The 128,660-nt window shown below is 44.2% G+C and overlaps 3 protein-coding genes, 2 long non-coding RNA genes and 1 pseudogene across 11 annotated transcripts; 2 read left to right on the top strand and 4 right to left on the bottom strand.

The window, feature by feature from the left end:
* The first annotated feature begins 16,574 nt into the window (after positions 1 to 16,574).
* NAIP (NLR family apoptosis inhibitory protein) lies at positions 16,575 to 57,405 on the top strand. The gene is given in 15 exon segments (XM_055253462.2): positions 16,575 to 17,799; positions 18,773 to 18,872; positions 27,546 to 27,627; positions 29,232 to 29,283; positions 29,555 to 29,674; positions 32,522 to 32,621; positions 43,421 to 43,502; positions 44,490 to 44,547; positions 45,401 to 47,512; positions 49,752 to 49,919; positions 52,662 to 52,814; positions 53,462 to 53,548; positions 55,448 to 55,612; positions 57,036 to 57,274; positions 57,277 to 57,405. Coding segments are annotated over 15 exon segments (4,215 nt in total). The 5' UTR covers positions 16,575 to 17,231.
* On the bottom strand, positions 34,684 to 55,454 carry LOC134733523 (uncharacterized). Of its 2 annotated transcripts, none has more exons than XR_010117084.1 (2): positions 52,688 to 55,454; positions 34,684 to 35,393 (listed from the first exon to the last, which is right to left on the bottom strand). It is a non-coding gene; the product is annotated as an uncharacterized lncRNA (long non-coding RNA). The 2 variants fall into 2 exon arrangements; XR_010117083.1 differs by lacking the exon at positions 52,688 to 55,454 and adding an exon at positions 43,679 to 44,951.
* An 11,428-nt stretch (positions 57,406 to 68,833) lies between the features above and the next one.
* On the bottom strand, positions 68,834 to 104,116 carry LOC129468219 (survival motor neuron protein). Of its 4 annotated transcripts, XM_055253480.2 has the most exons (9): positions 103,874 to 104,116; positions 82,667 to 82,738; positions 80,071 to 80,190; positions 79,020 to 79,220; positions 78,711 to 78,863; positions 76,825 to 76,920; positions 75,381 to 75,491; positions 69,879 to 69,932; positions 68,834 to 69,408 (listed from the first exon to the last, which is right to left on the bottom strand). In XM_055253480.2, exons 1-8 carry the CDS (start codon positions 103,952 to 103,954, stop codon positions 69,882 to 69,884), a joined length of 885 nt encoding a protein of 294 aa, XP_055109455.1. In that variant the 5' UTR covers positions 103,955 to 104,116; the 3' UTR covers positions 68,834 to 69,408; positions 69,879 to 69,881. The 4 variants fall into 4 exon arrangements, with proteins under 4 accessions (XP_055109455.1, XP_055109457.1, XP_055109459.1 ...); XM_055253482.2 differs by lacking the exon at positions 76,825 to 76,920; XM_055253484.2 differs by lacking the exon at positions 79,020 to 79,220 and having other exon boundaries at positions 103,874 to 104,008.
* Positions 92,173 to 94,716, top strand: LOC134733519 (uncharacterized). Its single transcript, XR_010117079.1, has 2 exons — positions 92,173 to 92,461; positions 94,266 to 94,716. It is a non-coding gene; the product is annotated as an uncharacterized lncRNA (long non-coding RNA).
* A 1,742-nt stretch (positions 104,117 to 105,858) lies between the features above and the next one.
* Positions 105,859 to 105,941, bottom strand: LOC129468748 (uncharacterized; annotated as a pseudogene).
* A 4,507-nt stretch (positions 105,942 to 110,448) lies between these two features.
* Positions 110,449 to 127,655, bottom strand: LOC129468220 (small EDRK-rich factor 1). 3 transcript variants are annotated; one of them, XM_063623228.1, is made up of 4 exons: positions 127,456 to 127,649; positions 126,395 to 126,503; positions 111,815 to 111,922; positions 110,449 to 111,705 (listed from the first exon to the last, which is right to left on the bottom strand). In XM_063623228.1, exons 1-4 carry the CDS (start codon positions 127,460 to 127,462, stop codon positions 111,684 to 111,686), a joined length of 246 nt encoding a protein of 81 aa, XP_063479298.1. In that variant the 5' UTR covers positions 127,463 to 127,649; the 3' UTR covers positions 110,449 to 111,683. The 3 variants fall into 3 exon arrangements, with proteins under 3 accessions (XP_063479298.1, XP_055109460.2, XP_055109462.2); XM_055253485.2 differs by having other exon boundaries at positions 110,449 to 111,922; positions 127,456 to 127,655; XM_055253487.2 differs by lacking the exons at positions 110,449 to 111,705; positions 111,815 to 111,922 and adding an exon at positions 120,774 to 121,043 and having other exon boundaries at positions 127,456 to 127,655.
* Positions 127,656 to 128,660: the final 1,005 nt, after the last annotated feature.

Raw genomic sequence — 128,660 nt, 5'->3', positions numbered from 1 at the left:
TAATGTGTATTTGGGTATAAATACAGCAACATAATGAAAAGGTTTATTGGGGAAAAAATTACAGGGAGAAGGGTCAACGTGAAGAGGTTCCCCTGCCATCTGGACTTCTGGAAAAAGACCTGCTGGTCTAGGCACAGCTGGATGCACCATGGAAAGTGGTTCCAACAAACACTTGACACTGTAACAATTGTGGATGTTGATACAAAAAGAGGGAGCCAATGAATACCTGGTCGATTATTTAACGTTTGCTTCTCTGTTGAAGAAATGGCCTTGTTGGACTACAGCTTAGCTATGGTTCACATACTAATGCTGCTGATAACAGCTAGAAGCCCTACTAACTCAGAAATTTGCTAAACCACCAAAAAGAGGAAATGAACCTTCTAGGACATCTGGATTGCCTTTTCTTAAAAATCTAGTCTTGGCCAGATGCTGTGGTTCATGCCTGTAATCCCAGCATTTGGGGAAGCTGAAGTGGGCGGATCACGAGGTCAAGAGATCAAGACCATCCTGGTCAACAGGGTGAAACCCCGTCTCTACTGAAAATTCAAAAATTAGCTGGGCGAGGTGGCATGTGCCTGTAGTCCCAGCTGCTGGGGAGGCTGAGGCAGGAGAATCACTTGAACCCGGGAGGCGGGGGTTGCAGTGAGCTGAGATCATGCCATTGCACTCCAGCCCGGCAACAGAGAAAGACTCAGTCTAAAAAAAAAAAAAATCTAGTTTCTATGGCAGCACAACATCAGGTAAAAGTACAGACTAGCCAGATCACTGGTTAACCTTAACCCCTACGTGCTTGAGTTTCCTTATCTGTAATACGGAGATATAGCAATAGCTGATTTGGACTGTTAAAGGAATTAAGTGGACACATGTAAAGTGCTTAGAATTGTGCCTGGCAAGTAGTAGACTGCAATATTGTGATATAAAAAATATTTATATTTGATCTTCATCCAGTTCCTGGCACAGATCTCCAGAAACCCTTGTTTCTGGAGTGACAGGGGTGATAGAAACATCTTTTATTAGAACACTTGGTCTTGGTTCCTGACACAAGAGCTTCTAAGACCTTTGGAATCTCCAAGTGATAAGAGTGTATGACAATGAGCTAACTGGTGGCTGGGATCCTTTAGACAACTTCAGGATGGGGGCTATCCCCTGAAAGACTAAGGCATGATTAGAGGTCTGGGATTTGCAGCCCCACCCCTTGACCTCCAGAGAGGGTAAAAGGGCTGGAGATTGACGAATCACCAACTGCCAGTGATTTAACCAATCATGCCTAAATGATAGCACCTGCATTAAAAAATAAACCACAGGTTTGGAGAGCTTTTGGTTTGGTTAACCCCAACCACATACCAAGAAGGTGATGCACCTCAAACTGCATGAAGACGAAAGGTCCTGTGCTCACCTGGGACCCTTCTGGACCTTGCCCTGTGTACCTCTTCAACGGCCTGTTCATCTGTATCCTTTCTGATAAAGCAGTAAACATAAGTAAAATTTCTGAGTTCTGTGAGCCATTATAAGAAATGATCGAACCTGGGATTTTCCTTTCGGAAGCCCCTCTCTCTCACAAGGGAGAGAGCTGTTCTCCTTTTTCTTTTGCCTGTTAAACCTCTGCTCCTAAACCCACTCCTCCTGTGTATCCGTGTCCTTAACCTTGTTGGTGCGAGACGATGAACCCTGGGTATTGACCCCAGACAACAATGCCACTTCATACTGGGGACTTCGTCTGGGATTCCGAGGTGCATTCATTGGAAAGGTGAGTAGAGGGGCGGACCTCAACTCTGTCCCTTGATTTCGAGGCTCTTGGCCTCCATTTTAGAATCAAACCAAACCAACTACTGGGCCCCTTTCTGCTTCTGTGAATGGGAAAACTCTGCCTTCACCAATTAGCCATTTAAAAATGATGAGCGTGGCTGCCAGCCTTATAAGTCTTGGGGGACCCCCCAATACCCACGGGCTGCTGGGCATATTGGCCATGTTTGAACCAGTTTCCTTTCACGGAGGACCAAGCTGTCGTGTGGGGCTGGAAGAGGTCCTGGAGCAACTGAGGATTTCTGGCTGGGGCTACCTCCTGGTGCCATCCGAAGGCTTCTGGACTGACCCCAGCCTCCCACCACCCTAACAGGTGTCAGCAACAGGACCTCCAACTTTCCTATCATAATTCCCTCATTTCCTATCCACGACCACCATGTCTCCTATCCTCTCTCTATGCAGTACTGGGGGAGTTTTACAGTTCAGGGAAGTAATCTTGTTAGGCAAGAACAAAGAATGCTGTAGTAACCAGGGATATAGCACAGGCGCATGCTGTTGTGATTTTCTAGGAGCAGAGGGTCTCCTCCCCCACCACAGTGAGCGTCACTCTCTGCCCTTGCTCTGGAAAGCCCATGGCATGTCAAGGTCACTCTGCCCTTTGTCATAGTAAGATTAGGGTGGGGCGACCAACCTTCCCCGCGTGCTATGTAAACGTCACACCTGTTCAACCTGTGGGCTCTGCGCAAATCAGACACCGCCTCCTCAGGCCTGCCTATAAAATCTGGTGCAGTCCACCACAGGCCGGATTTTCCTTTCGGAAGCCCCTCACAAGGGAGAGATCTGTTCTCCTTTTTCTTTCTTTTGCCTGTTAAACTTCTGCTCCTAAACTCCCCCAACCCCCAAGAAAGGAATTATCGAACCTGAGGGGGTTGCAGATACCCATCATTTGTAGTGAACTCGGACAGAAGTGTGGGTACCCTGAGGTCCTAATAGTTGTGGCTGGCATCCGAAGTAGGGGGCAGTCTTGGGGGCTGAGCCCCTAACCTGTGGGGTCTGCACTAACTCTGGTTAGTTAGCATCAGAATTGAGCAAAATTGTAGGACACTCAGCTGCTGTCTGTGGAGAATTAGAGAATTGGTTGGTGGAAAACCCATATATTTGATGTCAGAATGTGAGTAGGGAAATGGTTTTTCCTTTATAAGCTCTATGTAAATTTTAGTTAATGTTTTTGGTAATAAATACACATTACTGATTCTTAAAAGTATAAACCCAGGAAAATTAAGAAAACAAGAATGTCAAGCCCCACCCCTTGATCTCCAGAGAGGGTAAAAGGGCTGGAGATTGACGAACCACCAACTGCCAGTGATTTAACCAATCATGCCTAAGTGATAGCACCTCCATTAAAAAATAAACCACAGGTTTGGAGAGCTTTTGGTTTGGTTAACCCCAACCACATACCAAGAAGGTGATGCACCTCAAACTGCATGAAGACGAAAGGGCCTGTGCTCACCTGGGACCCTTCTGGACCTTGCCCTGTGTACCTCTTCAACGGCCTGTTCATCTGTATCCTTTATGATAAAGCAGTAAACATAAGTTTCTGAGTTCTGTGAGCCATTATAAGAAATGATCGAACCTGGGATTTTCCTTTCGGAAGCCCCTCTCTCTCACAAGGGAGAGAGCTGTTCTCCTTTTTCTTTTGCCTGTTAAACCTCTGCTCCTAAACCCACTCCTCGTGTGTATCCATGTCCTTAACCTTGTTGGTGCGAGATGACGAACCTGGGTGACCCCAGACAACAATGCCACTTCATATTGGGGACTTCGTCTGGGATTCCGAGGTGCATTCATTGGAAAGGTGAGTAGAGGGGAGGACCTCAACTCTGTCCTTTGATTTTGAGGACATGGCATGTCAAGGTCACTCTGCCCTTTGTCATAGTAAGATTAGGGTGGGGCGACCAACCTTCCCCACGTGCTATGTAAACGTCACACCTGTTCAAACCAACCTGTGGGCTCTGCGCAAATCAGATGCCGCCTCCTCAGGCGGATCTTACCTTTAAGCGGATTTTACCTCAGGTGGATTTTACCTTTAAGCAATCAACAGAGCTTAAAGGTAAAAAAATAAAAATAAAACAGAAATGGGACCAGTAGCACATAGAAAATTTTAACACATTCTTGGAAAGTAGAAACTATATGGACCAGTAGTCAGGAAGGAAGCAGCCCACGGAAACCGCTTCCTGAATATGGAGTGTCCTATGAGAGACTATCTGCCCTATGGAGAAGCTTGGAGTAACTGCGGACACAGGATGCCAGATAGGAAGGAGGGCTGGAGTGACATGAAGGGCTGAAAATTGAGGGACTAATTGGAAGCCCCTGCATGGGACAGTCAGCTCTCTCTACCCCATGATCAGAATATTTGACACACAAGTGTTTACCCTGGGGCAAAAAATTACAGGAGTCTTCCCTGCTCCCCCCAAAATTGAACACATTGCTTTCTCTTAGCTGACCTAGAGAACCAGTTTGGGCACTGGCACCCCAAAACTAAGAATCCTTTTAAGAAATGGTGATTTTATGTCCAAGGAATGTTCCAAGTAAGTTTTCGGCTGCTAGCTTTGTCTTTACAAGTAACAGGCCAGGCCCAGTGGCTCATGCCTGGAACTCCAGCATTTTGGGGGACTGAGGTGGGCAAATGGCTTGAGGTCAGGAGTTCGAGACCAGCTTGGGCAACATGGCGAAACCCTGTCTCCACTAGAAATACAAAAATTAGTCAGGCGTGGTGGTGCACGCCTGTAGTCCCAGCTACTTGTGGGGCTGAGATGAGAGGATCACTTGAGCCTGGGAAGTCGAGGCTGCAGTGAACCGAGATTGTGCCACTGCACTCCAGTCTGGATGACAAAGTGAGACCCTATCTCCAAAAACAAAACAAAAAAATACCAAGTAACTTGAAATCATTTTCTGAGATCTTTCTCTGACCTTCTGACGTTAGGGTGATTCTTGTTCTCCATAGAGTGAAAGGCCCAGGTTCAAGTCCCACTCCTGTGGCTCCTGATTTTTTAACGAGTATTTTGACCAATGTATTTTTAAATGACCTAATTCTTAAACAGGAGTTGAAAACCCAGGATCACTACACATTTGAGGAAAGTTGATAATATGAGAAGTAAACACCAAGGTAAGTGGTAGAAACCTTTGAGGAAACATAATTCAGGAAACAGGAACTTAAACATTAGTATCGTACAACAGATTCAGGAAGATGGCACTGGTTAAAAAAATTGACACTATGAAAATAAGGAGCAGAGAAAAGAAAGAGCTGTGGGAAATTACAATTGCTGAAATTTTAAACCAGATTGGAGAGCTGGAATATAAAGGAGAGGACAGCTGGGTGCGGTGGCTCACACCTGTCATCCCAGCATTTTGGGAGGCTGAGGCTGGCAGATCACTTGAGCCCGGGAGTTTGAGACCAGCCTGGGCAACATGGTGAGACCCCCATCTCTACATAAAATAAAATAAAAAATTAGCTGTGCATGGTAGCACACGTCTGTAGTCCAATAACTTGGGAGGCTGAGGTGGGAAGATCACTTGAGTCCAGGAGGTGGTGGCTGCAGTGAGCTGTGATTGTGCCATTGCACTCCAGGCTGGATGACAGAGCAAGACCCTTAGAAAGTAGGAAAAGAATATATGGAAAAAAAAAAAAAAAACAAGTGATCAATTAATTTCTCACCTGAATAGTGGGAATACCAAGAGAGTAAAAAGAGAGTAACAGATAGTAGGAAGTTATCAAAGAAATAATAGAAGGTAATTTCCCAGGCTTGATGGGAGACCCAAGAGCTCAGATTGAAAAGGCCCACTGAATACCCAGCCCAATGAATGTAGAGAGATCTACACTTAGGAGAAAAGATCCTAAAAGCTATCAGAAAGATAGAAATTGTTACTATAACAGAAATAAGACACTAGCACCCTAACTATTAACCAATCTTAACAAACTAGAATAAAGGCCTGGTGTGGTCGTTCGTGACCATAATCCTAGCACTTTGGGAGGTTGAGATGGGAGGATCGCTTCAGCCTGGGAGTTTGAGGCTGCAATGAGCTAGGATCGTGCCACTGCATTCCAGCCTGGGTGACAGGGTGAGACACTGTCTCAAAAACAACAGAAACAAAAAAACTAGAATGAAATACTTCTGGTGTGAGACTTTGTAGGTTTCATTACTCCTTTTGGGTCCTGATTAAATCCTGTTGACTCAAGACCTTAGAGCATTTACTGGTAAAGTCTCTGACTGCGCAATTTGTTTTGCGTTTTAGTTCCTTAAATATTTTCTCACTGCTTCCTACTAAAGGACGGTCAGAGCATTTGTACTTCAGCCACATACATTCCTTCCACTGGCCAGCATTCTCCTCTATTAGACTAGAACTGTGGATAAACCTCAGGTAAGTAAATACTATCTCTGGCAAAGGTGCGTTTCTTCCACACCTACACCCATGGCCCCTTCTTTGTCTTGCTGTTGTTTCTCTCTTTGGAGGCAGGATGGTGTGGAGGAAAGAAGACAGACACTGGAGTCACACAGACTTGGGTTTAAATCCTAGCTCCATGGCACAGTTGCCTCAATGGCACTCTTAGCATCGTAGTCAAAGAATATTAGACCTGGAAAGGGCCTTGGAAATTACTTCTCCTCCCCCAGAAACAGCCTCCAGACTGGCATGATTGACCACCAAACTTTGTTGCGTCAGACAGGATCGATGTCTGCTGGTCTGCTGCAACTCTGTACTCATTTATCTCTGGGGAGGCCTGAAGCCTCGGTGCTGTTCCTTGGCCAAACCTAAATGAAATGTACTAGCCAGTGATTAATAGAGTCCTGTGCTGGGGTGGGAGACAGACCAGGGAGCAGCCTGTTTCTTGTTTCTTTCTTTCTTTTTGGAGATGAAATCTCACTGGCTTTGAGCTTCTGGGCTCAAGTGATCCTCTCACTTCAGCCTCCCAAGTAGCTGGGATTACAGGTGCATGCCACAGCCCCAGCTTGACTATACCAGCTTGTTTCTGGTTTTGAGCCCTGGTATGCAAGCTAATGTTGGCTACCTGATCAGAGGAGTATAAAGGAGCCTCAGATGAGGTTACAGTTCTCCTGAGACCAAGGTGTCTTGCATGTATCATCTAGCTGGTTCATTGCTTAAAGAGGAAGCACATCTTCCACATCCTCTGTGGCTGCAAAAGGACCCTAGGAACCACGCGTGGTGTTTCACTTGCCTTTTGGTTTGCTGGTTTTTTTTTTTTTTTTTTTTTTGTATCTATCCTTTACCTTTATTAAAGCCTTATGTGAGGATACTATGCGGAGTTTTCTAAGTCTTTTCAATGATCCAAACCTGTGTAATTGATGAAGAGGGTACTGTGAATAGGATCATTACTTTGTTTTTGAGACAGGGTCTCACTCTGTCACCCAAGTTGAGTGCAGTGTCTCGATCACGGCTCACTATAGCCTCAACCTCCTGGGCTCAAGAGATCCTCCCACCTCAGCCTCCCGAGTAGCTGGGTCTACAGGCGCACACCACCATGGCTGCCTAACTTTTAAAAAAATTATTTTGTAGAGCTGGAGTCTTACCATGTTGCCCAGGCCGGTCTTGAACTCCTGGGCTCAAGTGATTTGCCTGCCTCGGCCTCCCAAAGTGGTGGGATTACAGGTGTCAGCAACTGCTCCTGGCCCCAGGTTTTGTTTTGTTTTTTGTTTTTTTTTTTCCAAGACAGGGTCTCACACTATTGCCCAGGCTGTAGTGCAGTGGCACTGAAGCCTGAAACCTCTGCCTCCTGGGTTCAAACAATTCTTGTGCCTCAGCCACCCGAGTAGCTGGGATTACAGGCATGCACCACCACACCCGGCTGATTTTTTTTGTTACTTTAGTAGAGATGGGGTTTCGCCATGTTGGCCAGGCTGGTCTTGAACTCCTGAACTCAAGTGATCCACTCGTCCCAGCCTCCCAAAGTTCTCGGATTACAGGTGTGAGCCACTGCGCCTGGCCCGCCAGTTTTTTACTTTATAATTTAAATGATAGCTAAGGCTTTGTTTGGGAGAAAGATGAAAAGTGGGGAAAGATTTAGAGCCACTGGTGCCAGGCTGGTTGCTGGAGAATCCCTGTTTGAATTTGTTGAAGTGCTACAACTCTCAATGGGAAGAAAGGGATGACAATGGAACTTGAAGGTGGTTGATGCAGAGCAAGAGGAAATCGCTAAATAGATTTAAAAAGAAATCCACACACAGAGGAAGTCAACCAAGAATACAGTTCCCTGGCTGGTTAGGCTGCTTTGGCAAAAATGAAAGTAACTAAAAAAGAGGCCTGCGTTGCCAAGTGCACCAAGTTCCTTCTGTAAAGGGAAGGAACATGATGCCAAAGGGGAGTTGGGCAGATATTTCTTCTGATGGGAATGTGACCCTTATCTGGTAGATAATCACCAAAGAAACTACAGTGGGAGGGCATCAAGAGACAACTGAAACAGGGAACTACAAAAGAGTGAAGTTGCCTGTGGACTGACAGCTTCCGGCAGAACCACTGCTGGGCTTGATATACATGAATGACAAAGGAGCTCTTTTCCTTGTATTAGGTACTGTCAAATGTACCTTCAAATGAAAGGGTGTGCTTGCTCTTAATTAGCTGAATTCGTTGAAGATCGTCAATTAGCTGCAGCTTTTGCCGCAATGTGGTTAGCTGGGCAAATTCCAAATCGGTTGAGCTGCATAAATGCGGGAGTACATAAAACATATCTTGTAAAGGGGAACTGCCCAATTCCACCCATAATTGTTAGATGAAATACTCCCTAGAGGTTACTGAAATGTTGAGAATGCAAGCAAGCACGTTTGAACTGGTTCTATGATGAAACTAAGGTATCCCTTAGTTTTATGTCTTTGACTTAAGTGATGACTGATGCTGTGATAAGAGGGCCTCCACCTTCGTAGACTTTTTGTGTGACCCTACTACTGGGGGAGCAGGATGAAGTGAGAGGCTGTTGAAGACTTACTAGCTCCTTTGCTCCAAATTGTGCTGAATGATTAACATCATTTTTCAATGATTAACATCATTGAAAAGAAAGGAGGCCGGGTGTCATGGCTCACACCTGTAATCCCAGCATTTTGAGAGGCTGAGGCAAGAGGATCACTTAAGCCCAGGAATCTGAGGCTGCAGTCAACTAGAATCATGCCACTGCACTTGTACTACAGCCTTGGCAACAGAGTGAGCCCTTGTCTCTTATAAAAAAAAAAAAAAAAAAAAAAAAAAAAAAGGAAGGGCTGGGCATGGTGGCTCACGCCTGTAATCCCAGCACACTGGGAGGCCGAGGCGGGTGGATCACCTGAGGTCAGGAGTTTGAGACCAGCCTGGCCAACATGCTGCAACCCTGTCTCTACTAAAAATGAAAAAATTAGCCGGGCATGGTGGCACCTGCCTGTAATCCCAGCTACTCAAGAGGCTGAGGCAGGAGAATTGCTTGAACCTGGGAAGCAGAGGATGCAGTGAGTCAAAATTACGCTACTGCACTCCAGCCTGGGTGGCAGAGCAAGACTCCATCTCACTTTGTTGCCCAGGCTGGTTTCAAATTCCTGGGCTCAAGCAATCCTCCCACCTTAGCCTCCCAAAGTGCTGGGATTACAGGTGTGAGCCACTGCTCCCAGCCAAGATTTCTAATGTATCCTAGTCTTGATGAATTAAACAAATAAACCTTTAGGATGATGCGAAAACAGAATCTACAGTCACTTTAAAGCAGTGTGATGTAAAGAAAAGGGTGGCAGAGTCTCTTGGTGCTATGGGACCTAAGGACATTTACATTGGTGTGGGCAAAATGCCTGGAGTGGTGAAAAACTTTATTGTCATCGTTGGATCATGGTGCATAATGTATTGTTATACCTGCTAATAAAAATTAAATGGCAATTAACTTAATTAGTTTAATATGACAATGCAACTGTAAGTTTGAGTGAAAAATGGGCCAGGTGTGGTGGCTCAGGCCTGTAATCCCAGCACTTTAGGAGGCTGAGGTGGGAGGATCACTTGAGCCCAGGGGTTTGAGACCAACCTGGGCAACATAGGGAGACCCCCCCAACACCCCTGTCTCTATAAAAAATGGTGGTGTGCTCCTGTAGTACTAGCTGCTTGGGAAGCTGAGGTGGGAGGATCGCTTCAGCCCGTGAGGTTGAGGCTGCAATGGATGGTGATCAAGCCACTGCACTCCAGCCTAGGTGACAGAGCAAGACCCTGTCTTAAGGAAAAAAAGTGAAAAATGTCCATATAAAAACTTGCACACTAATGTGCACAGCGGTATTATTTATAACAGCCAAAGTGTAAACAATCCACATATCCATCAACTGGATTGAGGAAAAAAATATGGTATATATGACAATCAAATGTAGTATATCCACATAATGAAACATTATTTGACAATGAAAAGGAATATGAAGTACTAAAACAATACAACATGGATGAATTTGGCTTCCTTTTTTTGTTGTTCTTTTTATTTTATTTTTTAAGCACCTCTACCAACATGATCATTTTGCTAAGTGAAAGCAACCAGACACAAAGGACCATGTATTGTATGATTGAATTTATATGAAATGTCCCTAGTAGGCAAATCTATAAAGAAAGTAACATAGTAGTTGCCTAGGGCTTGGAGGGTAACGGGGGAAATGGAAAGCAACTGCTAATGGGCACAGCGTTTCTTTCTGGGGGGATGAAAATGTTCCAAAATTGATAGTGGTGGTGGTTGCGCGTGTTTATGAATATGCTGAAATCTATTGAACTGTACATTTTATTTACTCTTTTTAGAGACAGAGCCTCACTCTGTTGCCCAGGCTGGAGTATAGTACTGCAATCATAGCTCCCCGCAGCTTTGTACTACTGGGCTCAACAGACCCTTCCACCTCAGCCTCCCGAGTAGTTAGGACTACAGGCACATGCCACCATGCCCAGCTAAGTTTTCATTTTCTTTTAAAAAAAATTTTTTTAGAGACAGGGTCTAGCTGTGTTGCCCAGGCTGATCTCAACTCCTGGCCTCAAGCAATCGTCCCGCCTTGGCCTCCAAAGCACTGGGGTTATAGGTATGAGTCACCACACCCTGAGTTGTTCATTTTAAATGGGTGAATTTTATGATGTGTGAATTATATTTCTTTCTCTTTTTTTGAGATGGAGTTTCACTCTTGTCGCCTAGGCTGGAGTGCAGTGGTGCAACTTTGGCTCACTGCAACCTCTGCCTCCTGGGTTCAAGCAATTCTCCTGCCTCAGCCTCCCGAGTAGCTGAGATTATAGGCATGCGCCACCACGCCCAGCTATTTTTTTTTGTATTATTAGTAGAGATGGGGTTTCACCATGTTGGCCAGGCTAGTCTCTAACTCCTGGCCTCAGCCTCCCAAAGTGCTGGGATTATAGGTGTGAGCCACCATGGCCGGCCCCAAGTAGCTGGGACTACAAGCATGTGCCACCACGCCTGGCTAATTTCTTTTTTTGTATTTTTAGTAGAGACGGTTTCGCCATGTTGGCCAGGCTGGTCTCAAGCTCCTGACCTCAGGTGATCCACCCACCTTGGCCTCCCAAAGTGCTGAGATTACAGGCATGAGCCACTGCTCCTGGTGAATTATATTTCAATGTAATTGCATAATTGTTATCATCTCTCCCTGATATATTATTGGAATGGATGTGACATCTGAATGGGGATGCCTTTGAGGAAAGAGATTTCATGAAATGTACAGTGAGTGGCATAATTGTGGCTCACTGTAACCTTGAATTCTTTGGCTCAAGTGATCCTTCTGCCTCTGCTCCCCGAGTAGCTGGGACTACAGGCATGTGCCACCACATCTGGCTAATTTTTAAAATTTTTTGTAGAGACAAGGATCTCATTAAGTTGCCTAAACTGACCTCAAACTCTAAGCCACAAACAATCCTCCGACCTTGGCCTCCCAAAATGCTGGAATTACAGGTGTGAGCCTCCACACCTGGCCACTTACTTTCTTTTTGATTCCTATTTCAGAAGAAAATCATAATCAGTTTGCATTTTTGTGTGGAAAGGCCACCAATGCACATTTAAGGTGCTCCCACAGGACATTTAAATTATCTTGCTTATTGCTACAACCTAATGAGGAACAACTTAGATTTGATTGCACTGGAAAATACTATATCTTTTTTTTTGTTTATTTGAGATGGAGTCTCACTCTGTCACCCAGGCTGGAGTGCAATGGCGAGATCTTGGCTCACTGCAACCTCCGCCTCCCAGGTTCAAGTGATTATCCCGCCTCAGCCTCCCAAAGTGCTGGGATTACAGGCATGAGCCACTGTGCCCGGCTAATACTATATCTTACTATATGGATGATAATAATGTTAATCTCTCAATCCAAATATCCAGCTAAGACTGAATTGGAAGTGCTTGTTAATCATATAAAAACCAGGGAGGGGATGATTAACTGGCTAAAATGCAAGGCTTAGCATAAATGGTAAAATTCTTAGAAATTACTTGGGCTAGGCTGGGTGTGGTGGCTCACATCCGTAATCCTGGTGTGGGAGCTGAGATCGTGCCACTGCACTTCAGCCTGGGTGACAAGGACAAGACTGGGAGGCCAAGACAGGCGGATCACTTGAGGTCAGGAGTTGGAGACCAGCCTGGCCAACATGGCAAAACCCTGTCTCTACTAAAAATACAGAAATTAGCCACGATTGGCACTTGCCTGTAATCCCAGCTACTCAGGAGGCTGAGGCAGGAGAATTGCTTGAACCCAGGAGGTGGAGGTTGCAGTGAGCCGAGGCCACGCCACTGCACTCCAGCCTGAGTGGCAGAGTGAGACTGTCTTAAAAAAAAAAAAAAAAAAGAGGAATTATTTGGGCTAGAGCCACTAGAAACATTCTCAAACAACCAAAATTAAGTTGCTAGCTTTAAGACAGAGGAAAAAGGCACAAAAATTGGTTCAATTTCTTGGTTCCTGGAGAAATCACATACCATGTTTGGGAATTTTATCAACCCTTATTCTTGAAGTTAAGAGGGAATGGGGAGCTAATTTATATGGGGCTTTGAAAAATGAACAAATGGCAGGCTCTTTGGGAACTTCGAAGAGATTCCTTTGGGGCCGCAGCACCTCAGTGTTCAAATGATGTTAGCAATGTCGGCAACCAACTCACACCTATGGAGCTTCTTACCAAAGCCCGTGACTGCCCCTCAGGGATGGTCATGGGGATTTGAGACTAGAAAGTTACCTGAGGCTTCTGGCAGGTATATGTCCTTTGAAAAACAGTCATTGGCCTGTTACTGAGCTGTTTTTTTTTTTTTTTTTTGAGACAGAGTCTTGCTCTGTCATCCAGGCTGGAGTACAGTGGCACGATCTCGGCTCACTGCAAGCTCCACCTCCCGGGTTCATGCCATTCTCCTGCCTCAGCCTCCTGAAGAGCTGGGACTACAGGCGCCAGATACCAGGCCTGGCTAATTTTTTTTTTTTTTATTAATTTTTTTGCATACAAAAACAATAAACATTTTCTAAAAATACATACAAACAAAAAGATGCGTATCAAACATATTAGGAAGGTTGCACATGGGAAGTCGGGGAATAGAAATGGGGGGTGGGAGTTAAAATAAATGAGAGAGGGACTTTATATGGATCAGTGATAATAACTCAATCCTCTATTTGACAAAGAAGAGGGAGAAGGAAGAGGAAGAAAAAGAAAGTGGGATAAAGGATCAGAAAGGGAGGAAAATAGAAAAAATTAGAGTATGACTCCAGGGTAGACCTGTTTTGTTGTCACTGAGTTGGTTGGTTGGTTTGTCTGTTGTATTCTTCATGTTTCGCCAAGTTGGCCAGACTGGTCTTGAACTCCTAGCCCGAAGTGATCAACCTGCCTCGCTCCCCAGAGTGCTGGGACCACAGGCGTGAGCCACCACGTCCAGCCCCCACATTGCTTCTGGCCTCCGTGGTAGACCTCCCAGACGGAGCGGCCAGGCAGAGGAGCTCCTCACTTCTACCCAGACACGGGGCGGCCGGGCAGAGGAGCTCCTCACTTCCCAGACGGGGCGGCCAGGCAGACGCTCCTCACTTCTTCCCAGACAATAGGTGGCCGGGCAGAGGCGCTCCTCACTTCCCAGACGATGGGTGGCCGGGCAGAGGCACTCCTCACTTCCCAGATGGGGCAGCCGGGCAGAGGCGCTCCTCACTTTCCAGACGATGGGTGGCCGGGCAGAGGCGCTCCTCACTTCCCAGACGATGGGTGGCCGGGCAGAGGCGCTCCTCACCTCCCAGACGATGGGTAGCCGGGCAGAGGCGCTCCTCACTTCTTCCCGGACGGGGCGGCCGGGCAGAGTCGCTCCTCACTTCTTCCCGGACGGGGCGGCCGGGCAGAGTCGCTCCTCACTTCTTCCCGGACGGGGCGGCCGGGCAGAGGCGCTCCTCACTTCTTCCCGGACGGGGCGGCCGGGCAGAGGCGCTCCTCACTTCTTCCCGGACGGGGCGCCCGGGCAGAGGCGCTCCTCACTTCTTCCCGGACGGGGCGGCCGGGCAGAGGCGCTCCTCACTTCTTCCCGGACGGGGCGGCCGGGCAGAGGCGCTCCTCACTTCTTCCCAGACGGGGCGGCCGGGCAGAGGCGCTGCTCACTTCCCAGACGATGGGTGGCCGGGCAGAGGCACTCCTCACTTCCCAGACGGGGTGGCCGGGCAGAGGCGCTCCTCACTTCCCAGATGATGGGTGGCCGGGCAGAGGCGCTCCTCACTTCCCAGACGATGGGTGGCCGGGCAGAGGTGCTCCTCACTTCCCAGATGGGGCGGCCGGGCAGAGGCGCTCCTCACTTCCCAGACGGTGGGTGGCCGGGCAGAGGCGCTCCTCACTTCCCAGACGGTGGGTGGCCGGGCAGAGGCGCTCCTCACTTCTTCCCGGACGGGGCGGCCGGGCAGAGGCACTCCTCACCTCCCAGACGATGGGAGGCCGGGCAGAGGCGCTCCTCACTTCCCAGATGATGGGTGGCCGGGCAGAGGCGCTCCTCACTTCCCAGACGGGGCGGCCAGGCAGAGGCGCTCCTCACTTCCCAGACGGGGCGGCCGGGCAGAGGCGCTCCTCACTTCCCAGACGGTGGGTGGCCGGGCAGAGGTGCTCCTCACTTCCCAGACGGGGCGGCCGGGCAGAGGCGCTCCCCACCTCCCAGATGGGAAGGCGGCCAGGCAGGGGCTGCAATCCCAGCACCCTGGCAGGCCAAGGCAGGCGGCTGGGGGGCAGAGGCTGCCGCGAGGCCAGACCACGCCACCGCACTCCAGCCCGGGCAACACCGAGCACTGGGTGAGCGAGACTCCGTCTGTATTCCCAGTACCTCGGGAGGCTGAGGCGGGCAGAGCACTCGGCGTGAGGAGCTGGCGACCAGCGTGGCCAAGATGGCGAACGCGTGCCTGCAGCAAAAGGAGAAAAGGTAGGCAGCGGTCGCGCGCACCGGCAGTCGCAGGCAGTCCGCGGCGCGGGCAGCAGCAAGCGGAGTAGATTGTAGCCTGGGCCAGAGAGGGAAAGGAAAGAAAGAAAGAAAGAGAGAGAGAGAGAGAGAAAGAAAAGAAAGAAAGAGAAAAAGAAAGAAAGAAAAGAAAAGAAAAGAAAAGACTTTTTTGTAGTTTTAGTAGAGATGGGGTTTCACCTTGTTAGCCAGGATGGTCTCGATCTCCTGACCTTGTGATCTGCCCGCCTCGGCCTCCCAAAGTGCTGGGATTACAGGCGTGAGCCACCGCGCCTGGCCGGCCTGCTACTGAGCTTTAATTGACTGCTTCTATAATGGAAGGACATAAAATTATATTGAGATCTGGAAACCCAGGACAGAGAACATTCTGGGGGAGAACCAGAGCCCTGACAATATGAAGGACTTCATGTCACCATTCTCCAAAGCAATTTGGTGACATATATAAAAATCTTGAAAAATATACATATGATTTGACTCAAATTCTCTTGAAACTTTGTGAGGAAAAAATAATGACTGGAAAAACATTTTTTTGTTATAGGATACTCAATTATCCTATAACATTTGTTTATAAAGAGAAAAATGGCAACAGCCTGAATGTCTTACATGAGGAGATTCATGAAGCCATTAAGGAGTAACTTGCAGATATGTATTTATTAATGTGACATTTTATATATATGTCTATATATAAAGGGAGAGATTATATATGTATAGAAAGAGGTTATTTATATATATATATATATATATATATATATATATATATATATATATACACATATATATAAAGAGACACATATAGAGAGATGGGATCTTGCTATGTTGCCCAGGCTGGTCAAACTCCTGGCCTTAAGAAATCCTTCCACCTTGGCCTCCCAAAGCACTGGGATTACAGGCATGAGCCATCTCCCCTGGCGGTAATTTTTAGTTAAGAGGAAAATAGTTTATAAAATAAAACGTTTGAGGCCGGGCGCGGTGGCTCAAGCCTGTAATCCCAGCACTTTGGGAGGCCGAGGCGGGTGGATCACGAGGTCAGGAGATCGAGACCATCCTGGCTAACACGGTGAAACCCCGTCTCTACTAAAAAATACAAAAAAATTAGCCGGGCGTGCTGGCGGGCGCCTGTGGTCCCAGCTACTCGGGAGGCTGAGGCAGGAGAATGGCGTGAACCCAGGAGGTGGAGGTTGCGGTGAGCCGAGATCGCGCCACCGCACTCCAGCCTGGGGGACAGAGAAAGACTCCGTCTCAAAAAAAAAAAAAAAATAAAAAAAATAAAACGTTTGACACCCATAACCATAATTATAGTGGGGCATCTGCAGCTTTGGCACAGAGCACCGAGACTTTTTTTTTTTTTTTGATACGGAGCCTGGCTCTGTCGCCCAGGCTGGAGTGCAGTGGTGCGATCTCGGCTCACTGCAAGCTCTGCCTCCCGGATTCACGCCATTCTCCTGCCTCAGCCTCCTGAGTAGCTGGGACTACAGGCGCCCGCCACGGCGCCCGGCTAATTTTTTGTATTTTTAGTAGAGACAGAGTTTCACTGTGTTAGCCAGGATGTTCTCGATCTCCTGACCTCATGATCCACCCGCCTCGGCCTCCCAAAGTGCTGGGATTACAGGCGTGAGCCACCACGCCCGGCCAGAGCACCCAGACTTAAAACATGAACACAAAATAATGATTTTTTAAAACTGAGTGATTTGATCAAATTGTTGCTGCCAGGCTATACAATTTTGTCTACGTTTTTCTTTAATATAAATGTTAAGTATATGCTCATGTTACCACATTGTGTCCATAACTAATATCTGGAAAGTTTCGTGAATGGAGGCAGATTGGTGTCTGTCTTGTTGGTTGCTAGATCCCCAATGCCTAGCACTGTATCTGATATATAGTAGGTGCTTAGTAAATATTTGTCAATTAAGTAGATACTGATATTTCATAATTTTCCAACAATTTATCTTTTGTGTTGAAATTCCAGGCATTCCTTTAATTCCTGGTTTCTTCAGAAACAGTGGGAAATGCTCTTCTAAGAAAAATCTTACTATAAGGGATCAACCTGCTTTATTTCCCTTTTCAGAAAATGGCCACCCAGCAGAAAGCCTCTGACGAGAGAATCTCCCAGTTTGATCATGATTTGCTGCCAGAGCTCTCTGCTCTTCTGGGCCTAGATGCAGTTCAGTTCGTAAAGGAAATAGAAGAAGAGGAGCAGAAGGAGCGAGCAAAAATGCGGAAAGGCTACAACTCTCAAATGCGCAGTGAAGCAAAAAGGTTAAAGACTTTTGTGACTTACGAGCCGTACAGCTCATGGATACCGCAGGAGATGGCGGCCGCTGGGTTTTACTTCACTGGGGTAAAATCTGGGGTTCAGTGCTTCTGCTGCAGCCTAATCCTCTTTGGTGCCAGCCTCAGTAGACTCCCCATAGAAGACCACAAGAGGTTTCATCCAGATTGTGGGTTCCTTTTGAACAAGGATGTTGGTAACATTGCCAAGTACGACATCAGGGTGAAGAATCTGAAGAGCAGGCTGAGAGGAGGTAAAATGAGGTACCAAGAAGAGGAGGCTAGACTTGCATCCTTCAGGAACTGGCCATTTTATGTCCAAGGGATATCCCCTTGTGTGCTCTCAGAGGCTGGCTTTGTCTTTACAGGTACCTTGAAATTACTCTCTGAAGTGTTTCTCTGGCGTTTTAAGTTTAGGTTTCATTTTTCAATTGCTTTTGCAATATTTTGCTAAACTTTCTTCATTGGTTAAATGTGTTATATTAGGTATAAGGTCTAGTTTATTAAAATTCAACATCAGTATTTTTATTTTTGCTTCATTTTATATTTAGTACAGCCTGTGTTAATTTGCCAAATATATATAAAATAAGAAAGTTACTTCTCCTTAAACTTGGACCTTAGAAAATACTGGCTGTATTCTTAAGGCCTTGAAAAGATTAAATAACTCATGCGGTCATCCTGATCCCAGTCTCCTCACCCATCCTCCTTCTACTGCTCTTACATGGTCTTTCTTTGATTCTTCTCATTGCTGCAGTATTGGAGGGTTTTGTTTGTTTGTCCTAGCCCCGCCATAGGGGTTATGATATATAAATGAGAATTCTAACAATAACAACGATCATTTACTGAGTAGTGTACCTACTTTATGCTAGGCATAGAGTGAGTACTAATTCTTATCCAATGAATTTACCCCTTTCTCTCCCATTTCGCAGCTGAGTTCATGGAGGCTCAGAGACTTTAAGAAACATGCCAATGTTTCTACTGAAATGTCATGGCAAGGCTAAAACGTAGGTTTTCTAATTGCACATTACTCCAGCTGGTCCTGGTGTTAGTCGGCTTCCCTATCACTTTGACCCTGAGAGCTCAAAGAGCAACATACCAGCTCTGGGGGGCAGCTGGGGCAGGCTATTGAGTTACACAGCTTAGGGCTCTGTACCTGGAGCACAGCCGTGGTGGAGGGGCCCATTTTGGGTGGTGGGATTGAGGATGGAGACTCAGGCCAATGAGATCGGGAGTGCACAGGCACACTGGAGCATGTCTTGCTCCTGAACAAAACAATCAACTCTGTGTACATACCCTCTGGTGCCACTGCCAGGCAATCTAAATATTTTCCTTCATATACAGGTAAACAGGACACGGTACAGTGTTTTTCCTGTGGTGGATGTTTAGGAAATTGGGAAGAAGGAGATGATCCTTGGAAGGAACATGCCAAATGGTTCCCCAAGTAGGTAGATAATTTTTGCTTAAATTTGTCTTTCTTTTTTTTATCTTTAATATAGAATTTTTATTTTTTTATTATTTTTATTATTATACTTTAAGTTTTAGGGTACATGTGCACAATGTGCAGGTTTGTTACATATGTATACATGTGCCATGTAAGTGTGCTGCACCCATTAACTCATCATTTAGCATTAGGTATATCTCCTAATGCTATCCCTTCCCCAACCCCCCCTTTCGTTTTTATTTTGAGACAGTCTTGCTCTGCCACCCAGGCTGGAGTATAGTGGCATGACTTCAGTTTGGTGCAAATTCTGCCTCCCAGGTTCCGGTGATTCTCCTGCGTCAGCCTTCTGAGTAGCTGGGATTATAGGTGTGCACCACCAAGATGGGCTAATTTTTGTATTTTTAGTAAAGATGGGGTTTTGCCATGTTGCCCAGGCTGGTCTTGAGCTCCTGAGCTCAGGCAGTCCACCCACCTAGGCCTCTCAAAGTGCTAGGATTACAGGTGTGAGCCACTGTGCCTGGCTAAATTTTTCAGTTCTTTAAAAGACAAAATAAAAGACAAAAGAGCCACCTTTCTGGAGTAGCACCTTCAGTTTTGATGTTTCCCTACTCAAAATTGAACCACTCCAGGATTTATTCAAGCAGGAAAGGCCTAATTACATTGTGAAAAGTTTGAATTACAGAATTTTAAACAGTTTTTAAGTATTTAATTATCCCAAATACTAAGATATGTTTTGCCCAGTAGAAGTTTCATGATCTGCCTTAATTAATAAGTAAGGCTGGAAGTGGTGGCTCACACCTGTAACCCCAGCACTTTGGGAGGCCAAGGCAGGAAGATTGCTTGAAATCAGGAGTTCAAGACCAGCCTGGCATGTAGAGATGCTGTTTCTTTTTTTTTTTCTTTTTTTTTTTTTTTGAGACAGAGTCTTGCTGTGTCACCCAGGCTGGAGTGCAGTGGCGCGATCTCGGCTCACTGCAAGCTCCGCCTCCCGGGTTCAGGCCATTCTCCTGCCTCAGCCTCCCGAGGAGCTGGGACTACAGGCGCCCGCCAACACGCCCGGCTAATTTTTTGTATTTTTAGTAGAGACAGGGTTTCACCGTGTTAGCCAGGATGGTCTCGATCTCCTGACCTCGTGATCCGCCCGCCTCGGCCTCCCAAAGTGCTGGGATTACAGTAGAGATGCTGTTTCTACAAAAATAAAAAAAATTGGCCAGGCGCGGTGGCTCACACCTGTAATCCCAGCACTTTGGGAGGCTGAGGCAGGCGGATCCGAGGTCAGGAGATCGAGACCATCCTGGCTAACACGGTGAAACCCTGTCTCTACTAAAAATACAAAAAATTAGCCGGGAGTGGTGGCGGGCACCTGTAGTCCCAGCTACTCGGGAGGCTGAGGCAGGAGAATGGCGTGAACTTGGGAGGCAGAGCTTGCAGTGAGCCGAGATAGCACCACTGCACTCTGGCCTGGGCGACAGAGTGAGACTCTGTCTCAAAAAAAAAAAAAAAAATTAGCCAGGCATGGTGGTGTGTACCTGCAATCCTAGCTACTTGGGAGGCTGAGGCAGGAAGATTGCTAGAGCCCAGGTAGTCAAGTCTGCATTGATCAAGCCACTGTGCTCCAGCCTGGGTGACAGAGTGAGACTCTATCTCTAAAACTAATTAAAGAAATAAGTAATTTCTTTAATTACTTATTTAATTAAATAAGTAATTGGATAAATTGCTTATTTAAATAAGTATGGAAAAATAATTTCCATAGGGGTGGTGTAAAATGGTGTATGCTGGAAGGTAAAAAATATTTAAACATTATTACAAATGGTTTCATATACTGCTAAATATATACCAAATGAAAACATTGTATTTTTAAACCTCAGAGTTTTTATTACTGCAGTGGTCTTTAGTTCCTGGCTTAGAAAAGGAAGTACATTTTAATTATTTTTAATGCTATATTTACTAGTATTTTCTACATGACTTTCTTTGTTTCTACCAAATACAGATTCATTCCTTTAACAAGTTTTTAAACTTTCACTGTGTAAAATTTCATACAAAGATAGAATAGTGTAATAAATACTTGTCAACACATAGCCAAATCATATTTCTTTTTTTTTTTTTTTTTTTTTTTTTTTGAGACGGAGTCTCGCTCTGTCGCCCAGGCTGGAGTGCAGTGGCGCAATCTCGGCTCACTGCGAGCTCTGCCTCCCGGGTTCACGCCATTCTCCTGCCTCAGCCTCTCTGAGTAGCTGGGACTACAGGCGCCCGCCACCACGCCCAGCTAATTTTTTTTGTATTTTTCGTAGAGACGGGGTTTCACCGTAGTCTCGGTCTCCTGACCTCATGATCCGCCCGCCTCGGCCTCCCAAAGTGCTGGGATTACAAGCGTGAGCCACCGCGCCCGGCCCGCCAAATCATATTTCATCCATCTCCTAGCCACTTTTTTTCCTGGAAATAATAACAATAACTATATTTTTTATTTTATTATTTTATTTTATTTTATTTTATTTTATTTTATTTTATTTTATTTTATTTTATTTTATTTTATTTTATTTTATTTTATTTTATTTTATTTTATTTTATTTTATTTTATTTTATTTTTTGAGACGGAGTCTCACCCTGTTGCCCACTGGTGCGATCTTGTCTCACTGCAACCTCCACCTCTCAGATTCAAGTGATTCTTGTGCCTCAGCCTCCCGAGTAACTGACATTACAGGCATGCACCACCACACCTGGCTAATTTTTGTAATTTTAGTAGAGATGCGGTTTCACCATGTTGCCCAGGCTGGTCTGAAATTCCTGGCCTCAAGTGATCCACCCACCTTGGATTCCCAAAGTGCTAGGATTACAAGCATGAGCCACCTGCGTCTGACCAAGATTTGTTGTTTTTTTTTCTTTTCTTTTTTTCTTTTTTTTTTTTTTTTTTTTTTTTTGAGAGTGAGTTTTGCTCTGTTGCCCAGACTGGAGTTCAATGGTGCAATCTCAGCTCACTGCAACCTCTACCTCTCAGATTCAAGCAATCCTCCCACCTCAGCGTCCTGAGTAGCTGGGACCACAGGTGCCTACCACCATGCCCAGCTAACTTTCATATCTTTTATAGTGACAAGGTTTCACTTTATTGCCCAGGCTGGTCTGGAACTCCTGGTTCTACAAACTCCTGGGCTCAAGTGATTCTCCCATCTCAGCCTCCCAAAGTGCTGGGCTTACAGGCATGAGCCACTGTGCCCAGCCCCTTAAGATTTTTAATTTGTAGATTTCCTCTTTATCCATCTCTTTTTTCTTGTCACTTATTTGTTAAAGAAGCCATGTAATCTGTCCTGTAAAATTCCCTCTACTCTAGATTTGGCAGGATGTGTTCCTCTGGCATAGTCTAACATATTCCTCTACCTTCTGCATTTCCAGGAACCTGACACTTGGATCTAGCAGTTTGGTCAGGCTCAGATTCTATTTTCTTTCTTTTTTTTTTTTTTTTTCTGTGACAGTCTCACTCTGTTGCCCAGGCTTGAGTGCAGCGGTGCAATCTTGGCTCACTGCAACCTCTGCCTCCTGGGTTCAAAGCGATTTTCCTGCCTCATCCACCCAGGTCTGGGATTATAGGCGCACACCGCCACTCCTGGTTAGTTTTTGTATTTTTAGTAGAGACAGGGTTTCTCCATATTGGTGAGGTGGTCTCGAACTCCTGACCTCAGGCAGTCCACCTGCCTCGGCCTCCCAAAGTGCTGGGATTATAGGCATGAGCCACCGTGCCCAGCCTCAGATTCTATTTTCTTTAACAAATATTTGTCACACACCTACTACATGCAAAGTTGTTGGTTGGATGCTAAATTAACTACAAAACTGGACATAGTTATTTACATTTATAAGTCATCTTGCACATGGATAGCCATGCCCACAAAAGTGAATGGAGGCCCGGCACGGTGGCTCATGCCTGTAATCCCAGCACTTTGGGAGGCCAAGGCAGGCGGATCATTTGAGGTCAGTAGTTCAAGACCAGCCTGGCTAAGATGGTAAAACCCTGTCTCTATTAAAAATACAAAAATTGGCCAGGCATGGTGGCAGGCGCCTGTAATCCCAGCTACTTGGGAGGCTGAGGCAGGAGAATTGCTTGAGCCAGGGAGGCAGAGTTTGCAGTGAGCTGAGATCGCACCACTGCACTCCAGCCTGGTCAACAGAGCGAGACTCCATCTCAAAAAAAAAAAAAAAAAAAAAGGGCTGGGCGTGCCTGTGATCCCAGCACTTTGGGAGGCCAAGGCGGGCAAATCACTTGAGGCCAGGAGTTCATTCAAGTGATGAACTCTCCTCTCCCCTCTCCCCTCTCTCCTCTCCTGTCTCCCCTCTCCCCTGGCCAACATGGTGAAACCCCATCTCTACTAAAAATACAAAAATTAGCCGAGCGTGGTGGTGCGTGCCTGTAGTCCCAGCTACTCCGGAGGCTGAGGCAGGAAATTGCTTGAACCTGGGAGGCAGAGGTTGCAGTGAGCCAAGATCACTCCACTGCACTGCAGCCTGGGCAACAGAGTGAGACTCCATCTCAAAAGAAAAAAAAAGTGAATGGATATCTTTGATATGTTTTGATATGTTGTGTGGGAAAGCAATATGCACAATAAGTGCAGTGTGAGACTTTGAAAATGTTTAAAACCACTCAAACTATACATGGAGTTGCTTGAAAACATATAGAAAAACTTATGAAAATATGTAAACCAAACTGTAGATACTTCTGGATCTGGATTTGTCAGGGGGTGAAGTAGTGACTGATTTTCACATTTATTTTGTTCATTGCTGTCTTGTTTAAATTTTTGGAAACAAGTATATATTACTTTCATAGTTGAAAAGAAAGTGAGGAGATTGGGAGGGAGGAAGTAAACAAGGGAGGAGAGGAGAAAGGCAGGAAGAGGAGAGAGAGAAAGTTAGACAAGCAGATGAGATGGTTATGGGGACACATGAAGCTAGAATTGTGAAATCATTTGACAGTCACTCTGGCTCCCTGACGAATCATAACAGCCACCCAGGCAGTCCTTGTCCATGCTGACAGTGTACCATATATGCATATGTAACAGGGAACAGCAGCCCCAGCTGGAGCACAAGCCGCTGCTCGTGGGCACCTGTCTCAGCTCTGGCCTCAGCTCAGGCTTCACTTAGCCTCAGGGTCACTGTGTTTAGTGTCGCTGGGTTATACACTGGACAAGTACCAGTGGCACCATTCACACGTTATCACATTATCATGTAACTAGTACCTACTAGAGCCACACATCCTGTCTGGAGGGGCCTTCATATGCCTTCTCTAACATAGAATGGAGGGTAAGGTAATAAGCACAGGGAGGGGAGACAGCAGTCCAGCAACCACTCCTAGAGCAGGAAGGAGCTCAGGCCAGCAAACAAGGGCAGGGGGTAGTGCAGAGGCTTAGGAGATAGAGCCAGGCTTGAATCTGCTGCTACCTGACTACCAGACCCTAGACAAGTGACTGACCTTGTCTGAATCTCATATGTAAAATGCAGTGTCAACAACAAAAAAAATTAGAGAAAGATATCCCCAAATATGTCAAATTTATTCAGGAATAAGAAAAGAGGGTTATGATTTGGAATGCACTACGGTAAACCACAGGCACATGCAGTGAGGGAAGAGTAAAGGGAATTTTTCTTGGCAAAAGGCAGAAGTTCACATAAGCTGCTTAGAAACAGAGTTCATAGCTGGGCATGGTAGCTCATACGTGTAATCACAGCTATGTGGGAGGCTGAGGCGGGAGGGTCGTTGGAGGCCAGGAGTTTGAGACCAGCCTGGGCAATATGAAAAGGCTCCAGTTTCTTTAGAGAGGAGACAGGGGAGAGAAGAGAGAAGACAGGAGACAGGGGAGAGGGAAGAGGGGGGAGGAGAGAGGGCAGAAGAGAATTCCTTGGTTCTGAAGGCTCAAAGCCAGAGTTGTTGTGTGTTCATTGTTGGAGATGCCGTTCCTGGGCAGGTGTTCTTTTGATAGCATCTCATCTCGTCTTATCTTATCTGAATTGCTGCAGTCCAAAAGAATGTGCAGTGATAAACCTTGTCATAGAAATACATGCATACATGCAAGCAATGCAAAGCAGGAGATGCGTGACAGGCGTGAAGGGATTTCTTATGGGATTCTTAGAAAGTCTTTGGAACCGTTCCTATCTTGGACATGAAAGCCTGAACCCCACTCCTTCGTGCCTTCCCAGCCCTATTTTGTGTGCGTCTGACAAAGTGATTTCATCTTGGTATCTGCGACTTCCACAGCAGATAATAATGTACAGCTTGTCTGGTGGTTGTAAGGATGAGAAACAAAGTATGCGGATCAAATGCTTTGTAAAAATCACCATGTAAAATGTGAGGATGACAGATGACCAGCTGTTTGGCCTTTCATTTGTTTGTCATCATAAGCACATGGTCAGTCAATAAAATTTAAGAGCTGGAATTAGAGCAAGAATCCCCAAGTTTCTTGTTGGTTACTCTGTCTTTAGCTTTTTGGACTTCAGTTTGTTGCTTCTTTTTATAAACTATCAACAAAATGAGTATACCCTTACACTTTTTAAAATGTGGCACTCCATAAATGTAAGATGATTTTATGGTAATTTTTTAAGGTACTGAGTTCCTCCTCAATCCGTATAAATCATGAGGACAGGGAATCACCCCGTGCATTGTGTGCTATGTAGGTTATGTGCAGACTTAGGGCAATCCTTGGAAACATTTATACACCTGAAAACTGGGGACCCTGGCTGCCTACCACATAGAATCATGGCCCTGGGGAAATATGCAGATCATCTGATGGCATCCATGTTCTCCTGTGATTATAAGAGAACATGGCAAGGTTGGTCACATCCCCACTGGTGGAATAGTGGGTACTAATGCTTCAGCCTTTGGGTTCCCAGCCCATTCTTTGCTACAGCACCATAGAAAGAAAACTTAAATTTGAATCGGAGGGATTTTTTTTTTTTTTTTTTTTTGAGACAGAGTCTCTCTCTGTCGCCCAGGCTGGAGTGTAGTGGTACAATCATGACTCACTGCAAACTCTGCTTCCCAGGTTCAAGTGATCCTCCCGCCTCAGCCTCCCAAGTAGCTGGGATTACAGGCGCTTGCCACCATGCCTGGCTAATTTTTGTATTTTTAGTAGAGATGGGATTTCGCCACGTTGACCAGGCTGGTCTCGAACTCCCGGCCTCAAGTGATCCACCCGCCTCAGCCTCCAAAAGTGCTGGGACTACAGGCATGATCCCCCATGCCCAGCTGAATTGGAGGAATTTTTAAAAGTTAATTTTAAAACTGCTTCTCTTTTATGGGAAATGAATGTGTTTTTAAAATGGTATTCAATATTCTCTTTTTTAAAAAAATCAAAAATTATAAATTAACATCCATTACTTGTTTTGTTTTTGTTTTTGTTTTTTGAGATGGAGTCTTGCTCTGTTGCCCAGGCTGGAGTGCAGTGGCATGATTTCGGCCCACTGCAACCTCCACCTCCCAGGTTCAAGCGATTCTCCTGCCTCAGCCTCCCAAGTAGCTGGGATTACAGGTGCCCGCCACCACACCCAGCTAATTTTTGTACTTTTAGTAGAGACAGGGTTTCACCATCTTGGCCAGGCTGGTCTCGAACTCCTGACCTCGTGATCCACCTGCCTCGGCCTCCCAAAGTGCTGGGATTCCAGGCGTGAGCCATCATGCCTGGCCTAATAGCCATTACTTTTTAATGCATGGTAATTTTTTGCTCAGTAGATAAATATATTATTATTGTTATTTTAAAAAGATTTTTTGTATTTACTTTTTTTTTTTTTTTTTTTGAGACGGAGTCTCGCTCTGTCGCCCAGGCTGGAGTGCGGTGGCACAATCTCGGCTCACTGCAAGCTCCGCCTCCTGGGTTCACGCCATTCTCCTGCCTCAGCCTCTCTGAGTAGCTGGGACTACAGGCGCCCGCCACCACGCCCGGCTAATTTTTTTGTATTTTTAGTAGAGACGGGGTTTCACCGTGGTCTCGATCTCCTGACCTCGTGATCAGCCCGCCTCGGCCTCCCAAAGTGCTGGGATTACAAGCGTGAGCCACCGCGCCCGGCCTGTATTTACTTTTGAGACTGGGTCTCAGTCTGTTGCCCAGGCTGGAGTGCAGCAGCCTGATCATGGCTCAGTGCAGCCTCTACCTCCCTGGGCTCAGATGATCCTCCCCCTTCAGCGTCCCCAGTAGCTGGGACTACAGAGGTGTGGCACCATGCCAGGCTAATTTTTGTATTTTTTGTAGAGATGGGGTTTTGCCATGTTGCCCAGGCTAGTCTTGAACTCTTGGATGTGAGCCACTGCATCTGGCCTATTATTTTAAATATAGTTCTCTTTACTGACAGTAACTTTCATATAACCCCAGGGACTAGATTTAGTCACCACTGCTTAATTCCAAAAAGCAAAAGCTCCATCCTATATTTAATGTAAATCAGTCTCTTTGATTGTATTGTATATTTTAATAAAAAAGTTAACTTGAAGATTTAATTTTAAATACACATGTTGTCACTAATAGAAATGACAAATAATTATATGAGAATAATGGTAATTCTCCTAAGTTTTGTGGTAAATTTTTGGGCAATTTTATTGAAGTGTAATAAAATTCAACAATTCAATACGTTTTTATAAATGTTCATTGTGATATAGGACAGCCCTATCACAGTACTGGGGTAAATTTTAATTATATTCATTAATTACAGATGTGAATTTCTTCAAAGTAAGAAATCCTCAGAGGAAATTACCCAGTATATTCAAAGCTACAAGGGATTTGTTGACATAACGGTAATGTATAACAGCAATTTTTTCCTCAAGTTTTTGGATTACCTGTAAGTGTCTGACTCAGAAGGGCATAGGCATTCTTTTTATGTCATGGGTCTGATTTCTTTCTTCCTCTCTCCTTTCATTCTCCTGGCTCCCATCTTCAAAGTGTAAAATATCACATTCACTTGCTGACCTAGAGCCTTTTTCTTTTTCCAGGGCTGGCTTCTGAGGGGCTCTGCTTGCCTTCCTTATAGTCTTCCCCTTTATGAATGAAGCCACTTGCCCCAGCTTCCCTCTGCTGCCCCTACCTGCACGCTTGCTAAGATCTCCTGACCTAGGCGCTGTCACCCACAGTGGGCCGCAGAGCTGGCTCTTCCCAGTTGGCTAACTATCCTGAATCAGTAAAAATTTCCTAGTGGAGAGTGATGGGAAATCGAATCCAAACTGGCTTAAACAAAAATGAGAATTTAGTGATTAACATGACTTAGGAGACCAGAACTCTATAGAGAACATTGCCTGACAGTGGGGGAAGGAGAAGTGTTTGCTCAAAAAGAAATTGGGTACAGCTTTCCCAGAAGAATCAGTTGCTCAATATATAATACCCTGATGAATTTAGTTACCATTCTATGTCTCTTACTTCCTCATTCATCAAAGTACATCTGTGATATTTAAATGCAAGTCTGTTTTCAAGGTCAGTTTCTGGAAACAGTGACCCTGAGAAGGCTTCCTCCTGAGTATGCATAAACATTCACAGCTTGCATGCGTGCGTGTGTGTGTGCGTGTGTGTACGTTTGCTTGCACTGCATAAAAACAATTGCAACATCAACAGAAATAAAAATTAAAGGAATATTTCTCCTACGACTCTGCCGTTCCATCCAGTGAAACTCTTCATTCTGGGGTAAAGTTCCTTCAGTTCTTGTTCATAGATAGGTATATACTTCATAAGTCAAACAATCAGGCTGGGCACAGTAGCTCATGCCTATAATCCCAGCCCTTTGGGAGGCCGAGCTGGGCAGATCACTTGAGATCAGGTGTTCGAGACCAGCCTCAAGACCTCCAACATAGGCTGGGCACGGTGGCTCACGCCTGTAATCCCAGCACTTTGGGAGGCCGAGACGGATGGATCATGAGGTCAGGAGATCGAGACCATCCTGGCTAACACGGCGAAAACCCATCTCTACTAAAAATACAAAAAAAAAAATTAGCCAGGCATGGTGGCAGGCGCCTGTGGTCCCACCTCTGCCTACTCGGGAGGCTGAGGCAGGAGAATGGCGTTAACCTGGGAGGCGGAGCTTGTAGTGAGCCAAGGTCGGGCCACTGCACTCCAGCCTGGATGACAGAGCGAGACTCTGTTTCAAAAAAAAAAAAAAAAGACCTCCAACATCGTGTCTGTCTCTACTAAAAATACAAAAAAAAAAAAAATTAGCCAGGTGTGGTGGCACATGCCTGTACTAGTCGGGAGGCCGAGGCAGGAGAATCACTTGAACCCAGGAGGTGGAGGTTGCAGTGAGATGAGAACGTGCCACTGCACTTCAGCCTGGGCAACAGAGTGAGACTCTGCCTCAAAAAAAAAAAAAAAAAAAAAAAAAAAGACTATCAACAATTTGAATTTTAATTTCCCTCAGGGAGAACATTTTGTGAATTCCTGGGTCCAGAGAGAATTACCTATGGCATCGGGTAAAAACTCAAACATTTTCCAAATGCTTTGCTTGTTTATTTCTTCTTTTGATTTTTTTGTCCCTATCTCTTTTTTGTCTTTTTTTTTCTCCCGTTTATTTTGAAGTAAACTCTAGACATCATTCCATCTGTAACTGTGAAGGGACAACTTGAATACTGATACTTGCAATATCAAAGCCTACTGGTCTCTTTAATTTGTTCAGCAGCAATAAAGATATAGAAAAAAAAAAGACTAAAGCCTGCTGGTCTCACCCTGTGCTTTTTATTCAAGCTTATTGCAATGACAGCATCTTTGCTTACGAAGAACTACGGCTGGACTCTTTTAAGGACTGGCCCCGGGAATCAGCTGTGGGAGTTGCAGCACTGGCCAAAGCAGGTCTTTTCTACACAGGTTAGTCAGTAGGTTGTGCCCACTTGTTTGCTTGACCTTTAATTCCCACATAGATTTTATGCTCCTGGGCTTGCGTTTAGCTACACTCAGCAATGTCCACTAGCTTCTGCATTTCTTTTTCTTTTTTTTTTCCCCCTTGGAGACAGAGTTGCCCAGGCTGGAATGCAGTGGCACGATCTTGGCTCACCGCAACCTCCGCCTCCCGGGTTCAAGAGATTCTCCTGCTTCAGCCTCTGGAGTAGCTGCAACCACAGGCGCCTGCCACCATGCCTGGCTACTTTTCTGTATTTTTAGTAGAGACAGGGTTTCACTGTGCTAGTCAGAATGTTCTCGATCTCCTGATCTCGTGATCAGCCCGCCTCGGCCTCCCAAATGCTGGGATTACAGGTGTGAGCCATTGCGCCAGGCCTCTCTTCAGCATTTCTTATAGATCCATTTTCTTTTCTTTCTATTTTTTTTGAGACATGGTCACCCAGGCTGGAGGGCAGTGGCGAGATCATGGCTCACTGCAGCCTCAACCTCCTGGGCTCAAGTAATCCTCCTGTCTTGGCCTCCCAAAATGCTGGGATTACAGGTGTGAGCCACTGTACCTGGCATAGATCTCTTTTCTTTCCTGCATCATACATCCTCTCCCAGTTTTCTACTCCTCCCTTAGGTGGTAAACCTTTAAATTTGAAACTTTAAGGTCTGGACTAACAATGAATACAAGTATTCTATTTGTGATAATTATCATGTCTTTTCTTTCTACACGTTACTCTCCTCACCTCTTGTCCCCTGACAAAGTGCTCCTAGAAACTGTCACAGGACGCTTCTGCTTATATTTCTTTAATCAGAACTTAGTTGGATGGGCCGGGCACGGTGGCTGACGCCTGTAATCCCGGCACTTTGGGAGGCCGAGGTGAGTGGATCACCTGAGGTCAGGAGTTTGAGACCAGCCTGGCCAATATGGTGAAACTCCGTCTCTACTAAAAATACAAAGAATTAGCCAGGCATGGTGGCGGGTGGCTGTAATCCCAGCTACTTGGGAGGGTGAGGCAGGAGAATCGCTTGAACCTGGGATGTGGAGGTTGCAGTGAGTCAAGATCATGCTATTGCACTCCAGCCTGGGCAACAAGAGTGAAACTCTGTCTCAATAATAATAATAATAATAATAATAATTTAGTCAGATGACCATACCTAGCTGTAAGAGGAGCTGGGAAACCTAATCTTTTTCCTGGGTGACAATGTGCCCAGCTAAATATTGGGATTTCTATTAGTATGGAAGGATTTGAGATAATAGGAACATGGATAGCAATCTTTGCCACATTCTGCCTGCAGGAGAAAATCAGGAAACTCACTTTCATGATTCCTAAACATGCAGGGTCTTCCACCAGATTGTGGCATTTTCTCTTTAGCTGCTGGTCATTAGGAAGCACCTCTGCAATCTATAAATGATGGGCTGGTTCCTGTCAGCTAAATCTCTGCCTGAAATACAAGATGATCAGGGAAAGGTTCCTAGGTACCTTGCTGGTCTTGCTCAGACCAAACACATGCATAAGTTACAGTGGAGGTTAATGCAGATCTTTAACTGAGAGATCAAGAAGCTGTCACAAATATCATAGAGCAATACAGAGAAGCAGAATATAGTTGTCACTCTACCTAACAGACATACGCCATTGGAAAAAAAAAATCTGACTGCCTCACAATCTTAAGCCTTTGGAAAGAGTGTTTGCCATTTCTCCCTACTCTACTGTGTCTTCCTCCTGTCAGCCTTCTGCAAGACCCCTCTGACCAGTGTGCTCCCCCTCTTCCTTTCCAATCCTCCACCACTCCACACAAATCCTAATCATCTCTGACCCTTTTCAGATCTTGCAAGCTCTGGGATCTCATATTTCTGGGAGGCTTTCCTCTGCCCCAGCTTTCCCAGAGTGGAAGGAAGATGAGAAATGCTCTGTTTCTAGTTTGATCCTTTTGCAGAGCTAAATACCAATTTCTTTCCAAAGAAATATAATCTCACAAAGAGACTTAATCCTATTTCTGGTGTAATAAACCTGGCAACAATGTGGTAAGAGGCAATTAATTCTTCATGCATTCACTTACATAAGGGCTGCTAGATTTGCTGGTATTCTTTTTCCTTGAGCTCTAAATATATTCTTTCTGATTCATTCATTAAACGAATACTAATTGAGTGCCACATGGGTGTCTAGCACTCTTCTAGGTTCATGTCATTCATTAGTGAGCAAAAACCTCTACCCTCATAGAGCTTATTTTTATTTTTTGAGAAAGAGTTTCACTCTGGTCGCCCAGGCTGGAGTGCAATGGCATTATCTTGGTTCACTGCAACCTCCGTCTCCTGGGTTCAAGCGATTCTCCTGCCTCAGCCTCCCTGGTAGCTGGGATTACAGGCATGTGCCACCACGCCCAGCTAATTTTTGTATTTTTAGTAGAGACAGCGTTTCACCGTGTTGGCCAGGCTGGTCTCAGACTGCTGACCTCAGGAGATCCGCTGGCCTTGGCCTCCCAAAGTGCTGAGATTACAGGCATGAGCCACTGCGCCCAGCCCCTCATGGAGCTTCAATTCCAGATTCTGGTTGCCAATCTGTTTGTTGATCAAAGGAGAATGGGGCAGAGGGATGGTGCGCATCAAAGTGCATGGTGCGTAGGAACATTCAGTGGCTACTTGCCGGTTACCCCATTGGTGGACAGTCTTATATAGAAAATTGCCTTACTGGTAACCAACTTCTGACTGTCACAAAACCAACTGGAGACTGAATAGGCTTTCACTATTACAGGTCTGGTGGTCATTACCTGCATGTTAATGGACAGATGCCCACGCCAGTGGCACTGATCAAGTTTCCTTACTTTTAGGTATAAAGGACGTCGTCCAGTGCTTTTCCTGTGGAGGGTGTTTAGAGAAATGGCAGGAAGGTGATGACCCATTAGACGATCACGCCAGATGCTTTCCCAAGTGAGTGGAATGAATGTTAACCATCCGCGACTTTGGATGCACTTCAACAGTTTTTTTTTTCCTCATTTCCTGCCTTATTTTATCTTTAGATTGAGTATTTATCCACTCCTCTGATTCAGGCTATGAAGGATGAGTCTTCATGTCTTTCATCCCTTTGCTCCATGACCCCCTTCCCGTACTAGCCTTCGCCTCTTTATAGTTATGGCATAGTTTTGGCTAGATTCATATTTTCACATTACATGTTTACATTATCATGACTATATAAATGCTATGTGGAGCTGAAGCTTGTGGTAAATTTTTATTTATTTTCCCTTCCTGTATTCCTTTTATTTTTTTAGGAAGTAATAACTGTCCTGTTAGTATGTTTGCTTATTTTTTTTTCCTGAGGTAAAATTCACATAGTAACCATTTTATTTATTTATTATTTTTTGTGACAGGGTCTCTCTCTTGCCCAGGTTGGAGTGCAGTGGTGCAATCATGGCTCACTGCAGCCTTGACCTCTCTGGCTCAAGTTGTTTTCCTCGCTCAGCCTCCTGGGACTACAGGCACATGTCTCCACACCCAGCTAATTTTTTTTTTTTTTTTTTTTTTTTTTTTTTTTTTTTTTAAAGAAACAGGGTCTCTCTATGTTGCCCAGGCTGGTCTCAGACTTCTACGCTCAAGCAGTCTTCCCATCCTGGCTTCCCAAGGTGCTGGGATTATAGGCGTGATCCATCATGCACAGCAATTAAACCATTTTACAGTACACAATTCTGTGGCATTTATTATAGCACATTAACAGTGTTGTGCAACCATCCCCTCTATCTAGTTCCAAAACACTTTCATCGCCCCCAAAGAAAACTGTATCCATTAAGCAGGCCCTCCTTCTCTCTCCACCCCACTCCATTCCCAGCCCTTGGGATATACCAACCTAATTGGTGTCTATGGATTTATTTGTTCTATTTCCTCTAAATGGAAGCATACAGTTTGACCTTTTGCATTTGGATTCTTTCACTTGGCATATTGTTTTGAAGTTTATCCATGTTATAGCTTGCATAAGTACTTCCTTCCTTTTGAGACCAAGTAATATTCCATATGGATACACTGCATTTTATTTATCCATTCATCTATTTGTAGATATTTGGGTTGTTTCTACCTTTTGGCTACCATGAGTAATACCGATAGGAACATTTGGGTACAGGTATCTGATGGAGCATGTAACTGTATTCAATTCTTTGGGGCATATACCTAACAATGAAATTGCTAGCTATATAGTAATTCTATGTTTTAACTTTTTTTTTTTTTTTTAGACAGAGTCTCACTCTGTCACTCAGGCTGGAGTGCAGTGGTGCGATCTCAGCGCACTGCAACCTCCACCTCCCCGGTTCAAGCGATTTTCCTGCCTCAGTCTCCTGAGTAGCTGGGATTACAGGTGTCTGCCACCACGCCCGGCTAATTTTTTGTATTTTTAGGGTTTCACCATGTTGGCTAGGCGGTCTCAAACTCCTGATCTCAAGTGATCCACCTGCCTTGGCCTCCCAAAGTGCTGGAATTACAAGTGTGAGCCACAGCGCCTGGCCTGTTTTAACTTTTTGAGGAAATGCTAAACTGTTTTCCACAGTGCTTGCACCATTTTAAATTCCCACCAACAATATATGAGGTTTCCAATTTCTCATCAACACTTTTCTGTTTTTAAAAAAATTATAGCCATCTGCTTAATATTTTTTTTTTTTTTTTTTGAGATGGAGTCTCACTTTGTCGCCCAGGCTGGAGTGCAATGGCGCGCTCTCACTCACTGCAACCTCCGCCTCCTGGGTTCATGCCATTCTCCTGCCTCAGCCTCCCGAGTAGCTGGGACTACAGGCGCCTGCCATCACGCCCCGCTAATTTATTTTTTATTTTTATTTTTTTAGTAGAGATGGGGTTTCACCGTGTTAGCCAGGATGGTCTCCATCTCCTGACCTCATGATCCACCCACCTCAGCCTCCCAAAGTGCTCTGATTACAGGTGTGAGCCACCGCGCCTGGCCAGCCATCTGCTTAATTTTTATGTACATTGCTTATTTTTGTTTCTTGAGATAAAATTCACGTATTAATAATTTTATTTATTTATTTAAATAAATGAAGACGAACACCAGCTCATCTTCAAATTATCCCAAATGTTTAAATCTCCTCTTAAGTCATTCAGACCTACCAGATAGCTCATCATTTTCATTTCTTGAAAGAGTCATCATCATTTTTTTTTCTTTGTCTTTTTTTTTTTTTTTTTGAGACGGAGTCTTGCTCTGTCACCCAGGCTGAAGTGCAGTGGCATGATCTTGGCTCACTGCAGACTCTGCCTCCCAGGTTCAAGCAATTCTCCCTGCCTCAGCATCCTGAGTAGCTGGGACTACCGGCATGCACCACCATGCCTGGCTAATTTTTGTATTTTTAATAGAGATGGGGTTTTGCCACGTTGGCCAGGCTAGTCTCAAACTCCTGACCTCAGGTGATCCGCCTGCCTCAGCCTCCCAAAGTGCTGGTATTACAGGCGTGAGCCACTGCGGCTGGCCCATTTTCACCTTGAAGGAGTCATCCATCATTTTCACCTTCTTGAATGAGTTTCCTTGGAAGTCTTCTGGCCTGCTGGATTATGAACAACTTGTCCTATAATCATCCTGGGATCCAGGGATCTTTCTTCACAGGCATCCTGGAGATTATCTCCTCTGTTGTATCTCCTGGATCTAATGTCATCCTCTTCTTGGTTCACTCGCTCATTTTGGTGGAACACTTCATCGGAGTTCCCTGGGAAAGACTGCATAAGAAATACACACTTTTAGTTGCATATAATGCATATATAGACATATAGATCTATCTAGATATATGTTTTTCTTGTATTCTCACACTTATTTGATAGTTTAGGTGTAGAATTATAGGTTGGAAGTTATTTTAATTCTAAATTGTAGAGGCATTGCTACATTTCTACTAGCTCCTAATGTGCTGTCAAGAAGTTCCATGCCTTTCTGATTCTCAATCCTTTGACTGCAAACAACTTTTTTTTTTTTTTCCTGCGCTGGAAGCTTTCAGAAAAATATCTGTTCTAAAATTTTATGAAGAAATATTTCTTTTCTATGAATCTTTAAACTTAATTTTTTTAACCTATCAAACTCTTTAGAAATGTTTAATTGCAAGAAGAAATTTGTGTTTTCACTATGTAATTAGTAAGAGTTCTGGGATTACAGGTGTGAGCCACCACACTTGGCCTTTAGTGTTTTTTTTTTTAAGAGACTGGGTCTCGGCTCGGTCACCCAGGCTGGAGCAAGTGCAGTGGTGCAATCCTAGCTGACTGTAGCCTCAAATTTCTGGGCTCAAGTGATCCTCCCACCTCAGCCTCCCAAGTAGCTAGGACTACAAGCATGTGTCACCATGCCTGACTAATTTTTTTAAGTTTTTTTTGTAGAGATGGGGTATTGCTTTGTTGCCCAGGCTGGTCTCAAACTCCTGGCTCCAAATGATCCTTCTGCTTCAGCCTCCCAAAGGACTTGGATTACAGGCATGAGCCACTGCTCCCAGCCAACTCCTTTTTGGATTTTTACTCTTCCTTTGCCCTTTTAAAAAAATCACAAACCAATATGTCTCCAAATGATTACCTAAAATTTTTATGTATGCTTTAAAGAATGAATAAAAAGCAACCTATGAACCTACTAGTAAAGTCAAGAAATTGGACATTATCAATGCCTTAAAAGACCCCTGCGGCCGGGTGCAGTGGCTCACGCCTGTAATCTCAGCACTTTGGGAGGCCAATGTGGGCAGATTGAGCTCAAGAGTTCGAGACCAGCCTGGGCAACACGGTGAAACCCCATCTCTGTTAAAAAATAGGAAAAATTAACCGGGCCTGGTGGCACACGTCTGTAGTCCCAGCTATTAGGGAGGCTGAGGCAGGAGAATGGCTTGAACCTGGGAGGCGGAAGTTGCAGTGAGCCGAGATGGCGCCATTGCACTCCTGGGCGACAGAGCGAGACTCCGTCTCAAAAAATGAAAAAACAAAAAACAAAAAAAAACTTTGCATGCCAACCACCCATTAATTCTGATTATATCCCTGTCACTCCAATCCAGAGGTAAATGTGATGCTCAGTTTTGGGTTAATTATTCCCTTGCTTCTCTGTGGTTTTACCAACTACATATACATCCTTAAACATACTTAGCTTTGTCTATTCTTGAAGTTCAAATAAGCATACCGCATGATTCTTCTTGTAATTGGCTTGTTTTACTCCACGCTGTTTTTGAGATTCTTCCATATTTATATTTACTACACAGTTGTAGTTCACTTGTTTTCATTGGTAAATAGTGTATTATTTTATGAATATATGATAACTTATTTTACTGTTGATTAACCTCGTGGGTTGTTTTCAGAGTGTTGCAAATTCAAATAATGCCCTGTGAATGTTCTTGTACATATTTTCCAGTGCTCATGTGTGTTTCTCTAGGATACATAACAAAGTAAAGAATTGCAGAGTCATAGAAGTTTGCAAGTGTTCAATTCCACTAGATAATGCAAAGCTTTTTCCAAAGTGGTTGCACTGATTTACATTCCCATTGGCCTAGATGCGTTTCTGTTGATTTGCTTCCTCACTAACTTGGTATTGCCCAAATTTTAATTTTTGTCAATGTAACTACTAATAATGTTAAGCTTATTTTCTTCTTCTTTTTTTCTTTTTTTTTTTCTGAGACAGAGTTTCACTCTTGTTGCCCAGGCTGGAGTGCAATGGCACGATCTCGGCTCACTGCAACCTCCGCTTCCCAGGTTCAAGTGATTCTCCTGCCTCAGCCTCCTGAGTAGCTGGGATTACAGGCATGTGCCACCTTACCCAGCTAATTTTGTATTTTTAGTAGAGATGGGGTTTCTCCATGTTGGCCAGGCTGGTCTCAAACTCCCAACCTCAGATGATCCACCCACCTCGGCCTCCCAAAGTGCTGCCATTACAGGTGTGAGCCACCGCGCCCGCCAGTTGAGCTTATTTTCATATTTTCCTGCAAAATAGTCTTGTTCTTTCTCTTCAAGAGCGTGTCTTAGCTATTTTTTTGCCCTTTGGTCTTTCATATTCCAGAGAATATATTAAATATCCCAAGCAGGCATGGTGGTTCACACCTATAATCTCAGCACTTTGGGAGGCTGAGGTAGGAGGAGTGCACAAGGCGAGGAGTTTGAGGCTAGCCTTTGCAACATAGCTAGACTCCATTTCTACAAAAAATTTTTAAAACAGGGTGTGGTAGCATGCATCTGTAGTCCCAGCTACCTGGGAGGCAGAGGCAGGAGAATCGCTTGAGCTCAGGAGTATGGGTTGCAATGAGCTATGATTGTGCCTGGGTGACAGAGTAAAACTTTGTCTCTAAAAAACAGAAATATCCCTCTTTATCCCTGATAGTATTTTTTAGGCCTTTATTAGTTTTTTCATGTTACATCTTTTAGATCATTTTATTTTTAATCTATCTGTGACTATATTTAAAGTCAATTCTTGTTTTTTCCTTTTCCTTTTTGTGGGTAACGGGGTCTCACTATGTTGCCTAGGCAGATCTCAAACTCCTGGGCTCAAGCTGTCCTCCCACCTCTGCCACCCTAAGTGTTGAGATTACAAGCATGAGCCACTGCACCCAGCCTTAAAGTGAATTGTTATAGGCAACAACACAGTGGGGTCTTTTATTCTTTATTTTTTTATGAGACAGTCTCGCTCTGTTGCCTACGCTGGAGTGCAGTGGTGCAGTCTTTTTTTTTTCTTTTTTTTGAGACGGAGTCTTGCTCTGTCACCCAGGCTGGAGTGCAGTGGCGCGATCTCGGCTCACTGCAAGCTCCGCCTCCTGGGTTCACGCCATTCTCCTGCCTCAGCCTCTCTGAGTAGCTGGGACTACAGGCACCCGCCACCACGCCCGGCTAATTTTTTTGTATTTTTGGTAGAGACGAGGTTTCACCGTGGTCTCGATCTCCTGACCTCGTGATCCGCCCGCCTCGGCCTCCTAAAGTGCTGGGATTACAAGCGTGAGCCACCGCGCCCGGCCAGTGGTGCAGTCTTGACTCACTGCAGCCTGGACCTCCCAGGCTCAAGCAATCCTCCCACCTCAGACTCCTGAGTAGCTGGAACTACAGGCACACGCCACCACACCTGGCTAAGTTTGTTAATTTTTTGTAGAGATAAGGTCTCACTATGTTGCCCAGTCTGATCTTGAACACCTAGCCACAAGCAATTCTCCTGCCTTGTCTTCCCAGAGTGCTGGAATTACAGGTGTGGACCACTGAACCCAGAAGGTCTTGCTTATTTTTTTGAGATGGAGATGTGAGCCACCATATCCAGCCAGGTCTTTCTTTTTTTTTTTTTTGAGACGCAGTCTTGCTCTGTCGCCCAGGCTGGCGTGCAGTGGTGCGATCTTGGCTCACTGCAAGCTCCGCCTCCCAGGTTCACGCCATTTTCCTGCCTCGGCCTCCCGAGTAGCTGGGACTACAGACACCCGCCACCACGCCTGGCTAATTTTTTGTATTTTTAGTAGAGACAGGGTTTCACTGTGTTACCCAGGATGGTCTCGATCTCCTGACCTCGTGATCCACCCGCCTTGGCCTCCCAAAGTGCTGGGATTACAGGTGTGAGCCACCACGCCTGCCCAGGTCTTGCTTTTTAAGAGTCTGACAATAACTGCTTTCTAATTGGAATGTTTAGAATGTTTAAATTTAATGCAATTATGAATATGGTTGGATTTAAACCTATTTTACCATTTGCTTTCTATTTATTTCATCAACTTCGTTTCTTTTTCTTTTCCTGACTTCCTAGGGTTTAGGGTTTTTTTTTTTCTTTTTTCTACCCCCTCGAGTATTTTTTTTTTTTTTTTGAGGCGGAGTTTCGCTGTGTCGCCCAGGCTGGAGTGCAATGGCGCAATCTCAGCTCACTGCAAGCTCTGCCTCCCGGGTTCACGCCATTCTCCTACCTCAGCCTCCCAAGTAGCTGGGACTACAGGCGCCCGCCACCTCGCCTGGCTAATTTTTTGTATTTTTTTTTTTTTTTTTTTTTTTTGAGACGGAGTCTCGCTCTGTCGCCCAGGCTGGAGTGCAGTGACGCAATCTCGGCTCACTGCAAGCTCCGCCTCCCGGGTTCACGCCATTCTCCTGCCTCAGCCTCTCCGAGTAGCTGGGACTACAGGCGCCCGCCACCACGCCCGGCTAATTTTTTTGTATTTTTTTTAGTAGAGACGGGGTTTCACTGTGTTAGCCAGGACGGTCTCAATCTCCTGACCTCGTGAACCGCCCGCCTTGGCCTCCCAAAGTGCTGGGATTACAGGCGTGAGCCACCGCGCCCGGCCGAGTATTTTTTTTAGTACTCCATTTTATTTCTGTCAGCATATTAGCTATTCATCCTTATTTTACCTTTTTACTACTTGCTCTAGAGTTTACCATATGTTTATTTAACATATAAGAGTCATCTTCAAAAATATTATAACAGCTGGGCACAGTGGCTCATGCCTGTAATCCTGGTAATTTGGGAGGCTGAGGCAGGCAGATCACTTGAGGTCAAGAGTTCCAGAGCAACCTGGGCAACATGGTGAAACCCCGTCTCCACTAAAAATACAAAAAAATTAGCTGGGTGTGGTGGTGCACACCTGTAATCCCAGCTACTCGGGAGGCTGAGGCACGAGAATTGCTTGAACCCACGAAGCAGAGGCTGCAGAAAGCTGAGATCGTGCCACTGCACTCCAGCCTGGGTGACACAGTGAGACTCTGGGTCAAAAAAATATATAACACTCGACATGAAATGTATGAACCATGCCATAGTATATTTCCGTTTCTCCCCTCTCATCCTTTGTGCTATTGTCATACATTTCATTTCCATGTACTTTAATAAATCTTACAATATAATGTTATATCTTTGCTTTAAACAATTTAAGTACATTTTTACAAGGGGAAATGTCTTTCATATTTACCCTCTTAGTTATCATTCCTGGTACTTTTCATTCCTTTGAGTAGAACCAAATTTCCATCTGCTATCATTTTCCTTTTAGCTGATGTGCTTCCTTTCACTGTTTTTTTTTTTTTTTTTCTTTTTTGGGATGGACTCTTGTTCTGTCTCCTAGGCTGGAGTGCAGCGCCATGATCTCGGCTGACTGTAACCTCTGCCTCCCGGGTTCAAGCGATTCTCCTGCCTCAGCCTCCTTTGAGTAGCTAGGATTACAGGGGCCCACCACCATGCCACGCTAATTTTTGTATTTTTAGTAGAGATAGAGTTTCACCATGTTGGCCAGGCTGGTCTTGAACTCCTGACCTCATGATCTGCCTGCCTCAGCCTCCCAAAGTGCTGGGATTACAGGGGTGAACCACCGCGCCTGGTCCCTTTCACATTTTTTGTAGTGCAGTTGTGCTGGCAACTGACTTTGTTTGGCATTTGTTTGTATGAATAAGTTTATATTTTACCTTCCTTCGTAGTTCTTTTCCTTGATGGGCCTATTAAAATATTTTTTTTCTTTTGTAAGCCACTTCACCCCTTCCCTATGGGTTTGTTTTTATTTACCTCTACATGGCTGACTTTGGAAAGAAACATTAAAAGTTCTACTTGTTGTTTTCCTGAAGCTATGCTTCTATTTCTGGACTCATCGCCAAGTCACATGAAGGCAATACAAATGAAGTATCTGGGCCAGATGCAGTGGCTCACGCCTGTAATCCCAGCACTTTGGGAAACCGATGTGGGAGGATACCTTGAGCCCAGAAAAAAAAAAGTTAGCCTGGCATGGTGGCACGTGCCTGTAGTCCCAGTTACTTGGGAGGCTGAGGTGGGAGGATCACTTGAGCTTGGGAGTTGGAGGCTACGTTGATCCTTGGTCATGTCACTACCCTCAAGCCTGGGCAAAAGAGTGAGACCTTGTCTCAAAAAAAAAAAAAAAAAGTGTCCCTTTGCTTTACTCCTGCTCTCCAGTGATTCTACAGCATGGAATAGGCCACTGACTTACTCACATGTATAGTTCTCATCTGTCCACTTTAATAATTGCAACTAGAGCTCTTTTTGAACTTTCTCTCGTTCTTCAAGCATACATCAAACCTGAGTTTAGAGGGTATTTGCGTCCTAGTTTCACGAGATTGGCAAGTTGTTTTTAGAGAGTATGTTTGTGGCCATTCTTTTGTTTTGATACTGATGGAGGGTTTCTTTTTTAATTTTTTGTTTGTTTAAGACAGGGTCTTACTCTGTCACCCAGGCTGGAGTGCAGTGATGCAATCATGGCTCACCATAGCTCCAACCTCCTGGCCTCAAGCGATCTTCTTGCCTCAGCCCCCACAAATAGCTGGGACTATACATGCATGCCACTCCGCTAGCTAATTTTTAGAGGAGGTCTGTGTTGCACAGGTTGGTCTGGTCTTGAACTTCTGACCTCAAGTGAAACTCCTACTTTGGCTTCCCAAAGTGCTGGGATTACAGGCATGAGCCATTGCACCTGGCAATGGAGTGGTTTGTGGTTGGTTGGTTTTTGTTTGTTTTTGAGACAGAGTTTCACTCCTGTTGCCCAGGCTAGAGTGCAATGGTGCAATCTCGGCTTACTTCAACTTCTGCCTCCTGGGTTCAAGCAATTCTCCTGCCTCAGCCTCCCAAGTCACTGGGATTACAGGCGTCCGCCACAACGCCCGGCTAATTTTTGTATTTTTAGTAGAGATGAGGTTTCACCATGTTGGTCAGGTTGGTCTCAAACTCCTGACCTCAAGTGATCCACCCACCTCAGCCTCCTGAACTGCTGGGATTACAGGCGTGAGCCACCATGCCTGGCCTTGTTTGTTTGTTTTTTGTTTTGTTTTGAGACAGAGTCTCACTCCACCGCCCAGACTAGAGTGCAGTGGCACAATCTTGGCTCACTGCAACCTCCGCCTCCTGGGTTCAAGCGATTCTTGTGCCCCAACCTCCTGAGTAGCTAGGATGACAGGCATGTGCCACCACTGCCTGGTTAATTTTGGGATTTTCTTTTTAATAGAGACAGGGTTTTGCCATGTTGGCCAGGCTGGTCTCAAACTTCTGGCCTCAAGTGATCTGCCCGCCTTGGCCTCCCAAAGTGCTGGGATTATGGGCGTGAACCACCGCACTCACGGAGTTTTTTTTCTTTTTTAAATACATTTTTATTTGAAATTATTTAGATTTGCAGAAAAAGTGCAAAGTAATACAAAGAGTTTCTATATATTGCCATACCCAATTTACCCTAATGCTAACATCTTACACTAGCATATTTGTCAAAATCATCAGTGTACCAATTCATATACTGTACATTACTATTTACTAAAATCCAGAGTTTATTTGGATTTCACCAGTTTTTCCACTAATGTTTTTTTGTTCCAGAATTCATAAATAGAGGGTTTTTTTTTTTTCCTATTTTTGATTCTTTAAGTTCATTTTTGTTGGTTGCATGGAGGAGTGTTAAATATGCACTCATTCCACCAAATTCCCTTGATATCCTTTACCATTACTTTATAAACCATTTATGTTTCTCTTGCAGAGAGCCACAACCTAAATGCCTTACCTGATGATACTGATAGAATCACTGGAAATGATAGTTTTATACTTAATTCCTGTCACTAAAACTCTAATAGTGTTTTTAAAAACCTAATACAAGGCCAGGCCTGGTGGCTCACACCTATGATCCCAGCACTTTGGGATGCCTAGGGAGGAGGATTGCTCAAGGCCAGAAGTTTGAAACCAGAACAGCCTGGGCAACATAGTGAGACCCTGTCTCTGAAAAAACAAAACAAAACAAACAACAACAACACAAAAACCTAACACAAATACTTAAATGCATACAACTATTTTTATAACTTTTAACTTTTACACTTAGGTGTCCATTTCTCCAAAATATGAAGTCCTCTGCAGAAGTGATTCCAGACCTTCAGAGCCGTGGTGAACTTTGTGAATTACTGGTAATGAGCACCACCATCTTGTCTGTTTTAGCAGCACATGATCAGGTAATTGAAAACTTTTGAACAGGAATGTCTCATCATAAATAAGTTAATAAATTATACAAAAATCTACTAAACACCGATTATGTTCTAGGTGCAGATTGGGGAAATCACAATAAACCACTCAGGCACAATACCTAGCTTCACGAAATGTATAGTCAGTCTCTTCTACTTTAAGGCCCAGACTCTCCTAAGACTTCGTTGATTAGCATCCAGGCTAAATGGATCCTCTCTGGATCTTCATTTGGAGGGCAATAAGGCTGGATTTGCTACTTGGCCTTTTTAGGGGTTGAGAAGATGTTACTTTAACAAAAGCAAGCGCCCAACAAAATCATAAACCCAGGTAACAGGCTGACCACTTTAAGCTGAGAAATCCTACATAGTTCTCTGGGATATAAGCCACTACTAATTTAATGCACACACATACCACCTTATTTTGAGGCTGTGTGTTAGGTATGTTGTTTGTCATTCCCCCCCTCCCCCCCCCACACACAAAAACCAACTTGCTAGTCACTTGATTCATTTTTTATGTGAATTGAAAAATGGCACTAAAGAAAAAAGTTTGGGAGTATAGAAATAGCTTATTTTTTAAGGAAGAAACATAACCTTTCTAAATACCGGATGTGTAATATTAAAAATGTAGTTAACCAAGGACAGAAGCTGCACCTAATGACTTTTGGAGGATCCTTCTTGCTCAAGACACTATGATTCTCATTACCTGGATAGTATTCACCTATGGATTGTATCATATATGAACCACTGAGGGACACACACTCTTGCAGATGTTTGCAGATTATTAATTGCTTTATATTTGGAGCACCCCTCCTTTCAATCAGCATAAATATTTGAGGGTGTTCTGTGTTTAGAAGATGTTTAGTCCCCAATGATTGCAACATGATGCACCACCCTCCTATACAAATTTTGATTTAAGGATTTTATTTTTCAAAGGAAACCACAAGTGAAAGCAATCTTGAGGATTCAATAGCAGTTGATCCTATAGTGCCAGGTAAGAACTTTGAAGTAGCATGTGGGATTATATGTATTTGTAAATATATTTGTATACAGGGCAGTTGCAAAAAAAGAGTATTTATAATTGTCCAAAGAGCTTCCAAAGAGGAGCAACATTGCAACAGTGTCACGTATGAGCAAAAGTCAAGGTTCTTGTGGCTTCTCCAGAGTGCAGGCAGTACCAAACTGATAGTAGGCAACATGTCTCAGGTACAAGCAAACCAGTCCTTAGAAGCACCAATTAGTCAAGCTTCTTTCCTGAGATTTTTATTTTTATTAATTTTATTTTATTTTATTTGAGACAGGGTCTTACTTTGTTACCCAGGCTGGAATGCATTGGCAAGATCATGGCTCACTGCAGCCTCGACCTCCCAGGCTCAAGTGATCCTCCTATCTCAGCCTCCCCAGTAGCTGGGACCACAAGCATGTGCCACCACACCTGGCTAATTTCTGTATTTTTTGTAGAGACAGGGTTTTGCCATGTTGGCCAGGCTGGTCTTGAACTCCTAGGCTCAAGCAATTCGCCTGCCTTGGCCTCCCAAAGTGCTGGGATTACCGGCCTGAGTCACTTTGCCTGGCCTCTTTCCTGAGAGGCATGGTGCTTATGATAAGCACACATTATGTCTAGGTCCCTGCTTCAAGTGTGGCACTTTGGACACATGCTTCCCACATTCTGATTTTGTGCCAAAACCTACGAGATGATCGCAATGTGGGAATCACGGATGGCTGTGGAAAACCCTAACACATTCGTAGTAGACGAGCAGAATCATGGAATGAAAAGGGCATGGTGTTCAGACTGAGGGAGATGTGAGTATGAATCCCTGTTGTGCCCCCTTTCTTTCTCTCCACAGAAATGGCACAGGATGAAGCCCAGTGGTTTCAAGAGGCAAAGAATCTGAATGAACAGCTGAGAGCAGCTTATACCAGTGCCAGTTTCCGCCGCATGTCTTTGCTTGATATCTCTTCCGATCTGGCCACGGACCACTTGCTGGGCTGTGATCTGTCCATTGCTTCAAAACACATCAGCAAACCTGTGCAAGAGCCTCTGGTGCTGCCTGAGGTCTTTGCCAACTTGAACTCTGTCATGTGTGTGGAGGGTGAAGCTGGAAGTGGAAAGACGGTCCTCCTGAAGAAAATAGCTTTTCTATGGGCATCTGGATGCTGTCCCCTGTTAAACAGGTTCCAGCTGGTTTTCTACCTCTCCTTTAGTTCCACCAGACCAGACCAGGGGCTGGCCAGTATCATCTGTGACCAACTCCTAGAGAAAGAAGGATCTGTTACTGAAATGTGCATGAGGAACATCCTCCAGCAGTTAAAGAATCAGGTCTTATTCCTTTTAGATGACTACAAAGAAATATGTTCAATCCCTCAAGTCATAGGAAAACTGATTCAAAAAAACCACTTGTCCCGGACCTGCCTATTGATCGCTGTCCGTACAGACAGGGCCAGGGACATCTGCCGATACCTAGAGACGATTCTAGAGATCAAAGCATTTCCCTTTTATAATACTGTCTTTATATTACGGAAGCTCTTTTCACATAATATGACTCGTCTGCAAAAGTTTATGGTTTACTTTAGAAAGAATGAAAGTTTGCAGAAGATTCAGAAAACTCCTCTCTTTGTGGCGGCGGTCTGTGCTCATTGGTTTCAGTATCCTTTTGACCCATCCTTTGATGATGTGGCCATTTTCAAGTCCTATATGGAACGCCTTTTCTTAAGGAACAAAGCGACAGCTGAACTTCTCAAAGCAACTGTGTCCTCCTGTGGTGAGCTGGCCTTGAAAGGGTTTTTTTCATGTTGCTTTGAGTTTAATGATGATGATCTCGCAGAAGCAGGGGTTGATGAAGATGAAGATCTAACCATGTGCTTGATGAGCAAATTTACAGCCCAGAGACTAAGACCATTCTACCAGTTTTTAAGTCCTGCCTTCCAAGAATTTCTTGCGGGGATGAGGCTGATTGAACTCCTGGATTCAGACAGGCAGGAACATCAAGATTTGGGACTGTATTATTTGAAACAAATCAACTCACCCATGATGACTGTAAGCGCCTACAACAATTTTTTGAACTATGTCTCCAGCCTCCCTTCAACAAAAGCAGGGCCCAAAATTGTGTCTCATTTGCTCCATTTAGTGGATAACAAAGAGTCATTGGAGAATATATCTGAAAATGATGACTACTTAAAGCACCAGCCAGAAATTTCACTGAAGATGCAGTTACTTAGGGGATTGTGGCAAATTTGTCCACAAACTTACTTTTCAATGGTTTCAGAACATTTACTGGTTCTTGCCCTGAAAATTGCTTATCAAAGCAACACTGTTGCTGCGTGTTCTCCATTTGTTTTGCAATTCCTTCAAGGGAGAACACTGACTTTGGGTGCACTTAACTTACAGTACTTTTTCGACCACCCAGAAAGCTTGTCATTGTTGAGGAGCATCCACTTCTCGATACGAGGAAATAAGACATCACCCAGAGCACATTTTTCAGTCCTGGAAACATGTTTTGACAAATCACAGATACCAACTATAGATCAAGACTATGCTTCTGCCTTTGAACCTATGAATGAATGGGAGCGAAATTTAGCTGAAAAAGAGGATAACGTAAAGAGCTATATGGATATGCAGCGCAGGGCATCACCAGACCTTAGTACTGGCTATTGGAAACTTTCTCCAAAGCAGTACAAGATTCCCTGTCTGGAAGTCGATGTGAATGATATTGATGCTGTAGACCAGGAGATGCTCGAGATTCTAATGACAGTTTTCTCAGCTTCACAGCGCATCGAACTCCATTTAAACCACAGCAGAGGCTTTATTGAAAGCATCCGCCCAGCTCTTGAGCTGTCTAAGGCCTCTGTCACCAAGTGCTCCATAAGCAAGTTGGAACTCAGCGCAGCGGAACAGGAACTGCTTCTCACCTTGCCTTCCCTGGAATCTCTTGAAGTCTCAGGGACAATCCAGTCACAAGGTATACCTGTATATATTTTGGATGACTATTCTGATGTATAATTTCTTTTTCTTACTTTAAGTGGTTGAAAACTTCTTGAGGCCATGAAAGCTCATTGATAGAATAGATATAAAATAAACCTTCACTAATGTTTTTTTGGCAGTAGCATGAATTAGTGAAAAGTCCTTGAATAATAGAACGGTTTTCAAATAACTCAGATAAAATGAATAAAATATTTATATTAAATTATTGAAGGTTCTTAATAAAGACATGAATTATCTGTTATTAGTAAAAGAATTGGCTATATGTAAGATGATGCTTAGAAATTACCTTCACCCTAGCTGCCTAAAGGAAGAAAGGCCTGTAATCCCTGGGAAATAAATAAATTAATGGGAAATAATATCTTCATCTATTTATGTCTTAACTCCTCTAAGCACTGTTTGATAGTTTTCAGTGTAGACTTAACCCATCTTTCATTAAATTTATTCCTAGATACTCATATCTTTTGAAAGTATTATAAATGTCATTAAAAATATTTTTTCATTTTCTAATTGTTGCTAGTATTGCTTTGGTCTTAAGCAGTTTGACTGTTATATCCCTAGGTGTGCTTTGCTTTGTATGTATCTTGCTTGAGGTGCACTGAACTTTTTTGGGATGTGTGGGTTGACATTTACCAAATTTAGAAAATTTTTCATCTTTTTTCAAGTACTTTTTTATTATGCTAAAATACATGTAACAAAACTTAAATTTTAATCATTTTTAAGTGTACAACTCAGTGGCATTAAGTGCATTCACTATGTTGTACAACCATCACCACTATCCATCTCCAGAACCTTTTCATCATCCCAAACTCTGTACCCATTAAACAATAAATCTTTGGGCCGGGCGCAGTGGCTCACACCTGTAATCCCAACACTTCGGAAAGCCAAAGAGGGTGGATCGCCAGAGCTCAGGAGTTTGAGACCACCCTGGGCAACATGGTGAAACCACGTTTCTACTAAAATACAAAAAATTAGCTGGGCGTGGTGGCACGCGCCTGTAGTCCCAGCTACTCAGGAGGCTGAGGCGTGAGAATCACTTAAGCCTGGGAGGCGGAGGTTGCAGTGAGCCCAGATCACGCCACTGCACTCCAGCTTGGGCTACTGAGTGAGACTCCATCTCAAAAAAAAAGAAAAAAAAAAAACACTTCCTTCCCACCAGCCCCTGATAACTTCTCTTCTCTTTTCTGTCTCTATGAATTTGCCTCTTCTAGATATTGTTTATAAGCAGAAACACTTGTCTGGCTTATTTCACTTTGCATATGGTTCAAGGTACATCATGTTGTAGCATATATTGGAATTTCATTCCTTCACATATACTCCATAAATATGTACAATTATTATGTATCAACTTTGAAAAGGAATTTCATCCTTTTTATAGCTAATATTCCATTGTATGTATATAGTACATTTTGTTTATCCATTCTGCTGCTGAGGGACACTTGGGTTGTTTCTACTTTCTGGCTATCATAAATAATGCTGCAATGAACACTGGCATTATAAGTATCGGTTTAAGTTCTTGCTTTTAATCATTTTGGGTATATACCTAGAAGCAGAATTGCTGATTCATACGGTAGTTCTATGTTTAACTTTTTGAGGAACTTGCACAGTAGCTACACCATCTTACATTCCCACTATCTATGTACAAAGGTTCCAATTACTCCACATCCTTTTCAGTACTTGTTAATTTTTGTTTTTGTGGAGACAGAGTCTAACTCTGTCACCCAGGCTGGAGTGCTGTGGCGAGATCTTGGCTCACTGCAACCTCCACCTCCCTGGTTCAAGCAATTCTCCTGTCTCACCCTCCTGAGTAGCTGGGACTACAGGTATGCACCACCATACCTGGCTAACTTTTGTATTTTTAGTAGAGATGGGGTTTCACCTTGTTGCCCAAGCTGGTCTTGAACTCCTGAGCTCAGGCGGTCCAGCCACCTCGGCCTCCCGAAGTGCTAGGATTACAGGCATGAGCCACTGCGCCTGGCTGAGATGCTATATTTCTTTCTGTGAGTCTGAAGAGGAGCACAGGGCTTCCCATACAGTGCATAATCAGTAAATGCTGCAAACAGCAATATCTTCACGTAAGTACTCTTTAAAAAAAAAAAGTTTTATGGTATGTGGAAGGTTTGCATGTGAAAATAGCTGGATCAATCAAAATGACAGTTTTAAAATGTCCATTCAGAACTCTTTAGATTAATAATGGGAAACTGTGTGCTGCTTTCCAGACCAAATCTTTCCTAATCTGGATAAGTTCCTGTGCCTGAAAGAACTGTCTGTGGATCTGGAGGGCAAAATAAATGTTTTTTCAGTCATTCCTGAAGAATTTCCAAACTTCCACCATATGGAGAAATTATTGATCAAAATTTCAGCTGAGTATGATCCTTCCAAACTAGGTAAGGATGGCACTTTAATATATTTGTTTTTACATAAGTTGGAAAAGCTACTTGGCCAATAATTTATTTAAGAGTTAAAGTTCCTGTGGTTGTAAGGGTGTAGCCTGAATTCATGGTAAATTGTGAGGAACAGCACTCTTTCTCATTAAGAAAGCAGAGTGCTGTTTGTAATTATTGAGCCTTTATTACACACTAGGAAGTATCCTAAGCACTTCACAAATGCGAACTCAGTCTTCATACCCACTCTATGAAGTAAAGTACTATTACTATTATTATATTATTATTTTGAGAGAGTCTCCCTCTGTCGCCCGTGCAGTGGCACAATCTCGGCTCACTGCAAGCTCCGCCTCCCAGGTTCGCCATTCTCCTGCCTCAGCCTCCCGAGTAGCTGGGACTACAGGCGCCCGCCACCATGCCCAGCCAATTTTTTGTATTTTTAGTAGAGATGGAGTTTCACCATGTTAGCCAGGATGGTCTCGATCTCCTGACCTCGTGATCCACCTGCCTTGGCCTCCCAAAATGCTGGGATTACAGGCGTGAGCCACTGTGCCCGGCCGAAGTAAAGTACTATTATTAATGCTATTTTGTAGCTGGGAAAACTGAGACATAAAGAGATAAAGTAATTTGTAATATCCAGCTAAGGAAATGTAGATCTGTGACTCAAATACAGGAATTTTGACTCCAAAATCTGAGTTCTTAATCCCTAATATAGGCCAGGCCTGGTGGCTCACGCCTGTAATCCCACAACTTTGGGAGACCAAGAAGGGCAGATCACCTGAGGTCAGGAGTTCGAGACCAGCCTGACCAACATAGTGAAACCACATCTCTACTAAAAATGCAAAAATTAGCTGGCATGGTGGCATATGCCTGTAATCCCAGCTACTTGAGAGGCTGAAGCAGGAGAATTACCTGAACCCGGAAGGCAGAGATTGCAGTGTGAGCCGAGATCGTGCCATTGTACTCCAGCCTGGGGAACAAGAGTAAAACTCCATGGGGAACAAGAGTGAAACTCCATCTCAGGAAAAAAAAAAAAAAAAAAAAAAAAAATCCCTAATGTAATGTTGCCACTCCAAAATAATTTGTAGGGTTATTTTATTTTGTTTTTGGTTAGGCTGGTCTTACATTGCAACTTACAGATCTGCCAGCTCAGCAGGAAGGAAATCTGCTAATCTGTAGTCATTGGAAGTATTTCCCTGTTTCTCACCAGCCTATCCTAATATTTCATGGAAACTGGTGCAGCCATTTTTCTTAAATACATCATTTAGCAAAATGACTTAGGCACCATCATTCCTTAACTTAGTAAACACTGAACACTAAAGATTGAAGAAATATACAACTCTATGGAATTGACATAAAGAGTTGCATGCAAAAGCTTTATTGTTGGCCAGGCACAGTGACTCACACCTGTAATCTCAGCACTTTGGGTGGCCGAGGCGGGAGGATCGCCTGAGAGCAGGAGTTCAACACCAGGCTGGACGACATAGCAAGACATCATCTCTACTAAAAAAATAAAAAATTAGCCAAGTATGATGGTGTGCACCTATAGTCCCTAGCTACTCAGGAGGCTGGTAGGATCACTTGAGTCCAGAAGTTCAAGCTTGCAATGAGCTATGATCATGCCACTGCACTCCAGCCTAGGTGATAGAGCAAGTCCCTGTCTCAAAAAAAAAAAATATAAGTGTGTGTGTGTGTGTGTGTGTATACATATATACACCGAAGCTGGAGGTGGTAGTTATATTTGTCAGCAATTTTTGCAACAAATTTAGGTTTTGCTTCAGAGTTGTCATTCCTTTTATGTTTTTTTTTTTTGAGACACAGTCTCACATTGTCACCCAGGCTGGAGTGCAGTAGCACCATGTTGGCTCACTGCAACCTCCGTCTCCTGGGTTCAAGCAATTCTCCTGCCTCAGCCTCCCAAGTAGCTGGGATTACAGGTGCCCACCACCACGCCCGGCTAATTTTTTAATATTTTTAGTAGAGACGGGGTTTCACCATGTTGGCCAGGCCAGTCTCAAACTCCTGACCTCAGGTGATCCGCCCACCTCAGCCTCCCAAAGCACTAGGATTACAGGCGTGAGCCACTATGCCCGGCTGTTTCTTTGTATAGTATTCTTTTTTCTTTCTTTTTTTTGAGATGCAGTCTTGCTTTGTTGCCCAGGCTGGAGTTTGGTGGCGCAATATCCGCTCACCACAACCTCTGCCTCCTGGGTTCAAGCGATTTTCCTGCCTCGGCCTCCCGAGTAGCTGGGATTACAGGTGCCTGCCACCTACGCCTGGCAAATGTTTGTATTTTTAGTAGAGACAGGGTTTCACCACGTTGGCCAGGCTGGTCTTGAGCTCCTGAGCTCAAATGATCCACCTGCCTCGGCCTCCCAAAGTGCTGGGATTACAGGCGTGACACACAGCACCTGGCCTCTTTGTACAGTATTCTTATTGTGTAAATATCATGTACAAACTTAAGAGTTATTAGATGTTAAAGCTGAAGGTGATGCTACTGAGTCAATGCCTGTATTTTATAGAAGAGAAAACTGTTACCCAGAGAGGTCAATAATGTGTCAAAATTCACATTACTTGCTAGTTGCAGAACCTGAACCCAAGCTCAGTGACCTGATTCTTAGATCATGACATCGTGGTACCTGGTTTTAATTAAGTATTATTGAAACAAAATAATAAACTACTTGGCTAATTTTGATATAAATTTGCAGTATTTTCTAATTTCTGAAAATCCTTGATCTTTTACAGTAAAATTAATTCAAAATTCTCCAAACCTTCATGTTTTCCATCTGAAGTGTAACTTCTTTTCGGATTTTGAGTCTCTCATGACTATACTTGCTTCCTGTAAGAAACTCTCAGAAATTAAGTTTTCGGATTCATTTTTTCAACCCGTCCCATTTGGTAAGAGTTATAATATTACAATTGTGGTTTAAAATGTTTCTATGGACACAGAGTCATATTAAGCACTCTTTAAAAAGGGCCATATTTTGAGGCTGGGCGTGGTGGCTCATGCCTGTAATCCCAGCACTTTGGGAAGCTGAGGCAGGAGGCTCGCTTGAGATCAGGGGTTTGAGACCAGTCTGGGCAACATAACAAGCCCTCCATCTCTAAAAAGCTTTAAAAAAAATCAGTTGGGCACAGTGGTACCTGTAGTACCAGCTACTAGGGAAGCTAAGGCAGGAAGATTACTTGAGCCCAGAAGGTTTAAGCTGCAGCGAGTGGTGATGGTACCACTGCACTCCAGCCTGGGTGACACAGATCTTGTCTCTTTAAAAAAAGAAAGAAAAGAAAAATTGTTTCTCAAATAATAAAGTATATGTGCTTCTAGAATTTTCTTTTTTACCTTCAAGCTCAGTTGGATTTGAAATTTCTAGAATTTTAACGACATTTCTAGTTATCAGAATTATTTTCTGAGCAAAAATTTGTTTAGTCATATGAATTCAATCTGAATTATTACATTAATTTCTAATTTCTTCATTTTAAAGATGTTACACTTTGCTGTAAGAGATGTAGCTGACATAACTAAATTTTTATTTTCCCTTTCATAGTTGCCATTTTGCCAAATTTTATTTCTCTGAAGATATTAAATCTTGAAGGCCAGCAATTTCCTGATGAGGAAATTTCGGAAAAATTTGGTATGTTTATAAAATAGTGCTTTTTACGTATTCTTATTCTCTTTCTGCCTAGAATCCTTTTTCTCCTATTCTGAATTAGCCACAAAGAAGCAAGATACGCATTAGCTACCCTTGCTTACCAGAATGAAGTGATAGTGATGCTCAACTTCTACCCACCAAATGCCTTCACTACAGTTTTACCTGCAGACTTGATCTCACTCAAAGCAGAATGACTTCTTAGAGTACGTATTTGGTCATTATAGCACTATGCAATTTCATTGTCAGGTATCTGTTCCAAATATAAGACCTCATAGTTTCAAAGGTTACTAGAATATAGGTAAAAATCTATCTTTTAAGGTTAAGAAAACTCAATATGTGAAAACCTATATTTCATAAAATGATAGCTATAGAATTTGAATACTTTTTGATTTTTAAAAAATGATTATGAAAGTAAAGTATGCTCACGGAAAACATTCTAACAGGAAAAAAAAATAAAGGGAGGCAGTGGAGATAGGGACTGTAGAGCTGTGCTATTCAAAGTGCTTCTCAAACATAAGCGTGCGTAAAGATTGCCAGGATCCTCCTCTTCCCTTCCTTTGGAGGCAGCTAGGTGGGTGGGGGCTGAGGTGGCAGAGGTAGGATCAGGGCCAAGGGGATGGCTGGCATACATCACAGGTTGATTAAGCAAATAATACCGTGAGTATAGCCAGGTGCAGTGGCTCACACCTGTAATCCCAGCACTTTGGGAGGCCGAGGTGGGTGGATCACCTGAGGTCAAGAGTTCAAGACCAGCCTGGCCAACATGGTGAAACCCCATCTCTACTAAAAAATACAAAAATTTGCTGGGCATGGTGGCACATGCCTGTAGTCCCAGGTACTTGGGAGGCTGAGGCAGGAGAATCTCTCGAACCTGGGAGGCAGAGATTGCACTGAGCCAAGATCAGGTCACTGTAATCCAGCCTGGGCGGCAGAGCAAGACTCTATCTCAAAAACAAACAAAACTGTGAGTATAATGAGAGCCACGTTTCCTCACAGTTGGAAAAGGAATTTACAAATATTGAAAAGGTGAGGCTAGAAAGAGCTTTGAGGTGTTGGATTAGAATTGGAAATATTGGTCTGGCGTCATGGTTTTCTTTAACCTATGAACATACACAAATAGAGATCTCTATATATATACATTGATCTCCACATGTCTATAGATACACACATATTTCTCAGCTCACTGGAGAGACTAGAAGGCACTGCAGTAATAATGAACACACCAAGTGCCCAGATACTGATTTCTAAATCCTGTCCTTCCTTAAAGGAACCAGAGTCCTTGCAAAATTGGCTGATTCAAGAACTGAAACAGGGAAAGAAAATGATAAGCCCGGGACATTGTTTTATACTAGAAATTATTCAATATATTTCCATGTGTGAGGCCTCAGAAGTTAACTTTCTAATGATCAAATGATCTATAGTGTGCCATGCTAGGAAGGAGTCAAAGTGAAAAGGAAGGTTCTAAGAGTGGTGGACTGTGAGGCTTTAGGGCCGGGAGGCCGGTGCAGAATCACTGAGGATGACAGCGGGAGGTGGAATGGGAAAGGAGGTGGCTGAAGGCATTGCAGAGCTGGGAAAGGAACTTGCAGGTCAGGAAAAGCTTCATTCTAAACAAGGAAATGGAGATTTAATTGGCAGCCTGGACTTCAGTGCAGGAGAGATTGGTTGGTAGGGTATGGTGGAGGAATTGTCTGGAGGAGCGAGGAAGACGGAAGCATGTGCTGGCCCTTTTCTTGCCCTCGGAGAGCAAGAGGAATGGCCTCTATGCCACATGGAGCCTCCTGGACTGTGCACGATGTTTAGATCATGCATGATTTTCAGATTACTGTTGCATAGCAACAAAAAGTACAAAGAGAATAGCTTTTTCATCTTTTCTGACAGCCTACATTTTAGGTTCTCTTAGTAACCTGGAAGAATTGATCCTTCCTACTGGGGATGGAATTTATCGAGTGGCCAAACTGATCATCCAGCAGTGTCGGCAGCTTCATTGTCTCCGAGTCCTCTCATTTTTCAAGACTTTGAATGATGACAGCGTGGTGGAAATTGGTGAGCTAGTGTTTCAGCTTGCATGGAAGCCAGTGGTATAGCCAAGCTTTCTGCTGCAACATGTCTATGTAAACATTTGCCCCTCTAGAAATTTTCAACCCACTTCCTCATTTTCACTATCATACTGTTCCTTCTGGTGTCCTTCTGTGGATTTAGGCGCATTCTGGTCGGATTTGGAAGTACAAAAAGGTCTCCCATTTGTGGATATACAAGCCCTCAAATCTGTGTTCTTGTCACCTGGTGTTTCAGACACCTGGCCACACAACTCTCCTAAGTACTCCTTTTTAAAACTAAAGATGAACATACACACAGAAAAGTATAATAATCATGTGTACTGCTCACTGAATTTTATTTTCTTATTTATTTTCTTTTTTTTTCTTTTTGAGATGGAGTTTTGCTCTTGTTGCCCAGGCTGGAGAACAATGGCACGATCTCGGGTCACTGCAACCTCTGCCTCCTGGGTACAAGTGATTCTCCTGCCTCAGCCTCCCAAGTAGCTAGGATTACAGGTGCATGCCACCATGCCTGGCTAATTTTGTATTTTTAGTAAACACAGGGTTTCACCATGTTGGCCAGGCTAGTCTCGAACTCTTGACCTCAAGTGAGCCACAGTGCCTGGCCTGAGGAATTGAGATTTTTGTCGAGACCTGAAGGAAGAATGACCCAGGCATAGTTGGTAGAGGAGGGATTGAGACATCATTTCAAACAGAGGTAATCACTTACGTCATAGCCTGGAGTTAAAGAGAACCAGATATATTTGAAGAACTTGGGGGGAAAAAAGGAATGTCTGGAGCAAGAGGCAGGAGTGAGTTGTGAGAAGAAGACTGGAGAGGAAAGTAAAAGACCGACTGGAGAGGCTTTGTCGGGTGTGTTATAAGGGCTGGATCTCATTTTCTTACTGCTCAGCACTGTTATTTAAAAAAAAAAAAAAAAACAGCCGGGCGCAGTGGCTCACGCCTGTAATCCCAGCATTTTGGGAGGTCGAGGCGGGTGGATCATGAGGTCAGGAGATGGAGACCATCCTGGCTGACACGGTGAAACCCCGTCTCTACTAAAAATACAAAAAAATTAGCCGGATATGGTGGCGGGCACCTGTAGTCCCAGCTACTCTGGAGGCTGAGGCAGGAGAATGGTGTGAACCCGGGAGGCAGAGGTTGCAGTGAGCCGAGATCACGCCACTGCACTGCAGCCTGGGCGACAGACCGAGACTCCGTCTCAAAAAAAAAAAAAAAAGAAAAGAAAAAAGAAAAACAGACCAGCCTGTGTTAACATAGCAAGACCCCATTTCAAAAAACAAAATTATATTGAGTACTTCCTACTAGTAGTAGTGGTGGGAGAGGAGGCTGGTTCAAATAACCTTGTCTACCATTATTGAAATGGAAGTCCTTATGATTCTATTTTCATGAATGTTTTGTTCTTGTAGCCAAAGTAGCAATCAATGGAGGTTTCCAGAAACTTGAGAACCTAAAGCTTTCAATCAATCACAAGATTACAGAGGAAGGATACAGAAATTTCTTTCAAGCACTGGACAACATGCCAAACTTGCATGAGTTAGACATCTCCAGGCATTTCACAGAGTGTATCAAAGCTCAGGCCTCAACAGTCAAGTCTTTGAGTCAATGTGTGTTACGACTACCAAGGCTCATTAGACTGAACATGTTAAGTTAAGTTGGCTCTTGGATGCAGATGATATCGCACTGCTTAATGTCATGAAAGAAAGACGTCCTCAATCTAAGTACTTAACTATTCTCCAGAAATGGATACTGCCGTTCTCTCCAATCATTCAGAAATAAAAGATTCAGCTAAAAACTGCTGAATCAGTAATTTGTCTTGGGGCACATTGAGGATATAAAAAAAGTTGTTGATTAATGCTAAAAACCAAATTATCCAAAATTATTTTATTAAATATTGCATACTAAAGACCATGTGTAAGGCTTGCTAAAAAACAAAAGTGCCTCTGCCCGGCAGCCCCGTCTGGGAAGTGAGGAGCCCATTTGCCCGGCCGCCACCCCATCTAGGAAGTGAGGAGCGTCTCTGCCCGGCCGCTCCGTCTGGGAAGAAGTGAGGAGCGCCTCTGCGCGGCCGCCCCGTCTGGGAAGTGAGGAGCGCCTCTGCCCGGCCGCCCCTTCTGGGATGTGAGGAGCGCCTCTGAGCGGCTGCCCCATCTGGGAAGTGAGGAGCCCCTCTGCCCGGCCGCCACCCCATCTAGGAAGTGAGCGTCTCTGCCCGGCTGCCCCGTCTGGGAAGTGAGGAGCGCCTCTGTGCGGCCGCCCAGTCTAGGAAGTGAGGAGCGCCTCTGCCCGGCCCCCCGGTCGGGGAGGTCTACCACAGAGGCCAGAAGCAATGTGGGGGCTGGATGTGGTGGCTCATGCCTGTAGTCCCAGTACTCTGGGGGGCTGAGGCAGGTTGATCACTTGAGGCTAGGAGCTCGAGACCAGCCTGGCCAACATGGCGAAACATATGAAAAATACAACTGTCAAACCAACCAAGCAACCAAACGACAACAAAACAGGTCTACCCTGGAGTCATACTCTAATTTTTTCTATTTTCCTCCCTTTCTGATCCTTTATCCCACTTTCTTTTTCTTCCTCTTCCTTCTCCTTCTTTGTCAAATAGAGGATTGAGTTATTTTCTTTGAGCCATACAAAGTCCTTCTCTCATTTATTTTAATTCCCACCCCCCATTTCTATTCCCTGTCTTCCCATGTGCAACCTTCCTAATATGTTTGGTATGCATCTTTTTGTTCATATGTACTTTTGGAAAATGTTTATTGTTTTGTGTGAAAAAAAAAAAAAAACAAAATAGCTTTTTGTTTTTAAAAACAAAACAAAACACAGTCCTGCATACTCACCACCAAGCTCAAGAAATAAATCATCACCAATACCTTTGAGGTCCCTGAATAATCCACCCCAGCTAAAGGCAAACCCTTCAATCAAGTTTATACAGCTAACCCTCCATTGTCCATGGTCAACAGGGAAGGGGTTGGGGACAGGTCTGCCAATCTATCTAAAAGCCACAATATGGAAGAAGTGTTCAATTTATATAATAAATGGCTAATTAATGGTTGAATCAGTTTCATACATGGATGAAACAAGTTTAACACAGGGTCCACATGAATCTTCTGTGGGCCAAGGGATATTCCTTAATCCTTGCAGAATATTCCTTAATCCTTGTAGAACCTGTTTTCTATACTGAACTAGCTTTGGTACAGTAGAGTTAACTTACTTTCCCTTTATTGACTGCCAATGTAAAGAGAAAACGGGTTAGGGAAAAATGACTTCATTCCAGAGGCTTCTCAGAGTTCAACATATGTTATAATTTAGAATTTTCTTATGAATCCACTCTACTTGGGTAGAAAACATTTTATCTCTAGTGATTTCATATTATTTCCATATCATAGTATTTCATAGTATTATATTTGATATGAGTGTCTATATCAGTGTCAGTGTCCAGAATTTCATTCCTACCAGTTAAGTAGTTTTCTGAACGGCCAGAAGACCATTCTAAATTCATGATACTACTATAAGTTGGTAAACAACCATACTTTTATCCTCATTTTTATTTTTACTAAGAAAAAAGTCAACTCCCCTCCCCTTGCCCAAGTATGAAATATAGGGACAGTATGTATGGTGTGGTCTCATTTGTTTAGAAAACCACTTACAACTGGGTGCAGTGGCTCACACCTGTAATCCCAGCACTTTGGGAGGCTGAGGCGGGCAAATCACTTGAGGTCAGGAATTCGAGACCAGCCTGGCCAGCATGGTGAAACCCCATCTCTACTAAAAATACAAAAATTAGCCAGGTGTGGTGGCACATGCCTGTAGTCCCAGCCACTAGGGCGGTTGAGACGCAAGACTTGCTTGAACCCGGGAGGCAGAGGTTGCAGTGAACCGAGATGGTGCCACTGCATTCCAGCCTGAGGAACAGAGTGAGACCCTGTCTCAAAACAAAAAACAAAACCACTTACATTTCTAGCTACATTAAGAATTTCTGAATATGTTATTGAGCTTGCTTGTGGTAACCGTTTATCATATCAGAAAGTATATGTATACCAAAACATGTTGAACACCCATGTTGTACAAATGAAATATACATAATTTTGTCAATTATACCTAAATGAAACTGGAAAAAAATTTCTGGAAGGATATATCGAAAAATGTTAATAGTGCGTACCTCTAGGAAGTGGGCCTGGAAGCCATTCTTACTTTTCACTCTCTCCCATTCTGTACTGTTTTTTGTTTTACTTGTGCCTGCAGTATTTTTCTATTTAAAACAAAAATAAATCTAGTTTAGCACTAGAACATTAACTGGAGCTACCTCTGGAGGGCAAGAGTAGTAGAAGGTGGGATGGATTGTCTTCTTGCTTGTCTGATTTTATATGTAATACCTTTGTAATTACAAAGGTTGTTAAGCATTATATCAGAATCCAGTCAGGAGACAGAAACCACATAGAAATTTGAATGGGGAAAGTTTAATATACAGATGCTCGGCCGGACGCAGTGGCTCACGCCTGTAATTCCAGCACTTTGGGAGGCTGAGGTGGGCAGATCACTCGAGGTCAGGAGTTCGAGACCAGCCTGGCCAACATGGTGAAATCCTGTCTCTACTAAAAATACAAAAAAAATTAAAAAAAAAAATAGCCAGGCATGGTGGTGTGCACCTGTAGTCCTAGCTACTTGGGAGGCTGAGGCAGGAGAATTGCTTGAACCCAGGAGGCGGAGGTTGCAGTGAGCCAAGATTGCGCCACTGCATTCCAGCCTGGGTGACACAGCAAGACTCTGTTTCAAATAAATAAATAAATTACAGATGCTTCTCAACTTACAACAGGGTTATATCCTGAAAAACCCATTGTAAGTAGAAAATATTGTATGTCACAAATGCACTTAATATACCTAAACTATCGAACATCATCGCTTAACCTGACCTACCTTAAACACGCTGAGAACATTTATATTAGCTTACAGTTGGGCAAAATCATCAAACACAAAGCCTATTTTATAATAAAGTATTGAAAATCTCATGCAACGTATTGAATACTGTACAGAAAGTGAAAAACAGAGGTCGCATGGGTACTTGAGGAACAGTTTCTACTGAATGCAGATCACTTTTGCACCATCACAAAGTAGAAAAATCCTAAGTCAAATTATCATGAGTCGGGGACTGTCCGTAAGAGTTATTAACAGAGGATTGGAATGGGGATTGGGTAGTAAGGAATAAAGAGAAGCCTGGGCCGATACAGGGAACAGCCGATATGGGCTTTTCACCCTAGGCTGAGACAGAACAACTCAAAGAAGAAAGCTCAGGGCTGAGATCTGGGCTGAGATCCAGACTTCATGTGAGAGGACACAGCAGTCAAAGAGAGGTTTGCTGAGGCTGTGGAGTTGCAGCTGGAGGAGGTGCTGGGCTTGGGGCACTTTGCTGAGAAGGGGCCTTGTGCATGTCAAGGGAAGCCATTCACGTGGGGGTACTGTGCGCTGTTGACCATTGGGTGCTGCTGAAGTTAGGCACTACCCAAGAAGTGTGCAGCCAGAACGAGGTGCTGCAGAAGCAGAGTGTATGTGCTGCAGGAATTGGTATTGCAGATGGCACAGGTGTTGCAGGTGTCTGCCTAGACACAGTGGAACCAGGAAAAGCAGCCCTTGCTCCTTCAGTGTGTCAGCAGCACCCTCGATTGACAAAGTTTTACATGGTGCTTGCTGTCATGGGAGAGGTATTTACAGGGCCCAGATCTATTATTACAGAACAGACAATGAAGGCTGAATGTGGATATAAGAGGCAACAACTAGCGTAACTCATTAAATGTAATAGTGCACACATAAACACAAAATAACCTAGTAATTTCTTAATATTGACTGACAGGATATATGTACGTGATATATTTATAAATTCATGGAAAACTTATATAAAAAAAACAGGCAACCATAATGGAGTTTAGGGAGGAGAACAGGATGGCTGGTGGACACAGAAGGGAGAGAGGGAGGTTTGCTTTTTTTCTCCTGTTTACCCTTTTATACCAGTTGAATTTTGTCCCATGTGTGCATACTATTAAAAATCGTAATACTTGACCAGGTGTGGTGGCACACGCCTGTAATGCCAGCACTTTGGGAGGCCAAGGCGGGTGGATCACCTGAGATCGGGAGATCGAGACCAGCCTGACCAACATAGAGAAACCCCATCTCTACTAAAAATACAAATTAGCTGGGCATGGTGGTGCATGCCTGTAATCCCAGCTACTCGGGAGGCTGAGGCAGGAGAATTGCTTGAACCCAGGAGGCGGAGGTTGCGGTGAGCCAAGAACGGGCTATTGCACTCGGGCCTGGGCAACAAGAGCAAAATTCTGTCTCAAAAAAAAAAAAAAAAATCATAACATTCCATGCAAATTATTTTTCCAGAGCTGCTTCTAAGGGCTTTTAGTTCAAGCAGGGGTCAGTAAAGTATGGCCCTGGACTGTCCACCCCTCAAGCTAAGAATGGTTTTCACATTTTTTAAAGCAACAGAGACTATCAGTGGCCTACAAAGCTAAAATATTTACTCTGTTCTTTTACAGAAAATAAACTATTTCTATGACAAAATACTTTTGAATCATAAGCTCATCATGCCCTTTATTCTAGTTTACATCAGTCTTCATAGGACTCCCAAGTCATCCCTCATTGACCTAACAACTGTCCTCATGGTTGTAAGCCCTCCCTCCCTTCCTCCATCCATCTCTCCCTCTCTCCTTTTTTCCTTCCCTGTCTCCCTTCCTTCCTTTTCTTTCTTTCATAAAGAAAAGAGGTTTAGTTGACTTACGGTTCTGCAGGCTTTACAGGAGGCATGGTGCTGGCATCTGCTTGGCTTTTAGGGAGGCCTCAGGAAACTTAAAATCATGGCAGAAGGTGAGCACACATGTCACATGATGAAAGAAGAAACAAGTGAGAGACAGTGGGGGGGCAGGGGGCAGGTTTCATACACTTTTAAATGACCAGATCTCATGAGAACTCAGTATCAACACAAAGGTAACACCAAGCCATGAGGGATCTGCCCCCATGATCCAAACACCTCCCACCATGCCCTATCTCCAACAATGGGGATAAAATTCAACATGAGTAGAGACAAATATCCAAACCATATCATTCCACCTCTGGCCCCTCCCAAATCTTATGTCCTTTTCACAATGCAAAATACAACCATGCCTTCCCAACAGTGCCCCAAAGTCTTAACTCATTCCAGCATTAACTCAGAAGTCCAAAGTCTCATCGCAGAAAAGGCAAATCTGTTCCACCTATGAGCCTATAAAATAAAAAACAAATTATTTACTCCCAACATACAATCAGGGTTCAGGGATTGGGGAAATATTCCCATTAGGGAAAAATCTGCCAAAAAAGGGGGCTATAGGCCCCATGCAAGTTCAAAACCCAGCATGGCAGTCATTAAATCATAAAACTCCACAATGACCTCCTTGGTTTCCATGTGGCACGCTGATATGAGGGTTGGGCTCCCAAGGCCTTGGGCAGCTCTGCTCCTATAGCTTTGCAGAGTTCAGCCCCTGAGGCTGCTGTCACAGGCTGGGTTGAGTGCCTGTGGCTTTTCCAGGTGCAGGGTATAAGCTGCCAGTGGCTCTACCATTCTGGAGTCTGGAGAACAGTAGGCCTCTTCTCACAGCTTCACTAGGCAGTGCCCCAGTAGGGATTCTGTGTGGGGCCTTTAACCCCACATTTCCCCTCCACGCTGCCCTAGTAGAGGCTCTCTGTGAGGGCTCTGCCCCTGCAGCAGGCTTCTGCTTGGACACCCAGGCTTTTCCATACATCCTGTGAAATCCAGGCAGAGGTTACCAAGAATTCACCATTTTTGCATTCTATGTGCCTGCAGGCTTACCACCTAATGGAAGCTGTGAAGGCTATGGCTTATGCCCTCCAAAGTAACAGCCCAAGCTGTACCTAGGCCCCTTTGAGTCCCTGCTGGAGTTGGAGCCATCTGGATGCAGGGAGCAGTGTTCTGAGGCTGTACAGGGAGGGCAACAGGGCCCTGGGCCCAGCCCAGGAAAGCATTCAGTTCTCCTCGGCCTCAGGGCCTATGATAGGAGGGGCTGCCCCATAGGTCTCTGAAATGCCTTTGAGGCCTTTTCCCCATTGTCTTGGATATTACCACTTGGATCCCTTTCAGTTATGCAAATATCAGCAAGTGGCTGCTCCACAGCCTGCTTGAATTTCTTGGAGAAAATGTTTTCTTTTTTTACCACATGGCTAGGCTGCAAATTTTCCAAACTTTTAGGCTCTGCTTCCTGTTTAAATGTAAGTTCCAACTTTAAGTCATTCATTTGCCCCCACATCTGAGCACAGGCTGTTAGTAGCAGCAGGCCACATCTTGAATGCTTTGCTGCTTAGAAATTTCTTCTGCCAGATACCCTAGGTCATAATTTTTAAGTTCAAACTTACATGGATCCCTAGGACACAAGCAGAATGCAGCCAAGTTATTTGCTAAGGCATAACATGTGTGACTTTTGCTCCAGTTCCCAATAAATTCCTCGTTTCCTTTTGAGACCTTGTCAGCCTGGACTTCACTGTCCCTATCACCATCAGCATTTTGGTCACAACCATTTAACTAGTCTCTAAGAAGTTCCAAACTTGCCAGGAGCAGTGGCTCATGCCTGTAAACCTAGCACTTTGGGAGGTCGAGGTGGGTGAATCACTTGAGGTCAGGAGTTTGAGACCAGCCTGGCCAACATGGTGAAGCCCCATCCCTACTAAAAATACAAAAATATTAGCCAGGCGTGGTGGTGCATGCCTGTAACCCCAGCTACTTGGGAGGCTGAGGCAGGAGAATCGCTTGAACCTGGAAGGCGGAGGTTGCAGTGAGCCAAGATCACGCCACTGCACTCCAGCCTGGGTGACAGAGCAAGACTCCGTCCAAAAAAAAAAAAAAAAAAGTTCGAAACTTACCCTCATTTTTCTGTCTTCTTCTGAGCCCTGCAAACTCTTCCAACCACTACTCATTACCGAGTTCCAAACCTGTTTCCACATTTTCAGGTATTTTTATAGCAATGCCCAACTTCTCGGTACCAATTTTCTGTATTGGGGCATTCTTGCACTGCTATAAAGAAATACCTCAAACTGGGTAATTTACAAAGAGGTTTAATTGACTCATGGTTCTGCAGGCTTTACAGGAAGCATGGTGCTGGCATCTGCTTGGCTGCTAGGGAGACCTCAAGAAGCTTACAGTCATGGTGGAAGGTGAAGGGGTAGCAGACACATCACATGGTAAAAGCAGGGGCAAGTGAGAGAGCTAAACTCCTGCTTTCTGATCACATATCCCAACCTGCTCCAACTCCCTAAATCCTTCCACTCTGTCCACATGGTAGAATCTCCTATATCCACAACTTACGTCAACATTCCTTCTAACTTCTTGATCTAACTCCTTATTCTCAAGCTTTTTTTTAACCATGACCCACAATAATAAATTTTACATCAAAACACCATACGCACATACATACACACACATATATGCGTATACACAACTGAAGTTCCACGAAAACAAACCTTACTAAAATAAAGCTATATCAGATATTTTATTAATATCCAAATAAGCAAAAATTCAGAAATACAAAGTTCTGTGAAAGAGTTGTTTACATGCACTGTCAACTGTTCTCTCATTCTTATGTTCTCTCCCTCCAAGATTTTACCTCCTCCATTCCATCAAAACAGCTCTTATGAGGGTCACCAATGAGCTCCACATTGCTAAATTCGTGAATACTTCTCAGTCCTCATTTTCGTTGACCCGTTGGCAGCATTTGACCTACTGGCTTTCATATGGCCCATCACCCCTCTTCCTCAAAACACTGCCTTCATTTGGCTTCCAGGGCATCCCTCTTGATTTTCCTAACTCAATGAGAGCTCCTTCTTAGTCTCCTGCACTGTTTTTCCTCATATCCGATCTATAACCACTGAGAGAACCCCAAAGTTCTCCTCTGACATCTTCTCTATTTGAATGCACTTCCTCAGCTATCTCCTCTAGTTGAACAGCTTTAAATTTACTAACTTCTACATTTCCATCTCTAGCCCAGACCTCTCTTCTGAACTATTTTTTTATTTTATAATATAGACGGGGTCTCACTTTGTTGCCCAGTCTGGTCTTGAACTCTTGGGCTCACATGATTCTCCTGCCTTGGCCTCCGAAAGTGCTGAGATTACAGGCATGAGGCATTGCACCTGGCCTGGACTCTTTATTCACATCCAACTTCTATTAATGGGCATCTCAATTTTCACATGTTCAAAACCCAATTTCTTTCCTGCCACAAAAGTACTCCTCATGCAGACCTCCATCTCATTAAATTCTGACTTCATTTTTCCAGTTGCATAAGCCAAAAATCTTGGAGTTATACTTGACACTCCTCTTTCATACACCACATGCAATCAATCTACTGGAAAATCCTGGTGGCTCCACTTGGAAAATATACTCAGATCCAACCACCACTACCCACACTGGCTCTAAACTAGTCAGCCTGCTTCCTCCCTTCAAACCTATGGTGTATTTTCAACACAGCAATCAGAAGTCTCTTTCTATAAGTCAGATCATGCTATACCTTGGGTTCAAAACCTTTCAATGGACTCTCAGCTTAAAGTAAATGCTGAAGACCTTACAGTCGCTGACATATGGCCTGACCCTTGACTACCTCTCTTAGCTCCTCTCCTTAATCTCTCCTCCTTACTTCCACTCCAGCCACGATTAACTCCTTGTTGTTCCCCAAACATGTTAAATACACTTGTGTCTTAGGGCCTTTCTATTTGTTATATCCCTCGCCTGGGATACTCTCCCTCTAGTTGTACCTAGAACAGTTGAATCATCGCATAATTGCTAAAAGGACAAGTGACCATGTGGCAACGTTCTTTCATCTTTTAGGCTTGTACACCAGAATTTACTTGAAAAAGTTTGTAAGTGGACAAATATTGAAGACAGGTATGTATACAAAGTAACAGGAATGTAAAGATGATGTGAAAAATGAAAACCAATCCACTGAAAGTCATTCTAATTGGTATTTATAAATGTAAAAACAAAAATGTTTTGCTGTTATGTAACAAAGAATATAGCCATCATCTATCACTTCAACAAAACTATGAGCCCTGAAGTTTTCAAAAGTACTGCAGTTTGGACAGGTGTGGTGGCTCATGCCTACCGTCCCCAGCACTTTGGAAGGCAGGAAGATCACTTGAGGCCAGGTGTTCAAGGCCAGCCTGGGCAACACGGTGAGACCCTATTTCTACAAAAAATAAAAATAAATTAAAAAACAAAAAGTATTGCATTTTGACAAAGTGAGTTCATGAAGAATACAAATAATAAGGTAGAACATAGTAGAGATGCATTTGAAATCCAAAATCCATATTTAAAGGTAGGTATGTTCCAGATTCATGCATAATGAACAGCTGTTTTCAAAGGATGTAATGCCTTTTAGGTATACATCAACATTCAAAACTGGGAAAATATGGGAAAAAATGTGGGTCTCCTATATTTGGATTCTCATTAAAATTGCTAACAAAGTTAATTTTCACCATCCCTTTATTCTTCTGTAAATTGTTTATAAAATGACTTGAAAAAGAATGCAGTCAATTCTCATTACTTGAGGTAGTTACGTTCTATAAAGTTGCCACAAACACGCAAATTAGTGAATACTGAGCCATTGCTCCTAACAGAAATACAGGGTTAGGTTCTTGTAAGCCTTTGGTCACATTTTCATCAACTTATAAATACATAACCTTGTTTTGTATCTGTTTCTGTTTAAAGACACATTATTTAATAAATATAGACCTGGCATGGTGGCTCATACCTGTAATCCCAGCACTCTGGGATGCCAAGGTGGGTGGCTCACTTGAGGTCAGGAGTTCAAGACCGGCCTTGCCCAACATGGTAAAACCCCATCACTACTAAAAATACAAAAATTAAGCCGGGCGCAGTGGTGGGCACCTATAATCCCAGCTACTGGGAAGGCTGAGGCAGGAGAATCGTTTGAACCCGGGAGGAGGAGGTTGCAGTGAGCTGAGATTATGCCACTGCACTCCAGCCTGTGTGACAGAGTGAGACTCCATCTCAAAAAACATAATAATAAATAGTGATGACTCATCATCATCTAACTCCCACTCAACAGTACTATAACTCATGCCTAAACAAAGGTTCTCTAACATATGTATTCTCTAAGGCACCTCACAGCCCGCACGCACCTTGGAATACCATACTATATAGCATTTCAGCACAATGCTTGGGAATCACTTTAAACAGTAAAATTACAAACAGAAGGCACAAAAATGTGGAAAATGTAGAACTATATAAACTGCTTTTGAAAAGGACACTTGTTTATAGTAAGAAAGCTACACAAAAAAACCGAGCACTGTTCAACCCCAGCTGGGAATATCTGGGTAAGGTTCTCAAATTTTTCACCTCTGTGTATGTCCATGAAAAACCATGAAACTGCCATGAGTATTGATATTAGGTTACAAATAAATTTTAGCAAGTAGGTACCTTTACAAATACAGATTCCACAAATGAGAATTGACTGTAAATAAGATTTTATAAGCAAAAACTCTGAAAAGAAAATAAAAGCAAATAGTTAAAATGGTAATGGGAAGACCATATAAACAACAGAAAATTAAAAGTTCTTATGCTCTAAGCTCACCCTTGACTTCCAAAAACTGCCAGATATTGTAGACACCATGAAGAATAAGATGTAGTGCCTTTTCTCTAATGAAAGAGGAAATACAGATATAAACAATATATAAACATAATATAATGTGAAAAGCTATGTATAGAAATAGAGGCCGGGCGCGGTGGCTCACACCTGTAATCCCAGCACTTTGGGAGGCCGGGGTGGTCGAATCACTCGAGGTCAGGATGAGACCAGCGTGGCCAACATGGTGAAACTCCATCTCTACTAAAAATACAAAAATTAGCAAGGCATGGTGCCACATGCCTGTAATCCCAACTACTCACGTGGCTGAGGCACGAGAACCGCTTGAACCCGGGTAGCAGAGGTTGCAGTGAGCTGAGATTGCACCACTGCAATCCAGCATGGGCAGCAGAGCGAGACTCTGTCTCAAAAACAAACGAAAATAAGAATATGTAAAGACATGGAAAAATGTGACATTAAGTGGGAATACACATGCACATACACAAAATGCTATGGTGGCATCCATATTAAAATATGGGCCAAAGGGCAAAATAATATGCAAAAAAGAAATACAATCACAGACACATAACTAATTTTAAAAAAATATTAAATATTTTTATTATATACTTTTAAACATACAGAAGATAGAAAAAAACAGTACAATGAACAGCCATGTCCACCAGTTAGATTCTGTAACATTTTGCCACATACGCATCACATACATTTTGTTAAACCATTTGAAACATTTTAAGACACTAACACTTCATTCCTAAATGTTTAAGTATGCAAATTAAGACAGTCTTTTAGAAACTACAACACCCTTCTCACAGCTCATAAAATTACCAATAATTACCCAATATCATTCAAAATCTAATCCATATTCAAATTTTCTCAACTGCCTCACCACCGTGCTCGCCTCCCACCCCCACCCCAGTCTTTTACAGATGGTTTTTCAAAATAGAGTCCAATAAAATATTTCACATTGCATTTGGTTATTACATAACTTTTAATCAGGAAGAGTTACCCATTCCACTTCCTTCTTTCTTTCCCAACACTGATATTTTGAAGAAATGAGGCCAGTTATCTTCTATAATGCTTCACATTCCAGATCTGTCTGATTGTTTCTTTAGTGGTGTCATTTAGTGCTGCTCTATGCCAGCATTTCCTGCAAATGAGAAATTAGAACCAGAGGCTTGACGAATTCCAGTTAAACCACGTCCTCTGTGTACACCAGTTAAACTTGACTAGAGCACCTCATATGTCAGAGTGTACAGTGCAGAATGCCTAGGTTATCCTATATCACAATAAAAAAAGTCTGCTGGTCTGCCTACTACTGATAGATATAAAGTGGCATCATTTCCTAAAGCTCTTTATTGTGAAAGTATGTTTCTTCCACACAACCAACCAGTTAAGTATTTGGTGCAATGATACTTTGACACCATGAGAATTCTAGTAGGGATGTAGATTAACCTTTTATCTAATCGTTTTGCCATCAAAATTCTTTTAATATTGTTTTACATTAACCTTTCAACTTTTTAACATTTGAACTTTTTAAATGTTCAAAAACATTTGTTTTCCACAAACCATAAAGTTTTACAAAAGTAAGATTCACTTTCATAATGCTGGCAGACTTACTCCTTAATTTAAGGAATGTGAGCACCTTCCTTCTTTTTGATTTTGTCTGAAACCCTGTAAGGAAAATAAAGGAAGTTAAAAAAAATAGCTATATAGATACAGATAGCTATATATAGATAGCTTTACATGGATGTTAATAAGCAATTTGTTTCACATTTTACTTATTTTATTCAACAAAATATGATCAGAAATTGATAGTCTTTTAATGTGCTTTAAAAGTTATCCCAAAGAAAACAATTATTAGGCTGCAGTTAAGGTTTTCTTGCAGTGGCTCATGCCTACAATCCCACGACTTTGGGAGGCAGAGGTAGGGGGATCACTTGAGACCTGGAGCTTGACACCACCCTGGGCAACATAATGAGACCCTGTCTCTACAAAAAATTTAAAAATTAGGCTGGAGCGGTGGCTCAGGCTGGGCACAGTGGCTCACGTCTGTAATCCCAGCACTTTGGGAGGCCGAGACGGTTGGATCACCTGAGCTCAGGAGTTCGAGAACAGCCTGGCCAACACGGCAAAACCCCGTTTCTACTGAAAGTACAAAAAATTAGCCAGGCATGGTGGTGGGGACCTATAATCCCAGCTACTTGGGAGGCTGAGGCAGGACAATCGCTTGAACCCAGGAGGCGGAGGCTGCAGTGAGCCGAGATTACGCCACTGCACTCCAGCCTGGGTGACAGAGCACGACTCTGTCTCAAAAAAATAATAATAATAAAATAAAAAATAAAAATTAGCCAGGTGCAGTGGCATATCACTGTAGTTCCAGCTACTCGGGAAACTGAGGTGAGAGGACTGCTTGAGCCCTGGAGGTCAAGGCTGCAGTGAGCTGTGAATGTGCCCTTGCATTCCAGCCTGAGCGATAGAGTGAGACCCGGTCACTAAAAAATAAAATTAAAATTTAAAAATTTAAAAACATTGCCGGGCGCAGTGGCTCATGCCTGTAATGCCTGCACTTTGGGAGGCCAAGGTGGGCAGATCACCTGAGGTCGGATTTGGAGACCAGCCTGACCAACATGGAGAAACCCCTGACTCTACTAAAAATACAAAACTAGGCCGGGCACGGTGGCTCACGCCTGTAATCCCAGCACTTTGGGAGGCCGAAGTGGGTGGATCAAAAGGTCAGCAGATCGAGATCATCCTGGCTAACACGGTGAAACCCCATCTTTACTAAAAACACAAAAAAATTAGCAGAGTGTGGTGGCGGGCGCCTGTAGTCCCAGCTACTCGGGAGGCTGAGGCAGGAGAATGGTGTGAACCTGGGAGGCAGAGCTTGCAGTGAGCCAAGATCGCACCACTGCACTCCAGCTTGGGGGACACAGCAAGACTCCCTCTCAAAAAAAACAAAAACAAAAAGCAAACAAAAAAAAAACTCACAAAACTGGCTGGGCGTGGTGGCATATGCCTGTAATCCCAGCTACTCGGGAGGCTGAGGCAGGAGAATCGCTTGAACCCAGGAGGTGGAGGTTGCAGTGAGCTGAGATTGTGCCATTGCACCCCAGCCTGGGCGACAGGGCAAAACTCCATCTTAAAAAATAAATAAACTAATTAATTAAAAAAAATATTTTTCTTCCTTTTTTTGAGATGGAGTTTCACTCTTGTTGCCCAGGCTGGAGTGCAACGGTGCGATTTTGGCTCACCGCAACCTCCACCTCCTTGGTTCGAGCAATTCTCCTGCCTCAGCCTCCCGAGTAGCTGGGATTACAGGCACGCGCCACCATGCCCGGCTAGTTTTGTATTTTTAGTAGAGACAGGGTTTCTCCATGTTGGTCAGGCTGATCTCGAACTCCCGACTTCAGGTGATTCGCCCACCTTGGCCTCCCAAAGTGTTGGTTGGGATTACCGGTGTGAGCCACCGCGCCCAGCCGATTTTTCTTCTTTCAGTATGTCCAGTGATGTTCCTGAGCCCACTTATACCTTATAATTTTTTTTTTTGAGATGGAGTTTCGCTCTTTTTGCCCAGGCTGGAGTGCAATGAGGTGATCTCGGCTCACCGCAACTTCCACCTCCCAGGTTCAAGCAATTCTCCTGCCTCAGTCTCCTGAGTAGCTGGGATCACAGGCATGCACCACCACACCCGGCTAATTTTGTGTTTTTTTTTTTAGTAGAGACGGGGTTTCTCCATGTTGAGGCTAGTCTCTAACTCCTGACCTCAGGTGATCCGCCCGCCTCGGCCTCCCAAAGTGCTGGGATTACAGGCGTGAGCCACCACACCCGGCCTATACCTTATTTTCATCAAATAAAATATATGACCTTAAACTACTTGTGTCATACTTATTAAAATAAGACCATTAAACACCAGCATTCACTAAATAAAAAATTTAAAGTCAAAAATTATTACTACAACATATGTTTTTCTTGTCAGATCTAGCCCAAATGTCCTCTGTCTCTCTTCTGGCTTCAGTGCTTTCTATCTTTCCCTACATGTATACTAGCTTGCAGCGGCTTCCCATTTCATTACTAATCTACACCTAACAGACCATAAGATGTATTGAAAGATTTGTTACTAATGAGTATCAAAGTTATAACCTATTTTATGTTATTTCAACAACATTATTCTTAGTCATTTGCATTCTGCTTAGATTTCTAAGACAAAAAGATAGAGGTTAAGAGCTAGACTCAGTCTATCTCAACCACGTGGCTTCAGTAGAACAAAGGTTAAGAATTGCTAGCTTAAAGCAATGACATATTAAAAACACTTAAGGCCAGGTGCAGTGGGCCACGCCTGTAATCCCAGCACTTTGGGAGGCCGAGGCAGGCGGATCACGAGGTCAGGAGATCGAGACCATCCTGGCTAACACGGTGAAACTCCGTCTCTACTAAAAATACAAAAAATTAGCCGTGCATGGTGGCACACGCCTGTAGTCCCAGCTACTTGAGGGGCTGAGGCAGGAGAAGGGTGTGAACCCGGGAGGCAGAGCTTGCAGTGAGCCAAGATTGTGCCACTGCACTCCAGCCTAGGAGACAGAGCAAGACTGTCTCAAAAACAAAAACAAAACAAAAAACCAAAAAAACAAAAAGAACACACAAACAAATGTTCATAACAACATTATTCATTATAGCCCAAAAATAAAAACAACCTAAATGTCCATGGATAAAATGTGACATAACCAAACAACAGAATATTCAGCAATAAGAAAGAATGCAGTACTGGTGCATGCTACAGCATGGATGAATCTTGAAAAGAGCATGCTAAGTGAAAGAAGCCAGACACAAAAGACCACATATCGTATAATTTCGTTTATATATAATATCTAAAATAGACAAATTCATAGAGACAGAAAGCGTACTGACTGCCTAGGGCTGGGGAAAATGAAGGTAACAGGGTTTTTGGGGTGACGAAAATGTTCTAAAATTGTAGTGATGGTTGCATAACTGTGAAAACCAAAACCACTGACTTGTATACTTTCTTTTTTATTTTATTTTTTGAGACAGAGTCTCGCTCTGTCGCCCAGGCTGGAGTGCACTGGCGCAATCTCGGCTCACTGCAAGCTCCGCCTCCTGGGTTCACGCCACTCTCCTGCCTCAGCCTCCCGAGTAGCTGGGACAAAAGGTACCGGCCAACATGCCCGGCTAATTTTTTTTTTGTATTTTTAGTAGAGACGGGGTTTCACCATGTTAGCCAGGATGGTCTTGATCTCCTGACCTCGTGATCTGCCCGCCTTGGCCTCCCAAAGTGCTGGGATTACAGGCGTGAGCCACTGTGCCCGGCCAACTTGTATACTTTCAAAGGTAAACTGCACACCATATGAATTATTTCTCAAGAAAGCTATTTACAACATAAATTATACCAATACTTTATATATACATTATGTATTTTTTTCAAGTATTTCATAATTTAAAAAAACATAAAAGCCTAGAGTGTTACAGTCAGATAACTGATCTCAAAACAAATTACAAGCTGTTGGTTTATTACTTTTTGGTCATTAAAATGAGGAATTAATGATATATACAAATATACCAAGGTTATACTACAACAACTGAAGCGTGACGTGTGACTTTCCTCCTCGCCCCGCCAAATTCTCACTGTTGGCCAGGCTAGAGTGCAGTGGTGTGATCTCGGCTCACTGCAACCTCTGCCTCCCAGGTTCAAGTGATGCTCCTGCCTCAGCCTCTCAAGTAGCTGGGATTACAACTGCCTGCCACCACACTGGGCTAAGTTTTGTGTATTTAGTAGAGATCAAGTGTCACCACGTTGGCCAGGCTGGTCCTGAACTCCTAACCTCAAGTGATCCACCTGCCTCTACCTCCCAAAGTACTGGGATTATAGGTGTGAGCCACTGTGCCAGGCCTTTCTCTTTTTTTGAGACGGAGTCTCACTCTGTCACCAAGGGTGGAGTGCAGTGGCACAATCTCAACTCACTGCAAGTTCCGCCTCCCAGGTCCAAGCAATTTTCCTGCTACAGCCTCCCAAGGAGCTCGGATTACAGGCATGTGCCACCACACCTGGCTAAATTTTTTTTGGTATTTTTAGTAGAGACGGGGTTTCATCATGTTGGCCAGGCTGGTCTTGAACTCCTGACCTCAAGTGATCTGCCTGCCTCGGCCTCACAAACTGTTGTGATTACAGGCGTGAGCCACCATGTCTGGCCTTAACTTTTAAATAAGAATATTAATGTGGGCACACGCAAATGATACATTTAAAAACATACACCTTTAAGTCAGTTGTTTCTTCTATATTAATTTACTAAAAATTCAAGTGCCTACAATATCACATCATAATTTTAGCAGGGCACAAGAGCTTCCTTTTAAAAATAATTTTAAATGTTCTGACTAAAATACAATAGAACATGTCCGTAGGAGACTAATGTATAAAGGGACAAGTTTGAAGCCATACTCCCCAAGGTTCAATGTGGTACATATTACCCCAGATCTTTGTGCATTAAAAAATTTTCATTTCTCTTGGAAGGCCGAGGCGAGTGGATCATGGGGTCAGGAGATTGAGACCATCCTGGCTAACACGGTGAAACCCCGTCTTTACTAAAAAATACAAAAAATTAGCTGGGCATGGTGGCAGGCGCCCGTAGTCCCAGCTACCTCTGAGGCTGAGGCAGGAGAATGGCATGAATCCAGGAGGCAGAGCTTCCTGCGAGCCAAGATCACGCCATTGCACTCCAGCTTGGGCAACAGAGTGAGACTCCATCTTAAAAAAAAAAAAAAAAAAAAAAAAAATTTCATTTTTCTTTTATGAAAAATTATCCCATCTTTTCCATTCCCTACAATCAAACTCAAATCAAAGCAGAGATTAAAACATTATTTAGAAAAAGTATAATTTCAATTCAAAAGTGTATAATCAAAATAATCTAACAATAGCATGAAAGCTTTTTAAAATTAACTACAATTATACTTAGGGACAGTGCAAGAGTAATTGAAGCCTCAGACAGACAGGTGTATTTTTTATTTTTCAGTAATATAAAGAGAGAAGCAAGTAGTATTTTACAAATTTACAAAACAAAGGCACATAACTACAAAAAAATTGTCAGGAAAAGATGCTGAGTGATTACTTACCATATAATAGCCAGTATGATAGCCACTCATGTACCATGAAATTAACATACTTCCCAAAGCATCAGCATCATCAAGAGAATCTGGACATATGGGAGGTGGTGGGGGAATTATCTGGAGACAGAAAAAGATATTGTTTATATCCAGTAAACAAAAAAGTAAAGTCTGGAGATTTATATTATATAGTGAATGCTGGAAATTAATTGTATTTTTGCTTAGATCATCTCCTACTTAAATTTATTTTTTTTCCCCTAAACAAAGACGAGGTCTTGCTATGTTGCCCAGACTGGTCTCAAACTCCTGAGCTCAAGTGATCCTCCTGCCTTGGCCTTCTAAAATGCTGGGATTACAGGCATGAGCCACTGTACCTGGCCTTAAATTTCTTAACATAGCTAGCATTTGGAGAAAACCAACCAATAACAACAAAAGACCAACAAAATTAAATTTAACAAGGATGAAAAGACAGTAAGTGACATAAAAAGTTTAAACATTTTGATTTAGACTATGTATCTGTTCCACTATGAAGTTATGGGTAAAAAAAATCAAGCATACTTTCATGCTTTTCCTTAATACACACACACACACACACACACACACACACACACACACACACACACACACACAGTTCACATAGCATTTCAAGGGCGATTTTAAGTAAACGTCTTGGGTAGAACACCTGTCCTAACCCCATCCCAATACACAGTATGCCAAAAAGTATCTTAGTATCTATTGTTAATACCTAAAAATCTACCATTAGAAATCCAGTTTACAGCTGGGTGCAGCAGCTCATGCCTGTAATCCCAGCACTTTGGGAGGCCAAGGCGGGTGGATCACCAGAGGTCAGGAGTTCAAGACTAGTCTGGCCAACATGGTGAAACTCCATCTCTACTAATAATACAAAAATTAGCTGGGCGTGGTGGCAGGCACCTGTAATCCCAGCTACTCGGGAGGCCAAGGCAGAATTGCTTGAACCCAGGAGGCGGAGGTTGCAGTGAGCAGAGATCACACCACTGCACTCCAGCCTGGGGGACAAGGGCAAAACTCTGCCTCAAAAAAAAAAAAAAAAGAGAGAAAGAAAAAGAAATCCAGTTTATATCAGAAGCTAACATCCAACTATACCTAGAAGGGCAAACGCTAATCCCTTATATATGGTATAATTAAATCCCTTCTAACAGGAACTACCTCCTTATAGCATAGATACCAACTTCTGCCAGGAAAGAAAGAGGCAACCTAGAGCTTAGAGTTGGGACTACAAGAGCACTGCATTTGGGTAACAGAAAGGCATTAAAAAGAAACAAACAAACAAAACCCAGAGTTTAGCTCAAATTTCTACCCATTAGAATCTGGCCCAAGGGATGGTCTACAATCACATTTTCCAATCCTCTATTCTGCTAATTATCAAATTGTATATGAAAGCAAAATCTAATCTATACTCTTTTTTACTTACTGGTGGTCCAGAAGGAAATGGAGGCAGCCAGCATGATAGTAAGTGGGGTGGTGGTGGTGGCGGTGGCGGTGGTGGGCCATTGAATTTTAGACCTGGCTATAAGGAATATTTCAAAGGAAAATTAACTTACCAATTTCAATATGATAGGAATAAAAAGGACTCAAAACCAAAAGGATAAAAATAATTACCTAGAATATTTGTTTTATACATATCAAAAAGATTAAGTGAAATTTCATGTACCAAATCCTGAACTCAAACAGACTCATAAGTCAAATGACAACCTCTGGATTTTTCTCATTTCCTTTCTATGTAGACATTAAAGAAGGAAAACAAAATAAGAGTGGTAATTACCTAATAAATCAGAGACAGTCTATTTAGCAAAATTATTTCAATCATAAAAGACTATATCCCAAATTTCATTAACTAAATTGTATAATGTTTTTATGAAAGCCTGTTTAGCTATACATGCCAACTTAGAGCACATATTGTGAAAACTAGCAAATCTCTCACCTTATAAAAATCAGCCCCCTGAGACCAATGAAGCATGATGTATATATTCTAAGAGGGTACATCATTTTAGATAAAAGAAACTGTAATATAATGTAAGCCTCAATAAGAACATTATCACAGAAAATCTTAAAACTTTTGATGAGTCATGCTTGATTTTTAAAAATGATTGCCTAGGCCAGGCGCCTGTAATCCTAGCACTTTGGAAAGCCAAGGTGGGGAGATCACTTGAGGTCAGGAGTTCAAGACCAGCCTGGCCAACATGGTGAAACCCCATCTCTACTAAAAATACAAAATTAGCCGGGTGCGGTGGCGGGTGCCTGTAATCTCAGCTACTTGGGAGGCTGAGGCAGGAGAATCACTTGAACCCAGGAGGTGGAAGTTGCAGTGAGCCGAGATGGCGCCACTGCACTCCAGCCTGAGCGACAGAGCAAGACTCTATCTCGGAAAAAAAAGAAAAAAAAAAAAAAATTGCCTAAATAACATTCCCTCCACGGAAGAAATCACCGCTTTACACAAAAGAACTAGAAAGGGACAAGCCTTTAGGGTCCATGACATAATCTAATCTATAATAAAAATCTTTTTAGAGTTGATTTCTGTTACTTATAACCAAAAGACCATAAAAGAAAACAATATTTACATTTGAACTCTACAAAACAATCTGAGAGCACCTCAGGATTTTATCTATATTAGATGTAAATAATATGTTGTTTTATATATCTTATACAGGTGACATGGGAAACAACAGCATATCATCCAGCTAATGATAAATTATTATTACTTTTTTTTTTTTTTTTTTTTGTTTGAGACAGAGTCTCATTCTATCGCCCAGGTTGGAGTGCAGTGGCACCATCTTGACTCACTGTGAGCTCTGCCTCCCACGTTCACACCATCCTCCTGCCTCAGCCTCCCGAGCAGCTGGGACTACAGGTGCCCGCCATCACGCCCGGCTAATTTTTTTGTATTTTTAGTAGAGATGGGGTTTCACCGTGTTAGCCAGGATGGTCTCGATCTCCTGACCTTGTGATCCACCCGCCTTGGCCTCCCAAAGTGCCGGGATCACAGGCGTGAGCTACCGCGGCCGGCGCATTATTATACTTTCTAACTTAAGTAAGTGTATAATTATTAGTCTAATACCTAATACTCCACAAAAGTCAACTGGATAAATCTTTCATATAAAGTATTTTGTTGCATCCACTGCAGTGTCTAACATTTTTTAAAAAAATTAACTATTTTGCATCATTATCTTATTTCCTTTTCAAAAAATTCTTGTGTATTTAAGCTACAAAAGTTTCATGGGAGAGCTACAAATTAGTTAACAAAGAGGTTAAATGTCCCGATATTAACTATTTTCTGGAAAACTTTCATAGAAGGTTTACCTTTCCTGGTCCCAGTCTTGGCCCTGGCATTGGGGGTGGTGGAGGGAGAAAAGAGTTCCATGGAGCAGATTTGGGCTTGATGTTATCTGATTTATTTCCAGGAGACCTGGAGTTCTCACTTTCATCTGTTGAAACTTGGCTTTCATTTTCATTCTTTAAAAAGAAAAAATATGCAGGTTTTTGTTATAAGGGTGTCATTAAGAAAAAATTAATGCCTCAGTGGATCAAACTGACAACTGTGTATACTGTTTAACAGTTTCTCATCTAGTCTCTGCTTCCAGAAATTGAATTTTTTTTTTGTATCCTTACCTCTTGAGCATTCTGTTCTATATTATTAGCTACTTCAGAGATTGGGGAAAGTAGATCAGACAGATTTTGCTCCTCTCTATTTCCATATCCAGTGTAAACCACAACACAGGTTTCTCTCTTAAAATCAATTGAAACAATGGTAGCTGGGTAAATGCAACCGTCTTCTGACCAAATGGCAGAACATTTGTCCCCAACTTTCCACTACAAAAGAAATCAAAGATACATACATGCACACATTTCTTTTGAAGAGGGCAAACTATCATCTTGTTTTGATCAGTGGGGAGGTGAAGGATGGAGGGTAGAGATTAGGAAAGCAAAATGATGTAATGAGAAAGGCTTGGGGTCTAAATACATAAATCTGAATTCCAACTCTCTCACTTTTATAATCCTGGACAAGTTTCTGAATCTCTTTGGGTCTTAGTTTCCCCATCTTATTAGATGGCTGTAATATAAACCACCTCCCATATTTGTTGTGAATAGCTGGAGGGAGATAAAATGCATATGGTGCCCAGCACTCTGGACTGGCCTAGAGCAAGTGCTCATCAACTGTTAGCTCTCTTCCCCCTTGGTAATGATGAAACTAAAGTTGGCTCAAAAGACACCAAAATATTCAGCTTTCAGGACTACTGTTTTTAACTACCAGAAATAATCTACCTAGACTTCTGGGTTCCTTGGAATTAACAGTTTTAGGGTTTTTGAAGAAAAAGGAGAAAAAAAAAATCTATCTCTCAGCTTAAGATGTAAAACACTGCCAATTCAGCTTATGGCTCTTGGGTACTCCTTCCAAACGGCACCTTCTCCCTGCCTTCCATTCACAAATGGAACACATGTCCTGATTTTAGCATGTATCATTCCCATCTAATTCTTTATACTTTCATGACTAACATGCATGTTCCTAAATAACAGAAAATTTAATAGTTGTTTTTGAAGTTGTATAATTATATGTCAACAGAAACACTGTACTAATCACTTAGGTTAAAGACATTTTACACTATTAAATATGGACTAACGAGACATCCTTTGAAGTTAAATCTCAACATTTTAAAATAACCTGTTGTAAGGAAGCTGCAGCATTCTTCTTTTGGCTTTTATTCTTCTTAGCAGGTTTTCTTTTAGGTGTGGTTTTTGGTTTACCTGAAGTTTCACAAATGTCACCATTCTTTAGAGCATGCTACAAAAACAGGAATAAAAATGTACATGTTACAGGGTGGTGCACAGAATAAGTCATGACATAACCCAGTTACTACTATAAGCTAGTCTCAAGGCTCTGTCACTTCAGAAAGCATCTATTTCCTCTTTTGACCACCCCCTACACTATAAAAACTGCTCTTAAAGGCATCATACATCTGATTATCAACTCTAAAGACTCTTTTAATCAAATCGCCTTGCTCTCAACCTCTCTGTTACATTAGACCCTGTTAATTATGATATTCATGGCCCTTTGGATGTCATAGCAATGTAGGGCCCCAATGGTTTTATTACTTCTGATCAAGCCTTAGGTTTAGGCATTCCCAATAAGAGCTGGCCATCCTTCTTGCTTAAGGACATCTATTTTTTTTTTATTTTTTTTATTTTTTACACAGAGTCTCCCTCTGTCACTCGGCTGGAGTGCAGTTGCACTGATCTCAGCTCACTGCAACCTCCACCTCCCAGGTTCAAGCGATTCTCCTGCCTCAGCCTCCCGAGTAGCTGGGATTATAGGCGTGCACCACCGTGCCCAGCTAATTTTTGTATTTTTAGTAAAGACGGGGTTTCACCATGTTGGCCAGGCTGGTCTTGAACTCCTGATCTTGTGATTTGCTTGCCGCAGCCTCCCAAAGTGCTGGGATTACAGACGTGAGCCACTGTGCCCGGCCAAGGCCATCTATTCTTATTACTTTAGTTGCAACAGTCTGCAAACACACTTCTGAAGCTATTAATCCAGCTCTGACTTTTCTCAATCTAACATTTCCAATGATTAATTTCACATCTTAATTCATACCTCAAACTCAACCTCAACTTAATTCATATTCAACCTCAACTTAATTCAGATTCAATCTCAACTTAATTCATACTCAAACTCACTACTAAAACTATCGTTTTCCCAAATCAGTTCTTTTCCTCCTTTACTCAGATTACTTCTCCCTGCAATATCACCAACCCATCCCACATTGAGCCCCATTTCAATCTCTATTTTATAGAACTCTCTTGGTAATTCTTCTTTAGTTGACTTCTAGTTTCAGTGTATACTGGAAAGCACATTTAAATATCTAGGCCGGGTGCAGTGGTTCTTGCCTGTAATCCCAGCGCTTTGGGAGGTCAAGGCGGAGGGACCTTTTGAGCTCAGTAGTTCCAGGCCAGCGTGGGCAACAGGGTGAGACTGCATCTCTACAAAGAATACAAAAATGAGCTGGGTGTGGTGGCACACACCTGTGGTCCCAACTACTCACGAAGCTGAGGTAGGAGGATTGTTTGAGCTCATGAGTTAAAGGCTCCAATGAGGCATGATCACGCCACTACACTCCAGCCTGGGTGACAGGGCAAGACCCCATCTCAAAAAAAAAAAAAAAAAAAAAAAAAAAAAAAAAAAAAAAATCTAGAAATCAGTTACAAAGGTGACATAGAGGTCTGATCCTTAGCTCATGTCACAAGAGTAACTATGAGAAAGACATGAACTCTGTATGCTTGGTGCTGTTTATACACTGTATGAGTATATGCTCTGTTTGCTCAAGGTAGTCTGGACTATTGATGACCCATACTTAGTGCTCAGTAAGACTAAACATCTCAGAGAGTGGAGAAGGTGATGATGTTGGCCAACTGTTTAAGTGTCTTGTTTGAGACACAAAACCATACTACATTTCCTAAAAGAACTGTATATTCCTACCCAATAGGAACGCTTGAATTGATACCCAACTTATAGGATTTGGGATTAGAGCAATTTAATATATGAAAAGCACACAGAGCACTGTCAGCATGCTACAAGTATTAACTGCTGTACTAATGCTATTTATCTTCATCATTATTTTACTAAATGCTTGTTAAATGTTTAAAATTATAATTCAGATTGTCCTTTTCCTATTAATCTCAATTAGAGGACTTCTATAGTTTGATACAATGTAAAAATACTAAAAGGAATACATTTTCTGTTAATTTTCTGAGATGGAGTCTCACTCTATCGCCCAGGCTGGAGTGCAGTGGTGCAGTCTTGGCTCATTGCAACCTCTGCCTCCCAGGTTCAAGCGATTCTCCTGCCTCAGTGTCCCAAGCAGCTGGGATTACAGGCACGTGCCACCACGCTTGGCTAATTTTTGTATTTTTAGTAAAGACGGGGTTTCACCATGTTGGCCAGGCTGGTCTCAAACTCCTGACCTCAGGTGATCCACCCGCCTCAGCCTCTCAAAGTGCTGGGATTACAGGAGTGAGCCACCATACCCAGCCAGGAATAAATGTTTTAAATTTTATTTAAATTGCCTCCACAAAAAGGATGACATATATAGGCTATCAACTTCTAAAGGAAGATATCACCTGATTTAACTAACTCATATTACCATCTAATCTTCAAAATGAAAACTGAATAACATGTACTTTAACACTTCATTGTATCTTATCAATTCCTTTCCACATGAATAACGAGAAAATAAGAAAACGACTAAGCAAGCATTTCACACCTTAAACGAAGCCACAGCTTTATCATATGCTTTTATCAATGCCGTATCATCCCAAATGTCAGAATCATCGCTCTGGAACGGGAAAGAAATAAAAACAACTCATGTTCAGATAGGTTTAATCAGAAAATGTATCTTAGTACCAAGAGTCATCTTAATCCACATATAACAAAATTACACTGAAAACGAGTATTTAAAATACTAAATAAAGCCACAGGAAACTTACCTGCTTAGAGGTTACGTGACTTTACTCCAAAAGCTAGACATAGGTAAATGTTCTGTTTTTTTTTTTTTTTTTTTTTTTTTTGAGACGGAGTCTCGCTCTGTCGCCCAGGCTGGAGCGCAGTGGCGCGATCTCGGCTCACTGCAAGCTCCGCCTCCCGGGTTCACGCCATTCTCCTGCCTCAGCCTCTCTGAGTAGCTGGGACTACAGACGCCTGCCACCGCGCCCCGCTAATTTTTTGTATTTTTAGTAGAGACGGGGTTTCACCGTGGTCTCGATCTCTTGACCTCGTGATCCGCCCGCCTTGGCCTCCCAAAGTGCTGGGATTACAAGCGTGAGCCACCGCGCCCGGCCGACATAGGTAAATGTTCTAAGAATGAATGCCATAAAGTGAACGCCCCTATAATTTAATTCCTATCCACATACCATGAGTAGATTTGTTCAAGGCCAGCTACATTTATTTCAATTAAGATCAGATAAAACTTGACTTCATCTAGACTATGGGAATGCTGTTCTGACCTCAGAACCTATGATCCAAAGAATATTTTTTCTTTTGAAATTATAATGTTCCCAGATTATAAGGATACAAATTGTTAACAGTGACTAAACAATTTTCATTTTATTATTATTATTATTATTTTACTTCCATTTCCCTTTCCTGCCATTTCCTGGTACCAATTTTCTTTCTTTCCTTTTCTTTTCCTTCCTTTTGTTTCTTTCTTCTCTCTCTCCCTCCTTCCTTTCTTCCTTCCTTCACTTCTCTTTCTCTCTTCTTTTTTTCTCCCCTCAAATTCCTGTGTTCAAATGACTCTCCCACCTCAGCCCACTGAGTAGTTGAGAATATAGGTCCATGCCACCATGCCTGGCTAGTTTCTAAAATTTTTTGTAGAGATGGGGTCTCGCCATCTTAGCCAAGCTGGTCTCGAACTCCTAGGCTCAAGTGATCCTCCAGCCTCACTCGGCCTCCCAAGTGTGGGAATTACAGGCATGGGCCACCGCACCTGGAAATATTTTTGCCCAGACATGGTGGCTCATGCCTGTAATCCCAGCTACTTGGGAGGCTAAGGCAGCAGAATTACATGAGCCCAGTTGTTGGAGGCTGCAGTAAGCTATGATCATCCCATTGCCCTCTAGCCTGAGTGACAGAGCAAGACACTGTCTAACAACAACAACAACAATAACAAAATAATAATAATAATAAGTAATTTTTTAGCACTATCTACTAGCACTGTGCAAGTCACTGAGGGATATATAGAAACATGGTACTCTCCAGTTATTATCTAACTAGGGATTTAAGACTATCACACAAAACAAAACAAAAAACAATATAAAACAAATCTTAACAAACATCAAAATGTGAAATACAAACAGTATTTTAATTAAAAAGGAAAGAAATTAATGTATACTGAAAGATCATATGGAGGAAACCGGCCTAAGAAATAAAAACCACTCACGCCTGTAATCCCAGCACTTTGGGTGGCTGAGGTGGGTGGATCATGAGGTCAGGAGTTTGAGACCAGCCTGGCCAACATGGTGAAACCCTGTCTCTACTAAAAATACAAAAATTAGCTGGACATAGTAGCACATGCCTGTAATCCCAGCTACTTGGGAGGCTGAGGAAGGAGAATCACTTGAACCCGGGAGGCGGAGGTTGCAGTGAGCCAAGATTGTGCCACTGCACTCCAGCCTGAGAGACATAGCGAGACTCTGTCTCAAAAAACAAACAAAACAAAACAAAACAAAAACAACAGGATTTAGGCCGGGCATGGTGGCTTGTAATCCCAGCATTTTGGGAGGCCAAGGCAGGTGAATTGCTTGAGTCCAGGACTCCCAGACCAGCCTAGGCAACAGGGTAAGAACCTTGTGTCTACTAAAAATACAAAAATTTTGGCCGGGCGTGGTGGCTCATGTCTATAATTCCGGCACTTTGGGAGGCCAAGGAGGGCAGATCAAGAAGAGGTCAGGAGTTCGAGACCAGCATGGCCAACAAGGTGAAACCCCATCTCTACTAAAACTACAAAAATTAGCTGGCACAGTGGCAGGCACCTATAATCCTAGGTGCTTGGGAGGCTGAGGCAGGAGAATTGCTTGAACCCGGGTGGCAGAGATTGCAGTGGGCTGAGATTGTGTCACTGCATTCCAGCCTGGGCGACAGAGTGAGACTCTGTCTCAAAAACAAACAAACAAAAAAAAACAAATTTAGCTGGGCATGGTGCCACATGCCTATAGTCCCAGCTACCTGTAGGGGCTGAGGCGAGAGGGTCACTTGAGCCCAGGAAGTTGAGGATGCAGGAAGGGGAGATGGTGCCGCTGCACTCCAGCCTGGGTAACAAATTGAGACCTTGTCTGGAAAAAAAAAAAAAAAAACCAAAAGAAAAAAAACCCAATAGGATTTCCATAGGTAGACAAAATAGAACGCATTCCAAGTAAGAGCATGAACAACAACAACAAAAAAGGCATGGAAGCAAAAATAAACACACTAGCTATAAGAATTTACTTACGTGAGGTAACTAAAGTAGTCAATTTATAGAATTAGAAAGAATGGGCCGGGCGTGGTGGCTCAAGCCTGTAATCCTAGCACTTTGGGAGGCCGAGGTGGGCGGATCACGAGGTCAGGAGTTCGAGACCATCCTGGCCAACATAGTGAAACTCTGTCTCTACTAAAAATACAAAAAAATTAGCAGGGCGTGGTGGCGGGCGCCTGTAGTCCCAGCTACTTGGGAGGCTGAGGCAGGAGAATGGCGTGAACCCGGGAGGCGGAGCTTGCAGTGAGCCGAGATGGTGCCACTGCACTCCAGCCTGGGGGACAGAGCCAGACTCTGTCTCAAAAAAAAAAAAAAAAAAAAAAAAAAAGAAAGAATGGGTCAGGCGCAGTGGCTCACGTCTATAATCCCAGCACTTTGGGAGGCTGAGGTGGGTGGATCACCTGAGGTCAGGAGTTCGAGACCAGCCTCACCATGGAGAAACTCCATCTCTACTAAAAATACAAAATTAGCTGGGCGTGGTGGTGCATGCCTGTAATCCCAGCTATTTGGGAGGCTGAGGTAGAACTGCTTGAACCCGGGAGGCAGAGGTTGTGGTGAGCCAAGATCACGCCATTGCACTCCAGCCTGGGCAACAAGAGCGAAACTCCGTCTCAAAAAAAAAAAAGAATGATTACCAAGGGCTAAGTGTAAGGAGAAATGGGGATTTGCTAATGGGTAGAGTTTCAGGTTGCAAGACGAAAAAGTTCCGAAGATCTGTTGCGCAACAACATGAACATACTTAATGTTACTGAACTATATACTTAAAAACGGCTAAAATGACAAATTTTTTTACTTCAATAAAAAATAAAACACATTGGCCGGGCGCGGTGGCTCAAGCCTGTAATCCCAGCACTTTGGGAGGCCGAGGTGGGCGGATCACGAGGTCAGGAGATCGAGACCATCCTGGCTAACACGGTGAAACCCCGTCTCTACTAAAAATACAAAAAATTAGCCGGGCGTGTTGGCTGGCGCCTGTAGTCCCAGCTACTCGGGAGGCTGAGGCAGGAGAATGGCCTGAACCCCGGGAGGCGGAGCTTGCAGTGAGCCGAGATCGCAGCACTGCACTCCAGCCTGGGGGACAGAGCAAGACTCCGTCTAAAAAAAAAAAATAAAACACATTGTATGAGGGATTAGTGAGACAAGTCCAAATAGAATCCAATTTATACTATAGGGTAGAGTTGGATTTGGTATTCTAGAGAGTATTTTGGATTTGGTACAGCATTAGTCAATGAATTCCAAAAAGGCTTGTTATAAAATTCACTGAGTTGTAATATTACTTTTTGTCATTTTCCTGTTTTGTTTTGTCTTCTCTTGAGACAAGAGTCTCGCTATGCCACCCACGCTGGAGTGCAGTGGCACGATCTCGGCTCACTGCAACCTCCGCCGCCCAGGTTCAAGTGATTCTCCTGCCTCAGTCTCTCAAGTAGCTGGGATTATAGGCGCCCACCATCAAGCTGGGCTAATTTTTGTATTTTTAGTAGACATGGGCTTTCATCATCTTGGCAAAACTGGTCTCAAACTCCTGACCTCAAGTGATCCTCCCACCTCAGCCTCCCAAAGTGCTGGGATTACAGGCATGAGCCACTGCACCCAGCCTTGTCATTTTCCTGTTAATCTCCATTATATAGAGATAAATGTATTCCAATATAAAATGTCAATCTTGCTGTATGATAAAAAGTACTTAATAATCCCAGCCTGGGCAACATGGCAAAACCCCATCTGTACAAAAAGTACAAAAATTAGCTGGGTGTGGTGGTTCACATCTGTAGTTCCAGCTACTCAGAAGGCTAAGGTGGGAGGACCGCTTGAACCAGGGAAGAGGAGATTGCAGTGAGTGGAGATCAGAGATCGTGCCACTGCACTCCAGCCAGGGTGACAGAGTGAGACCTTGTGTCAAAATAAAAAAAAAAAGTACTTAAAATCATTAAGTCACTTTGCAGGTAACAAAAGTAACCACAAAGAGGTTAACTGACTTAAGGTTACATTCCCACTTGGAAGGGAAGATGTTCCTTGGAGATTTGGTAAAAGGAATAAAAACAGGCTGGGTCCAGTGGCTCACACCTGTAATCTCTGTCTCCAAAGAAAAAAAGAGGGGGGTGGGCGGGGGGAGGCTGGGCACGGTGGCTCATGCTTGTAATCCTAGCACTTTGGGATGCAGAGGTGGGTGGATCACTTGAGATCAGGAGTTTGAGACCAGCCTGCCAATGTGGCAAAACCCCGTCTCTATTAAAAATACAAAACTTAGCCGGGCATGGTGGGACACACCTGTAGTCCCACATACTTGGGAGGCTGAGGCAGGAGAATTGCTGGAACCCAGGAGGCAGAGGTTGCAATGAGCCAAGATCACACCACTGCACTCCAGCCTGAGTGACAGAATGAGACTCCATCTCAAAAAAAAAAGGAAGCAGCTTCCTTCCCTTCCCTTCCCTTCCCTCCCTCCCTCCCTCCCTCCCTCCCTCTCTCCCTCCCTTTCTTTCTTTCCTCTGTGGCCCAGGCTGCAATCTACTTAGCTCCCTGCTGCCTGCGCCGCAGACCGGCGCGCTCCACCGCTGCCTGCTTTTTCTCCTTTGGCTACAGGCACGCGTTCGCCATCTTGGCCACGCTGGTCGCCACCTCCTGACGCCGAGTGCTCTGCCCGCCTCAGCCTCCCGAGGTACTGGGACTGCAGACAGAGTCTCGCTCACCCGGTGCTCGGTGTTATCCGGGCTGGAGTGCGGTGGCGTGGTCTGGCCTCGCGGCAGCCTCCGCCTCCCAGCCGCCTGCCTTGGCCTACCAGGGTGCTGGGAGTGCAGCCCCTGCCCGGCCGCCGCCCCGTCTGGGAGGTGGGGAGCGCCTCTGCCCGGCCACCCATTGTCTGGGAAGTGAGGAGCGCCTCTGCCCGGCCACCCATCGTCTGGGAAATGAGGAGCACTTCTGCCCGGCCGCCCCGTCTGGGAAGTGAGGAGCGCCTCTGCCCGGCCACCCATCGTCTGGGAAGTGAGGAGCGCCTCTGCCCGGCCGCCCCGTCTCAGAGGTGAGGAGCGCCTATGCGCAGCCACCCACCGTCTGGGAAGTGAGGAGCGCCTCTGCCCGACCACCCACCGTCTGGGAGGTGAGGAGCGCCTCTGCCCGACCACCCACCGTCTGGGAGGTGAGGAGCGCCTCTGCCCGGCCACCCACCGTCTGGGAGGTGAGGAGCGCCTCTGCCCGGCCACCTATCGTCTGGGAGGTGAGGAGCGCCTCTGCCCGGCCACCCCGTCTGGGAAGTGAGGAGCGCCTCTGCCCGGCCACCCCGTCTGGGATGTGAGGAGCGCCTCTGCCCGGCCACCCCGTCTGGGAAGTGAGGAGCGCCTCTGCCCGGCCGCCCCGTCCGGGAGGAAGTGAGGAGCGCCTCTGCCCGGCCGCCCCATCCGGGAAGAAGTGAGGAGCGCCTCTGCCCGGCCACCCATCGTCTGGGAGGTGAGGAGCACCTCTGCCCGGCCACCCATCGTCTGGGAGGTGAGGAGCGCCTCTGCCCAGCCGCCCCATCTGGGAAGTGAGGAGTGCCTCTGCCCGGCCGCCCCGTCCGGGAGGAAGTGAGGAGCGCCTCTGCCCGGCCACCCCGTCCGGGAAGAAGTGAGGAGCGCCTCTGCCCGGCCGCCCCGTCTGGGAAGTGAGGAGCGCCTCTGCCCGGCCGTCCCGTACGGGAAGAAGTTAGGAGCGCCTCTGCCCGGCCACCCATCGTCTGGGAAGTGAGGAGCGCCTCTGCCCGGCCACCTATCGTCTGGGAAGAAATGAGGAGCACCTCTGCCCGGCCACCCATCGTCTGGGAAGTGAGGAGCGCCTCTGCCCGGCCACCTATCGTCTGGGAAGAAGTGAGGAGTGTCTCTGCCTGGCCGCCCCGTCTGGGAGGTCTACCACGGAGGCCAGGGGCAATGTGGGGGCTGGACGTGGTGGCTCACGCCTGTGGTCCTGGCACTCTGGGGGGCGAGGCGGGTTGATCACTTCGGGCTAGGAGTTCGAGACCAGTCTGGCCAACTTGGCGAAGCATGAAAAATACAGCAGACAAACCAACCAACCAACTCAGTGACAACAAAACCGGTCTACCCTGGAGTCATACTCTAATTTTTTCTATTTTCCTCCCTTTCTGATCCTTTATCCCACTTTCTTTTTCTTCCTCTTCCTTCTCCCTCTTCTTTGTCAAATAGAGGATTGAGTTATTATCACTGATCCATATAAAGTCCCTCTCTCATTTATTTTAACTCCCACCCCCCATTTTTATTCCCCGACTTCCCATGTGCAACCTTCCTAATATGTTTGATACGCATCTTTTTGTTTGTATGTATTTTTAGAAAATGTTTATTGTTTATGTGTGCAAAAAAAATTAATAAAAAAAAAAAAAGGAAGCAAACAATAGAAAATGAAGGGTGGTCCTGAAGAAATAAATAAATCACAAAATCAGGGACACTGATATCAATAGAAGAGTGCAGTCTTAAACCAAGATACATAGACAGATGGCAACTCAAACTCCTCATATCTCAACTGTTATTGCCAGACCAGGAAACAAGTAATTTCAAAATGAACAGAAAACAAAGCGACAGAAGAAAAGGTAATACTGATTACAAGGTACCCAAGGACAAATATATCTGACTGAAAATCTAGGGAGCACCAAAGCAAAGCCATGAAAAAGAACCAAGGGAACAAAAATAAATAAAAAGCAAAATGGTTGATAAGTTGGCAAACAGTATTTATTTAACGTATGTATAAATGGGGTCCCTGAAGAATAAAAACAAAACAAACAATCTTCCTGGTGGTCTAGTGGTTAGGAATTTAAAAAAAAGAAAAATTCCTAGGGATGGGAGGAAGAACCCCCTCCCATCCTCAGAGCCTCTAAGCAAAAAGACTAAGTTACAAGATAAAGAAAATCAGTTATCATTAGACTTTCTCATAGAAATTTATGGGGAAAAGGTATGAGCCAAGAATTTTACATGCAGCCTAGCTGTCCTTGAAGTAGCAAGACTAAGAAAAGTTTAAAATGTAGAAGAATACTGTACTCACTAGCCTTTCCAGGGTAATCTACTGAAAATAAGCTTCACCCAACCAAGATACGACCAGGGAAACTTGGGTTTTAAAAATAACAGAACTGGCCAGGCATGGTGGCTCCCGCCTGTAATCCCAGCACTTTGGGAGGCCGAGGTGGGTGGATCACCTGAGGTCAGGAGTTCGAGACCAGCCTGATCAACATGGTGAAACCCTGTCTCTACTAAAAACACAAAATTAGCTGGGCGTGGTGGAGCATGCCTGTAATCCCAGCTACTCCGGAGGCTGAGGCAGAAGAACTGCTTGAACCTGGGAGGTGGAGGTTGTGGTGAGCCGAGATCACGCCACTGCACTCCAGCCTGGGCAACAAGAGCGAAACTCCGCCTCAAAAAAACCCCAAACAACATAAAACAGAATTGTTAGCATCAAATATATTTAATTGTGGATCTAAGAGAAAAGTAGTACATTAAATTGAAAAGCTGATTCTAAAATTTATACGGAAATACTAAGGACAAAAATAAACCAAAGCTGGACAATTTACATTATCTAACTTTAAGATTGTAAACCAGAAGTATCTGAGACAGGTTTCAATCAATTTAGAAAGTTTCTTTTGCCAAGGTTAAAGATGCACCTATGACACAGCCTCAGGAGGTCCTGATGACATGTCCCCAAGGTGGTGGGTTACAGCTTTGTTTTATACATTTTAGGGAGATATGAGGCATCAATCAATATATGTAAGATGTACATGAGTTCTGTCAGGAAAGGCGGGACAACTCAAAGCGGGGGTAGGGAGGTTTCTAGGTCACAGGAAGATTTAAAGATTTTCTAATTGGCAACTAGTTGAAAGAGTTACTATCAACAGAAAGGAATGTTTGGGTTACCAAAAGGGGTTGTGGAGACCAAGGTTTTATCATGCAGATGAAGCTACCAGGTAGCAGGCTTCAGAGAGGGTAGGTTGTAAATGTTTCTTCTCAGACTTTAAGAGTCTGTTCTATCAGTAATTCCAAAAGGGAGGAGGGTGTGATGAGACATGTCCAACTCCCCCTTCCAATCATGGCTTGAACTAGTTTTTCAGGTTAATTTTGGAATGCCCTTGGCTGAGAGGATGGGTCCATTCAGTTGGTTGTGCAGGGGGGGGCCTATAATTTTATTTTTGGTTTACAAGACATACTCTGAAGCAATAGTAATTAAAAGTGTAGTACTGACATCAATATAGACTAATAGACAACGTAACAGAATTGAGAGTCAGAAATAGTCCTGTGATATATATGACTGATTTTAACTAAAGTTACAAATGTGGTTTAATAGAGAAAGCATAGTAGTTTCAAGAAATGGTGGTAAAACTATTGGAAATCCTTATGCAAAAACAAACCAAATTTCCACCTACATTGAGCCATATATAAGAATTAACACAAAATGGATTACAGACCTAAGTGTAAAACTAAAACTCTAAACTGTATAAAAAAAAAACAAGAGAAAAATCTGTGATCATGGATTGCCTGTAACAAAAGAACAAACTGAAATGCCCTTGTTGCCTGGGGTGGCACCCGAAGTTCTTGGTCTCACGCCGAGGAAATCAAGGACGCTGACACACCAAGGGTGTGAGGCTAGAGCAGAAGTTTAATAGGCAAAAGAAAGAGAATAGCTCCCTCCTGCAGAGAGGGGTCCTGAAAAGAGTTGCCATTCCACAGTGAAATGCAAGCATTTTCATAAATGAGCTAATGGGAAGCGGGTATCTTATCTACATTAGGGTGCTCCAACCCCCACGTAACGTCCCCAGGCATAAAAGATGGAGGCCGCAGAGCTCTCTGTCTTCCCTTCTGCTTTGGCTCTCCCTCGGACTCCTCCAATAAAGATCTCTTGACTGCAACCAGTGTGGCGTGGTCTTAGTCTGAGCCTACAGAGCCACTCTTTCATTGGTGCCGTGACTCGGATTGGGACTCCCTGCCTTTGGTGGGACCCCAATCCCTCTCAGGCTCAGACCAGGCCCCGGTCAGTCTTCGCCCATTTTCCTGTTCGCTGAGCTCTTCGCCCACCACCGGCCTCATCTCGGTAAGTTTTCCCCTCCCGGGCCTACCTCTCGGGCAAATCGCCAGACCGTAGCCACTCCCGTGACAAACACATTTTGCCCGACGCCCCTACGGCAGTGCTAGGCCCCATCATTCACTTCCGCCTCGGCCTGCAGGGAACGGAGTTTTCTCCCTCTCCTCCTCGCGTCTCCGGCCTGGGTCCCTTCCCTTTCTCGCTCCGAAAATCCTGGTACCAGGTGGCCCACGGTCCTCGGCCATAGTCGGCCCCTCAGTCCTTCCGCTTTGGTGACGACCAAACCGGAAGCTGAGTCACGTCGCAGTGTTCGGCTATTCGGGGACGCCCTACTTAGCCCTCACTGCATATCCTCTTGTAGCCCCACAATAGGAGGCTCCGCATCCCTGCCGGCTGACTCTCCCCTACAGTGCCTCTTAAATAATCTGTCAGCCCTAGGCCTAGCAATCGACCTCAAACCAAAACGCCTACATACCCCTTAAATAACCAAAATAAATGGCCCACTTATAGGCCTCTGGATATTGTGAGCAAACAGGAAAATGGGAAGAGATCCCCTATGTCCACGGCCCCCCATGTAAACCTCAACCTTCCCCTTCCTCCGCAACCTCTCCAGCTCCCTCCCCTCCGCCGCTCAGCCCTCCCACCACTCGTTCCAGATCACACCTTTCCATCCTCGCCCCTCTTAGAGAAGTTGCAAGGCCAGAAGGCATTGCTCGTGTCCATGTTCCCTTCTCTATGGCTAACTTACAAACGCTTAGGCTCTTACACTTCTAACTCCGCCTCTTATATCAAAATTTCTCTAACACCCTCCTTCTCAAGAAGCGCAGGCAGGTCTAGGAGCAAGCCCGCATTTATGCAGACCAAGTTGACCAGACTACCCCAGCCCTACCCACAGCGGCGCAGGCCGTCCCCGAGCAAGACCCCAACTGGGATTACAACTCCCCAAATGGCGTTGCTGCTCGAGACCACTTCGCCACCTGCCTAGCAACTGGCCTCCGCAGGGCAGCCCAAAAGGCAGTCAACTTTGAAAAACTTCACGAAATCGTACAAGAGAAACATGAAAACCCCTCCGCCTCTCTCGACCGCCTTACACAGGCCTTTCAACAATACACTAACATAGACCCAGAAGCCCCCGATGGCAGGCAGCTTCTCATGTCCCATTTTTTCGCGCAAAGCTTCCCAGACATTAGAGCCAAATTAAAGAAGCTAGACAGAGGCCCCTTCACCCAGCAGACCGAGATTTTGGCCACCACGTTCAAGGTGTACCATAACCGTGATGAGCAGGCAAGGAGGCAAAAGTGTCAAATGCTGGCTCAAGCTCTCCGAGCCCCTACTCGGCCAGCTATAGACACTGGCGACCATAAGCCACTATTTGCCCACCATCAGCCCCCTGGGCCCTGCTTCAAGTGCGGCAAAGAAGGGCATTGGGTTCGTGAGTGCCCTAATCCCAGGCCTCCACACAAGCCATGTCCAAAATGCCACCAGCTTGGTCACTGGGCCGTCAACTGCCCCAATTCCCAGAGGGGGGTTGGGCCAGACCCCAGCCCCGCCCCCGATCTCTTAGGACTGGCCATTGATGATTGACGGGGCCCTGGGACTCTTCCCCCGACGCACACTATCACCGCACAGGAGCCCAGGGTGCCTCTCACGGTAGATGGGCGCTTCGTAACTTTCCTTCTCAACACTGGAGCTACCTTCTCGGTTTTGCGGGAATTTTGGGGCGCTGTCTCCACCTCTGGCCCTCCCATAGTCGGGGTAGGAGGCCAGACCATACGTCCAACGACTACCCCACCTTTATCATGTTTTTTCTCAGGCCACCTCTTTTCCCATAAGTTATTCACCACACCTGAGTTAAACTTTGGACATCCCCTGAGGAACCTGCAGGATCATCAGCTTAGGAATCCCAAGACACCTGCGAACCATTGGAGGACTTGCACCTCCTATTTCGGAAAGAAACATCCCAGACTAAAAAGGCTCCTACCACTGATCCTGAGGGACGACCGCTTCCTCCTTAAAAAAGATAAGTGAAAGAACTCATACTAGATAAAATGATCTTATTTTCCAGAGCACCCTCTTTACCTTCCTATTTGCTCTTTGCCTAGGTATCCCTCCTACTTCCTTGGATACCTCATACAAACACCCCTCCCCTTTCACTAGCTCCTAATTACCTCTACAAGACTCTCAACTTAACTCACACTCTGTTAAACCAGTCCAATCCTTCCCTGGCAAATGACTGTTGGCTGTGTATCTCTCTATCAACCTCTGGCTATGTTGCCACTCCCATTCCCGCAAAAAACTGGGTCTTCACCAACTTGACCTACCACCCTCCTTATGAAGGAAAAGACCCTTTCCAACTTCTAAACATGCAATCATTAGCCGACTTCCCCATATCTGATAGGACCAAAGATACCGTAACAGGACGTGGAACCCAACTTTTACGTTCTTACATTTCCAACCTCACCTATTACACAAGCAATGAAAAGCCCATACACGGCCCTGTAACCACAAATACTATTTTAACTTTCCAAGCCCCTTTATGTATCCAACGCAACCTGTCATCTGGCCTGCCTCTAGGACACCTACCACCGCATCAGTGTAATTACACCCTACAACTTCAAGCCCCAATTGATCATAGTAACTTTCGAGTCACCCAAACAGCTCCATTCAAACAGCTTGTCCGCTTCTCTGGGCCCCCCAAAATCATCACCTCCTCCCTGCTCTACAAACAGTCCGGGTTCTGTAATGGCAGACATACTCCCTGCATGACCATTCACCCCTGGACTCCCTGCATCAGCGCCCGCCCCCACCACTAGTGAGTGACTTCTCATCCCCTCTTTCAATCGCTCTCTCGAATGGCTCCTAGTAGATACAAAACTTTTTTTCTCCAATGGGAAAACAAAACACAGGGAGCCACTCAGTTTGCTCCCAACACCCCTTTCCAGCCGCTCACTGGAGCTACCTTAGCAAGTACTCTAGGAGTATGGGAAAATGAAACAACAAACTCACACACCTTTTTAACATACGTAACTAGTTCTGTCTACCCAGCCAAGGCATATTCTTCTTATGTGGAATGTCAACCTATATCTGCCTCCCCACTAACTGGACAGGCACCTGCACCTTAGTCTTTCTAAGCCCCCACATTAACATTGCCCCGGGAAATCAGACCTTATCAGTACCCCTCAAAGCTCAAGTCCGTCAGCGGAGAGCCATACAACTAATACCCCTACTTATAGGGTTAGGAATGGCTACTGCTACAGGAACCAGAATAGCTGGTTTATCAACTTCATTATCCTACTACCACACACTCTCAAAGGATTTCTCAGACAGTTTACAAGAAATAAAGAAATCTATGCTTACTCTACAATCCCAAATAGACTCTTTAGCAGCAGTGACTCTCCAAAATCGCCAAGGCCTAGACCTCCTCACTGCTGAGAAAGGACTCTGCACCTTCTTAGGGGAAGAGTGTTGTTTTTACACTAACCAGTCAGGGATAGTACCAGATGCTGCCCGGCGTTTACAGGAAAAAGCTTCTGAGATCAGACAATGCATCTCAAATTCTTATACCCACCTCTGGAGTTGGGCAACATGGCTTCTTCTCTTTCTAGGTCCCGTGGCAGCCATCTTGCTGTTACTCGCCTTTGGGCCCTGCATTTGTAACCTTCTTGTCAGATTCATGCGGCAGCAGATTTCCTCCATTTCTAACCAAACTTTTAACCAGCTTCTCATTGGACAGTACCAGCTTTTAGCCACCGAAGAGGATTAGCCACCAAAAGGATGTCACAGACTTCAGCAGCCAAGCCACGCAGACCCCAGACAACCCGCTTCATGCAGCTTCTCCAGACCCTCCACCACGACTCCTGGCTCATCCCTAACCCCTCCCTACCCTTCGGTTGGCTCTCAGCCCTAGATGACTTATACCTTCAAGGAACCTTCATGGATTTCAAGGCCGAAGAAGTCTTCATATACAGCGCCCTACTACTTAGCCTCCTGCTCCTGCTGTGCCCCTGCAGTCCTCCCATACCCCTCCCCCACGACGCCCCCGTTCAGCAGGAAGTAGCCAGACGAACGGCAACGCCCATCTCCCCACTTCTTAAGAAACAAAAAAGGGAGGAATGTTAGGTAACAGGAGGACCCTAATGGCGCTGGTTCCGGGTTCTTCTTCCTCCCCAACACAGGCCCGCCAAAAAGGAGCCAACCAGAGGTCACGCCTTCCCTCCTCGGCCTAGGCCCAGCCCCTCAGCCAACCAGCAACCCCCACGTAACGTCCCCGGGCATAAAAGACGGAGGCCGCAGAGCTCTCTGTCTTCCCTTCCGCTTCGGCTCTCCCTCGGACTCCTCCAATAAAGATCTCTTGACTGCAACCGGTGTGGCGTGGTCTTAAGTCTGAGCCTACAGAGCCACTCTTTCAATCTACATAGGGAGCAAAAAACCAATTAGGACCAGGTGTGCCATCTGCATAGCGCGTGAATCTCTGGCAGCCCCCACTCTAACCTTTTATTATGCAGGCAGGTCCTTGGCCTGAGCTACTCCACATTGCTTACCTCTTTCCTATTGTGCATGTGCTAAATAAGGGGAGGTGGAGCCACCACGGTGGACGTGCCTGGCCCCAGGTACCCCTTTCACTCCATGCAGCTGGAGGCATCCCCAACAACCCACAACAAGCTTCCAGCTTCCTTATCTGAGTATGTACTAAGGTCCACTGTGTTTACTGGGACCCACCGTACGTATGTGAAGCTTGCTGACTACCCAGGAAGCTCCCCCTCTGTGCCAGAGCTGCTTCCTTACCCATGTTTACAGCCCGATCTTCCAGGCTGCTCCTTGTTAAAAGAGAAGTGATTTCTTGGGCTGCTTTTTGTTAGAAGGGAAGTTCTACCAAGGACTCTGTCTAACTATCAGCCTACCTAATCTCTTTTTCCCTCCTCTCTCAAAACCATCAAAGAAAAAACTGAAAAATTAGATTCCAGCAAAATTAAGATTTTCTGTTATTAAAAAGACGTTGTTAACAAAATGAAAAACCAAAGTGTAAACCGGAAGAAAATATATGCAAGTTACCTATCTGATAAAGATATTGCACCCAGCAAACATGAAGAACTCTCAAACCGCAACAACAAAAAAATTCAATTAAAAGATGGGTAAGTTGGCCGGGTGCAGTGGCTCATACTTGCAATCCCAATCTTTGGGAGGCTGAGGTAGGAAGATTGCTTGAGCTCAGGAGTTCACGACAAGCCCAGCAACATAGCGAGACCTCGTTTCTACAAAATTTTAAAAAATTAGCCAGGCATGGTGGTGCGTGCTCGTAATTTCAGCTGAGACAAGAAGACTGAGCGCAGGAGGTGGAGGCTGCAGTAGGCTGTGTGATTGCACCACTGCACAACAGCCTGGGTGACAGAGTGAGACACTGTCTCAAAAAAAAAAAAAAAAAAAAACAACCCAAATGATTTGAACAGACACTTCACCAGAGAAGATATATGGATGGCAAATAAACTCATGAAATGATCAACAGCAGCACTGGTCATTAGGAAATGCTAATTAAAATCACGAGAAGCCACTATATTATAATGCCTAAAATTAAAAAGACTGACCATACTAAGTGTTTGCAGGGACACTGAGCAAATGGAACTTTCATACATTGCTGGTCAAAATGTAAAATGTGGGAGCTGTTCTGAACCTATTCTAGTTGTGGCGGCTGTCCAACTTTTGAATTGTTTGCTCAATTAATCTCTGTTATATTAAAAAGTAAAATGGTACAACCACCACTTTGAGGAAGAGTTTGATAGCTCCTTAAAGACTTAAAATACATCTACCCTGAGACCTAAGTATTCACTCAAGAAAAATGTATGTCTATACAAAGTCTTTTTTAAAATTGTTTTATAGAAAATTTTTAATTTTAAAATAAAAATAGACAGGGGTTTCACCATGTTTCCCAGGCTGGTCTCAAACTCCTGGGCTCAAGCGATCTGCCAGCCTTGGCTATACGAAATCTTATACACTAATATTCATAGTGGCTCTACTTGTTAACAGTCCCAAACTGGAAAAAGCCCAAATGTTCACAAGCAAGCGAATGAATACAGTATAGTATATACATGCAATGGGATACTACTCAGCAATAAAATGGATGAAAATCAAAATAGCCATGATAAGTAAAAGAAACATGACAAAAAAGGTACTGTATCATTCCACGTTTATAAAATTCTTAAAAATGCAGGCTAATCTATGGTGACAGAAAGTAGATCAGTGGTTGTCTGGGGACAGGACAAGGAGGGATGAGAAGGATCACAAAACAGCAATCCAACTGAGGCCACCATGCTATAAGGAAATCCAAACCAGCGCACACATTGAAACCACATAAAGAAATCTTCATGAGACTACATGAAAAAAAGAGATAGCCTGCCAATCCCTAGCTGCTCAGTCCCCAGCTACTGTAGCTCTAGCAACTATGTAGGTGCAACCACGAGACAGCTGCACGAAAACTGCCCAGCAAGGCCCTCACAAATTCCTGACCCACAGAAACGATGAGAGATAATAAAATGTTCTTTGTTTCAAGCCACTAAGTTTTGGCAGATTCGTTACACAGCAACGGCAGCCAGAACAGACCATCAGGACTGTCTTTATATCTGATTCTCAGTCATTTCCAGTAGCTCAGATTTCTCAAATTATTCCCAACACCCTGCCATCTTCTACCTTCTCCTACCACTTTCTGAAACTTCCACTGTGCTCCCTTGAGTCATTAATAAAATCCTACTCTTTAACCTCTGAATCATCCCTTCATTTCCTGCTCTAAGTAAAATCTAGCTCCCTGAGGATGCCTTTTCCTTTCGCAGCCATCTCAAATGATAGATGTTTCCTCTTTTCTCCTCCACATTCTTCGTATCACTGTACCTATTGGAGACGTGGGGAAGAAATCTTCCCTGCTCCGGCCGGCGCAGTGGCTCACGCCTGTAATCCCAGCGCTTTGGGAGGCCGAGGCGGGCAGATCACGAAGTCAGGAGATCGAGACCATCCTGGCTAACACGGTGAAACCCCGTCTCTATTAAAAATACAAAAAACAATTAGCCGGGCGTGGTGGCGGGCGCCTGTAGTCCCAGCTACTCGGGAGGCTGAGGGAGGAGAATGGCGTGAACCCAGGAGGCGGAGCTTGCAGTAAGCCGAGATCGCGCCACTGCACTCCAGCCTGGGCGACGGAGCCAGACTCCATCTCAAAAAAAAATCTTCCCTGTTCCTTACTTGCACTTCCAGATTATTCTCCTCCATTCCCCTCTCAAAATTCCCAACCTTGAAAATCCTGACAAAAAGTAGCCGGGCATGGTGGTCAGCACCTGCAGTTCCAGCTACTTGAGAGGCTGCACTGGGAGAATCCCTTGAGATTGGGAGGAGGTTGTAGTGAGCCCTGATCGTGCCACTGCACTCCCACCTGGGCAACAAAAAGAGGCCCTGTCTCGGGGGGGGGGGGGGGAAGACAGAAGGAAAATCTTGTCACCAGACTTACAGTCTATTATCGTTTCCTATTGCAGTCATCTACAGCCTCCCGAGTCACTCTTCTTCATTCCTTAATGTTTACATCGCAGTTCTCTCTCCAACACTACTCTTGTCATAATTTTTGGTGACTTAAATATCCATGTAGATGATCCCTTCAATTACCCTATATTTGCAGGTATCTAAACTCCTCTCCACCACAATCTTGTACATCCCCTGATGTGGTGTAGCTCTGTGTTCCTACCCAAATCTCATGCTGAATTGTGATCCCGTGTTGGAGGTGGGCATGGTAGGAGGCTACTGGATCATGGAGGTGATTTCTACTGATTTAGCACCATCCCCAAGTGCTGTTTCCTGATAAGAGTTCTCACAAGATCTGGTTGTTTTAAAGTATACAGCACTTCCCCCTTCTTTCTCTCTCCTGCTGGCCATGTGAAGACTGTGCTTGTTTCCCCTTCACCTTCCACCACGACTGTAAGTTTCCTTAGGCCTCCACAAGAGAAGCCTGTACAGGCAGCAGAACTGTGAGCTGATTAAACCTCTTATCTTTATAAATACCTGGTCTCAGGTATGTCTTTGTATCACTGTGAGAATGAACTGATACATCCCCAAATCTCAGCTACTCACTCACTTCAACTGTATTTATTTATTATAACCAATAACCACAACCTCTCCATAAATGCAGTTTCAAGAATCCCACCCTCTTAACCATCACCTTCTAGGCTCTGCAACTTACTCCTACTAGTGGTTTGATGGGGACAATCATTCCACTTCATTAGGACTGCCAATACATTGATCGTCCCAGTTTTTTTTTTTTTGAGACAGAGTCTCATTCTGTCGCCCAGGCTGGAGTACAGTGGCATGATCTCGGGTCACTGTAAACTCCACATCCCGGGTTCAAGCGATTTTCCTGCCTCAGCCTCCCTAGTAGCTGGGACTACAGGCACCTGCCACCATGCCCAGGTAATTTTTTTTTCCAAGGCGAGTCTTGCTCTGTCGCCCAGGCTGGAGTGCAGTGGCGCGATCTCGGCTCACTGCAAGCCTTGCCTCCCATGTTCAACTGATTCTCCTGCCTCAGCCTCCCAAGTAGGTGGGATGATAGGCACGCACCACCACGCCCGGCTAATTTTTGTATTCTTTATTTTTATTTTATTTTTTTTTAAAGACAGAGTTTTGCTCTTGTTGCCCAGGCTGGAGTGCAATGGCGTGATCTCGGCTCTCTGCAACCTCTGCCTCCCAGGTTCAAGCAATTTTTCTGCCTCAGCCTCCCGAGTAGCTGGGATTACAGAGACATGCCACCATGCCCGGCTAATTTTTGTATTTTTAGTAGAGACAAGGTTTCACCATATTGGCCAGGCTGGTCTCGAACTCCTGACCTTGGGATCTGCCCACCTCGGCCTCCCAAAGTGCTGGGATCACAGGAGTGAGCCACAGCACCCGGCCGATCCTCCCACTTTTTAAACTGTCTCTCAGGGTCTTAAAATCCTCACTTCCTTTCTTTTCTTTTTTTTTTTTTGAGGTGAAGTCTCACTATATCATCCAGGCTGGAGTACAGTGGCATGATCTTGGCTACTGCAACCTCCACCTCCTGGGTCCAAGGGATACTCCTGCCACAGCCTCTTGAGTAGCTGGGATTACAGGCACCCACCAACATGCCTGGCTAATTTTTCTGTATTTTTATTAGAGATGGGGTTTTGCCATGTTGGCCAGGCTGGTCTCAAACTCCTGACCTCAGGTAATGCACCCACCTCAGTCTCCCAAAGTGCTGGGATTACAGGCGTGAGCCACCGTGCCCGGCTTCTCACTTCCTTTCTTAGCCAGCTTAAATTCCGTGGTCAATCATTAAGATAACTCCTTTGTACTTCTCCCCCTCACTTCTTTCCACATGGTAAAACTACAACTGTATTAATTTCAACTCTCCATTTACTCTGTGGGTGCCCTCATACACAATCTTGCTGTCTGGTCTCCTCTCCTTCAACTCATGACCACGAATCTCAAGCAGGCCCTTTATGTTGCCTAGCAATATTTCCACTAAACTTCCCTAGTCCAACCCTTGCCCACTCTTCTAAAGAACTATCTACTTCCCATCTTCTCTTTCCTCTCCCATCCTAGCTCCTAGCTGATAACCTTGCTTCTTTCACTAAGAGAACAACAGTAAGAATCAACAGAACTTTCAAAATCTCCTGCCATCCTATCTGCCCATTCACATATCATAAATGTGCAACTATATAGCTGTCACCAAAAGAACCGCTAATGTTTCCAACAAAGGCCAAATCCATCCCTTCTTACCTACTTTAGGGCATTGCTCTAGCAATTCTCTTCTTTCTGACATCAACTTTCCCATTCTTATCTTTCCTATCAATCTACAAACATGCTGAAACATGTTGCTCCTATCTTAGTGCAGTGGCTCACACCAGTAATCCCAGTACTTTGGGAGGCAGAGGTGGGAGGATAGCTTGAGCCCAGGAATCCACGGCTGTAGTGATTCATGATTGCGCCACTGGCACCCCAGCAGCCTGGGCAACAGAGCAAGACCCTCCTCTCTTAAAACCACACACACACACAATTAAAATTCCTCTTAACTCACTTCCCCCTCCATTTATTGCCCAATTTCTCTACCCTCCATTTATAATAAAATTTCGTGGTGGCTCACTCCTTTAGTCCCAGCTACTCCAAAGGCTGAAGCAGGAGGGTCGCTTGAGGCCAAGAGATCAATGCTGCAATGAGCTAGGATCACGCCACTGTACTCCAGCCTGGGCCACAGGGAGCGAACTTGTCTCTAAAAAAATTTTTTTTAAATAAAATTCCTTGAAATAGGTTTACCGATGTTTTTGTTTATTTTTTATTTATTTATTTATTTTTTTGAGACGGAGTCTTGCTCTATCGCCCAGGCTGGAGTGCAGTGGCACGATCTCGGCTCACTGCAAGCTCCGCCTCCCGGGTTCATGACAGTCTCCTGCCTCAGCCTCCCAAGTAGCTGGGACTACAGGCGCCCGTCACCATGCCTGGCTAATTTTTGTATTTGTAGTAGAGACAGGGTTTCATTGTGTTAGCCAGGATGGTCTCGATATCCTGACCTTGTGATCCGCCCGCCTCGGCCTCCCACCGTGCTGGGGTTACAGGCTTCAGCCACCGCGCCCGGCCGTTTATTTTAAGACAGGCTCTGGCTCTGTCGCCCAGGCTGGAGTGCAGAGGCGCAATCACAGATCACTGCAGCCTCCACCTCCCTGAGCCTTCCAAGGCCTGAACCTTCCAAGTAGCTGGGACCACAGGCGCGCACCACAACACCCGTCTAATTTTTGCAGACTCGGAGTCACACTATGTTGCCTAGGCTGGTCAAATGTTGCCTCGGATTTCTCTTCTCCCACTCTCCAACTCACTCCAGTCAAATTCACCCCTACCATGCTATGCCCAAGACTGAACTCCTGAGAAACCTGCTCTACTGGCAATCTTCTTTTTCCCATCTCAGTAAAAAGCAACTTTATCTTTTCAACTATTCAGGATAACCTCCGTTATCGAATCTATCTGAAAAACCTGTTGCCTCCGATTTCAAAATATATCCAGAATCCAAATACTTTCACTCTGTTAATAACATCTTGATCTAAAGTTCAGATCATCTTAACAGACTTCTAAGTGGTTCCCCTGCTTCACCCTGGCCTAATGCCCTCACCTCCCCCACACCAGCCAGAGAGGGGTGAACAAAATAAGCTACTGCCAAGTCGCGGCAGGGCCTCCACTCAACGCCATCAGGGAGCCCAAACTGCTCGAGGAAAGAGCGTGCGGATGTGGTTCGCAGGGAACGGAGTGGGAAAAGACGTAGAAAAATGCGGACCACAACTCCAGTGAGCGGATCGACTTGATGCTGTCCCGCGGCTGGGGAAGTAGAGTCGGGCCGGAAGAAGGGTGCTGCGAGCGCCTATAGGGAGACTGCGCTGGCTGCGACCTCACCTGGCCTGTGCCGCGCCGGAACAGCACGGAATCCTCCTGCTCCGGGACGCCGCCACCATTGCCGCCGCTGCTCATCGCCATAGCAAACCTGAGGGTGCGCAGCGTGGGGCCCCTTCCCTTCTTAGAGTGACGACTTCCGCCGCCCGGGGCTTCTGGGAGCGGAACAGCACGGTGGCCTGGAGGACCACTTGCAGTAACTTCGCCCGCTTTCTACGAGTGGTTATCGCCCTCCCACATTTGTGGCGTGTATTTTTCATTTCTCTCAATCCTTTCATTTCACTGTGTTATCTTTCCTTTCCTTTTTTTTTTTCGTTTGTTTTGAGACAGAGCCTCGCCCTGTCACTCAGGCTGGAGTGCAGCGGCGCGATCTCAGCTCACTGCAGCCTCGACTTCTTGGGCTCAAGCGATCCTCCCACCTCAGCCTCCCCAGTAGCTAAGACTATAGGCCTGCGACCACGCCCAGCTATTTTTTGTATTTAGTAGAGACGGGGTTTCGGCATGTTGCTTAGGCTGGTCTCGAACTCCAGTGTGTGTGTGTGTGTGTGTGTGTGTGTGTGTGTGTGTGTGTGTATATTTATTCCCCCCCCCATTGGAAAAGTAAATGGTAAGCTCCTACTGGGTTAAAACCTGCTTGATCTATATAAAGACAAACAAGGAAAGACAAACATGGGGGCAGAAAGGAAGGCAGATCCTTAAACACTAGAAGACATTTGATCCCCCAACCTTATTTGTTGGTTGTTTTGAGACGGAGTTTCGCTCTGTCGCCAGAGTGCAGTGGTGCCATCTCGGCTTACTGCAGCCCCGACCTCCCGAGCTCAAGCAATCCTCCCGCCTCAACCTCCCAAGTAGCTAGGACCACAGGGGCGCGCCACCACGCCCGGCTAGTTTCTGTATGTTTTGTAGAGGCTGCGTTTGGAGCATATTGTGTAGGCTGGTCTCGAACTCCTGAGCTCGATATTCCGCCCGCCTCTGGCATCCCAAAATGCTAGGATTACAGGTGTGAGCCACCTCACCCAGCCTCCAGTATTATTATTATTATTTTTTTTTGAGACAGAGTATTGCTGTGTCACCCAAGCTGGAATGCAGTGGCACGATCTCAGCTCACTGCAACCTCTGCCTCCCAGGTTCAAGCAATTCTCCTGCCTCAGCCCCCCGAGTAGCTGGGATTACAGGCGCCCGCCACCACACCCAGATAATTTTTGTATTTTTAGTAAAAACGGGGTTTCACCATGTTGGCCAGGCTGGTCTTGAACTCTTGACCTCGTAATCCGACCGCCTCGGCCTCCCAAAGTGCTGGGATTACAGGTGTGAGCCGCCGCACCCGGCCTCCAGTATTCTTTATTAAGCATCTAGGGTTGCTAAATGGCTTACATGTACATAGTGTATATATATATATATATATATATATATATTTAAGTCCACCAAAGGAACTTTGAGCGCTTCCCCCAAAATACCCTTGGCTTCTATATAGTATACAAGAATATCTGTGAAGGAAGGGGAGAATGGGATGATGTTGACCAAGTGTACAAGAATGGTAACTATGTAGAGGTAATATGTGGAATGTAATCATTTCACAATGTATATCTAAACATCAAATTGTACACCTTAAATATATGCAATTTTTAGGGGTCTGGCACGGTGGCTCACGCCTATAATCCCAGCACTTTGGGAGGCCAAGGTGGGTGGATCACTTGAGGTCAGGAGTTTGAGACCAGCCTGGCCAACATGGTGAAACCCCGTTTCTACTAAAAATACAAAAATTAGCCGGGTACGGTGGTGCAGGCCTGTAATGACAGCTGCTTGGGAGGCTGAGGTAGAAGAATCTCTTGAATCCAGGAGGCGGAGGTTGCAGTAAGCCAAGATCAGGCCACTGCACTCCAGCCTGAGTGACAGAGTGTGACTCCATCTCAAACAAATAAATATATACAATTTTTATTGTCGAAAAAGTTAAATTGTCACAAGACAAAACAAAATTTTAAATCTCATTTCAGGAGAGTAATGTGCCAAAGGTACATTTCACACATAAACATGAAAACCCAATTATCACAGTCATGAACTATGAAAGGATCAAGATAATTTAAGTCAAAAAGGCCAGGCATGGTGGCTCACACCTGTAATCCCAGCACTTGGGGAGGCTGAGATGGGCAGATCACTTGACGTCAGGAGTTTGAGACCAGCCTGGCCAACATGGTGAAACCCCATCTCTAATAAAAACACAAAAATTAGCCAGGTGTGGTGGCACCCACCTGTAATCCTAGGTACTCAGGAGGCTGAGGCAGGATAATTGTTTGAACCCAGAAGGCGGAGGCTGCAGTGAGCTGGGATCGCACCACTGCACTCCAGCCTGGATGACAGAGTGAGGCTCTGTCTCAGGAAAAAAGAAAAAAAAAAGTAAAAAAAAAAGTGTTTTTATAAAGCTTGCTTAGATTTTTCTCAATCATAAAAATTCTCACAATTGCATTTGATGTCAAAATTTAAACAAATTACATGGACATATTCCATGACGGTTAAAAAAAGAAATTTAAACAAAATATAGAACCAGGTTTCTTTTTGTTTGTTTTTTAAATTTTTTCTTTTTGACACAGAGTCTCGCTCTGCCGCCCAGGCTGGAGTGCAGTGGCTCACTGCAACCTCTGCCTCCCAGGTTCAAGTGATTCTCCTGTCTCAGCTTCCCGAATACCTGGGATTACAGGCATGTGCCACCATGCCCAGCTAATTTTTGTATTTTTAGTAGAGACGGGGTTTCGCCATGTTGGTCAGGTTGGTCTCAAACTCCTGACCTTGTGATCCGCCCGCCTCAGCCTCCCAAAGTGCTGCGATTACAGGCATGAGCCACTGCACCCAGCCATTTCTTTTTGTTTTTATTATTTAGAGATATAATTGACGTAGTATAGAATCAATCATTTTAGAGAGTACAACTGAATGGCGGAGTGGAAACCTTAATATATTCACAAGGTTGTGCAACCATCACCACTGTCTAACTCCAGAACATTTTAATCACTCACCAAAGAAACTCTGTTTCCTTTAGCAGTGCGCTGCCATACCCAGCTATTTTTTGGGAGAGAAGGGGTCTCCCCATGTTGTCCAGGCTGGTCTCAAACTCGGTTGCTTAAGCAGTCCTCCCACCTGAGCTGCTGTGCCCAGGCCTGAGTTACTATATTTATAAAAGTTATTTCATATGATAGACAAATCATTCAAAACATAATGAGGTAAACTGCCAAAAGAAACCATTTTACCATATTTGAAGGCACTTAATGTAAATGCTGAATTTCATGTACTGGAATCAGTCTTTTTGCATATGTAATTTTCATACCAAAAATCTCTCTTCAGTGACTCCTGGAACTCTCTCATGATAAAATAAAAGTTTCAAATAATGTCAGGGTGGTGGCTAACACCTGTAATCCCAGCACTTTGGGAGTCCAAGGCAGGTGGATCACATGAGGTCAGGAGTTTGAGACCAGCCTAGCCAACATGACAACACTAAAGATATGAAAGTCAGCCAGGCATGGTGGTGCATGCCTGTAATCTCAGCTACTAGGGAGGCTGAGGCACAAAAATCACTTGAAACTGGGAGGTGGAGGTTGCAATGAGCTGAGATCGTGCCACTGCACACCAGCCTGTGAGACAGAGCAAGACTCTCTCAAAAAAAAATGGGCCAAGTATGGTGGCTCATGCCTATAATCCTAGCACTTTGGGAGGCTGAGTGGGAGAGGATCATCTGAGCCCAAGTAACATGGTGAGGCCCCATCTCTATAAAAATAAATTAGCTGGGCATGGTGGTGTGGGCTTATGGTACCAGCTACTCAGGAGGTTGAGACAGGAGTAGTACTTGAGCCCAGGAGGTCAAAGGCTGCAGTGAGCCATGTTTTTGCCACCATGCTCCAGCCCAGGCAACAGAGCAATACGCTGTTTCAAAAACAAACTAAAAAAATGGTAGTATGTACACGTGAAGATTGCATATAATAAAGATTGTAAAGCAGAGAGAAAAACTGGACAGTTCACCAAAAAGAAAATCCATGTCCACTAGAGATCTGAGAAGATGCCCAACCTCTAGAGCCAAGGAATTACAAATTAATAACTAAGATAACATTTCAGGGCCTGGCACAGTGGCTCATGCCAGTAATCCCAGCACTTTGGGAGGCTGAGGCAGGCGGATCACTTGAGGTCAGGAGTTTGAGACCATCCTGGCCAACATGGTGAAATCCTGTCTCTACTAAAAATACAAAAATTAGCTGAGTGTGGTTGCGGCACCTATAATCCTAGCTACTTGGAAGACTGAGGCAGGAGAATCGCTTGAACCTAGGAAGCGGAGGTGGCAGTGAGCCGAGATCGTGCCAGTGCACTCCAGTCTAAGTGACAGGGTGAGACTTCATCTCAAAAAAAAAAACAAAAAAACAAAAAATTTCAGGAATATACCTGCCTTTGGTAAAAACAAAAAGAAACTGTGAACCAGGCGTGGTGACTCATGCCTGTAATCCCAGCACTTTCAGAGGCGGAGGTGGGCAGATCACTTGATGTCAGGAGTTCAAGACCAGCCTGGCCAACATGGTGAAACCCCACCCCATCTCTACTAAAAATACAAAAATTAGCTTGGTGTGGCGGCAGGTGCCTGTAATCCCAGCTATTCAGGAGGCTGAGGCTGGAGAATCACTTGAACCCTGGAGGCGGAGGTTGCAGTGAGCCGAGATCACACCACTACACTCCAGCTTGGACAACAGAATGAGACTCCGTCTCAAAAAAAAAACAACACCACCCAAAACATCTGTTTAAAGTTTAAGACATGTATACCTTTGAAAGTTGATTACATTAATTGGGTCATTCTTGAAATACTCAACTAAATCAGAGTTGAAGGGCCAGGGGGAAGAAGCATTTGCAGCACACAGCATCTGCTTCAAGAATTAAATTTTCCACAAGTCCAATTGCTGAAACAGCCTTCTGTATCCCTAAGACCAGTTTTACCTAATAGCTGCTGAAATGAACTGCCATGACTCTAAGATTGGTTTTACCTACCACCATCACTCACCAATCAGACCTTGCTAGCTCCCACAAGCTCTAGTGTGAATGAGCTTTCTTCCAAAACAGTATGTAATACTGTTCCTTCTCATAAAACCCAGAACCTTCTCTTTATTTTTTTTTTTTTTGAGACGGAGTTTTACTCCTGTTGCCCAGGCTGGAGTGCAATGGCGTGATCTTGGCTCACTGCAACCTTCACCTCCCGGGTTCAAGCGTTTCTCCTGTGTCAGCCTCCTGAGTAGCTGGGATTACAGGCATGCGCCACTATGCCCAACTAATTTTGTATTTTTGGTAGAGACGGAGTTTCTCCATGTTGGTCAGGCTGGTCTCAAACTCCTGACCTCAGGTAATCTGCCCGCCTCGGCCTCCCAAAGTGCTGGGATTACAGGCGTGAGCTACCACACCTGGCCGCAACCTTCCCTCTATTCTCCTGATCATAGCAATGATCAGCCTGGTCTGTGTGTATGCCCTGAATTGCAGCTCTTCCTTATCAAATAAAATGTTTTTAAAGATTTGTCTCTATATTATATTTGGCTTTGACATAACTATTCCCAAGGAATTCTATCTTTAAAAATCCATTCTTAAAGAAATGAAAGCACCAGTAAATGGGAGTAAGTATGATAATCTACATCACAGAATTGTTTGTAGTGGCAAAAGTTGCAAACATCCTAATTGTCTATGAGTAAGGAAATGATTGAATAAATTACTGTACATCTATACTAAAGTTAAATTTGTAAGTACTGAAGTACAGGCATGGCTATTTTTTTTTCTTTTTGTGGAAATAGGGTCTCACTCTGTCACCCAGGCTGGAGTGCAGCGGCACCATCTTGGGTCACTGCAACCTCTGCCTCCTGAGTTCAAGTGATCCTCGCACCTCAGCCTCCCAAGTAGCTGGAACTACAGGCACGTGCCACCACACCTGGCTAATTTTTGTTTTTGGCTTCTTTCTTAATTGGTATGTTTATTTAAAATATAGACTAACGGGCCAGGCGTGGTGACTCACGCCTGTAACCCTAGCACTTTGGGAGGCCAAGGCAGGTAGATCATGAGGTCAGGAGATCAAGACCATCCTGGCTAAAATGGTGAAACCCCATCTCTACCAAAAGTACAAAAAATTAGCCGGACGTGGTGGTGGGCACCTGTAGTCCCAGCTACTTGGGAGGCTGAGGCGTGAACCCGGGAAGCGGAGCTTGCAGTGAGCCGAGATTGTGCCACTGCACTCCAGCCTGGGCGACAGAGCAAGACTCCATCTCAAAAAAATAAATAAATAAATAAATAAAATAATAATAAAATAAAATATAGACTAATGATCCTGTGCTTCGATGTCATTGTGGTTATGTGCTGATGTCCATAAAACATAACTTATAAGGGACTCTTCACAAATACACTCCAGACAGAAGGGTAATCAGAAATGACTGACAAGACAGTGCCATTTCAGACATACTTCCCTTAATTGTTAATACTTGCTAGAAAATGGAGTTTGACATTATTTACAAGTATACCAATATTCACAGAGGCCAACTGTCACAGGCATAAGGGCACACCATGACCAGGAGACCTCATTTCAGACTTCCCAAATATTTTTATATTTTAGCTATTAAGATCAGTTACCAGAGCTAAACTTGTTCTTAACAAGCAGAATTTTCATGTCCATTCAAAGAGTCTCTTACACCTTTCTGGGCCTATTTACTTGCAGAGAACAGTAGAAACTGTAACCAGGCTCTTCATATCATGCATTCACATGTGATGCCCAATCTTCATATGCTGTCCAATTTCTTTAAGATAAATGGAGTGACTCGCAGCAGGGCCACGTAGATGAGAAAGTTCCGTATGGAGATCATATCCTCGTGCATCTTCCGTTTCATCTCCGTGAGGTCCAGCTTCCAGGTAAGGCCCTCAATCCGGAAGATCGGGGCTCTAACCAGCCTTCAGCTGCCTCGCTCTGCTCTCCCTAGTGGCCCCCTCACACCTGGAACTTGGCCTATCCCCTCCCCCCAGCTAATTTTTGTATTTTTAGTAGAAATGGGGTTTCGCCATGTTGCCCAGGCTGGTCTTGAACTCCTGGGCACAAGGGATCTACCCGCCTCGGTCTCCCAAAGTGCTCAGATTACAGGCATGAGCCACCACCCCTGGCCCAATATGGCTATTATTTTTTAAAGTGCTAAATTATGGCCAGGGGCTGTGACTCACGCCTGTAATCCCAGCACTTTGGGAGGCCAAGGTGGGTGAATCACGAGGTCAGGAGATGGAGACCAGCCTGGCCAACATGGTGAAACCCCATCTCTACTAAAAATACAAAAAATTAGCTGGGCGCAGTGGCAGGCGCCTGTAATCCCATCTACTCAGGAAGCTGAGGCTGGAGAATCGCTTGAACCTGGGAGGTGGAGGTTGCAGTGAGCAGAGATCACACCACTGCAGTCCAGCCTGGGCAACAGTGCGATACCCTGTCTCGAAAAAAAAAAAAAAAAATTACCTGGGTGTGGCGGCGCATGCCTGTAATCCCAGCTACCCAGGAGGCTGAGGCAAGAGAACCGCTTGAACCCGGGAGGCAGAGGTTGCAGGGAGCTGAGATGCCGCCACTGCACTCCAGCCTGGTGACAGAGTGAGACCCCGTCTCAAAAAAAAAAGAAAAAAGTGCTAAGTTACATGTAAGTATCCTATTTTTGTTTAAAAAAACTCCTTGTAATGGGTTGAATGGTGGACCCCAAAATGATACATCTGTCCATCTGATATGCATGAATGTGACCTATTTGGGAAAATAGTTTTTGTAGATGCAATTGAGGATTTCCAGATGAGATCATCCTAGGTTAGAATGGAACCTAAATCCAATAGCAAAAGTCCTCATAAAAAGAAGGGAAGAAGACAGAAAAGAAGATCACAAAGACAAAGGCAGAGATAGGAGTTATGCTGCCATAAGCCAAGTAATACCTGGAGCCAGCAGCAGCTGGAAGAGGAAAGCAAGGATTCTCCCTTGGAGCCTTCAGAGGGAGGTGTGGCCCAGCTGACACCTTGCTCTCAGATTTCTGGCCTCCAGAACTGTGAACAGAAATATTTCTGTTGTTTTAAGCCACTAAGTTTGTCGTAATTTGTTACAGCAGCTCTCAGAATCAAATACATTCCCACACCCCTTATTTATGTGTATGTGTGTGTATTCATGTTTGCATGAGCACTGAGAGAAGTATACCATTATTAACATTGGTTAGTTCAGGGGAATGATACTGGCTTATTGAAGGCTGAGAGAGTATACGTGTGTGTATATAAATTGAATGTATTTAAATTAAGTATATGGAAGTAAATTAAGACTACAATGAGATACCACTACCTCCCACCAATATGGTTAAAGATAAAAGGACTGATAATACCTAATGCTGGTATGGAGCAATGGAACCTTCATTTATTGCTGGTGGTAAAATTTTATGGTCATTGAAAACAAACTAAAACAAAAACAACACAAATGCAATTGTTTGATGGTACCTACTAAAAAATGTGTGTATGTGTGTGTATAGACACACACCCTATGACCCAGCAATTCCACTCCTGGCATATACTCAGTAGACAGCGTGTTTAAGACCATCATAAGATATATAAAAATGTTACGGTAGCATTATTCATAACAGCCCCAAAGTGGGAGCAATTCAAAGGCCCATGAAATGTAGAGTAACTAAATTATGGTATATTCATAGAATGCTCCACAACAGTGAAAAAGGCTGAACTTCTGCATAGCAGAAAAATAGAGAATTCTTGCACACATAATGTTGAGCAAATGAAGCTAGGCTCACTACAGCACATACCGTGTCATCTCATTTATATAAAATTCAAAAACAGGCAAAACTAATCTATGGTGATAATCAGATGGGAGGCATTATCTAAGAGGGTGCTGGAAATGTCCTTTATTGTGATCTGAACATAGTATTCATATACGAGTCATTGAAATATATATTTCAAATGCTGGCTGTTTATTATCATTTCACTGGGATAAATGCCCAAGGAGTTAGTTTTCAAGGAGATGCTATTTAGAATTTATGGAAATTTAGAACTTACTATATTTTCCCAGATTTTCTATAATAAGCAAGCATTGCAGTTTGAGGGTTTGAAAGGTTGGTAGAGACAAAAATTGCATAAGCTGCATGATTATTTCTCACACTTCAGATACTTACCACCTTTATGATTTGCCATATCATGTACTTTAAAAAACACATTTTTTTCTTTTTTTAGATGGAGTCTCATTCTGTTGCCCAGGCTGCAGTGCAGTGGTGTGATCTCAGCTCACTGCAACCTCCTGGGTTCAAGTGATTCTCCTGCCTCTGCCTCCCAAGTAGCTGATATTACAGGCACCCATCACAATACCTGGCTAATTTTTGTATTTAAAAAAACAGCCGGGCTCGGTGGCTCACGCCTGTAATCCCAGCACTTTGGGAGGCCAAGGCTGGCGGATTACCTGAGGTCAGGAGTTCGAGACCAGCCTGACCAACATGGTGAAACCGTGTCTCTACTTAAAATACAGAATTAGCTGGGCGTGGTGGCTCATGTCTGTAATCCCAGCACTTTGGGAGGCCAAGGTGGGAAGATTGCCTGAGGTCAGTTCGAGACCAGCCTGGCCAATATGGTGAAACCTCATCTCTACTAAAAATACAAAAATTAGCTGGGCATGGTGGTATGCGCCTGTAGTCCCAGCTACTTGGGAGGCTGAGGTAGGAGAATTGTTTGAATTTGGGAGGTGGAGGTTGCAGTGAGCTGAGATCGCACCACTGCACTCCAGACGGGTGACAGAGTGACACTCCATCTCAAAAAAAAAAAAAAAAATACAATTTTAAAAATTTAGTCTTAGCTTTTCAATAAGAGGGATTAAAATATATTATTTTAGTCTGCTCAGCATCCATTCTCCCTTCCTTTTGGCAAAGAACCCTAAATTTTTGGGGGGATGATATAGTTTGGCTGTGTCCCCACCCAAATCTCATCCTGAATTGTAGCTCCTATAATTCCCATGTGTCATGGGAGGGACCTGGTGGGAGGTAATTGAATCATAGGGGTGGTTACCTTCATGCTGTTCTCATGATAGTGAGTGAGTTCTCAGGAGATCTGATGGTTTCATAAGGGGCTTTTCCCCTTTTGCTTTGCACATCTCCTTCCTGCCATCATGTGAAGCAGGATGTATTTGCTTCCCCTTCTGCCAAGATTGTAAGCTTCCTGAGGCTTCCCCAGCCATACACAACTGTGAGTCAATTAAACCTCTTTCCTTTATAAATTATCCAGTCTCGAGTACGTTTTTATTATCAGCGTGAGAATGGACTAATACAGGGGACTACCTATTCCTTATTAGCTAAGTCTTGGTTTTACCATCAACTTGCCCTCCTCTTGCTGAGGGATGGGTACCTAACCCATGTAACTTCAGCTGGAGGCACTCCAAGTGACATAAAAACTAAATATACTTGTCAGAATTTCAACCTGCTATCAGCACTGTAAGAAAAAAAAGAAAAAAGCACCTCATAACACCTACTCTTAAGATACCTGAAACTGTTACAATTCTTGACCCTTCCAAAGTCTTGAGTCCTCAACTTTTCCATGACTCTGGAATCTCTCATTCTTTAAGTTTTTTATCAGTAAGTTAATTAATCTGATCCTGTTGCTTGCAAACAAAAATTCCAATATATCATGAAATCAGGTTAGATGTGGTTATATTACTTCAAGTATATATTAACCCATTTCCCATTTGCCCCAAGAATACTCTTGCCTCTAATCCTAAGATAACATTATATACATTTCCATTATATTAGGATTAGAGACAAGTTGTGTTTAGAAATAACTCTAAGAACAGTTTGTGTATTTTCACACTGAAAATTAATTTGCATCAACCTCAGAGTGTATTTATGTAAAATTAAATGAGCGCTGGCAGCGAGCTGCACTTTTTTTTTCTTTCTTTTTTTTGTTTTTTTTTTTTTTGAGACAGAGTCTCGCTCTGTTGCCCAGGCTGGAGTGCAGTGGCACGATCTTGGCTCACTGCAAGCTCCGCCTCCCGGGTCTATGCCTTTCTCCTGCCTCAGCCTCCCGAGCAGCTGGGACTACAGGCACCCGCCACCATGCCTGGCTAGTGTTTTGTATTTTTAGTAGAGACGGGGTTTCACCATGTTAGCCAGGACGGTCTTGATCTCCTGACCTCGTGATCCACCCAACTCGGCCTCCCAAAGTGCTGGGATTACAGGCATGAGCCACGGCGCCCGGCCACTTTTTTTTTTTCTAAACAGGAAATGGGTTAAATACATAACTCTGTATGAAATATCCATTCATAAGCTACCCTAACAGCCCCCTTGAGTGGTATAAGGCTACAACCTTTGACCAAAAAAAAAAAGTATTTGACAAAAACTTATGTCATGTGATATATGTTCATAAAAGGAAAGTATTCAATAGGATTATGTCAATTATAGCCAGGCTGGTAGGTAAATTTCTTGTAAACACAAAGGCTCAGCCAGACTGCTGCAAGGAAATGTTCCGGCACTTAGGTACCAGCAAGCAGTCATGTCCAACTGGTAAAATAGCAAGAGTAGCATGTGGAATGGAAACTTTTTTTTTTTTTTTTTTTTTGAGACAGAGTCTTGTTCTGTTGATCAGGCTGGAGTGCAGTGGCGCAGTCTCGGCTCACTGCAACCTTCGCCTCCTGGAGTCAAGAAATTCTCTTGCCTCAGCCTCCCAAGTAGTTGGGATTACAGGCGCCCACCACCATGACCGGCTAATTTTTGTATTTTTAGTAGAGACAGGGTTTCACCATGTTGGCCAGGCTGGTCTTGAACTCCTGACCTCAGGTGATCTGCCTGCCTCAGCCTCAGCCTCCCAAAGTGCTGGATTACAGGTGTGAGCCACCACGCCCAGCCTTGTTTTTTATTTTTTTCTTTGAGATGCAGTCTTGCTCTGTCGCCCAGACTGGAGTGCAGTGGTGCAATCTCGGCTCACTGAAATCTCCACCTCCCGGGTTCAAGCGATTTTCCTGCCTCAGCCTCCCAAATAGCTGGGATTACAGGCGCACACTACCATACCTGGCTAATTTTTGTATTTTTAGTAGAGACAGGTTTCATCATATTGGCCAGGCTGGTCTTGAACTCCCGACCTCATGATCTGCCTGCCTTGGCCTCCCAAAGTGCTGGGATTACAGGCACCTTTTTTAAATTATTATTTTGAGAAGGGTGTCACTTTGTCACCCAGGCTGGAGTGCAGTGGCGTGACCTTGGCTCACTGCATCCTCAACTTCCCAGACTCAAACCATCCTTCCACCTCAGTCCCCCAAGTAGCTGGGACTACAGGTGTGCACTACCACATCTGGCTAATTTTTGTGCTTTTTGAGGAGATGGGGTTTTGTCATGTTGCCCAGGCTGGTCTCAAACTCCTGGCCTCAAGTGATCCTCCCACCTCAGCCTCCCAAAGTGCGGAGATTACAAATGTGAGCTACTGCACCTGGCCATGTATTTCTACAAAAGTTATGTTATAATCAAATTTGAAAATCTCAACTTTTCCAAGCAAATGATCCAATAGCAGGCTATTTATAAACTTTCAATGTGCATTAGATAGTTACTGCTATGTAAAAGATCGTTTTGTTTTTAAGAAGTGAAGGTGTGGGAAAAAAAAACAAACCTGTAGTAAGTTTCATATCTTTTGGGAATTCATAGGGAAGTACATTTGAGCATACACATTGTCATTCTCCTTTTCTCAGTGACAGTTTTATGATTTGGCCACCTCTAAAGATAATATATTCCAATATGTAATTGCTATATAGCAAATACATTAGCTGATAAAGTTGTAGGAGGCAATGTAATAAATGTTCTTACTCAGCTTTGGTCTAACAGATAACTATGACTGACAATTTCATAAAAATAACAGACTAAGTATTTTTAAGTTGAGAGAGAGAGAGAGTGAGTGTGTGTGTGTGTATGTTTTGAGACAGGGTCCCACTCTATCGCCCAGGGTGGAGGGCAGTGGTGCAATCTCGGCTCACTGCAGCCTTGACCTTCTGGGTTCAGGTGATCCTCCCACTTTAGCCTCCCAAGTAGCTGGGACTACAGGCATGCACCACCACACCCAGCTAATTTTTTTTTTTTTTGGTAGAGATGGGGTTTTTCTGTGTTGCCCAGGCTGGTCTCAAACTCCTGAGCTCAAATGATCCACCTGCCTCGGCCTCCCAAAGTGCTGGGATTACAGGCATGAGCTACTGTGCTCAGCCTATATAAAAATTTTTTAAGTTTTTGGAAAATGTCAGAAATCAATGTTCCCTTTTAGCCCTATTTTCAAAAACAGGCTAGAGTTTGATAAATGGATCACAATTTCTTACACATGCTACTAACAGAAGAGGCTTTCAAAAATAAATGACTGATGGCTGGGCGAGTGGATCACTTGAGATCAGGAGTTTGAGACCCGCCTGGCCAAGATGGTGAAACCCCATCTCTACTAAAACTACAAAAAAATTAGCCAGGTGTGGAAGTGCAGGTTGCAGTGAGCGGAGATCGCACCATTGCACTCCAGCCTGGATGACAAAGTGAGACTCTGTTTCAAAAAAAAAAAAAAAAAAGTAACTGATAAAACTGACCACAGTGTATTTTGGGCAGTAATAGCTGCTACTTCTCATTTTCAGCAGGACTTAATGAAAATTGCTGATGATAACACACTACCTCCTCTTGAGAATGATGCAAAATATGATTTTTGATGTTTAAAGGGGAGGTTCCATAGAGTTTGGTATTTTCCAAATCATATTCTAAATCTGGTACTATCTTACCTAATAATTTTATCTTTCTTTAGCAACAAGCCCTAAGAATATCCAAACTAAATAAAGTCATTACATGAATTTACTTTTTAAAATTATTCTCCTAAGACCAGGCATGGTGGCTCATGCCTGTAATCCCAGCACTTTAGGAGGCCGAGGTGGGCGGATCACCTGAGGTAGAAGTTTGAGACCAGCCTGACCAACATGGAGAAGCCCCGTCTCTACTAAAAACACAAAATTAGTCGGGCATGGTAGCTCATGCCTGTAATCCTAGCTACTCGGGAGGCTGAGACAGAAGAACCCAGGAGGCAGAGGTCGCGGTGGGCCAGTACCACGCCACTGCACTCCAGTCTGGGCAACAAGAGCAAAACTCCGTCTCAAAAAAAAAAGAAATAATAATAATAATTAAAATTATTCTCCAGGGCTGGGCATGGTGGCTCATGTCTGTAATCCCAGCACTTTGGGAGGCCGAAGCAGGCAGATGATTTGAGATCAGGAGTTTGAGACCAGGTTGGCTAACATGGTGAAACTCTGTCTCTACTAAAGATACAAAAAAACTAGCCGGGTGTGGTAGTGCACGCCTGTAATCCCAGCTACTTGGGAGGCTGAGGCAGAACTGCTTGAACCTGGGAGGCAGAGGTTGCAGTAAGCCAAGATTGTGCCACTGCACTCCAGCCTCGGCAACAGAGCAGGACACCGTCGCAAAAAAAAAAAAAAAAAAAAAAAAAAAAAAAAGCTATTCACCTGTATTTTCCCTTAATATCCTATAATTGACCTGTTTCCCTCTTTATAAGTTCAGCTACTTTTAGTTACCTTAACTATACCACATGGTGGTGTCATGATCGGTGTCAATGTATCGCATATATATATATACATTACAATATACCACATGATAGGTGTCAATATACTCCAACAATTAGACTTAATTTTCTTCCTCTCCGATAATTTTTCCGCCTGCTTTAAGGAAACATCTGGTCATACTACAGTTAAAAATCAAACCTCTTAACAATGAATTTATTTAATTAAGTGCCATAAAAATTAATCAAGAATGGCCAGGCATGGTGGCTCACGCCTGTAATCCCAGCACTTTGGGCAGTGGTGGAAGGTGGCTCACTCAAGCTCAGGAGTTGGAGACCAGCCTGGGAAACATGGCAAAACCCCTATCTCTACCAAAAATATAAAAATCAGCCAGACGTGGTGGCGTGCGCCTGTAGTCCCAACTGCTTGGGAGACAAGACTGAGGCAGGAGGATCACTTGGGCCCTGGAGGTTGAGGCTGCAGTGAGCCATGTTCATACCACTGCACTCAGCCAGGGTGACAAGGCGAGACCCTGCCTCAAAAAAAAAAAAAAAAGTACTAATGATTAATTACATCCTAGAGATCTTCCTTATTCTAATATCCATTTTATTTGTAGCTTTCCCTCGATTTATAAGAATTAAAAGGTCTAAAGTTCTTCCATTCCACAGGATAAACTAAAGAAATTACTCATTTAAAAAAAAAGGCAAAGAAAAGAGCTTAAAACATGAAAAGTTTTTTTGTACTTATGGCTTATTACTCTGTGCAGAAATTCTGGAGACAGAATTACAGAAATTAGGCCCACAAAGAATCTTTGTGGTACAATCAGATTACTTTATTATTTCTTTTATTAGAATGTAACTTAAGCTACCGTAATTTTTGTCTTTGTGACTACAATCATAGAATATTCCGAAGACTAAAGTTAACCAAAGATCCAGAACAATGTTTTAATTTAATGAAAAATCTAGGCTAATATGAAGATAGAAACTCAGGCTAAAAAACTTCAGCTGGGTGGGATGGCTCACGTCTGTAATCCCAGCTCTACGGGAGGCCAAGAGGGGTGGCTCACCTGAGGTTAGTAGTTTGAGACCAGCCTGGCCAACATGGTGAAACCCCATCTCTTCTAAAAACACAAAAATTAGACGGGCGTGGTGGCGGGCGCCTGTAGTCCCAGCTCCTCAGGAGGCTGAGGCAGGAGAATCGCTTGAAGTCAGGTGGTGGAGGTTGCAGTGAACTGAGATGGCACCACTGCGCTCTAGCCTGGGCGACACAGCAAGACTCTGTCTCAAAAAAAAAAAAAAAAAAAACTAAAAAACTTCCTGGTTGTCGAATTCAGTATTAGACACAAAAAATTCCAGCCTATTTATGGGTGGTACCACTGGTAAGAGACAAATCACAAGATATTATATTAGGCTAACTTCAAGATCTGTCCATTCAGATAGTGGTTGATATATTGGATGATCAGAAAAATTTGTTAAATTGCATTATGTGAAAAATCAAGTATTTGTAGAATACTTATTCTATTTACTACTACAATGGCATTTTTATTCTCTTTGACATAGTTTTGTGTTTACTTCAGAGTGCAGCGAGGTCTCAAACCTTAATTTCTCCAGGTTACATATTTCCAAATTTATAACTACCATCAAGACTCAAGTTTTAGAAGAGGCTGAGAACAGAAAATATGGTACTCATTCCAAAATATGTTAAAGCTACATGTAGAACTGAGACCTCAGTTTACATCCACTTAGTTTCTATTCCAGTGGTTTGAAGTATCTGTTGTAAATTGTTCAAGCAAGCTTTGTAAGTTGATTTCTTTTTTTTTTTTTTTTTGAGGCAGAGTCTTGCTTCGTTGCCCAGGCTGGAGTGCAGTGGTGCAATATCTGCTGACTGCAACCTCTGCCTTGGGTTCAAGTGATTTTCCTGCCTCAGCCTCCTGAGTAGCTGAGATTACAGGCATGTGCCACCACACACCTGGATAGTTTTTTTTTTTTGTATCTTTAGTAGAGATGAGGTTTCATCATGTTGGTCAGGCTGGTCTCAAACTCCTGACCTCAAGTGATCCGCCCGCCTCGGCCTCCCAAAGTGCTGGGATTACGGGCATGAGCCACCGCACCTGGCCCTTTAAGTTGACTTCAAAGCAAAATGGACCTTAACTTCTATTATACATTTAAGTGTACTTCAAAGATCTACTTTATCCTTATCCTCAGAAACTGTGAGGAAAAAAAAACTATGTTAACAAAGCTGATGACAAAGATTCTTTATAAGAGATCCTATTATCTGATCATATTACCTAATAAATTATATATGAATGTTCAATAATAAAAATAATGTTCACCAATATGTCACATGCATGGTTAGTGTTTTATTCTTTGAAGATTGCTTCTAAAACATCGCACTAAGTAAAGCTGAAAGGATAAAGTTTAAAATAGTTTTTAAAGGATAAGTTATAACACATGTAATGACTGTCCACTCTACAAAATCTTGATCTTAGAGCTTATGATACACCCAGCTGGCAGTAGCACCCAGGTTTTCCAAATAGCCAGTCATCACTTTTCTCTTGTCTGCACAGACTTCTTCTCATTAGCTGCCTTCTGCTTTTGTTGCATGATCTCACAGTCCCTACAATGAGGGAAAAGTCTATAAGTTGTTACAGAAAAACCAGTTATATATTCTCACTTGTTTTCTACACATAACCCATTCAGTGTATTAGAAGACAATTTAAAAGATGATATAAACTTTCTTGTCTTTCCATTTTCATGGCTGGAGACAAAATGGAAAGACAAAGACTAGAAAGGCTTTGAAGTCAGATCTTATTCTGAATACCATCTCTGTTATCATGACCTTGGGCAAATAACCTCAAAGCCCTTTCAAAATCCAGGCAATATGTACCAAGGTTGTTACAAGGAATCACTATTAATATATAAAAGTGTGTGACATTAGGCAGCTACAAGTAGAAATAATAGCTATTACTCTTGGTTGTTAACTAGTTAATTCATTCTAATTTTTTTCCTTGAAAGAAGAGGCACTTAAGAACTCTCCTAGATATCCTAACTGGTGTCTATGACTAGAACATAGATATTATGAAGGATTTCAGTTTCTTACAAGCAAAAAAGCCCAAAAGCTAGTCACTAAAACTGGATTACAATAAAGAAAAGCTGGATGTTCAGGGTACTTTTTTTTTTTTTTGAAACGGAGTCTCGCTTTGTCACCCAGTCTGGAGTGCAGTGGCACGATCTTGGCTCACTGCAACCTCCGCTTCCTGTGTTCAAGCAGTTCTTCTGCCTCAGCCTCCTGAGTAGCTGGGACTACAGGCATGTGCCACCACACCCGACTAATTTTTGTATTTTAAGTAGAGACGAGGTTTCACCATATTGGCCAGGCTGGTCTCGAACTCCTGACCTCGTGATCTGCCTGGCTCAGCCTCCCAAAGTGCTGGGATTACAGGCGTGAGCCACCGCACCCAGCCCTTAACCCTTTTCATCTCCAGTCAAACTGACATGTGCCATATAAACTGTGAACTATGACTGGACTACCTGGGTTAGGTGATTCATGAGTCCATGGACCCATATTTTAAAAATAGACTAAACGGCCATGTATTCAACATCTACTGTGTGTCAAGCACTCTACCAGCTCTGGTTAAAGTCCCACAACTCTGACTTACTAACCTCATGTTTCAAATTTTTTAATTTTTTATTTATTTTTTTTGAGACACAGTCTTGCCCTGTTGCCCAGGCTGGAGTGCAGTGGCACAATCTTTGCTAACTGCAACCTCCACCTCCCTGGTTCAAGCGAGTCTCCTGCCTCAGTTTCCCAAGTAGCTGGGATTACAGGCATGTGCCACCACGCCCAGCTAATTTTTGTATTTTTAGTAGAGACAGGGTTTCACCATGTTGGCCAGGCTTGTCTCGAACCCCTGGCATCAAGTTGATCCGCTCGCCTCAGCCTCCCAAAGTGCTGGAATTATAAGTGTGAGCCACTGAGCCTGGCCTGTTTTAACTTTTTGAGGAGCTGCTAAACTGATTTCCACAGCCATGATGGTAAGACATTGCTGTAAAGCCAATGCCAAAAACAAGGGAATAGAAGAAAGGCAAAATAGGCCAGTGGCTCACGCCTGTAACCCCAGCACTTTGGGAGGCTGAGACAGGCGGATCACCTGAGGTCAAGAGTTTGAGACCAGCCTGAGCAACATGGAGAAACCCCATCTCTACTAAAAATACAAAATTAGCCAGGCATGGTGGTGCATGCCTGTAATCCCAGCTACTTGGGAGGCTGAGGCAGGAGAATCACTTGCACCTGAGAGGTGGAGGTTGCGGTGAGCCGAGATTGCGCCATTATACTCCGCCTGGGCAACAAGAGCGAAACTCCGTCTCAAAAAATAAAAAAATAAAAATAAAGAAGAAAGGCAAAATAACACAGCTACAGGCTGTTCTGCCTATAAAGTAGCCAATGTTTATTTCTTTACTTCCTAATAAACTTGCTTTCACTAAAAAACAAAAACAAAAACATAGCTACAAAGAAATGAAGTATAGTGGAAAAAGAACCATGACAGTTACTTCTCTATTTGAAACCAAGCTCTCTTGTGCTTGCTGTATAACTTTAGTAATGTTACTGAAGTTCAGAGCCTTAGTTTCCTATTCTACGGATTAGTGCTAACACCATTTTTCAGGGTTATGATGAATAAAGAATAATGTATATAGAATGTCTAGCATAGAACTTTATAAGGAGCGCATATCTGGTAAACAATGACAATTTCTGAACCAAGCTAGACTAGGTTCTCCAATAAAAATACTATTGCAGGGTCACTGATTGATATCATGTTCGTTTTTACTCTAATGTGAGTAAACAGAAATTGAAGACAAAGCTTATCACTTTAATAATAAATGTTAGGGCCGGGCATGGTGGCTCACACCTGTAATTCCAGTACTTTGGGGGACTGAGGTGGGCAAATCACTTGACCCCAGAAGTTCAAGACCTGCCTGGACAACATGATGAAACCTCATTTCTACAAAAAATACAAAAACTATCTGGGCTTGGTGGTGTGCCCTTGTAGTCCCAGCTACTCAGAAGGCTGAGGTGGGAGGGTCACTTGAGCCTGGGAAGCAGAGCTTGCAGTGAACCGAGACTGGCACTGCACTCCAGTCTGGGTCACAGAGTAAGACTCCATCTCCGGAAAAAAAAAAAAAAAAAGTGTCAGGACCTTTGCCTTAAATTAAGGTCTTTAATCTCATTAATCAGTGATTCTTAATAGTGGCTGCACATTAGAATCACCTGGGAGCTGTTTTAAGCTCAGTTTAAGGTATAACTGGGTGGGGTGGGAGGCTGGGGGAGGGATAGTATCAGGAGAAATACCTAATGTAAATGATGAGTTGATGGGTACAGCAAACCAACATGGCACATGTATACCTATGTAACAAACCTGCACGTTGTGCATATATACCCTAGAACTTAGAGCATAATAATAAAAAAAAAAAATTCAAAAAAAAGGTATAACTGGGCCAGTGTGGTGGCTCACGCCTGTAATCTCAGCACTTTGGGAGGCCGAGGCGGGCAGATCACTTGAGGTCAGTAGTTTGAGACCAGCCTGGCCAACACGGTGAAACCCAGTCTCTACTAAAAATACAAAAGTTAGCCAGGCATGGTGGCGGGCGCCTGCAATCCCAGCTACTTGGATTGCTGAGGCAGGAGAATTGCTTAAGCCCAGGAGGCGGAGGTTGCAGTGAGCCGAGATTACGCCACTGCACTCCAGCCTGGGCAACAGAGTAAGACTCTGCCTTTAAAAAAAAAAAAAAAAAAAGGCATAACCTAAGTACAATAAAATTTACCTAGGGTGCTTTTTAATGCTCGACCTCTGACCAATTAAATCAGAACTGGATGAAAGATAAATGTTTGAGCATAGAGATATCCCAATTACCCCGATTTGATCATTACACATTGTACACATACAGGTGTTTTTTGTTTTTTTTTTTTTAGGCTGAGTCTTGCTCTGTCGCCCAGGCTGGAGTGCGGTGGCGCGATCTCGGCTCACTGCAAGCTCCGCCTCCCAGGTTCACGCCATTCTCCTGCCTCAGCCTCCTGAGTACCTGGGACTACAGGTGCCCGTCACTGCGCCTGACTAATTTTTTGTATTTTTAGTAGAGATAGGGTTTCACCGTGTTAGCCAGGATGGTCTCCATCTCCTGACCTCGTGATCCGCCCGCTTTGGCCTCCCAAAGTGCTAGGGTTACAGGCGTGAGCCACCGCACCCGGCCACACACTTGGCTAATTTTGTATTTTTAGTACAGATGGGGTTTCTCCATGTTGGTCAGAATGGTCTTGAGCTCCCGACCTCAGGTAATCCACCCGCTTCGGCCTCCCAAAGTGCTGGGATAACAGGTATGAGCCACCACGCCAAGCCAGTTTTTGTTGTTTTTTGAGACAGGGTCTCACTCTGTCACCCAGGCTGGAATGCAGTGGCAGGATCTTGGCTCACTGCAACCTCCGCCTCCCACGTTCAAGTGATTCTCCTGCCTTAGCCTCCCAAGTGGCTGGGACTACCCAGCCCACATACAGGTATTAAAATATCACATGTACCCCCAAAATACGTACAACTATTCTAATTCAATTTTTTTAAAAAAACAAAAACTCAAAACAGCATAAGGCAAGGCTTGAGTAGCTGTCAAGGTTTCCCAGGTGATTCTAATGTGCAGCCAGGATTGAGAACCGCTAACAAGCCACACTGAAGCACGTGCAGTCAGTTATTCACTTAACCTCCAAGTTCCATATGGACAAAATCATTTGAGAATAAAATTAAGCTTTGATTAGCTCTTTTAGAAACATGAATGTACTTTTTCTTACTTAAGCTTCAGTCTAAAGTATTTCTGTAGCAGTTTTACATTGGCACATATAGTCATATATTAAGGCTATGTACATGAATTCTCTCCAATGCAATGGATCTTCGGAAATCAGCATAGCTAGCTATTATACATATACTTTTTCGTATCTTCTTCAGAACTATTATCATTATATATTAATAATTGAGTCCGTTGTTATCCAGAGTACTTTGGGTAGGCTGTCTGCTTTGAAAATGTAACTCTAGCACCTCACAGTGTTTTGCATATGGAAGATGTTATTTTGCTGAATAAAGTTTTTTTTTTTTTTGATACGGAGTTTCCCGCTTAGTACCCAGGCTGGAATGCAATGGCATAATCTTCACTCGCTGCAACCTCCCCCTCCCAGGTTCAAGCGATTATCCTGCCTCAGCCTCACCAGTAACTGGGATTACAGGCATGTGCCACTACACCCAGCTAATTTTATATTTTTAGTAGAGATACGGTTTCACTATGTCGGTCAGGCTGGTCTTGATCTCCTGACCCCAGGTGATCCACCCACCTTGGCCTTCCAAAGTGCTGAGATTACAGGCGTCAGCCACCGCGCCCAGCCTATAAAAAGTTCTTATGGTTGTTGAGGAGCTGCATGAGTCTCTGAGAAACAAATAACAGCTTCAGAGCTTTACGTTCTCTATCTATAGGTTGGGATGTCTACCCCACGTGGTTTTAGTCCGCCTGGCATAAATCATTAGGCCCTGTTCTACCAAGGGCTTAACAAAATGCTTTCTGTTCCCCAAAATGAGGCCTTCTTTTTTTTTTTTTTTTGAGACAGGGTCTAACTCTGCCACCCAGGCTGGAGTGCAGTGGTGCAATCGCAGCTCACTGCGGCCTTAACCTCCTGGGCTCAAGCAATTCTCCCGCCTCAGCCTCCGGAGTAGCCGAGACCACAGCCATGTGCCACCATGCCCGGCCAATTTAAAAAAATATTTTGTAGATACAGGGGCTGGCTATGTTGTCCAAGTTGGTCTCAAACTCTTGGCTTCAAGCAGTCCTCCCGACTCTCCCAAACTGCCGGGATTACAGGCATGAGGCAACACACCCAGCCCATAAATGTGGTCTCAATCACAACGTCAGTGACTTTAGAATTAAATTAGTACCACGTACCTCTGCTTTCTCTGAGAGGCAGTCAAGCTATCCTCTTTTCTCTTTCCCTTGCTAATTTCCTGGGTTTTCTTCATGTTTTTCTGGCGGGCAAGTTCTCGTTGATTTCCACCTACAAAGTCAAACAGTCATGCTCTTTTCCCATCTCCAAAATTATTAATAATTTCAATAAACAGGTCTTATTTAAATGCATCTTTAGTTTGTGTTTTAATAGATAAACTAGCAGAGTAACAGATAGATGGTGTTCCCAGATCTGACAATAGGAAGTGGCTTAAACACTTACAGAGTATTATCATACCAATCTAGGTGGTCACTAGCTATAAATACCAGATAATTTAAAACAGATATTCGAATCTTGGGCCAGTATCCCAAAATAAGTTCTGGCTTTTGAGGGGAGTGGGTGGAAGGAGAAAGCTAGATACAGAGATCACAAGTTCAGCCCATCACTTGAGAGTTACCTTTATCCCCATGCAGAGGCGGAGAGGGGTGGATGGGGACTGACCAGATTGAAGAAGTCTGCGAAAGGCAGTGTGGGCCTTTACATCCTTATTCTAGCCACAACCCTGCAAGGTAGGCTTCATTGTTTTCGTTTTGCAGAACAGACTGACCTAACACCTAGGACTGGTAGAAACGAACATCAAATTTAGGACCGGCTATAAAGCCTCCTGTTTATTCGGCTATTACCTGCGAGCGCCAAACAAAAGAACTAGGGAGGCGACTCACTGGAGTTCCCGGTCCTTACTAGGCCTTAAGACTTGAGGCATCAGCTATAAAATGCCTCCAAACAAGGACCCTCCCGGGGTGGCCGTGTCCACATCTCCGGGGTGTGTTCTTTACTGCACAAACTCGCACCAGAGAGGCAGGCACCCGTCCGGCCTGGGAAGCCGGACCGGAACCATCCGCGAGCTCTCTTCTCTCTCTGCCGACTGAAGCGGGGATCCCCGCACTGCGCGACCCAAGGGGAGTCTCCAGCCGGACCCCGCCTCCCCCGCCCGCCGCGCCTCAGCGCGAGGCTCCCACGCCGGACGCTCCCCGCCGCTTCCCACCCCCGTCTGCACACTCACGGGCCATGCCGACCACCGACGGGGCCTGGAAGAGAGCAACTCGGAAAAGCAACGGCTCTCTGGCACTCTGGGCTACCGTCACCACCGTCGAGGCTGAGCCGTCGTGGGCCCTCCGCCCGGCTGCTCCTCCGCTCTGCTCCGCCAACGGCCCCGCCCACTGGAGGCCCGACAGCAGTCGCCGGCATGGCCGGCGCGTCACTGCGCGTGCGCGGCCGGAGCTGGGCCGGGCTCCGGGGCTGGGCCGGGCTCCGAAGCTCGGCCGGGGCTCCGAAGCTCGTGGAGACTTGGCGGTGGCGGGAGCCCTGCTGCTACACACGCCTGGGAGAGCCCAGCGAGAGCCCAGAAAGCGGGTTCTGTTCTGCCGGAGGGATAGGCGTGTGTGGATTTTCCCCACTGTGCGCCAGGCACAGGGGCTCCACCAGCTCCCCACCTGTTTTGTTTTTTTTTAATAGGAAATCACAATAAAAACTACAATATCTTACTTTTTGGCAAAGAACGTTAGCTTTCATTCGTCCCCTTGCGGAGGCGGAGAGGGGCGGATGGAGACTGAACAGATTGACGGTAACTCTGCAAAAGGCACTGTCCTTTACATATTTTCCTTCCTTATTCTAAACACAACTCTGCAAATTAGGCTTCATTGTTTTCATTTTGCATAACAGACAGACTTAACCGCGTAGGAATTGATATGAGAATGAAATTTAAGACGGACTCTAAAGCATATTTATTTTCCAGTTTATTCCAGTGCCCTTGTCACGATCCACAGTGCTTTAGGAGTTTTAGGCTACTGACTGTGCTTAGGTTGTTTGGTGGGGAGAGAATGGCAGGGAGGGCAGCCTTAACCACAATTCAGAATAGCCCAGAATAACCTCGGAACCTACGTAAAAGCTGTGGACCATCTGCCATTGGTAGAAAACACGTGTAGAGATGCTTCTACGGCTCATGTGGCGTATAATGGTACTTCACCTCTTTCATTGTCACACACACACACACACACACGAATAAAAACAAAGGAGATACGACCAAACTTCCATTATTACCTCATAAAATCGTCTATTTTAGAGAAGGTGGAGAAAGTGAAGACTGAGGAGCTCTGGAGGTGAACTGTCTGGGTTGAAAGTCCATCTCTACTAATTAGTAGCTTTGTCAACTTGGACACTATTTCATTATGTTAAAGCGTTCTTACCTGTAAAATGGGGAGTTATGTA

Source organism: Symphalangus syndactylus, chromosome 18, assembly GCF_028878055.3.
Source record: "Symphalangus syndactylus isolate Jambi chromosome 18, NHGRI_mSymSyn1-v2.1_pri, whole genome shotgun sequence".
In the NCBI taxonomy this organism is placed as follows: Eukaryota; Metazoa; Chordata; class Mammalia; order Primates; family Hylobatidae; genus Symphalangus; species Symphalangus syndactylus.
Note: the sequence above shows the minus strand (reverse complement) of the source record. Positions and strands in the feature narration are given on the sequence as shown.

Bases quoted from the DNA above. Each gene is read 5' to 3' on its own strand.
- LOC129468219 (XM_055253480.2), bottom strand. From the start codon at position 103,954: ATGGCGATGAGCAGCGGCGGCAATGGTGGCGGCGTCCCGGAGCAGGAG. The intron at 79,221-80,070 runs GTTATTTTAAAA...TTTCTTTTGTAG, and splicing joins CTGCAGCTTCCTTACAACAG to TGGAAAGTTGGGGACAAATG. The intron at 78,864-79,019 runs GTAAGGATACAA...TTCTTTTTAAAG, and splicing joins TAGAACAGAATGCTCAAGAG to AATGAAAATGAAAGCCAAGT.
- LOC129468220 (XM_055253485.2), bottom strand. The intron at 111,923-126,394 runs GTACGTGGTACT...TTCTGTTCACAG, and splicing joins GCCTCTCAGAGAAAGCAGAG to TTCTGGAGGCCAGAAATCTG.